This window comes from Chiloscyllium plagiosum, unplaced genomic scaffold (genome assembly GCF_037043375.1).
Source record: "Chiloscyllium plagiosum isolate Xiang-an unplaced genomic scaffold, Cpla_swu_hap1 HiC_scaffold_3, whole genome shotgun sequence".
In the NCBI taxonomy this organism is placed as follows: domain Eukaryota; kingdom Metazoa; phylum Chordata; class Chondrichthyes; order Orectolobiformes; family Hemiscylliidae; genus Chiloscyllium; species Chiloscyllium plagiosum.
In genome coordinates, this window is record NW_028270141.1 from 14,133,979 (window position 1) to 14,278,157 (window position 144,179).

Consider the following 144,179-nt stretch of genomic DNA (forward strand, 5'->3'; position numbering starts at 1 on the left):
CAGTCCCAAATCAGAAACCAGAGCAAACAGGATGTTGGAACTTCTGTCAAAGGTGCCATCTTTCAGTTTGATGGTAAATAAGTGTTTGGGCATTCTCTCAGTATCACGTGGGATGCTCTTTGTGTAAACTCAATGGGCCGAATGGCCTCTTTCCACACTAGAGGACTTTTGAGGTTCTATGGTTAATATTTATCCACAAATTATTAGTAAAAGAGAGATGATCTGATTATATACTTTGTTTATTTGTTCGTGTGACTTCGCTGTGAGCAAATTGACTGTGCTTCCTGCCTTGCATTTAGTGACTATACTTGTACAGTATTTGTTAGCAGTAAAGACTTTTGAGTGGGGATATCTAATTTGTTCTTTCATTTACTTTCAACATGATGATTTCAACCAACTGAGCAAGACAGTTTGGTAATGATTCCTTCATGATTCATTTATTTATTTTAGATGAAATTACAAATCTTCCAAGTATTTAGAGTCATGGAGTTGTAGAGATGTACAGTACAGAAACGGACCCTTCAGTCCAACTCATCCATGCCGACCAGATATGCTAATGTGATCTAGTCCCATTTGCCAGCACTTGGCTCATATCCCTCCAAACCCTTCCCATTTATGTACCTATCCAGATGCCTTTTACATGTTACAATGGTACCAACCTCTACTTCTTCCTCTGGCAGCTCATTCCATACATGCACCACCCTCTGTGTGAAAAAGTTGCCCCTTAGGTCACTTTTATATCTTACCCCTCTCACCATAAACCTATGCCTTCGAGTTCTGGACTCGCCCACTCTAGGGAAAAGGCCTTGTCTATTTATCCTATCCATGCTCCTCATAATTTTATAAACCTCTATAAGTTCACCCCTCAGCCTCTGACACTCCAGGGAAAACAGCCTTAGCCTATTCAACCTTTCCCTATAGTTCAAACCCTCCAACCCTGGCAACATTCCTGGAACGAGAAGTTCATTGTCTTTGTCTTGCTTGTCTTGGATGGAACTGCCTATCCTGCTTGTTAGCTTCAGGCCAGGCCAGGCTTTCAAGTTCTGCTGCGTAGGAACATGTCAAAGTGCAGCTTGCATTGGTTAAAAGTCATACCTTGTCAAGGGATTAGTGTTTATACTTCTCGCTGCTGAATAATATTAAGTACATCACATCTGAGTGCATAAATATTAATCTGAGGTCACAGAAATCTGTCTATTTATCTGTGATGTTTATTCCATAACGTCCATGATAAAATGTGTTCAAAAATATTTATTTGGAGAAAAAGCTATGCACACAATTTCAAGCCCATGTAGACTTTAAACTTGGTACAGGAGAGAACCCTGAATCTGATGCATCATGTTTGTTGGTAGTTTTGGAATTTAATAGGATAATTTCCATAATTTTTATCTCTCTTTAATCCAGCATCAGTCTGTTTCCTTTAAAAAATTGATGTATGCCTAATCAAGTAATGAATACCTTGTTCCACATCGCAATTTTTATGGGTTTGAAAGAAATGCAGCCCTGAAAGTTGAACATATTTGTTTTCTTCCATGTGAATAATAATCAATGAAGTAGCTTCAGAAAGTGTCGCCTGTACTGTCCTATTAATAAGTGGAAATATTCCAGAGACTGACTACTTGTCATAATGAACTCAAGGCATTCAGCAAATCTGTTGACACTCATTGCTTGCGTTCATTGAAGAAACGATGGATGACAAAGAAGCTCGCTTTGCTCGCTTTGCCAGACTGTCAGTCAAACCATGGCTGTCCTTTTATTTTAAAGCCTTATTAACCTACATGCGGAATGTGACTGATGACAGGCCACCGCCAACAAAGGAAATCCACACTTGGGTTTCAAATCCTGTCATCTGTGTTCTCGGGATCTTGGAAGCCCCCTTGAAGAGATAAAAAGATCAGTCAAATGCATGAACCAGTGGCATAAAACTCAGTGAGCACTAGCAGAAAAAGTCTGCATCATCTCCCGCTGATTGAGATGTCTTTCACACACCTCAGTTTCAAACCCGACACAAAGCTCGGGGCACCTCCTCCTCTGGGTCTCATTGGGTGGTGTCTAAGACACGCTGGGCACATGGTGTGCAAGCACTATATATGACATGTACTTGGCACTGGTGTTTGGATTCGAGCTATTATCTGCCAAGGTTACCCAGTTACCAGTTGAAAGGAAACATGTTGCTGTTACTGAAACTTTCAAAGAGCGAGCAGCAGTGACAGCTGTACAGGTCCTATAGCAGCTTCTGAACTGACTAGATTGGCGTAGATCCATTGTGGGAAATAGTATTTGAGTTGGACAATATTCAAATCAAACTATTTTAAAACTCTTTAAAAGCAATCTGATGAAGATGAACATTAGTATTCATCAACATCTATCAGACTTGCCTACATTTGTATCTTCCATCCTTCCCGCCAACTTTAACACTTTTCTTTTCTGTCTGCACATCATTATACATAGACAGTAATGAGCACTAACGACTTCCCTAGCATCCTTATTTTGTGTTAACTGCTATAGGGGTTGAAAGAAAGTGTCATATTCATCATCTGGACCATTCGCCCTCTCTCGACGCTTAGTTGTTCAAAGGGTTCAGCTGAAACTGTGAGCAAATATTCCACCAGTTCATAGACCCATTGAACATTCCTTATACCTCTATCCTTTGAGATACTGCACATATCCTCACTGTTCAGAAGTTCAAGATGTTTAAAGTAATTGTCATGTCAAATAGTGCGTGTTAATGAATGTTGTCAATTTGAACTGTCAAAATTATTAAGTTTTAATATATGTTGCCAAAAGTACAAACGTTTTAATATTTAGTTTTGATTAGATTCCCTTCAGTATGGAAACAGGCCCTTCTGCTCAACCAGTCCACACTGCCCCTCTGAAGAGTTACCCAGCCAGTCCCATTGCCCTACCCCATGTTTACCCCTGACTAACGCACCTATCACTATGGGCAATTTAGCATGGCCAATTCACCTGACCTGCACATCCTTGGACTATGGGAGGAAACCGGAGCACCCGGAGGAAACCCACGCAGACACAGGGAGAATGTGCAAACTCCACACAGACAGTCACCTGAGGTGGGACCCAAACCCAGGTCCCTGGCGCTGTGAGGCAACAGTGCTAACCACTGAGCCACCATGCTGCCCCACTGAGCCACTGTGCCGCCCCATTACCATTAAGTTCTTAGCATTATGATTTTTATTATTTTATCTTCAGTGAAAAGAGTTACCTCCATATTTATTGTCTATGTACATAAAACATTCTCATTGTACGAAGTGATTAGAAATGTTTGAGATAACCATCTGAAGAATAAATACTTATTGCTGCCAGTCATTACTAATGGCTTGTAAAACATTCAAGTGATACACTGGGACAAATGAAGAAACCAAGGTCTGGCCATCTGCCTCTGTCGATACAGTTCCCAGATGGCTCTATCGTTGAACATTTGCAACTCTAAAACAGGTTAGCTCAGCAGGGGGTCTGTAATTTGAAGGCGGAAGTGGATGTTGAGACTTTGCAATGGCTGATTTGACAATTTCATGGTGTTATAATTGCTTGTCTTTTTTGCTGTTTTGTCAATGTTACTGATTTGGACAATACTAAGAGGTGTGAAATGAGGGAAACCTTCTGTGATTGACAGTACAAATGGCTATGTCTGATTGACAAATGTTGTCAGAACAACAGAGTTTTTTCTCAAGACAGATTGCTTATGCCTATTGTATTTCTCAGTATTTGAGGAAATGCCTGAATTGTGATTAAATGGTTCATTGGTTTTGTACATACCATGTACTGGGTAAATGGACAACTTAACCTGTAGAAAATTTCTGAATCCAAACAATGGTTCACAACTCCTCTAAGAGACTCCTGCCCAATGCCATGGAAATAACATTTCCGTAGCTATCTGACGAAGGAGCAGCACTCCCAAAAGCTAGTGCTTCCAAATAAACCTGTTGTACTATAACCTGGTGTTGTGTGATTTTTAACTTTGTCCACCCCAGCCCAACACCGGCTCCTCCACATCACGGAAATAACAAGCTTCTAAGAGATGCCGACCCTGACAATGGAGCTGATGAAATGCAGCCTGTGGATTTGCTACAGCCACAACACAACAATTAGGAACAGGAGTAGGCCATTTAGCTTCTCCTGACCATTGTTTACTGAGTAAGGTCCTAATGGTTCTGATGATGGGCTGAATTGCAATTTTCTGTGTGAACCCCAAAGCCCTGATTCTCTTGTTGATCAAAGCCTGGTGAAGCCTTGAATATATTTCAAAGACCGAGCCTCCACTGTTCTGTGATGAATGGAATCCCACAGAATAACAAAGCACTCTCAATCTTCTCTCTTAAATTGAATATCCTTAATTTTTGAAACAGTGTGCCCACTTTTTGACCATCGCACAGATGGGTCAATGGGCTGTGGAGTGGCAAATGGAGTTTAATTTAGATAAATGCAAAGTGCTGCATTTCGGAAAGACAAACCAGGGCAGGACTATACACTAAATGGTCAGGTCCTTGGGAGTGTTGCTGATCAAAGAGACCTTGGAGTGCAGGGTCGTAGCTTCTTGAAAGTAGAGTCACAGGTAGATAGGATAGTGAAGAATTTGGTATGCTTTCCTTTATTGGTCAGAGTATTGAGTATAGGAGTTGGGAGGTCATGTTGCAGCTTTACAGGACTTTGGTTTAGGCCTTTTGCAAAACTGCATTCAATTCTGATCTTTTTGCTATTGGAAGGATATTTTGAAAGTAGCAAGGGTTCAGAAAAGATTTACAAGGATGTTACCGAGGTTAGAGGGTTTGAGTTACAGGGAGAGGCTGAATAGGCTGGAATTATTTTCCCTGGAGGGTCGGACGCTGAGGGGCGACCTTATTGAGGTTTATATAATCATGGATATGGTGAATAGCCATGGTCTTTTCTCAGGGTGGGGCAGTCTAAAACTAGAGGGTATAGGTTTATGGTGAGAGAGAAAAGATTTAAAAGGGGCCTAAGGTGCAACTTTTTCACACAGAGGGTGGTGCGTGTACAGAATGAGCTGCCAGAGGATGTAGTGAAGGCTGGTACAATTATAACATTTAAAAGGCATCTGGTTGGGTATATGCATAGGAAGGGTTTAGAGGGAAATGGGTCAAATACTGGCAAATGGGACTAGATTAATTTAGGATATGTGGTCATCATGGAGAAGTTGGACCGAAGAGTATATTTCTGTGCTGTACATCTCTATGACTCTGACCCTCACAGCATCGACCTGACAAACTGTTTGGGTTCTCCTATATTTCAATAAGATTACCTTTCCCCAAAACTTCAATAGACTGAATGCATTCAACCTTTCCATAAGCTTTCCTCTTCATCCCAGGAATGAGCCAGGTGAATCGTATCTGGAGGTGCATAGTTCCTTTAGCAACAAACACACTTTCAGGCAGTACATTCCAGATCCTAACCTCTCACAGTGTAATAAAACACTAATCCTCCTGTTACTATTGGTTCTTTTGGGTAGGCATATTGGCTCAGTGTTTAGCACTGCTGCTTTACAGTGCCAGAAACCCAAATTCGATTCCAGCCTCGAGCAACTGACTGTGTGGAGTTAGCACATTCTCCCCGTGTCTGTGTGGAGTTTGCACATTCTCCCCGTGTCTGTGTGGAGTTTGCACATTCTCCCCGTGTCTGTGTGGGTTTGCACATTCTCCCCGTGTCTGCGTGGGTTTCCTTCCGGGTGCTCCAGTTTCCTCCCACAGTCACAAAGATGTCCAGGTTAAGTGAATTGACTATGCTAAATTGCCTGTAATGTCCAGAGATGTATAAGCAAGGTGGGATAGCCATGGGAAATGCAGGGTTACAGGGATAGGGGGTTTGATAGGGATAGGATGCTGTTCGGAGCAATGGCGTTGATTCAATGAGTCGAATGGCCTGTTTCCACACTGTAGGGATTCTACGAATCAGTGACCTCTGATTCTCAATCCCTTTACACGTCGGAGCAATTTCTCTATATTTAATCTATGTGTACAGTGCTGGTTTTGAACAAACAAGGCAAGGAATACATGATGAATAGGAGGGCCCGGGATGCACTGAGGATCAGAGGGACCTTGGTGTGCAGGACAGGTACGTAAAGTGGTTAAGAAGGCTTATGGGATATTTGCCTTTATTAGTGAAGGCAAAGATTTTAAGAGCAGGGAAGTTATGCTGTAACTGGAGTTCTAAAATCCACATTAGAGGAGGGATATGATTGCACTGGAGAGAGTGCAGAGGAGATTTACCAAGATGTAACGTGGGCCGGAGAGTTTCAGTTATGAAGAGAAATTGGACAGATTGGTGTTGCAGCAGAGAATACTGGGGTGGGGCTATGCGGGGAAGGGAGATATGACTGAGATGTGCAAAATTGAGGGGAACAAATGTGGTGAAGGGATCCATGTGATGGGGCATAGATTTAAGATGAACGGCAGGATATGAAGAAAAATATTTTCACCCAGAGGGTGGTGGAATCTGTAACTCTGCCCATATGGGTGGTAGAGGTAAAAACTTGTATAACATTTAACAAGTAATTTGCTGTACACTTGAGGTGCCAAGGTATACAAGGCTATTGACCAAGTGTTGGAAAGTGCAGGTACAATAGTTAAGTGCTTGAATTTGACTGGCACCGATTCAATGGAACAAAAGGCCTTTTTCTGTGCTGTAAAGTCTGTACACTTCTGCAGTAAATTTCATCTGTTGCCTGATAGGCTGTACTAGTCGGCTTTTTGACTCTGATTTCCAGCATCTGCAGTCTTCACTTTCTCTTACCATTTATCCTTGACATTTTCTTGACATTTATCCTTCTCACTATTCACAATGCTTCCAAATTTTATGTCATCTCCTAACTTTGAAATTGTATCCTGTGTACCCAAGACTATGTTATTCATAGAGGTCAAGAAAATCTGTGGTTCTAATACTAACTCCCAGGGAACCCCAGTATATACTTTCCTCCAACCCCCAAAAACAACTACTCTCTGTACTCACATTAAAGTCAAATTTTTTAGACTATATTTTAAGTTAAATTCATGAGGTAAACTATTACACGGATGCCACTTTTGAGGGACTGAAATTCATGCCACAGTCTGAAAACATGTATCATTAGAGAAGCCCAATCGATCTCGAAACAAATAAAGGAAAAGATGTTGATCTGTTATCTGTGAAGATCTAGGGTCAAATTTTACACAAGATAAATGGAAAATTCCAGATTTTTTTGGTCAAAAAGAGGGAGGGTCGGCTATTACATGAGATCGACCTTGACTTGAGTATATTTGATATTTTTCACCACTCCCTGTTGGCTGCTGGGAATATGGAAATCTGTGTGCCAGTTGAGGAAGAGGGGATGATCATTCAGTGGGCTAATTACAACCGGGTCCATCAATTTGTCACAGCCATCCTAGATGCTGGATGCTGACTCAGCAGTAATAAATGAAGCACCATCCTTTGGCAGTGGCCTTGACTCTGTTGCAAGTGGCAGTTTCTGTCCTTTCAGATTGACCACATGTTTTCCCCCCTATTGCTGTGCCAGAGTCCTTGCGAGTATCACATTGTCAGCTGGACAAGGCTACTTCAGCTCATACTAGAAGTACCTACGATATAGGAGCAGAAATTAGGCCATTTGGCCCATTGAGTTCTGCGACTCCATGCAATCATGGCTAATAGGATTTACGATCCCATTTTCTCGCTTTGGGAACATCTTCCCAACATCCACTCAGTCTTGACTATTCAGTATTCTGTACCTTTCAATCAGGTCCCCCCCCCCATCCTTCTAAACTATATCGAGTATAGTCCCAGAGTCCTCAAACACTCCTGACTGGATTCTCAAACCCAATGCATCTTGACATCAATGACCTTCGGTAATGAAAGCTCATCAACCTTCCTGCTTCCAATTTGTAACTTCTGAGGAGGTGGGGTGGAACTTCTTATCATTACAAGATGAGGTAAAGACAGACACAAGGTGGGTACAACAGATTGACACAAGGCTTGTTTTATTACTTCTTTGTGTAACTTGTTAATTATATGATTTAATTGATTGGTTTTCATTGAAAAAGGATCTGGATTTGGTATTCATGTTTCTTGTGAAGTCTGTGCATCAAAATGAAAGGAATAAAGCGAGTGGATTTGGATTATAAAAATGGGAGGTCTGACAGTGTGCTGTTATGAGGTGTTGAACTGTTCCTCCCTAACCTGATCTCTGAGAGCCTATGCAGTTCAGAGAGACATTTCTTCCTACCTCTCCTCCCTTCCCTCTCTGCTTCCTTCTGCCCTCATGTTACCTGTGAATTATTGATAGTATCAGAAACAATACATAACATTAAGTTTAATTTATATTTGATATGTTGAGTCAAAAGAGGGGAAGACATAGTTTTAGTTTAATTTCTTAGTTGTTTTTGGTGTCTTGATACTGAGAATTCTGTCGGCATTTTTATTAATATGGAGTTTTGAATAGATTTTGCAACATTTGATGTGACAAATTGGGAGTTAGGGCATTTTATAAAAAGGTAGAAAAATAACTTTATTGTTATAAGGATGGGGACACAGGAACATAGAAAAATCATCAAGGGGTTTAATCATGCAGTATAGTTATTCCAGAGAGAGGATGCCAAGGTGTTATACCATTGAAAAAGAAATTCTGTAATACTGCTATAAACAGAGTTTATGGAACTCATGACTGAAAACCACAAATGCTGGAGATCACAGTGGGTCAGGGAGCATCCATGGAGAGACAGCAAGCTAACATTTCGAGTCGAGATTATTCTTCATTGGGGCTGACGTGAAGTCATGGAACTCTGGTTTGATCTGGAGCTAAAATAATAACGAGTTTATATAAAGGCCAATTATTGTGGATGCTGACAGTCTGAAAAGGCAGGAGAAACTGAGCAGGTCTATCACCTTCTTTGAAGAGAGAAACAGAACTAATGTTTCAAGGCTGGTACAACTCTTCTTCAGAACTGAAGAACAGTCATATTAACTCTGTTTCTCTCTCCACAGATGTTGTCAGACCTATTGAATTTCTGTTGCGTTCTCTGTTTACTTTAGTAATGAGTTTAGTTTGCAGTTTATTTTTCGGTGTAATGGGGGAGGTACGAGTATAAGTACAGTATCAAGTGAATGTACAAACTTTCACACAAAGAAAACTGGTTGCAGCTACACCAAACAACCTTGATGTGGAGAGAGTGGGAAATTGTTGCTGGGGGTTTTGACTGTAAAGGATATTGCTGGGATAAAAACCTTTTAGTATGAGCTTGAATCATCTTCTGGTATTTATAATGAAAATGTCAATCTTTCAGCCTACTGTAATATGTTCATGTTACACTTTTTATTCTCTGTCTTAAAAGTTCACCGCAGATTCTTGTGAACATGTTAAATAGCTGAAATCCATAGTTTTACAAAGAAGTTAATATCTCATAAATCAGACTTCAGAGTGAGATCTGACTTGTTCAGAATTAGTGTCAGCTGGGATCATATTTAATTGATAGCACTCTGGACTGAATCTTAAGGGTAAGGATTAAAGCCCCACTTCAAGACATGAGTACAAAAACATTGGCACTCAAATACACTGTTGGAGGTGCTGTTGTTTGATGAGATGTTAAACTGAGGCCCCTATGCATCTGCTCTAGTGAATGTAAAAGATGCCACAGCACTATATCAAAGAAGAGCAAGAGAATTATTACCATTGTCCTGATTAATATTTAACTCTTAGTCAACATCACAAAACAGTTTATTTTGTCTTGGTCACATTACTGTTTTGGGGGAGTTTGCTGAGTACACATTGTCTGCTGAATTTCGAACATTACACGAGTGACTAAACTTCAAAACGTACACCATTGGCTGTAAAAGTGCTTTGAGACATTCAGTAGTCATGATATCATTAGTCCATAAGTTCATATGATAAAGGAGCAGAAGTAGACCATTCGGCCCATCGAGTCTGCTCAGCCACTCGACCCATGGCTGTTATGCTCCTCATCCCATTTTCCTGCCTTCTCCCAACAAACCTTCAACCCATTACCAATTAAAAATATCAATACGCATCTTTTGATTCTCCTTCTGCACATGTTGCTGCCCAAATTGTGGTAAAGACCTGTCCCTCGTGGTGATGAAATTGTGCACCATGCAACAATTGGTGACATATCTGGACATCCATTTCAGAATATACTATTACTGTAACAATCCCGGCTGTCAAATATATATCGTGAGGATCTTGATGATTTCTTGTGCCCGTGTGGTTTTTGTGTTACGACTGTTTTACAGCTCCGTGCAGATTCCTCACAGAAATCACCAGCTGTTAAATATCGCTGGGGAAGGGTCCTTCCTCCCAGTTGGTGCCAGACTGTGCTGTGCAAGTTTAGAACCTGGTGAATGGAGCATGGAAATATTCTAAACTGCAAGCAGCACTGGGAACCTAACGTGATTAAACTGCTTGAGCCTTTGCATGTTCTCAGTGTGTTCCTCCTGACACCACTTTCACCAGCATGACAAGCAGTCTTCATCTGGTGGAGAATTGCACCTGCTACCTCCTCATCTTATGAGACCAGAGACTGCTTAGCACCTGAAGAAGCGATGTTGCAAGGGTAATTTCTAGTTCAATCACTTCTCCACTGATTTTCAGAGCTTTTTTTGTGAAAAGCATGCTTTTTAAACAAATATAGCAATTAATAATCAGAGTTCTGGCTTGCCTTCCAGTTGCAATAAATGAACAAAGATAGGAGATGCCTTACATACAAATTGAAGAGACGAGTAAATGTTTACCCATCATGAGCTTACCGTAAAACGCACACTGCAAGCTGGGCTTTGAAATATAAACATACTTACATGTGAGATCGACAAAAGCTTATATGAATTCATGGTGAGTTTGTATTCATTCTCTCTCTAAATCAATCATTCAAAGAAAAGTGATTTTCAGATCACATCCAAAAATAGTTGTTTAGAGAAAACAAAAACCTGCAGATGCTGGAATCCAAAGTACAGATTAGAGTGGTGCAGGAAAAATGCAGCAGGACTGGCAGCATCCGAGGAGCAGGAAAATCGACGTTTTGTGCAAAAGCCCTTCATCAGGAATATTTTGCCCGAAACGACGATTTTCCTGCTCCTCGGATGCTGCCTGACCTGCTGTGCTTTTCCAGCACCACTCTAATCTTGACTCTGATCTCCAGCATCTGCAGTCCTCACTTTCACCTGGAATCCAAAGGAGACAAGCAGGAGGCTGGAAGAACACTGCAAGCCAGGCAGCATCAGGAGGTGGGGAAGTCAATGTTTCAGTCCTGAAGAAGGGTTACACCCAAAACATCGACTTCTCCACCTCCTATAGCAGTTGTTTGGCAAGATGTCATCAAGGGTCTCATTAATCAAGAGGAAGTTCAATTAAATATTGTGGTCCTCATAATTATCTTTCCTTAGAACCTGATAATTAATGAGTGTGATAGGATCCAATTGTCCTCAAGTTCTTTCTGTTGTTTTAACTGAGGAATTTAGCTCAGAGTTGCACAGTAATATAACTCTGAGGAACTTATAGGCTTCTTTTTCTTTTGTAATTAATATAATTTTATGTCTATCTGTTTACAAATATTTTAAAATATAAACAAACCACTTGGAATTTAGTTTGTTGGCAGATTCAACATCAAACACATGTAACTGGGATGAATTTATCTTACACTGACACTGCGAAATGGATAACATTAGATTGGTAACTACTTTGCTCAATTTTTCATTCTATTCAATTCAATGGAATTTCATTCCAGGAATCATTCTTGTCAACTTTTGCTGCGTTCCCTTCCATAGCCAGAACACACTTCCCCAGATAAGGAGACACAAACTGAACATAATACTTCCAAGTGTGTCCGAACCAATCCCTGAATAATTCCAAGATATCCCTGCTCCAATATTCAAATCCTCTCAGTATGAATGCCTTTTTCACTGCCCACTCCACTGCCTGCTTATTTTCAGCAACTAGTCTGCAAAGGCACCCAGGTTTTGTTGCACCTCCCATCTATATAATATTCCTTCCTGGTTTGTCTACCAAACTGGAAAACCTCACGTTTATCCACATCATTAATTATCTATCACCAATTGTCCAAATTACCCTGAACCGTCTGTGCATCTTCCTCAGAGTTTATCCTCCCAGGCAGCTGTGTGTCATCTACAAGCTTGATGATATTACAATTAGTTCCCTAATCCAAATCATTAATATATATTGTGAACGCTTAGAGCACAAGCACTGATCCCTGCAACATCCCACTAATCACTGCTGCCACTCTGCAAAAGACCAAGTTACTCTTTCTTTCCTGTTTGCCAACCAGTTCCCTATCCATGTCAATACAGTAGCCCCAATCCCATGTGCTTTCAGTTTACATGCTAATCCCTTATATTTATATGGGGCCTTTTCGGAAGCCACCTGACAGTCCAAATAAACCACATCTACTTGCTCCCTTCTATCAACTCTATTTGTTACATTCTCTCAAAATTCCTGCTTAACTTCCCTTTTGTAACTCCACGCTGACTCTGTCTGATCCTGTTACTGTTTTCCAAGTGCACTGCTATTAAATATTTTATAATAGACTCTAGCATTTTCTCTATTGCCAATATCAGGCTAACCAATCTATAATTCCCTGTTGGAAGGAGTAACAGGAATGCAGAGTACTGGGCTAATGGTAAGATTCTTGGTAGTGTAGATGAGCAGAGAGATCTCAGTGTCCAGGTGTATAGATCCTTGAAATTTGCCACCCAGGTTGATAGTGTTGTTAAGAAGGCATACAGAGTTAGCTTTTATTGGTAGAGGGATTGAGTTTTGGAACCATGAGGTCATGTTGCAGCTGTACAAAACTCTGGTGGGGCAGCAGTTGGAGTATTGCGTACAGTTGTGGTCGCTGCATTGTAGGAAGGATGTAAAAGCTTTGGAAAAGTTCAAAGAAGATGATGCCTGGTATGGAGAGAAGGTCTTACAAGGAAAGGCTGAGGGATTTGAGGCTGTTTTAGTTAGAGAGAAGAAGGTTGAGAGGTGACTTAATTGAGACATACAAGATAATCAGAGGGTTAGATAGGATGGACAGGGAGAGCCTTTTTCCTCCGATGATGATGGCTGGCACAAAGGGACATAACTTCAAATTGAGGGGTGATAGACATAGGACAGATGTCAAAGGTAGTTTCTTTACTCAGAGAGCAGTGGGGGCGTGGAACGCACTGCCTGCAACAGTAGTAAACTTGCCAACTTTAAGTGCATTTAAATGGTCATTGGATAGCCATATGGATGAGAATGGAATAGTGTAAGATAGAAGGCTTTAGATTCGTTTCACAGGCCGGCGCAACAACGAGGGCCGAAGGGCTTGTACTGTGCGGTTATATTCTATGTTCTCTGTTTTCTATCTATATCTCCTTTTAATATATAATGGGGTTTGGTTAGCTATCCTCAGCTACCTTATTGACAAAGAAGGAGGAAAAATGGTGAAGGTGCCAGAAAAGAAGAGAAGGGATTACTAATGATAGTGGAGAGATATATAAATGCAGATTAGATGTGAATGGTGAGAGGCAGGTCATCCCTGCTGAGAGAAAATGGTGAAATTAGAAAATATGAAATCAAGTTCTTGCAGGAAGCAGGGCATAAATGAATGTTGCCTCTTTTATAGTGCTGTCACTCAAAGTCTAATGACCTCTACTAAAATAATGAGATGACATTGAAGTTTTGTTTTTAAAAAGGCATATGAAAATTCACTTGTGATTCAACTGTATGTGTGTTATAACTAATATAAGTGAATTGGAGCAGTACGGTCAATCTTGTGAAGTTCTACAGTCGCCAAGTATGATTTGTTGCTCACGTACCACAGTTTAGCAGTAAAACATGAGAGGTGGCTGTAATAACAAAAGTGTTGATAAATCATTTGCCTTCTCTATAGTGTCAGGGATATTAATGAAACCCAAACTCCGTCTTGCCCTTTTGTATGGTGTGTGCTGCTCTTTCAGTGACAAAATGCAACATATTCTGTACTGCTTAGTAACAGGATAGTAAAAGGTGGGAGTAAATTGTTGACTTCCTTTTCTGGATGCAAGAAAACATCCATGAACAAATGTCACCTGAAGGATTTAATGATTTCTTTATCCACCAAAGTCAGCCACGCAACCATTTCTGCTGAAAATTATTGGCGCTAGTCAAGGTGCCTTTTCACAATCCCAGGAACATGACACCATGATCCTTTACAAGGTTCCATAAATCATACTTCGAGGGCAGTGAGAATCAAACTGCTTTTGAAAGAAGTTCCATGTAATCAACTGAAGAAAGGAGGCTAAACTGAGAGCAAGAGCAGCACACACTGGAACCTCAAAGCACTTGTTTTCAAGCACAATGCATTTCCCACATTCTTATGACAATAAAAGGACCAACCAGGGGAACTGATTAGCTAAAAACTTAATTACAGGGAGGAAAACTGAGAGAAAAAAAATTGCATTTCCAGATAGGTTTCACCTTTGACATTTGTGTAAACATTGGTTCTCTGCATGCTTGCACAGAGAGGACTCGTTTCCAGTTACTTTAAATTCAGTGAAAATTAACTTTTCATAAAGCTGTCGGAAGGTGTGTGATTTGTGATTGAAGATGGGAAGTTAAATGTTAACCATTTACACTAGTGTGTTGTGTGAACATCAATGATTCAATGATTAGTAAATTTACTGGATGACAGCTGAGTCTGTAACAGTTTTCCAACGTTCATTCCCAAAATGCTCACAGAGTTTCTCAGTTTTTGTATGGTCTATCAGATCGCCTTTTAACATTTTCATGTCACAAGCCTGGGTTTTCTACCAAAGGCAGCCTGAACAGAGTAACAGATGGATGATCTTTTTATGCTCTAGGAGCTCAACTTTTCCACAGTTTCTGAGATCAACCTGATCTTAATCTGGTGAACTGATACTACTATGTCTCAGAAGGAGTAACTGCTGTGTGACGGCCCGGTATCTGTGTTAGAGGTCTGTTGGGACAGCAGTTGTCAGCAATGTCTTCACTGCACCTCAGAATCTTCAGCTTCTCTGATTTTGTGCAGTTTATGTGCATATCTCTGAAATTAGACACTGATTGGATCTGAACATGAGAGCAATGCAGGCCCTCAGGCTGAGCAGAAAAACATCTTCAGAATTTGCTGCGCAGAGAGTGACTTCCTATGATATGATGCAAACTTAAATATCTGTCTCCAAAAGTTTAATTATCTTATCAGTTATTACAAGGTAAAACAAGTTAACTACAACTCCTGAGAATGCACAATGCCAGGGGCGTAGACCACACTCAGAAACCTACTCTCATCTGATGTTAAAATACAGTTGCCCTAGAGGTTGCCAGGGTCCCTTCTATAATGCCCGTTTCGTTGTCTTTTAACTGGAAAACGGCTTTCACTCAAAATTTAATATAAACAGTTTCAAACTTCTCAGACAACATGTGACCTGGAAGAATTACAAATGGGTGGGTGGGGGTGGGGGGGGGGGGGGGGGTGGTAGTAGGGGGATTGGAGGGAACAGTAGAACTACAAAAGGATGTTGACAAGTTGGTGAAGTGGGCAAATTGGTGACAGATTAGGGTCAATGTAGAGAAGATTGAGATTATGCACTTTAATATGAAGAATGTTGAAAGACAGTATAAAATAAGCGATGCAATTTGAAAGAAGGTGGAAGGAAAGAGAGATTTGTGTGATATATTGTACAGATTATAGAAAGTGGCGGGACAGATAACGAGAGCAGATAATAAATCATACAATGCCCCCAGATGACTGTCTGTGTGGCGTTTACACATTCTCCCCGTGTCTGCGTGCATTTCCTCCAGGTGCTTCAGTTTCCTCCAACAATTGAAAGATGTACAGGTTAGGCGGATTGGCCATGCTAAATTGCCCGTAGTGTCCAAGGATGTGCAGGCTTGGTGGGTTAGCCATAAGAAATGCAGAGTTATGGGGATGGGGTAGGGGGGTGTCTGGGTGGGATTCTCTTCTGAGGGTCGGTGTGAACTCGATGGGCCAAAAGGTCTGCTTACATGCTGTAGAGATTCTCTGAACCTAGACAGGGTAGAAAGAAAGAAACTTTCTCCGTTGAAGGAGGATCACTGATCAGGAACATAGATTTAAGGTTTATAGGGCATGTGAGGAGAAATGTTTGTTCCCACCGGGCGATGGGAATCTGGAACTCAATGCCTGTAAGGGTGGTAAGAAGCAGAAATCATCATAACATTTAAGAAGCATTTTGGCAATGCCAAGGTATACATGGCTATGGGTCAAGTGTTGGATTATGGGGTTAGAATAGTTCAGTGATTCTTTTTGTCCAACACAGACCACAACGGGCTGAACGGCTGCTCTCTGTGTTCTAGATCTCAATGAGTTTCTGAGTGTGAATCAAACACCCAGTCATTTCTGCCAGCAAGTGAAATATCAGGAGAAGAAAAATTAAGAAGAAGCATATCCTCACAAGCCAAAAGGTCCATTGAACTACCTTTCCGGCTTTCCCCTCTGCCGAGTGCACGCGTTCTTTTTTTTCTCTCTGTATGTGTGTGTGTGTGTGTGTGTGTGTGTGTGTGTGTGTGTGTGTGTGTGTGTGTGTGTGTGTGTGTGTGTGTGTGTGTGTGTGTGTGTGTGTGTGTGTGTGTGTGTGTGTGTGTGTGTGTATGAGTAGAAGTGTGTGTGTGTGTATGGGTGTGCATGTGTATGAATGAATATGAGTGTGAGTGTGTGCGTGTCTCTGTGTGTGGGTGTGTGCGTGTATGTGTGTGTATGAGTATAAGTGTGTGTGTGTATATGTGTGTATGGGTGTTAATGGGTGTGTGTGTATATCTGTGTGTGTGTTTGTGTGTGTGGGTGTGTGTGTCTATGTGTACATGAGTGTAAGTGTGAATGTATGTATGTTTGTGTATGAGTATAAGTGTGCGTGTGCGCGCGGGTGTGTATGTGTGTGTGCTACTCTACCTCCTAGTGAACTGGAAACTAATGAAACATTGAATAATTTTTCAAAGAATACCCTTGTGTGTATGTATGGGCGTGTGTGTATATGAGTATAAGTGTGTGTGTCTGTATATGTGTGTATGAGTATGCATGTGTGTGTGTTTATGTGTGTATATGAGTGTAAGTGTGCGTGTGTGTATAGGTGTGCGTGTGTGTATGTGTATGAGTATGTGTGTGTCTGTGTGTGTCTGTGTATGGGTGCCTGTGTATGAGTATGCGTGTGTGTGTGTTTATGTGGGTGTATGAGTATAAGTGTGTGTGTGTATGAGTATAAGTAGGACTGTGTGTGTATGGGTGTGTATGGATATGTGTGTATGCCTGTGTGTGGGCATGTGTGTGTGTTGTCTGTATGACTGTGTGTATATGTGTGTGTGCGCGCGCACGCACGCAACAGGGAATGTTTATAAATGATTTAGAGTTTCAACTGGTTGAGTTATCAGTCAGCTGTTCTTAACTGTTTATCTGTAGTTAGTGTCCAATTATTTGTCATAAATCGTCAATCTTGTTATGTATCGAACTATGAGGTACTTTATGTTGACCTGGGTCTAAAAGGCAGGTAAAACAGGGAATTCTGCATACATTTAAAAAGCTTTTAGTTTTTGAGTCAACTTCAGAATAGCAGGTTTTAATTTTCAGCATACCACCCCAATGAGGTGCAACACAACATCAGTGCTTAAATTCAGCTTTGATCAATGGGTTTTGGAGTCCATTTTCTGAAAGGCTATTTATTTCTGCCTGGTAGCCTTGCTCACTGCAGCTAGTGCACTGCTAGATGGAGCAACATTACAAATTAGGAAGAGTTGTTTGCTACTCCACCTCCTAATGAACTGGAAACTAATGAAACATTGAGTAATTTTTCAAAGAATACCCTTTTTGTGGTGTAAGTTTATCTTTGTAAGGGAATCTACTTTGTTTTTTACATTCTAAGGAATTTCATTTCCATTGACTTCACTGATATAGGCTTAGGTCAGTTACAACTCAATTGGTAGTATTCTTGCCTCTACGTTACAAAGTTATGAATTCAAGACTGATCACTCCCTGCACTAATGGCGGTGTGCTACACACTGTCTTTCAGCTTGTGTTAAATGTTGGCCTATCTGACTTCTCAGGAGCATTCAAAAGATCCCATGACACTGTTTGGCAGAGGAGTTAATCCCACTGCCCCAACCAGTATTTATCCCTCAAACAGCATAAGAAACACAAATTATTTGATCATTGTCATATTGCGTCTTGTTCATCTTGCTGCGAGCAAACTGGCTGCTGATTTTTCTACATCACAGTGGTGGTTACATTGATTCTAAATTTCATAGAAATGAAAGGCAGTATATTAATGTAAGTAATTTTTTTCTCCAGTAAATCAAATTGTACAGTACGTAAAATGTGCTGTCAAAGACTATCACTCAAAGCATTCCTACACTATTCGTTTTCCAAACACAGGGAACAGTTAACAGCATTAAATGTTTATTTAGCAAGAGTTTCAAATTGATAATGCATAAACTGTAGCTAGCGTTACATGCTTAACTATATGGGAGATCCTTTCTAGAATCCTAATGAGCGGATAATCCCAAAGTGATGAGTTTTCTTGTTTGAGTTACTTCGAGATGTGAGAGAAAGTATCTAGGAAGATAACTACTCCCGTGCTGTTCAAGAGTATTCATTCACAATCTCAGTGAGAGATGTCATTAATAACACATTGGGTTGCCCAACAAGTTGGATTGCCCGATGGTCTTATTATTAGATTCTTGAGTATCAAGAGGATCAAAGGTTATGGGGGAGAAATGAGAGAATGGAGTTGAGAAACTTATCAACCACAATTGAATGGTGGAGCAGACTTGATGGGCTGAATGGCCTAATTTCTGCTCCTCTGTCTTATGGTCTAATGGCCCTGTGCTCCTGATTAGAAGAAACAGAGGAAGACAATCAGAATGCTTCTCAAACTAGGAGAATGCTCATGCCTTTGGATTAAATAACCAATACAATTTTAATAATCAATAAGTTTGTTGCCCTGCACTCAGTGGAATACAACATGGCAAGGCTAGGAAAAATTAACTGTGGACTTTCTGTTGCCACTACCTAGAAATACTCCTCAAATTATAGCCTGCTGTATTTTCAGAAATCCTAATGTGGCATCCTGGGTCAAACAAACGCTATCCTAATAACAGGTCAAACAAGGATTCTGGGTAATCCAAGATGGAGGACGGGAAAAATTTCTGGCTGTAAGAGCTGCTCCTTTTTTTTGAGGTATTTTAGGTGTTGGAGGTGATTTCCTCGAATTCCAGGAGCAGCAATTACTGTTTTATATGCTATTGCATTGTTTTTGGAACTTTGGAAAAAAAAAGTCAAAACAACAGCAGTTTAAAAGGGAGAAGAACAGACAAAGGAAGCACATGATGAGGACAGTGCAGGAGAGAGAAAAAACCTGCAGAGTTATCGCCTTTGCTGTTTGAATTTGTGTATCGCTGGACATCGGAGTGCATCTGGGAAAATTAACAAACAGTGAAATTCACAAGTAATCTTGGAGGAACTGTTGGGCGAAGTTCACAGCACAGAATCAGATAAGTTAATTGTTGTTTTAAGTCTGTCCAAGAGAAAGTCTGCAGTAGTGAGTATAGTGGATTCTTTCTTGATTATATGTTTTTGGAGATAAGTCTCTTGATTAAACTCAAAAAAATAAGCCGTAGTTATTAATTTAACCTGGGCCAGTGTTTGTAGAGGAATAAGGCGGTGTTATTTTCTGGGTTTGTAGATTGTGAAGGAGCAAAAATGGCCTTTGCAGTGATATGTACTTCTTGTCAGATGTGAGAGTTTAAAGAGAGTTGAAGGGTTACTGCGGATTATATCTGCTTTAAATGCTGTTGGATGGGTATCTTATCAGGTTGAATGGATCGGTTGGAGAGACAAATAGAAGCGTTGAGGAATTTGCAACAGCAACAGTGTGTGATGGATGGCAGTTATAGGAAGGGGGGAAAGTCTCAGACACAGTCACGAGATGGGTACACTCCAGGAAGGGTGAGAGAGTTAGGCAGCTAGAGCAGGAGTCTTTTATGGATATACCCATTTCAAACAGGTATGCTGTTTTGGAAAATGTAGGGGGTGATGGATTCTCAGGGGAACGTAGCACAAACAGCCAAGTTTCTGGTATTGAGACTGGCTGTAATGCAACAAGGGGTACGTCGGCTTCCAAAAGATCAATTGTGTTAGAGGATTCTGTATTCCGAGGTACAGACAAACGTTTCTGTGGGCAGCAGAGAAAAAGCAGAATGGTGTGTTGTTTCCCTGGTGCCAGGATCAAGGATGTCTCAGAGAGGGTGCAGAATGTTCTCACGGGAGAAAGGGGCCAGAAGGAGGTCATTGTCCACATTGGAACCAACAACATTGGGAGGGAAAAGGTTGAGACTCTGAAGGGAGATTACAGAGAGTTAGGTAGAAATTTAAAAAGTAGGTCCTCAAGAGTAGTAATATCTGGATTACTTCCAGTGCTACGCGCTAGTGAGGGCAGGAATAGGAGGACAGAGCAGATGAATGCATGGTTGAGGAGCTGGTATATGGGAGAAGGATTCATTTTTGGATCATTGGAATTTCTTTTGGTGTAGAAGTGACCTGTACAAGAAGGACGGATTGCACCTAAATTGGAAGGGGACTAATATACTGTCAGGGAAATTTGCTAGAACTGCTTGGGAGGATTTAAGCTAGTAAGGTGGGGGGGTGGGACCCAGGGAGATGGTGAGGAAAGAGATCGATCTGAGACGGGTACAGCTGAGAACAGAAGTGAGTCAAACAGTCAGGACAGGCAGGGACAAGGTAGGACTAATAAATTAAACTGCAATTATTTCAATGCAAAGGGTTTAACAGGGTAGGCAGATGAACTCAGGGCATGGTTAGGAACATGGGACTGGGATATCATAGCAATTACAGAAACATGGCTCAGGGATGGGCAGGACTGGCAGCTGAATGTTCCAGGATACAAATGCTACAGGAAGGATAGAAAGGGAGGCAAAAGAGGAGGGGGAGTGGCATTCTTGATAAGGGATAGCATTATAGCTGTGCTGAGGGAGGATATTCCCGGAAATACATCCAAGGAAGTTATTTGGGTGGAACTGAGAAATAAGAAAGGGATGATCACCTTATTGGGATTGTATTATAGACCCCCCAGTAGTCAGAGGGAAATTGAGAAACAAACTTGTAAGAAGATCTCAGCTACCTGTAAGAATAATAGGATGGTTATGGTAGGGGATTTTAACTTTCCAAACATCAACTGGGACTGCCATAGTGTTAAAGGTTTAGATGGAGAGGAATTTCTTAAGTGTGTACAAGACAATTTTCTGATTCAGTATGTGGATGTACCTACTAGAGAAGGTGCAAACTTTGACCTACTCTTGGGAAATAAGGCAGGGCAGATGACTGAGGTGTCAGTGGGGGAGCACTTTGGGGCCAGCGACCATAATTCTATTCGTTTTAAAATAGTGATGGAAATGAATAGAATAGATCTAAAAGTTGAAGTTCTAAATTGGAGAAAGGCCAATTTTGACGGTATTAGGCAAGAGCATTCAAAAGCTGATTGGAGGCAGATGTTCACAGGCAAAGGGACGGCTGGAAAATGGGAAGCCTTCAGAAATGAGATAACAAGAATCCAGAGAAAGTATATTCCTGTCACGGTGAAAGGGAAGGCTGGTAGCTATAGGGAATGCTGGATGACTAAAGAAATTGAGGGTTTGGTTAAGAAAAAGAAGGAAGCATATGTCAGGTATAGACAGGATAGATCGAGTGAATCCTCAGAAGAGTATAAAGAAAATAGGAGTATACTTAAGAGGGAAATCAGGAGGGCAAAACGGGGACATGAGATAGCTTTGGCAAATAGAATTAAGGAGAATCCAAAGGGTTTTTATAAATATATTAAGGACAAAAGGGTAACTAGGGAGAGAATAGGGCCCCTCAAAGATCAGCAAGGCGGCCTTTGTGTGGAGCCACAGAAAATGGGGAAGATACTAAATGAATATTTTGCATCAGTATTTACTGTGGAAAAGGATATGGAAGATATAGATTGTAGGGAAATAGATGGTGACATCTTGCAAAGTGTCCAGATTACAGAGGAGGATGTGCTGGATGTCTTGAAACGGTTAAAGGTGGATAAGTCCCCAGGACCTGATCAGGTGTACATGAGAACTCTGTGGGAAGCTAGAGAACTGATTGCTGAGCCTCTTGCTGAGATATTTGTATCATCGATAGTCGCAGGTGAGATGCCGGAAGACTTGAGGTTGGCAAACGTGGTGCCACTGTTTAAGAAGGGTGGTAAAGATAAGCCAGGGCACTACAGACCAGTGAGCCTGACCTCGGTGGTGGGCAAGTTGTTGGAGGAAATCCCGAGGGACAGGATGTACATGTATTTGGAAAGGCAGGGACTGATTCGGGATAGTCAACATGGCTTTGTGCGTGGGAAATCATGTCTCACAAACTTGATTGAGCTTTTGATGAAGTAACAAAGAAGATTGATGAGGGCGGAGCAGTAGATGTGATCTATATGGACTTCAGTAAGGTGTTCGACAAGGTTCCCCATGGGAGACTGATTAGCAAGGTTAGATCTCATGGAATACAGGGAGAACTAGCCATTTGGTTACAGAACTGGCTCAAAGGTAGAAGACAGAGGGTGGTGGTGGAGGGTTGTTTTTCAGACTGGAGGCCTGTGACCAGTGGAGTGCCACAAGGATCGGTGCTGGGCCCTCTACTTTTTGTCATTTAAATAAATGATTTGGATGCGAGCATAAGAGGTACACTTAGTAAGTTTGCAGATGACACCAAAATTGGATGTGTAGTGGACAGCGAAGAGGGTTACCTCAGATTACAACAGGATCTGGACCAGATGGGCCAGTGGGCTGAGAAGTGGCAAGTGGAGTTTAATTTAGATAAATGTGAGGTGCTGCATTTTGGGAAAGCAAATCTTAGCAGGACTTATACACTTAATGGTACGGTCCCAGGGAGTGTTGCTGAACAAAGAGACCTTGGAGTGCAGGTTCATAGCTCCTTGAAAGTGGAGTCGCAGGTAGATAGGATAGTGAAGAAGGCGTTTGGTATGCTTTCCTTTATTGGTCAGAGTATTGAGTACAGGAGTTGGGAGGTCATGTTGCGACTGTACAGGACATTGGTTAGGCCACTGTTGGAATATTGCGTGCAATTCTGGTCTCCTTCCTATAGGAAAGACATTGTGAAACTTGAAAGGGTTCAGAAAAGATTTACATAGCTGTTGCCAGGGTTGGAGGATTTGAGCTAAAGGGAGAGGCTGATCAGACTGGGGCTGTTTTCCTTAGAGCATCGGAGGCTGAGGGGTGACCTTATAGAGGTTTACAAAATTATGAGGGGCATGGATAGGATAAATAGGCAAAGTCTTTTGCCTGGGGCCAGGGAGTCCAGAACTAGAGGGTATAGGTTTAGGGTGAGAGGGGAATGATATAAAAGAGACCTAAGGGGAGCTTTTTCACGCAGAGGCTGGTACGTGTATGGAATGAGCTGCCAGAGGATGTGGTGGAGGTTGGTACAATTGCAACATTTAAGAGGCATTTGGATGGGTATATGAATAGGAAGGGTTTGGCAGGTGGGACTAGATTGGGTTGGGATATCTGGTTGGCATGGACAGGTTGGACCGAAGGGTCTGTTTCCATGCTGTACATCTTTATGACTCTATGACTCTATTTACATCACATGGAATTTTCATAAGAGAATGCACAATTGTGAAAAAAATTGCCCTTTTGTATTTGTCCTCAGGAAAATGCTCCTTCTGCTTGAACATTTATAGTCCAAGCCGTTAAGGTGCTCCGGTGCAGGGAGTTGCTGTATTGTGAGCCAATGGTGATGAAGGAACAATAATAGTTTACTGTATCGAGATTAATGTTCTCTTTAGTCTTTTGCTGGCTGTGTGGTCCTCCAAAATCTACACGTGGCAGTGATTTTCCAAACTACAGGTCAATATCATGTTTGGTGTGTTGACACCAATCATCACATGTCGAACATTGTAGCAACTGCACACAGCTTAGAGAGAATATTTGTCAAAGTGACATCTACCTTGCAGACATCCTGGAGGTTATGGTGTTTCTGTGGATAGATTACTTCTGGTTTTCTTTCTCTGCATTCACGTTGTCTTCCTAATCAGAGCACAGTGTGATCGAAGGAAATTATATTCCCTCCTATTGAGAATGAACAGTTGTGATCAATAAAATATCTTAAGATAGCATCAATGGATAGTCCTTAGTCCCTGCATTTTCACTATGTTTAAATCAGAGTACCTTCTTCTCCAACCTATCCATTCATGACCCCTCAAACCTATAGAACTTCTAATCTCCTGTAGTTTTTTCCTCCTCTAACACTTTCCAATTATTCAAATGTAGGTTTGGTGATTTCTTACTATCTTGCCTTTCCTTTGCTCTGGTGGTTTCCTGCTTGTCTTCGGGACCTTGGCCTTACGATCAATTGGAGATGAAAAGCCATCAAAGCCTGCCTACCATTTCTTATAGACTATTGACTAGAAGATGTAGTAATGCCTAAGCAGGAAAGTAAGTGTAAAATTTTCTGCAAACACATTTGGAAAAAAAAAGAATTCCTTTTCACAGAATCCCTACAGTATCGTAACAGGCCATCACTCTTCAGAGAGTCCACATCGACATTCCGAAGAGTAACTCACCCAGATCCCTTCCCCTACTACTCAACAGTTACTCCTGACTAATGCACCTAACCTACACAAGCCTGAACACTATGGGTAATTTAGATTAGATTCCCTACAGTAGGCCCAACCATCTGAAGAGTAACCTACCCAGACCCATATCCTTCTGACTAATGCACCTAACACTACGGGCAATTTACCATGGCCAATTCACCTGACCTGCATATCTTTGGACTGGGGGAGGAAACCCACGCAGACACAGGGAGAATGTGCAAACTCCACACAGACAGTCACCCGAGGCTGGAATCGAACCTGGGACTCCGGTGTTGTGAGGCAGCAGTGCTAACCACTGAGCCTCTGAGCTGCCCTTTTGTGTGATAGCATATGGAAAGAATGCCACCTTGCTTGTGGAATTTTAATTAATACTTATTGAATAAATATATAAATTCTACTTTTGAAAAATGTCAAATTAATTAACAGCATAAATCATGTGGGTTTCTTCAAGGCCTTGACAGTGTCCTTCTGATGACACTTAATAATAAAGTAGCCTCTGTCTAATCAACAGAGTTACCTCAGAGGAGTTTGAAATGCCCTTTATAGATTTAAGTCATCAGTGATTCAAAAAGAGCAGTGTGTCTTGAAGCGCGAGTAGGACCCAGTTCGAGTTATACCATATCAGCTCTCTAACCTTGCGGAAGTAAAGCAAGAACAGTGAAATCATGAATGGATGAACCCATGCAATGACAGGGTTGAATGATGAGTTAATTTGTGTCAGATCTTTTAGCAGATTAGCAGCTGCATCGATTTCTGTTTTCTCAGAATTGATGACATCAGCTCAAAGATCAGAGCTTAAAATTAGATTGGTCCTGGACAGTTTGCCTTGGCTACACATTGCTTCAGGCAACTCAGTTATCAGATCAGCGTGACCATTTGACTTTTGTTAAAAGTCCCATCTGCTTTATACAGTTGCCCCTGATGATCGAACATTATCTTCCGCTTCAAGGAAGCTTTCTGTCCTGTCTGAGCCTGAGCTGTGTTAAAGTGTGAGAGGTGTACCGTCCCAGTCAAACTCCCCACCTGTCGCTGTGCCTGGAGTGAGGACAATCTGATATAGTGAAGGACTTGAGTCAGTACCAATAGAGATACTTGCACTTTCACAATGAGCCAATGAATGGTTTGGCTGGCAAAAGGTGCTGTTGTCAGCAATAAGTCAACTGTGTTTGGAAGAGTCAGCATTTAGAGTCATAGAAATGTACAGCATGGAAACAGACCCTTCAGTCCAACACGTCCATGCTGACCAGATATCCCAACCCAATCTCGTCCAACCTGCCAGCACCTGGCCCATATCCTTCTAAACCCATACTCATATACCCATCCAGATGCCTTTTAAATGTTGCAATTGTACTAGCCTCCACCACTTCCTTTGGTAGCCCATTGCACACACTCTTTGTGTGAAAAAGTTGCCCCTGACGTCTCTTTTATATCTTTCCCCTCTCACCCTAAACCTATGCCCTCTAGTTCTGGACTCCCCCACCCCTGGGAAAAGACTTTGCCTATTTATCCTATCAATGCCCCTCATGATTTTATAAACCTCCATAAGGTCACCCCTCAGCCTCCGACGCTCCAAAGAAAGCAGCCCTAGTCTATTTAGCCTCTCCCTAGCTCAAATCCTCCAAACCTGGCAACATGCTTTTAAATCTTTTCTGAACCCTTTAAAGTTTCACAACATCTCTCCGATAGGAAGGAGACCAATATTCCAACAGTGGCCTAACCAATGTCCTGTACAGCTGCAACATGACTTCCCAACTCCTGTACTCAATACCCTGACCAATAAAGGAAAGCATACCAAATGCCTTCTTCACTATCCTATCTCCCTGCGACTCTACTTTCAAGGAGCTATGAACCTGCACTCCAAGGTCTTTTTGTTCAGCAACACTCCCTAGGACCTTACCATTAAGTGTATAAGTCCTGCTAAGATTTGCTTTCCCAAAATGCAGCACCTCACATTTATCTAAATTAAACTCCATCTGCCACTCCTCAGCCGATTAGCCCATCTGATCAAGATCCCGTTGTAATCTGAGGTAACATTCGCTGTACACTATACCTCCAATTTGTTGACTTTTGATCACTATTTATTCTTTGATATCTAGGAATATTCCAGATAATCAAATTGAAAAACTTGGTTCTACATTCACTTTGCATGTGATCGATTTTTTGCACATGGACAGTATTTAGCGGACATTTTTTCAAATGTTCTTTGATCATTTCCCTAACACTGATCTATCCTTTCATTTATTCTCATTTTCTTAAGGCTTAGGCAGTGAATTTCTACTGGATTGGTCCACATTTATAGGCAAAGTACTGCAGTAGTTTGTCTTTACCTTCTGCACAGTGGCTAGCTAGGAGGTCATTACCAATTTTTCATTACGTTCTGCCAGAAGATTTTCCTGCTCTTATCCACCAGCCATCAGGACCATTGGAATGATTTGCATGCTGACAAAGCAGGTTTCTTGGCCAAAGACTGAGCATGGGACTCATCCCTGGAGATTCTGACCCTGAGGTATCGATGCCATCACTGTGCCTACCACACAACCTCCTCTCCCTTTGTGCAATTTAGCATTAGTGGATTTTGCTTGGATTATCTTTCAGCGCAGAGGCATTAGTAGCAAGGTTAGTATTTATTTCCCAATCCTGGTCATCTTCACAATATGATTGTGATGAACCTCCTCCAGTTGGATACAACAGAGCAAATTGTTTAGCCATGATAGACGTAGTTAAGAATCTATCCTGGTGACGTGGGTCAAACCAAACCAGATTATGGAAGGATAACAGATCATCTTCTATGAACAAAGAAGACCTTTTAGAATAATTCAATATCTTCAGCTAACCTTTGCTGATATCAATTTTTAATTCCATAGTGAATATATAAACACAATTTTAAAAACTGCCATCTTGCGGTTTTACTGCTTACTTGGTTATTAATGGTATCGCCATTATGATCCTTACCGGCAAACAGAAAGAACATATCCACACCTTGCATCTGTTATAACCTTAACAAAATTGGCGATAACCATTCTCTGGGCCATTCTTCAAGGAAATGGGCTGTTTTCCCTGGAATGTTGGAGGCTGAGGGGTGACCTTATAGAGGTTTATAAAAATCATGAAGGGTACGGATAGAATAAATAGACAAGGCCTTTTCCCTGGGGTGGGGGAGTCCAGAACTAGAGGCCATAGGTTTAGGGTGAGAGGGGAATGATATAAAAGAGACCACGGGGGCAACTTTTTCAAGCAGAGGCTGGTACGTGTATGGAATGAGCTGCCAGAGGAGGTGTTGGAGGCTGGTACAATTGCAACATTTAAAAGGCATCTGGATAGGTAAATGAATAGGAAGGGTTTGGAGGGATATGGGCCGGGTGCTGGCAGGTGGGACTAGATTGGGTTGGGATATCTGGTCGGCATGGATGGGTTGGATCGAAGGGTCTGTTTCCATGCTGTACATCTCTATGACTGTATTATGCCTTGATCAGAGTCCACTTGTCAACTAATCAGCTTCCTCTTATCTGATATAGTTACTTACATTGGCATTCTTGTGGATATCCCATTGATTGCAAGATGAAAAGCTTGAACAAAAACATTTTTTTTGTTTAAGCAATTCTTACGAAACGCAGGACCTGCATTGAGACTGTACCTTTTATATTTTCAAGATCAAGTATGTGGTCCATTACCTGCACTCTCGCTGAGGAGACCCTAGAATTCCAACAGTCTGGCTTACATTGCATCAGGACAACAAGCTGCAGAATGTGAATTGGGGGGATCCAGATTGGATTAAAACTGGTCAACGTCAATCTGTCTGATCGCAAAGTAGCTGTAGTCAGCAAGGTGGCGGTGTGAGTGGATGATTTGGAGGTTAAATGGGGCTGCAGCAATCTAATTTATTTTTGATGATGCCCAAGGAGCATTCATGCTCCTGTGAATACCACAGTAATTATTTGCAAGAGCCTCTTGTGATGTATTGACTATAGAACTGCCAGAGTATGCACAAAACAGTTTCAACTAAAATTGGCAGTCAGACTTGTATCCATGGAAGGGCCCCCAGATATGCTTATTAAAGAAGGCTATTTCCTGAAACAGCCTGACATCAGTATAAATGTTACTGGTACCATCAGAGGGGCATATCAAGTTAGAAAGTATTGATACTAATTGTGGCAAAGCAGGCATCAGGACATTAACATCGTCCCATTTGAGGACCATGTGCAATGCTGGTAAAAGATATCACAGCAATAATGCCCAGACTTTGGAGGAAGTACAGAAAAGACAACAAAGATTAAGTTAAAAATCACACAACACTAGGTTATAGCCAGACAGGTTTATTTGGAAGCACTAGCTTTCGGAGTGAAAACAAACAAAAACTGAAATTGCGTGAGAAACTCAGAAGGTCTGACAGTAACTATGGAGAGAAAGCGGAGTTAATCATAGAATCCTTACAGTGTGAAAGCAGGCAATCGAGTCCACACCGACAGTCCAAAGACCATCCCTATCCAGACCCACCCACCCCCAACCCTATCCCCATAATCCTGCATTTCCCATGGCTAATCCATCTAGCCTGCACATCTGTGGACACTGTGGGCAATTTAGCATGGTCAATCCACCTAACCTGCACATCTTGGACAAATAAAGATCATCAGAACTTGCTACGATTTGATCTTAGCAGAGGCAGGCCAGTCAAACTCAGAAGGTGTTTATTTTGGTACAATGTGAATCACCAGTGTAGTGTTATAATTCATTCTGAAAGCTAAAATTACATCACGGTTTTAGTACACCTGTCAGTAATTCCATCAAATATTTTTGTTTGACTGTGAACTGTGTCTGAAAATAAAGCATAATTAAGTAAAAACAAGATTTGTTGAATCTGAAAGAACAATGTGAATTTAAAATAATAGTAATTTGACAAAAAGTCATCTCTATCATCCACTTATCACCTGTGTTTAGTTGGAAAGTGACAATGCATTGCTACAAAGCAATTGCTCAAAATGAGTGACATACTCAAAAAAGCTCCTTAGGCTGCACCAGCTTGAAACACTTCATATTTAGACTAACTCACATTAACAGAATGCTTACTGTTAGCAACATCGTAACAAATTGTTTTAGAAAATATTTATAATTAATGCTTTTAGTTGCTATTCTTTAATGTTATGCATATTGTCTATGTATTCTGCACCAACCCAAAGTGTCAAAATGCTTTCAGAGTGAAAATTTGGCAATGCTCCATGAATGTATGTAGTTTGAGAGATTTTCTGAATAACTATAACCAATTTCAAATGTAGACACTTCAATCTGGAACTTTCAGCTGGCATGGGCTTTTGCCCGAAACGTTGATTTCCTGCTCCTCGGATGCTACCTGAACTGCTGTGCTTTTCCAGTCCCACTCTATTCTAGACTCTGGTTTCCAGCATCTGCAGTCATTGTTTTTACCCTACGACAATAGATCATAACCCCTGACCACCTACAGACACATTGATCTTTTAATTTAACATATGGGTTTTTTTTTGTTGAAAATTGAATGGATTTAAAAGGGCAAAATGCACCTCAAACTGATCTGTAATCTCCGAGGAGTTATCTCAGATTGAGAACATGATGGGAGAAAAGATACCAATCTGGGTGAGAGATGTGTTGTGTCTGCTCTCTTCAGAAAAACACAAGAACTGAAGTTAAAACCAGTTCAACACTGGTCTATGTAAATTAGTGGAATCAGGTGTGCTTGTTAGCTGAGGTGCTAATATGTGTCAGTGGGCTAAGGTACTTATGTGTACTGGCCTGGGTTTCATACAATCATAGAACCCTTACAGTGTGAAAGAAAGTCATTTGATTCCATACTGACCCTCCAAAGAGCATCCCACCCAAACCCAGGCCCACCACATACCTCACATTTCCCATGGCTAATCCATCTAGCCTATACATGCCTGAACACTATGGGCAATTTCAGCAGGGCCAATCCACCTAACCTGCACATCTTTGGACTGTAGGAGAAAACCAGAGCACCGTGGACACAGGAAGAATGTGCAAACTCCACACAGACAGTCACCCAAGGCTGAAATCAATCCCGGGTCCTGGACTCTGTGGGGCAGCATTGCTAACCTCTGAGCCACCGTGCCACCCTGTTTGAGGGCCACTGTGCTGTGAATGTCAAACCACTCGTCACCTTTTCCATTGCAGCTTTTGTAATTTAACAGCAAGTCATTGAAAAGGAAGCAGATCAAAATAATTTCAACCAATCTGCGAAACCAAGAATCCTCAAATCAGTCGCTTAACTATCAAAGTGCTATTATCTACTCTTCACGAATGACCCAGAGACTGGTTTGTCTATCGTTTACCTTTTTTTCTAATCTGTATATATGTATGTTGTCTTACTATTTCTTCTTGTGTTTAATAAACTCGCTTTTTATTCACTCAAAAAAGTCTATTTCAATTGATTCCTTCTTAAAGCAGAAGTTCACTTGCTCTGAGAAAAAAAGTTTCCTCAAGGGAGGAGGACTTTTGTGAAGTCCCATTGTTGAAAACAGCTATGGGGATGTGTGAATAAAGGAGACGAATCAGTTCATCACTCCTCATCCAGGTGCTTGACAACTTGGGTATCCTGCTTGGAACTGAAGTAACTGAGGGAGCCATGCTGGGTTTAATTGTTTCTGGGCAAGTAGATCAGTGTTTGCAATGGGTTTATTCACTGGACCACTCTCGTTCTCTCCTACATGACTTTGGCTGTGTGAGCCTTTAGAACAATCATGACCATGTTTCCTTCCTATAGCAAACGTTTTCCATGAGATACTCCCGGTCTCTAATCTGCCAAAGATAACCCATGTGTCCAAACAAAAGTATGCCTAAAATAATCGAGACAAGAGGTTTCCACTTATTTTTCTAAAGGCACTTTGTCTACAAATATGACCTTTTGGATAAATGTATGCCATAGAAGGAATTACTCGTCGACTTTAAACTTGAAATGGAGAAATCATCATTTTAAACAATTTGGTTACAACACCTTTAGAATATAACACAATGCTTCTTTGAGTTGTGTGACTGACAGTAATGAGAAGAAGAGAAGAAGGACATTTTTCTTTATAGAAGGAGATTTTAGTACCGATGATGATACAGCTGCATCTCACAAATTGTTCAGACTGGTGACAGTGTTGCTCCTCTTCATCCATGTCCTTAAAATTGACATTTTAAAAAATACATAATACTAAATTAGCATCACAAAAATATGCATGCGTTAAGCATTTAAAGTGCATCTAGTATTCTTGCTTGTTTTACATGAATGGACCATTTGACATAGTGACATTAGAATACTAATGTCTGATGAGATGACTGATGTGACTCCAGCACATTACATGCTTTTAGGGTATGGAAAGGTATGTTGCTAGAGAAAGTAGTCTGAATTTCCAGGCTGTTCTGTAGCCGAACTACGGTATATCCTAACATACATTAAATGGTACTTTTTCATGCATATGTAAGGGATTCATATTATGGCTATTTTAAGATCATTTCAAAATTTGTACAAAAAAAAGGTAATACTGGGAGTCTTTGTGCAAAGTAGAGCAGGAAAGTCTTGAGTTTGATCCCTGCCTGTATTTTGCTAGTCAATCTAGTTCAGATGGCAATACAGCTGTTTCTAGGATGGCACAGTAAGCCAGTGGTTAGCACTACTGCCACGCAGTGCCAGGGACCCAGGTTCAATTCCACCCATGGGTGACTGTCTGTGTGGAGTTTGCACATTCTCCTTGTGTCTGTGTGGGTTTCCTCCCATAGTCCAAAGGTATGCAGGTTAGGTGAAGTGGCCATGCTGAATTACCCACAGTGCCCAAGGTTGTGCAGGCAAGGTGGATGAACCATTCAGGGTGATAGGATAGGGGTTGGTGGGTCTGTCTGGGATGTTCTTCAGAGGGTTAGTGTGGCCTGGATGGGCTGAATGGTCTGCTTCTGCACTGACCAAAGTTTCTCTTCTTTCACACATCACTTTAGATCCATGCCCTCATGTTTGTTATTCCTTTTATAAATAGGAACAGTTGCTCCTGAAAATAAAAAAAGAGCTGTGGATCCTGAAACTCTGACAAAAAACCAGAAAATTGCTGGAGAAACGCAGCAAGTCTGGCAGCAACTACAGAGAGAAAAGCAGTTAATGTTTCGGGTACAGTGATCCTTCTTCAAACTCAGTTCAGAAGTTTCCCCCCGATCTAATGTATTCGACCCACTTATAATTTTGAAAACCGCTATCAGATCACTTCTGAGACACCTTCTCTCCCAGAAAAACAGTCCCGAGTTATTCAAACTATTGTCATAATTGAATCTCCTCATTCTGGGATCATTCTCAAAAACCACTTCTGCATTTCTCCAATGTATCCACACTCTTCCAAAAATGTGGCAGCAAAAAGCAATACTCCAGCTGATGTCTAACAACTATACTGCTGTATGGCTGGTGTTTCAATTTTACTTTATCGTCATTTGAGAAATCGTAGATTATGGAATTCTTACAGTGTGGAAGGAGACCACTCGGCCCATCGAGTCCACACCAGTATTCCAAATAGCATCCCACCCGCACCCACACCCCCACCTATAGCCTCTACATTTCCCATGGCTAATTCTCCAAAACGATGCATTCCTGGACACGAGAGGTAATTTAGCATGGCGAATCTACCTAATCTGTACACAGAGTCACAAGAGGTCTACAGTGTGGAAACAGGTGGTTTCACCCAACTTGCCCAGTTTTCACAATTCAACTAGTCCCATTTGTCTGCATTTCATCCATATCCCTCCCTACCTCTCCCATCCATGTATCTAACTAAACGTTTCTTAAATGACAATATTATGTTTGCTTCCACCACTATCTCTGGCAGCCCATTCCCAACACACACCACCCTCTGTGTGAAAAGGTTGCCCGTCCTGGACCCTTTTGTATCTCTCCCCTCTCATCTTAAACCTCTGCCCTTTAGTTTTAGAGTGCTTTACTATGGGGAAAAGCTGTTGACTATTTACCTTATCTATAAAATATTTTAACGTACTGTATTTGTATGCAATCAGTGACTTTGATCCACTTTCATTACACTTTACCCGATTTTACCCTGCTTTGGTCATGTAATTCATGCAGTGACTCCTTGCTTCCTTGACATTATATGTTGGCACTTCATGTAATTTTGACTTACTTAACTTGTTCATATTTCTGGCATGAGAGTGGTGAGAGAGTGGTTACAGAGAGTGGTGAACTCGGCCTGGACAATCACAAAGGCCAACCTCCCATCTGTAGAATCCATCTACCAGGCCCACTATCAAAGAAAGGCCGCCAATATTCTCAAAGATCCATCCCACCCTAGCAATGCTTTTCGACAACCTCTACCATCGGGGAGAAGGTACAGAAGCCTGAACACATGCACCAGCCGGTTTCAAAACAGTTTCAACCCTATTGTTGTTAGAATAGTGAACGGACTCACAAACTCTAAGCATTCACCTGTACCTGTGTTTTGGATTTTGCCGCTGTTTACCTATTATTTACTTATCTATGGTATTTAACTCTGTGTTCTGCCTGCATTGCTCACCTGACAAAGCTTTTCACTGTGCCTAGGTACACATGACAATAAATTAATTCAATACAAATTCAATTGATGTAACTTTTTTTTAGTTCTTCAGGGTAAATACTGAAAAGACAAGGAGAGGGGGAGATGCTTGAATGGTTTACATAAGCAGAATGACCTATGAGAAAATATTCAGTCGTAGCTGCAAAGTTAGATTCGTAATCTCATATAAATCTTTTTAAAGAGTAGAAAGACGTCTTGCTAAGTTTTTGTTTGTTAGGATATAAATTATCTATAAAACCCGACAATGGATTGGAATAAAATATAAAATACTGGAAATTATCAGTAGGTCCTGCAGCATGTGTAGAGCCAGAAACTGAACTGACATTTCAGGCCTGTGACTCTTTTCAATGGAAATGAGAAACGTTAAAAATGTAATTGGTTTTCAGAAAGTAAAAGGGAGGGGCAGTTTTTTTTATATAAGTGAAACACCTGTGGGAGGGTGGAGGATAGGATAGATTAAATGACAAAAATTTTCGTAGTACAAAGCCAAAGGGAATGGTAATAGGGCAAGTGAAGAAAAAAAAACAGATGTGATTGCATGAGTTATGAATGGCAGAATATCAGCCACCTTAATGCATAGCAAAGAGATTAAGGAGGAAACGTGAGAAAAATCGGAACCAACAAAAAAAAGGAACAAAGCGAGGACAATTATCTCAGTGTTGAACTGAATGTCGAGTTCACAAAATTTAAAGTGCCCGGTCAAACAACCGAGCTTCACTGGAACACTGTAGCAGGCCAGAGTTGGAACAAGTTGCAGAATTGAACTGTCACAAATCTCAGGATCCCACTTGGGGTCTGACTGGAGCCATACCGTAAAATGGCCATGGAGGATACCTTTTCACTTGCACTTTTTTTCCACTGAAGCATCGGGGGCTGAAGGGTGACCTTATGGAGAGTACACAGTCACGAGGGGTATAGATAAGGTGAATGTCAGGTGCCTTTTCCCTAGGCTGTGGGATTTCAAGACTTGGCGGCATATGTTTTAGGTGAGAAGAGAAAGATTTGAAAAGGACATGAGGGACAACTTTTTTTACACAGAGAATGGCTCGTGCACAAAATGATCTTTCAGAGAAATTGGTGGTGCAGGTACAGTTATAGCTTGTAAAAGACATTTGGATCAGTTCAAGAATAAGAAATGTTTGGAGGGTTGAAGTTCTAAATTGGAGGAAGGCCAATTTTGATGGTATTAGGCAAGAACTTTCAAAAGCTGATTGGGGGCAGATGTTCGCAGGTAAAGGGACGGCTGGAAATGGAAAGCCTTCAGAAATGAGATAACGAGAGTCCAGAGACAGTATATTCCTGTTAAGGTGAAAGGAAAGGCTGGTAGGTATAGGGAATGCTGAATGACTAAAGAAATTGAGGGTTTGGTTAAGAAAAAGAAGGAAGCATATGCAGGGTATAGACAGGATAGATCGAGTGAATCCTTAGAAGAGTACAAAGGAAGTAGGAGTATACTTCAGAGGGAAATCAGTAAGGCAAAAAGGGGACATGTGATAGCTTTGGCAAATAAAGTTAAGGAGAATCCAAAGGGTTTTTACAAATACATTAAGGACAAAAAGGTAACGAGCTAGAAAATAGGGGCCCTCAAAGATCAACAAGGCGGCCTTTGTGTGGAACTGCAGGAAATGAGGGAGCTACTAAATGAATAATTTGCATCAGTATTTACTGTGGAAAAGAACATGGAAGGTATAGAATGTAGGGAAATAGATGGTGACATCTTGAAAAATGTCCATAATTACAGAGGAGGAAGTGCTGGATGTCTTGAAACAGGGAAAGATGGATAAATCCCCAGGACCTGGTCAGGTGTACCCCAGAACTCTGTGGGAAACTAGAGAAGTGATTGCTGGGCCTTGTGCTGAGATATATGTATTATCAATACTCACAAGAGAGTGTACAAAGTTAAAAATCACACAACACCAGGTTATAGTCCAACAGGTTTAATTGGACGCACACTAGCTTTTGGAGCGACGATCCTTCATCACGTGATGAAAGAGCGTCGCTCCGAAAGCTAGTGTGCTTCCAATTAAACCTGTTGGACTATAACCTGGTGTTGTGTGATTTTTAACTTTGTACACCCCAGCCCAACACCGGCATCTCCGAATCACAAGAGAGTGCTGGAAGATTGGACATTGGCTAACGTGGTGCCAGTATTTAAGAAAGGTACTAAGGACAAACCAGGGAACTATAGACAGTAAGCCTGATGTTGGTGGTGGGCAAGTTGTTGGAGCGAATCCTGAGGGACAAGATGTACATGTATTTGGAAAGGCAAGGACTGATAGAGATAGTCAACATGGCTTTGTGCATGGGAAATCATGCCTCACAAAGCTGAATGAGTTTTTTGAAGAAGTAACAAAGAGATATGATGAGAGCAGAGTAGTGAACGTGATCTGTATGGACTTCAGTACGACGTTCGACAAGGTTCCCCATGGGAGACTGGTGAGCAAGGTTAGATCTCGTTGAATACAGGGACAGCTAGCCATTTGGATACAGAACTGGATTGAAAGTAGAAGACAGAGGATGGTGGTGGAGAGTTGCTTTTCAGACTGGAGGCCTGTGACCAGTGGAATGTCACAAGGATCGGTGCTGGGTCCACTACCTTTCATCATTTATATGAATGATATGGATGCGAACATAGGAGGGATAGTTAGTAAGTTTTCAGATGACACCAAAATTGGAGGTATAATGGACAGTGATGAAGGTTACTCACATACAATGGGATCTTGATCAGATGGGCCATTGGGCTGAGGAGTAGTAGATGGAGTTTAATTTAGATAAATGCGAAGTGCTGCATTTTGGGAAAGCAAATCTTAGCAGGACTAGCACACTTAATGGTAAGGTCCCAGGGAGTGTTGCTGAGCAAAGAGACCTTGAAGTGCAGATTCATAGATCCTTGAAAGTGGAGTCGCAGGTAGATAGGATAGTGAAGAAGGCGTTTGGTATACTTTCCTTTATTGGTCAGAGTATTGAGTACAGGAGTTGGGAGGTCATGTTGCAGATGTACAGGACATTGGTTAGGCCACTGTTGGAATATTGCATGCAATTCTGGTCTCCTTCCTATCAGAAGGATGTTGTGAAACTTGAAAGGGTTCAGAAAAGATTTACAAGGATGTTGCCAGAGTTGGAGGATTTGAGCTGTCGGAAGATGTTGAATAGGCTGAGACTGTTTTCCCTGGAGCGTCGGAGGCTGAGGGCTGACCTTATAGAAGTTTATAAAATTATGAGGGGCATGGATAGGATAAATAGGCAAAGTCTTTTCCTTAGGGTGGGGGGAGTCCAGAACCAAAAGGCATAGGTTTAGGGTGAGAGGAGAAAGATATAAAAGAGACCAAAGGGACAAATTTTCACACAGAGGGTGGTGCGTGTTTGGAATGAGCTGCCAGAGGAAGTGGTGGAGGCTGGTACAGTTGCAGCATTTAAAAGCCATCTGAATGGGTATATGAATAGGAAGGACTTGGAAGGATATGGGCCAGGTGCTGGCAGGTGGGACTAGATTGGGTTGGGATATCTGGTCGGCAGAGACAATTTGGACCGAAGGACCTGTTTCCGTGCTGTACATCTCTATGACTCTATGATAATGGCCAAGTGTAGGCAGGTGGGACTAGTTTAGATTGGGATTATGGTCAGCATGGACTGGTTGGACTGGAGGGTCAGTTTCCATGCTGTATGATTCTATGACTCTTATTTGATAAGGAGACAGAATCACAGATGACTTATGGTGCCTTTGTCCCATTGTGCCTACACTGGCTCTCTGAGAGCCAATCTCCTTTCTCATGACCCGGCATGATGTTTTATTTAAATAATCATCCAATACCCTCTTGAAAGTCTCACTTGAACCTACTTCCACCAAATTTTCAGGTGCTTCATTCCGTGTCCAAACTATACTACTCGTATTTGGTTCTATTGCAAAACATTTTCAATCTATGTCCTTAGGTTTTCAATCTTCTTAGAAGCAGGTACAATTTTTCCCTACTGGCTTTGTGCAGACCCCTCATAGTTTTGAAAACTTCCATCAAGACCTCCTTTAGCCTTCTCCTCTCCCAGGGAAACTGTCTCAATTTCTTCAATCTATCCTCATAACTGAAGTTTCTCAACCCTGGAATCATTCTTGTCGATGACTTCTCCACTCTCTCCAATGTGTTTGTGTCTTTCCTGAAACTGCCAAAATTGTGCACAAAACTCCAGATAAGGTCTAATTTATCTCTGAGGAACTTCCCTGCTCATGTACTCTATCCCCTAGTAATGGAGCCTAGTACACTGAATGTTTTATTATGCTCTTTCTTCCTTTACTGCAAAGTTTAATGACTTATGCATTTATAAACCCTGGCCCGTCTGCTCCTGTATATCCTTTAGAATATTGCCCTTTGGTTTAGACTGGCTCTCTGTGTTCTTTGTATGAAAATCTTTCACTTCTCTTCTCCAAATTGAACTTCATCTGCTACCTATCTGCCCATTCTACCAACTTGTTATTGTCCTTTGAATTCTACACTGATGTCCTCACAGTTTACAATTTTTCTGAGACTTTATTGACGATAATCATTCCCTGAACACCAAGACCTTGATCTCATATTGTATACACAAGGAAAAGCAAGGATGCCAATACTCACCTCTGGGGATTTCCACAACAAATCTTGCTCAAATCCATTTGACATCCCATCTCTGTTTCATGTTCCTCAGCCAATTTTGCATCCACATTATTACTATCATATACATAAGCCGTGATCTTTCCCACTGGTCTGTTGTGTTGCACTGTGTTGAATGCCACATTATTACCACACCATTATCAGAAAATATAGTACACTAAATCAAAAATGTATAAGTAAATTGTTATTTCACTTAGATGGAGTTTTTGGGAGCCTTTGACCGTGAAAAGACAGGGGTTAAAAGGGAAATTGCTGTATTTCTGTTATTTGCACGGAATAGAACCGTAGGAGACACAGAGTAGTGGGAAATAACTGAGACATGGACCAAGGTGTCATGAAGTGAATATTCCCTTCAGAAAGTTGCAGGGGCGTCAGAGAAGATAAAACGGAAGGGATTATATATTTTCTCCTGAGAGTACGTACATGATTGTGCAAATTAGGAGGAGAATTAGGCATTTGGACCCTTGAACATGCTTATGGGGAAGCTGACTGTTCCCTGCCCACACTCTTTTAAATTCTCTAAAAGCTGACTCTTAGCATAGAAAAGTAGCTCAGAGATCATAGTCTGCTCCATATTGAAAAAGTGTGGACTCAACCACCAGATTCAGCAAAGTTAGCTATAGGGAATTCAAGGGATCAGGCAGTAAAGGAATCAAATTATGAAAAGGAATCAAATGCAATAATTTTCAAAAGGATGCTGTTCCTTGGGTTTTGTGTTGCATTTTGTTGCTGACTATGCTGAAGAGGAGACTGTGCCCCCAAGCCTAACTGCCAAGGTCCGGATGTGCTTCTGGAGCAGATACAGCAACAGATTGTCTTAAATATTGTGACCAAACTGCCAAAAGTACTACAAGATGAAAATAACATGTTAACAACATATGGAAATAGGTAAGAAATTATTTCTCATTGCTGAAAGCAGCCTGTAAATGCAAATGCTCCTCCCACTGAAGTGATATATGAAAAAAGCTAAAAAAATCACACAACACCACACATTAGCTTCTGGAGCACTCTCCCACAACCACCTGATGAAGGAGCAGCACTCCAAAAGCTAGTGCTTCCAAATAAACCTGTTGGACTATAACCTGGTGTTGTGTGATTTTTAACTTTGTACACCCCAGTCCAACATTAGCACCTCCAAATTATGAAAAGAGCATCAGACTACTGAGTGGATAATACTTCCACTGGAGTCAAGCAGCTGTTAACTAAATATTATATTACTGAGGCAAATCTGCACCTTCTTTGCAATTGTACATATAGAATCTGAAGGCATATGAATGTTACAGAATGTGCAAGCAAGCATGCAAGTTAAAACAATGGTGATTCATGAATGTGATCATTTCAGATAGGACTATTGGAACGTTGAAGCAGGTCCACATGCTCAACTTTTAAGTGGAAACCTTGTCAATTAATGGTTACTATTACAAGCCTCCCCACCATGCAGCAGCCTCACTCATACTTATTTTCTCATTCATCAACAAGGCTAAATGTCCATCACCCTGCTCCTCTAGCAAAAGAGCACTTATTTATGCATCATGCAAGCTACAGTCATAGAGCTGTACAACATTGAAACAGACCCTTTGGTCCAACATGTCGACCAGATATCCTAAATCTAGTCCTACCTGCCAGCACTTGGCCCATATTCCTCTAAACCCTTTCTATTCATATACCCATCCAGATCCTTTTTAAATGTTGTAATTGTACCAGCCTCCACCACTTCCTCTAGCAGCTCATTCCAAACATGCACTACCCTCTGCTTGAAAAACTTGCCCCTTGGTTCCTTTTAAATTTTTCTCCTCTCACCCTAAACTTTGCATTTTGTTGCTAACTATACTGAAGAGGTGGCTGTGCATCCAAGGCTAACTGCCAAGAACTGTATGTGTTTCTGGGTGTGTTTCTGGAGCAGATACAGCAGCAGATTGTCTTAAATATTGTAATCAATAGTCCTCTAGTTCTGGACTTCCACCGCCCCAGGGAAAAGACTTTGTCTATTTATCCTATCCATGCCCCTCATGATTTTATAAACCTCTATAAGATCACATCTCAGTTTCCAACACTCCAGGGAAAACAGCCCCAGCCTGTTAAGCCTCTTACTTTAGCTCAAACCCTTTATGCTGCTGAATTTTGAAACCATCTCATTGCTTGAAGAACATTGCACAATCTAATTATGTCGCATAATAAATTGAATTTATACTAGTTCATCAGGCTGAGTGTATTTTCTGTTAATGTTTATTGAGGATGTCCTCACTACTGTTACTGACAAAGAAATAAGACAAAACCTCACTGTTTTTGTGGTCAGATTGGAAGCTGAAGAAGTGCCTGTTTTATGCAAGTAGGTAATGAGTGAACATCCCAAAAAAACTCAAAGGATGTTGTTTTGACTTTGGGCATTGGTGTAAAATAGCTGAGGTGGAATTACCTGGCAGCTGTAAATCTCTCCTGAGCTTTGATGGCTTGATTCATTTTATACCACTGCCTGAAGTCAAAATTATCCCAAGGAACTGACCATGAGGCCAAATAAGTTTGATGTGAAGGAGTAGTTGAAGTTAATCTGTAACCAGGGAGATGGGGCAGACGGCAGCTTTGTCAATGGAAATGAATGAGTTATGTAAAATGAAGTCTGAATGCTTCCAAGAACTGTCAGCCATCACAATTACAGAATCATGACGACAGTCAGTGTCTGTCAGTACCCAGCTGATTCCATGATATACATAGGGTGAATTCATGCTGAATGTGATTTTGAGCATTTGTCAACAAACTGAAAAGGTGCAATGCTGTTCAAGGATTGGCGTTATTTTCTCAATCACGATAATGAAGATTGATTGAACTATCCGTTGCTTCCGATGTGGTCTCCTCTACATTGGGGAGACTGGATGCCTCCTAGCAAATCGCTTTAGGGAACATCTCTGGGACACCCGCACCAATCAATCCCACTGCCCTGTGGCCCAACATTTCAACTCCCCCTCCCACTCTGCCGAGGACATGCAGGTCCTGGGCCTCCTTCACCACCGCTCCCTCACCACCAAACGCCTGGAGGAAGAACACCTCATCTTCCGCCTCGGAACACCTCAACCCCGGGGCATCAATGTGGATTTCAACAGTTTCCTCATTTCCCCTTCCCCTACCTCACCCCAGCTCCAAACTTCCAACCCAGCTCAACCCAGCACGCATGACCTGTCCTACCTGCCTATCTTCCTTTCCACCTACCCACTCCACCCTCCTCTCTGACCTAACACCTCCATCCCCACTCCCATTCACCTATTGAACTCTATGCTACTTTCTCCCCACCCCCACCCCCCTCTCATTTATCTCTCCACTCTGCAGGCACCTTCCCTCTATTCCTGATGAAGGGCATTTGCCCGAAACGTCGATTTTCCTGCTCCTTGGATGCTGCCTGACCTGCTGTACTTTTCCAGCACCACTCTAATCTAGACTCTGGTTTCCAGCATCTGCAGTCATTGTTTTTACCTACAATTAATGCCTTTCAACCCCTGAAATTGTTACAGCAGGGTCATATCAGTCTGAAATGGCCCATTGATACAGCGATGTGACTGGAATCAGAGGCGATGGACTCAAACCCCATTCCAAACACAATTGAAGATAACATTTCAATGCACGAATGAGGGAATACTATATTAAGTGACAGTCATTTTCAGTTGGGATGTAGCAATGAGTCAACAAATGTCAAGTCATAACACCAGGTTATAGTCCAATAGGTTTAATTGGAAGCACACTAGCTTACAGAGCATTGCTTCTTCATCACAACCACCACACGAAGGAACGGCACTCTGAAAGCTAGTGCTTCCAATTAAACCTGTTGGGCTATAACCTGGTGTTGTGTGATTTTTATCTTTGTACACCCCAGTTCAACACTGGCATCTCCAAATCAAGTCATGACAAAGGGCCTTGTTCAACAGCATCAGTATTTTAGTAATACTTCAAGGGTGGGGGAAGGACTTTAATCCTCAAATATGCATCAGAAGGTAAGGAAATTCAAAACTTTTACTGAACCTGCCTCAAACCTGCCACTTCCAGTTTGATTACAGGGTGGACAATTGACACACTTTCAGGAAGTAATGCAATCATGTTTATTGATGAGGCTGTGTGCCTCAGGTGATGGGACCTCTCCAATCATCAACAACTCCTCAATATGGCCGGTATCTGGGAAATCAAGACAACAAATATCATTCCGGTTCTATTGATAAATTAAGCCAAATAAACAGGAAACTCATTCTTTCATTCCCACTCATTTCTTTCCTGCCATAGATATTGGAGCACTCATGTTGAGGACCACACTAGATAGCAGATTAATCAGATTTAATCTCAAGTGTTTCCTAATGGTCGCTTACGGAGCAGATTTGCTCTAAAGACTTTTTCCTCTCCAGACAAGAGTGGGAACAGAAAAAATAACAGCAAAGTTAAGACTTTCCTACCCACTTGCCACTCCTCCCCAAATCTGAAAACCATATAAAAGGGGAAAATTCCCTAAAACAGAACCATGATCTCCCTTTCGTTTTTTGTTTGTCAATTAATTAAATTATATCATTACAGAGAATTGGTAAATTGCTATGAGAAAATCTCGTTTTGAATATTTTTAAAAATTGCTGCAGATTTTTTGACATTTCTTGATGAAGCTGAGAATGCCCTCCTTAATGCTGATATTAAATGCTGCACTTTACTCCATATCATCCATTGATCTGCTGTAAAGGGTGGAGCTGTGTTTGAACAGGTCAATCAGCATTTAACAATTGTTTGATGAAGGAAGTTTACTGATGGAAAGAACCTTGTAAAGTTCCAGATTAGGAAAAGGCAGCATGAAATGTGTGTCTTTCTCTTTGACTAAATATTTTATGCATTTTAAAATGTGTCATCTGAAATGTGAGACTGTAAATGTGTACTAATTTTTAAGGCTGTGATTCTTCACTTTCCAGCCTCAGGCGACTGTCTGTGTGGAGTTTGCACATTCTCCCTGTGTCTGCGTGAGTTTCCTCCGGGTGCTCCAGTTTCCTCCTAAAGTCCAAAAATGTGCAGGTCAGGGTGGATTTGCCATGCTAGGTTACCCATGGTGTCCAGTGGATGTGTAGGTTAGGTGTGTCAGCCATGGGAAATGCAGGGTTACAAGGATAGTGTAGGGGGATAGGCCTGGGTAGGATACTGTTCGGAGGGTTGGTATGGGCTTATTGGGCCAAATGGCCTGTTTCGACGCTGTGGGAATTCTATTTTAAAAAAACTGAGTGGCAAGGTGATGGTGAATATTGTAAAATTCAGGGACAGAATCTGGTTGCTGATTCACTGCTTCCACCACCCAACCCCATTGGGATCGCTCCTTCACAAACTATCATCTAAAACTAGTCATGGGGACTGTGTAGGATCACACAGCACTGCTCTTCTGATCTTTGGAATGTCTTTTGACCACAAGAAACACTCTGAAGTTCAATTGTGTGGCCTTCGGGTAGAATAGCAAGCGAGGTGAGGGGCAGTGGGAGTTAAAATTAGGCACCACAGCAGTGGCTGGAATTGGTAAGCTAACCCCAGGGGTATTTAACCTTGGTGGGTGAGGTTTTGAGTAGCCACTTGCCCACAGGTCAACTGAGATTGTTATGTGGTCAACTAATGGCCTCTCAGGGGTCAATGTTGGTGGAATGTTGCCAGCAGTGGGGATGCTCATGTCAAGTGTCATGTAAATGGTAGTGGTTAGATAGGTTTCCTCCTGCAATCTGTGCCCATCGGAGTTTCTCCGAAAAAGTGGGTTCACCCAGCTGGACTTTCCCTGCCTTCCCATGTAGTCAGCTGACCATCGAACCAGCCACACCTTTCCTGCAATTGGTCAAACTGGCCCAGGTAGGAATCTGCGCTCACCTCTTAGAGTCAGAGAGTCATAGAGGTGTACAGCATTAGAAGCAGACACTTCGGTCCAACTTGTCTGTGCCAACCAGACATCCCAACCTAATCTAGTCCCATTTGCCAGCACTTGACAAAACCTTCCTATTCATATACCCATCCAGATCCTGCAATTGTACCAGTTTCCGTCACTTCCTCTGGCAGCCTATTCCATATAAGCACCAACCTCTGTGTGAAAACATTGCCCCTTAGGTCCCTTTTAAATTTTTCCCTTCTCACCCTAACCCTGTGCCCTCTAGTCGTGGACTCCCCCATCCCAGGTAAAAGACCTTGTCTATTTATCCTGCTCATGCCCCTCATGATTTTATAACACTCAGCCTCTAATGCTCTAGGGAAAACAGCCCCAGCCTATTCAGCCTCTCCCTATGGCTCATACCCTCCAACCCTGGCAACATCCTTTTAAGTCTTTTCTGAACCTTTTCAAAGTTTCATATCTTCCCAATGGTCCTGACCTCTCCTCTTCAGAGGGGGGGAGCTGTCCCAGCAGCAGCTCCTGGGATAAGAGAGCTGCTTTTGAAGAATTGGCTCTCAGTTGGGAACGGAAGTCCAGTCTCAAGTCAATCTGAAGCCCAATGGCAGCTACATGTTGCAATAGAGTAGCAAGTGTAGTCTTGCCCCAGACTTTTATGGTGGGGGCAAGGACACTCACCCCTGAACTAAATGGTCTGTCGACCAAATGATCTGGGCGTGAGTGTGAACCCTGCTGGGCTGTTCTCCCTCTCATGTCCAAGAGCATATTTAACTTAACTGAGTTCAAGATTCATTCATTGGGATACAGGGACGTTTGAAACAGGATTAAGTCATTCAGCTCCTCGGGCTTTGCTTGCCATTTAACGCAGTTATACCTGATCTTCCTGAACTTTGCCTTTGTTTTCTGTTCCTTGATGTTCAAAACGAAAACCTATCGGTTACAGGTTTAGAGTTCCATTTAATTCAGCAGCCAAAATATTTTAAGGAAAAACGTTCTAAATTTCCATAGCTCTTAATGTGGAAAATGTACTTCCTTATTTTACTCCTGAATGGGCTAAACTATTTAAATAAAATTATACAGGCTGGATTTTCCAAGGATGGCCACTGTGCTCCTTCTCTTGTCATACATAAGAAGAGGATGCTTATGATTTTCAAGCTACACTTCCATTCTGAACATTCTCTCGTGGTACAGAGCTGTCAGGATAGGTTTCCAAGCAGTTAGGATGTCAAGTCAATCGGGTTAAGGTGCCAGGGTGAGGAGGATGCAAGATAACAAGGAGGTTAGATTAGTGGTGCAATGTTTGGGTTAGGTGGTAGTTGGTGGAAGTTAAGAGTCTGTTCGGTCCTGGGGGATGATGGTATTGGGTTGCATGAGGACGAGGAGCCCAGCAATGTGGGGATTGATGGAGGTAAATCGGGTCCAGAGTGGGGGAAGGGAGGCATGTCTGGTCCGGAGCAGGAGAAGGTATATACGTGTTGGATCCTGAGGGAGGTGTCAGTCAGGGTCTTCAGAGGTACAGCTGGAGATGTGTGAGGTAAATTTGGGGCCAGATGCATTGTTACTCAGGAAGTAAAAGATGTAGTTAGTAATCTAACTTTGCCAGGGTAAATTATTTATTTAATTTGATCAGAACCCTCCAAATTGTCAATTTAGTTGGAGACTTTTCGAGGTTTCCAGGTGCAAAGGAATTGCCCAGTGGAATCTTCAGTTCATCAGGCAATTCTTTTGGGGTCTACCACAATGAGGATTCCAAGAGGTCCCATGCACCACTCCCACCTACACTGGAATGACGACTGTCTGGTCATTGGAAAATTGGGGTAGATACACCATTATTCTCTGATTCACTCTTAAGAAGAAATGATTTGCCTATGCCTATCCTATCAAATTCTTTGAATATATGAAGCACCTCAAGTTGATCACTCCTTCACTCTCCCATGTTCAAAGGAATGCTAGCCAAGTTTAACCTTGACAGCTTTTCTGTTGGTATCCTGCCTGAATTGGAGTATGAGTGCTCCAGATTCACATTGGATCTTTGACACCAGTATTTCTATTATAATATCTTGCTATTTTTTGACCAGAGATTGACAATACTGTCATTGAGTCATACAACACAGAAACAAACCCTTCGGTCCAACCAGTCCATGCCGACCATAATCCTAAACTAAAATAATCCCGCCTGCGGTGCTTGACCCATATCCCTCCAAACATTTCCTATTCATGTACTTATCTAACTGCTTTTTTTAAACGTTGTTGCTGTACCCACATCCACCACTTTCTCTGGAATTTCATTCCACAAACAAACAACTCACTGTGTAAATAAAAATGCCCCTCATGCCTTTTTTAAATCTTTCTCTTCTCAACTTAAAAATGTGCCCCCTAGTCTTGAAATCCCCCACACATCTGTCATTCACCTTATCTATACCCCTCATGATTTTATAAACCTCTACAAGATCACCGCTTGACTTCCTATGCTCCAGTAAAACAAAGTCCCAGTCTGTCCAGCCTCTCCTTATAACTCACCCATCCAGTCCTGGCAACATTCCGGATAAATTATTTCTGAACCCTCTCCAGCTTTATAATGTCCTTCCTATAACAGGGTGACCAGAACTGGATACAGTACTCCAGAAGAGGACTCACCAACATCCTGTACGAGCTTATATCCTAACTCCTATACTCAAAGAAGTGAGCAATGAAGGCAAGCGTGCTAAACGCCTTCTTAACCATCCTGTCTACATGTGATTCAAACCGTTAAAGAATTATAAACCCGAATCCACAGGTCATTGCACTGTCACTGCAGCATGCACTGTGTGTTTTTAATGAAGGTTAAAGATCCTTGTTTTGGGAAAGTAGCTCCTGATTTATGTCATTTTAAATTATAAAACTTTAAATTTAGGAACAAACAAGGGCAAGCTATTGGGTAATTTGATCTTTACTGGCACAGGAAGCTATTAAAGTTCTATGAAGGACAGCAGGATCTGAGTGGAGAGAACAGAAGTCTCTAAGCAATTTTATTTAACTACTTAATCCTCCCACACACTGGTACAAAGTCGACAAAGGGAACCAAATTACCCAGCTCCACGTTGATAGATTTACCTATTGTGAGCAGGCCAGCAGCTAATTCCCTAATATTCTTGTTTATCACCAGCTAGAACAGAGACCTGAGTTAAGGCAGGCTGTTGGAGTAAATCTGCCAAATTCAAGTGAAGCATTCCACGATAAAAGGGATATAATAAAAGTAATGGGGAGGGGTACTGGAGGTGAATGCATGATGGGACAAGCGAGTAAAATATTGTATTATATCCCAGTCGAAACTGATGAGTGGGATGACTTATGTTCAAAGGACAGAAGAGGATAAAGACAAAGAAGATGAATAAATACTGAAGGAATCTGAGCAGATTAACAAATTGACACATCACATGGATTAAACCTCTTTCAAGTCACAGGACATTGCTGTAACAATTCTATGATGTTAATTATCATTTGTCAACTGAGTCTTAAGTGGAACTTTGCATATCATGTGAGAAAGATGTCAGTTTATGCCAGAAAATAAAAAGACACTTCTGCTTTTTTTCATAACAGGAGGCAAGGTGAGATAAAAATCTTCACTGAGTCCTTACAAATTTAAATTTTGATCTAGTTTTTAAAACACCAAAGGCACAAATGTATGTATCATATCTTAACAGAGTCATGCTCTGGTAGTTGCAGCAGTTATGATCGCATAGTATTAACACTATGAACAATCCCTGGGCAATGTTCCCAAAGATGTTACAGTTCTAAATGGGGTGTGCCAAATTGTTAAGCTCACGGGTAAGGAGGAATGAATGTCCCCACCCCCTTCATTTACACCAGCCCCGTTGGTTCATCCCAACAAGGTGAATTTGAAAGGAATCTCTTCCCTTTCCTCTAGACACAAATGAACTTGTGTTTTGGAAGCAGCCAAGTTATCAAGTGAATTAACAAAGTCAGTGAGTTTATTATTTACTAAACACGTGATGATTTCTTCTTGTGACACATATAGTCAAAAGAAAAGATAATTCCAAAAGACTAAAAGAACAAAATATACAGACTTTTCCCTGAATTATCAGGTAAGATAATGTTGCAGCTGTTATTAGATGACACCAGTACCATTGACATTGGCAGTTAACAGCTGATTTCAAGACACTGGGTTCTTCTTATTGGCAGAAGTTCTATTTTGATTCCTTTTCAATGGTGACTGAATTCCAGCACCCAGAGAGAGAGAGTTTTTCCCTTTCTTTAACTGCAGTGCTGGAGTGTTTAAAATAACTCTTCTTGCAGTCAGTCTTTAACATACCCTGACAGATAAAACAGGTAGATCTGCAAGTGTTGGCTTTGTGCTGAGAGGGGAAATACTCAAGCGTCCGATTTACCTCTTCTTGCTAAGTCTCTCCACACATGAAGTTTCCTTGAAATCTTATTGGTGCAACATTCCATGGGTTTCAGGTAGTCACTGAATTTATGTAATTTCTTTGTTCTCTGCAGCTACCCTTTCATTTAAAACAGAAAGCACATTCTCGAGTTAAAATTAGAACATGTCTGTAAATACTTTAAGATTCTGATCTGACCTCGCATCATACGGTGGCCATTGCAATGTACCAGAATCATTGATCCCAAAGTAGGTCTTTCTGCACGCAGAGGAAATGGAGATGTCACCTTTGCAGTCCTTCAAGAAGACGTAGATGCTTCTTTGAGAAACAACGTAGTCACAGTAAAAGCAATTTTGGACAAATTATTCTGGAAACTGACTTGGAGTATCCACAGACCTGCTTGTTTAGTTTTTAGAGTGAGGAGGAATGTTTGATTAACATTCCTCAATGAATCATGTATCTGATTGCGATTTTGCTGAAAGTGCAGGCAGGGTGTGAATGCTGTGTGCACAGGACTGAATTGAGGACGTGAAAACTGAGCTAGCAGCATTTCTATTTGTGAAATACCCTGCCCTTTTTGTGGTCATGGCAACGACTCATGTTGGCATCAGCTGGCTGTCCAGCTGAAGAGGACCTGAAAAGTGAGACACGCTTCGCATTTATCTGGGACAATTGAGCAAGAGTGCTTCTTTCATCTCCACATACTAACTAGTAAAGTTCATGCTTTAACAAAATCAGAGCTTCAACCCAATAAAGGGCTTTCCAGCTTAACTTTCCACAAATGCTGTTTGAACGGCCGAGTATTTGCAGCATTTTCCTTTTGTGTTCCTGCAGCATGACTCTCATTGAGACATCGCTCCGACAAACTCATCTGGCACAATGCCTCATGGCCATAACTTTGAATCAAAGCACCAAGATGTATTGTGGTGTGTGGTGGTCAGAACCTGTGTGTGAGCTTGGTGTTTCACCATCTTCTCAAGCTGTCTTCAACCGGGCTGTGGTGTGGAAGAGACCTCTTTGTGGAAAGTACCTTCACAAAGAAGTTCAGGAAAGGGATGCAGTGTTTTCTTTTCCCTCCAGGTTTATCCAGAGCAGCTCTATAATGCAGGTCTCTGTGCTATACGGGCAGTTCTAGGAATGTGGCATAAGCATCAATCATAGGTGGAGAACCACTAAATCAGTGGAAAAAATGCTCTTTTGTATGCCCAAACTTTGCTGCTATATTGGCTCAAAGGAGAAAGGCCACTGGCTGAAACTTTTCAGGCATTATACATTGAGAGGCTGGAAACTGGGTAAAGCTGCTGAGGCTGTATGTTTAATGTGCAATGAATCTTGTAAACATTAACTGTAATTCTATATGTAGTGAATAGTGTACAGTATTGGAGGAAACTGATTTAATTTGAATCTTATGAACTGTCATATAATATACTTTAATAAATTTTGAGAGTAAATTATATTTTGTGGGGAGAAAATATGGTGAAAAAATATAACTGAATTTTTTTTATTATTGTGCCTCATCACTTGCCCTGTTTCAGGCAAAACTGCCATCTGGGTATCACATCAGTGGTCAAAGCAAACCCATTTAAATCCTACGTTGCCTAGAGCCACACAGAATCCATTCAGTTCATTCAACCTAACAATGTCCATTTTTACGAGCTTCTTTACACTTTAATTACCTGCTTTCATGCTGCCCCCAATATTCCTCTCTCCTCTTCTCCCTCGTTCATACATCAAGCCTTGCCTTAAATGCACTGGCGTTATCTCCTTCAGCCACTCCATATCACAGCGTTGTGGGATGTTTCTCAGCTTGACCTCTCCACTCAAAATTTACAGCTTTCAAATGGTCATGGAATTCCACAAGTCCTGTTGAAAGGAACACAATAAACATGACCATTTGTTAAAGAATTCTGAGGGTGGTGGTTAAGCGCAATGAAGTAAAAACAAGCTGCTGAAAACAGAGGAAGAATTTTGGTTAATATATTTACAGTAAAGTTGCTGCTTATCTTTGACGATGGGATAGCCAGGTGGTATTATTGCTAGACTATAAATCCAGAGACCCAAGTAATGTTCTGGATTCAAATCCTGCCATGGCAGAATTTGAATTTAATTTAAAAAGTCTGGAATTAAGAATATAATGATGACCACGTCAATTATCAGAAAAAATGATCTGACTCACTAACATCCTTGAGAAAAGGGAATTGTTATCCTTACTTGGTTTGTTCTAGATGTGACTCCAGACCCTTAGCAATGTGGTTGACTCTTAACTGCACTCTGAGCAATAAATACTGGCAATATCCAGCAAAAGGTCAAGAGTGTGGTGCTGGAAAAGCACAGCAAGTAGGCAGCATCCGAGGTAGCTGCTGTGTTTTTCTAGCACCACACTCTCGACTCTAATCTCCAGCATCTGCTGTACTCATTTTCGCCTAATATCCTACAATGCCCAGGTTCCATGAATGAATAAAGAATACAAATATTCATTTAAGCTTACTTTGTATCTACTCTATCTTAGTTTCCAAGGTTGCCAGTCAGTCTGATATTTTCTGGATGCTATTCCTGCATTGGTCACATTCACCAGGACTGGGAGAGGGCAATGTTGTGAGCCTGCCCATTCCCTGATGAAAATCAGTTAAACAGATTGAGGTCTTCATTCACAACTAGCTAATAGGGGATGTTATGACTAACACAGCTGACTGGGATAGGCAGGTAGGTGCACAGTAGGAACCCAGCCAGACATAAACACCCAAGGAAATTCGTGAAATAATTAGGGACTCAAGCATTGACAAACCAGTGCTAGTGGAGTGCAGCAGCCCAAGTGGCATGAGAAGTGGTCACTATCCTCATGGGGAGTGCATGGTTTATTATCCACCTGCCATCATTGGACAATAAGGACAGAGGACAAGATGATCACCTAGCCACAAGAAAGGCAGCACCTGGCAATGAAGCACGGCACTCAGACAAGCAAGACCCTCTTTAGAAAAGACAGAGCCCCAGATACGATGAGGGCATGGGCGAGGAATAAGGATTTGGAGGAGACAGAGTCGATACCCTCAACATAGGATTTCCTGACGAAGGTGGAGTTACCTGAAGATGAGTGAGTAGCTCTGCCAAAGGGACCTGTGACCCTCCAGCTTATTGATGACAGAGATCTTTATTCGCATCACCGAAGATTTCATACCTCTGAGCATTAATTACCGTGTCCTGTCAATGGTCATCAAAGTCTCTGTGGCCTTGAGCTTATTTGCCTCTGTCTCCATCCAAAGATCAGCTGGGCACGTTGGTGAGACCTTGCAATAAGCAGATGACAACTTAGAAAGGAACAGTTTTGAATTTAATGTGGTTTTTTTTGAAAGGTAGATAGCTCTGACTGCCAATCAAACAGGCTGTATGCGAGATTTTGCCTTTCTCAAACACCCCCGTTGAAAGTTCATTGTGTGTTGATGAGCAAGCTGCATCTGCCAAGATCCCAGAGATGACATGTGCCTGTTGACTTGGCTATGTGCTAAAATGGCAAACCATTTTCAATCTGAAAATTCTATTCTTTATTCTTTCCTTGTTTAAGAACTAACAATTAGCGGACAAAATATTTTTTTAAAATTGAACCACTGCAGAAAGAAATCCTGTTCTGTCTTCTAACATATGCATGTGTGTGCATGTGTTTTGGGTTATTAAGGGGGAAAATATAGACCCATTGAGACAGAGAGTCACACAGCATAGAAACAGACCCTGTAGTCCAACTCGTCCATGCCGATCAAGCTTCTCACTAAACTAGCCCCACTTTCCTTCATTTGCCTTCCATCTCTCTGAACCTTTCCTATTCATGTACCTGTCCAACTGTCTTTTAAATATTGTAATTGTACTTGCATCCACCACCTCCTCTAGCAGTTCATTCCACAGAGGTGACAGGGAGAGAGAGTGAGTGAGCTCAGGGAGAGAAAAAGAAGCAGAGTTAGAGAGAGAGAGAGAGAGAAAGAAGAACCAAAGGTGAGACAGAGCAAAAGACAGAGAAAGATCCTGAGGAGAGAAACAGAAGGACAGAGGTAGAAAGAAAGTAAAAGAGAGAGAGAAAAACACCCAGCGAGAGAAACAAAGAAGGACAGACGCATATACTTTCACATTACAAACTGCATGTCAACTAACTTTGCATCTTCATTGAATTCATTTTATAATCAATAGTTTGGTGTTTCATTAAAAAATCTGATTGATGGATCTTTTCAATTCTAAATGTATAATGGAGAACCAAGTAAATTTATACTGCTACCCAAGAAGTAATGGGACTAGAGGGACATAGAGGACTTCTTTCATCGTATGCAAATGGATTTGGAGCTGAACTCAGCCAGCAAGAGAAGAGTATTCCAATATACTCCTGACATGTCCTTGTAGATACTGAGGAGTTGGAAGCTGAGATTTCTAACCGTTGGATTCCCCGGCCTCTGACACACTGTTTTATACAATTTTTATAATGGCTGATTCAGGTTTCAGTAAAGCTGATGTGATTGATGCCATTGAACAATCCAAAGATGTGCAGGTTAGGCGAATTGGCCATGCTAAATTGCCTATAGTGTTCAGTGATGTGCAGGTTAGTTGCATTGGTCAGGGGTAAATATAGGATAATAGGGTAGAGGAATGGGTCTGGGTGGGTTACTCTTCGGAGGGTCAGTGTGGACTTGTTGGAATGAAGGGCCTGTTGCCACACTGTAAGGATCCTATGATTCTATGATCTACCTCCTCCTTGAGAATATTCAATGCTTTGGCCTCAATTGCTTTCTGTGGCAGTGAGTTCCACAGGCTCACCACCCATTGGGTTAAGATATTTCTCCTTGTTTAATCCAAAATGGTAAACCACTAATCTCAGATTGTTGGCCCTGGTTCTGGACTCCCTGGTCATCAGGAACATTTGGCTAGTCCAGTAAGAATTTTATAGGTTTCTATGAGACTCCCATCTCATTACTCAATGCTCTAATGAATATAGCCCCAACCAATCTAATCTTGTTATTTATTGTCACATGCACCCAGACACAGTAAAATGTTTTGCTTTGCATGCAATACAAGCAGATCATACCATGCAAGATCACAGAGTGATAGAACAGAGCGATGATAAAAGTTACCACTGTAAAGAAGGTGCATAAAAAGTAAGATCAACGTTAGAATTGAAATTTGAGAGATCCATTCAGAAGTCTAATAACAGCAGGGAAGAAACTGTTCTTGAACCTGTCGTACGTGTATTTAAGCTTTGTATCTTTGACCTGATGGAAGAGGTCAGAAGAGATTATAACTGGGGAGGGAGGGGTCTTTGATGATATTGGCTGCCTTTCCAAGGCAGCGAGAAGTGTAGAAGAGTCAATGGATAGAAGAAGGTTGGATTGTGTGATGGACTGGATTGTGTTCACAACTCTCTGTAGTTTCTTGAGGTCTTGGATAGAGCAGTTGCCGTACCAAGCTGTGATGCTTCTGGATAGGATGCTCTCTATTATGCATAGATTAAAGTTGGTGAGGGTCCTTATGGACATGTCAAATTTCCTGAGCCTCCTGAGGAAGAAGAGGTGTTGTTGTGCCTCAGTAGTGATAACACAGGAATCAGTGTGCTAAATCTTCATTGCACTCTATGCATAGCCAGAGCATCCTTCCTCAGACAGGGAGACTAAAACTGCACTCAAGGAACTGAGTCCAACTGTAGAGCACCAACTCCAACCGAGTTAATTTACTCAGGACAGACTGTGACTGAATCCTGGAACCTTTTCATCTTGAGGCATGATGTCTGCTAGCCCCCAGGCTGACTCTTCAGCTTTGCATTATTCCTCACTTGTGGTAAGTCGGGCATAAAGGTAAACGGATGCCAGTGCTTTGCCTGTACCATTCTATGATTCATTGCAAAAAGTTGTATGAGGGCAGATCTTGAATAGTTTCAAGATCTCTGACAGTCCTTCCTGACAAGTTACCTGCACCAGGGTGATGACTCTCTCTCCGTTTTGACTTGAGTTTGATATCTAAAACTTTGCTGTGTGCAGAGGGTTGGACTCAGACTTGCATCTTGCCCTCTATACTGCAGCAATGCACCACTAACAGGGTAGCACAGTGGCTAGCACTGCTGCCTCACAGCGCCAAGGTCCTGCGTTCAATTCTAGCCACGGACAGCTATCTGTGTGGAGCTTGCATGTTCTTCCTGTGTCTGCGTGGGTTTCCTCCGAATGCATCAGTTTCCTCCTGCATGCTAGATGGATTGGTTAAATTGCCCATAGAATCCCCAAGTATATTTGGTTAGGTGGATTAGCCATGGGCAATGAAGGACTGGGTGGGATGCTCTTTGGAGGGTCAGTGTGGACTTGATGGGCTGAATGACCTGCTTCCACATTGTAGGGGCTCTATGCTCATGAGTTATTAATCTCTTTTAGTATGTAGAGTCCCAGAATTTTCTTCCCTTCATTTTGTCTTGAAGGCTTCAATGCTCAGTGAAGAACTGTTCAGCAACATGCTCTCCCATCCCAAGTGTTCATGATCACGCCTCACTGCTGAACCTGAGTAGTGAAGATAAAACTCTGAAGATTGTGCAAGATGCAATTCAACTGTGTGAGGCATCAAGCTGGCGTGAATCCTGCCCCAAAAAGTTCTGGGACTTAAAGTAATGCCTGACGAAGTGGGAATTATATAGCAGCATCTTGCCTTAAGAAAATAGTAAAATGCAGTCAATGGCAGTGTTTAACAAATTAGATGGATGGAGGAAAGGGGTGTAAAGAGACATCAGAATAGGACAAGATGGGAATATTTCTCATACAACAGATGAGCATGTGGGAGGTGGTTAGGCTGAATGGAATGTTACCATGTCATCGTTTTGATACAAATCTTGCTTGAGTTTATCAAACGAAAACAAGGAAAACTGAATTTTGCCTTAAAAATCAAAATAAATAATACAAATTAGGTGTAATTAACAGCATCACACTTCTGGGGATTAATGGGAACATCATAGTTTATTTTAATCAGATCAGACTACTTTGAAGTAAAGAAAAATTACCACCATAACAATGTCAAATATCACTGTGAAAAATATGAAAATCCGAGGGCTATGGTTGAATTCTGTAGTAAGATGGGGTAAATTCCGATTATATGGTGCATTGACACTCTTGTTTTGAAATAATTGTGGTGTCAGATGAGCTGATTGGGTCTGACTGTTATGCTGTGATTCAAGAGTAAATGTCACTGGTTAAAAAATGCTCCTTACTGAAAGAGAATCATTTTATCAAGATAGGAAGCCTGAAAACTGAATACACAAGAGACTGGTCTCTTTTCGTAGATGAAATCTGACTGCATATCAAAAGAGGAGGACAAATTATTCATTTTTCTAACAGCACAAAAGAAGTGCAAGTGAGATCTGAAAGGACGCTATCTTCAGGACTGAACTGTCAAAGAACGTGGGAAAGCAGCCCTCCTGCATTCTTGTTTCGGGTCCGTTGATCAGAAGATTGAAAGGCCCACTCTACCTACAGGGGTTCTCTGTTCAAGACTCGTGGTGCAATTATAATCTATCCTCACCTCCTCCAGAATGAGAGCTCCAAAAACAAAGCTCACAACCTCTGTGCAGCTTAACATTCCTCATGCACCAAACCTTCTTTACATTTTTTTTTGTTTGCTGGGATCCAGGACTGCATTATCCAATGTTGACAGACAAAAAAAGAAAACCCTTTAAATTACCTAATGCCTCAGGGTGAATTTCCTACAGGAATTCCGTTGGAATGGCCACTAATTGCGCTCAGAGAAACACAGAGGAATTTGTCAGGTCAATAAGTTGTGACAAAAATTATCCCTAGCTTTTTTAAAGCTTATCTTAAGGGCAAAAAGAAAAGAGGGAATGTTGTACTATGTTAAACTTCAAAGCCAGTGCTTCAATATGCTCCCACTGCAGTTTGAATCATGCCAGGCTGAAATTCTCTTTGTGTTCTGCCTACACATGCCATGACTTTTATATTAAAAATATACATGAATCAGAAATAGCAGTTTTCTAGCAGTGATAATCTCTGCTCCCGTCTCCTTCCTGCCTCCTGATCAAAACACAGACTAAGTATTCACCCTCAAATAGCTTCTCCTTTAACGGCAGTCAGCAAGTTGTCTTGAAGCATCCTGTGTGTGCAAGGACTGCAATTCACGTGTCAAATAAGGTTGGCTGTCAGAAGCAAGGCACGATTCAAAACTTGCCCCCACTCCCAGTGCTTTGTGCAAAATTAACCACACATATGTCCTGCATGAAATTGTTTACATGTAAGGACAATAGCAAAGTAGTGGGATACAGATTTGGCCTATCTTGGTGAACTCTTGGATCCCCGGATGTATTACTGTAGGGATTACTCAGGGGTGAAGTAAGGCACCTTCATACACAGATGAGAAGTCAGATGTAAAATTAACCCTGGTGTGTGTCCTAGAATGGAGCAGTATTAGCAAAAAGCCAAGTATCTGTGATACCATGAATGATGAGGAACGACCTGAAAACTCCTAATTGGATATATTTCAACATAAGTGCATCTGCCAAAATACCCCACTGCTGACCTCATCAAAATTGTTGAGGGGAGGGGGGTTGAGGGGAAATTCTCAGATTCAGCCAGTCTACATATCACCTTTATGTGTGTCATGGTGGCTCAGTGATGAACACTGCTGCTTCACAAGGCCAGGGGCTCAGGTTTGATTCCACCCTCTGGCGACTGTCTCCCTGTGTCGGTGTGAGATTCCTCCAGGTGCTCCAGCTTCCTTCCCACAGTCCAAAGATGTGCAGGTCAGGTGGATTGGCCATAGGAAACTCAGGGTGACAGGGATAGAGTCTGGATGGGATGCTCTCCGGAGGGGCAGTGTGGACTTGATGGGCTGAATGGCCTGCTTCCACACTGTAGAGATTCTATTGCTCCTGAAGTCCACTTAAAAGTCAATTACATATTTTTTTTAAATTAGATCATAGGCAAAAGTTCAGTCCCTCGTGTGAACATCCAGCTAGATTTCATTTCCATATCCTGCCCAGTTGGTTTCCTTTACGTAAGTCATTATACCTCCATCATACAATTTGTGGGTTGAGGGCATGGATTGTAGCAGCAGTATTTCCCTGGTCTTAGGTCACCACAGATCCTACAATGATTGCTATTCTTATTACAGCTACAGGCTTGGCCAGGTGAGTCAATAGGAAAGGTCAATAAAAGATTCTCACCGCTTATAGGAGACAATTTCGTTTCTGGTCCTTCTGCTGGCCTCCTGTGAAGGTTATGGTGTGAGTATACCAGATTTTTGGGGCCTGGTGAGAATCCTGTTGTCTAATAAATCATTTTTTTAAAAAATCTGAAATCTGTTTCCTACTTAAAGTTGCTTCTCTGCGCTGACCATAGCTATGATTACCACATTAAAAATCACACAACATCAGGTTATAGTCCAAAAGGTTTATTTGGAAGCTCTAGCTTTCAGAGCACTGCTCCTTCATTGTGGACTCCACAGCCACCTGATGAAGGAGCAGAGTTCCGAAAGTTAGTGCTTCCAAATAAACCTGTTGGACTATAACCTGGTGTGGTGTGATTTTTACTTTTGTACACCCCAGTCCAACACCAGCATCTCCAAATCATGATTACCACAAAAGCAAACAGGAGAAACATTTTAACAAACAAACTTGCAGAATGTAATAAAACTGAAAACAAATAACAATAAAAAGCAAATTGGTACAAATAAATGCCCACAATTATTTTTGAACTCTCTCAGAATTATTAAATAATATTCAATGACATTTGTGTCACACATGTGCCAGGCAATGGTCATGTCTAACAAGAGACATTTTAATCATCTCCCTGGATTGGTATCATTAAATTCCCATGTTGTGGGTGTTACTATCGATCAGATACTTAACTGCGTCATCTGTTGATGACTGCTGATATAACAACAGGTGAAAGACTAGTAATGCTACAGCATATACCTCCTGCCTCAACAAAGTTGCTCCACCACATACAAGGCACAAGTCAGGGGTGTGATGGAATACCAAAGGGGCAAATTACTGCAGATGCTGGAATCTGTGGTGAAAGCAAAATAAAGCTGGAAATCACAGTAACTCAGCCAGCATCCATGAGGAGAGAGCAAACTAATGTTTCAAGTCTAGATGACTCTTCATTAGTGCTGGGCAAGCCCAAAATTCATTAAGTGGCAGGAGGGGGCATAAGGGTATGAAGCTGTGTCCTATGTTGAGGATAATACGCTCAGCCTCAGAGAGAAGGTCAAGAGGTATGGTGAAAAATAGCTCCGATGATGGGTCACCTAGACTTGAAACATTAGCTTGCTTTCACTCCATGGATGCTGCCCGATACTGTGAACTACAGCATACCTTCCACCTTTGAGGATAAATGTAGCTCCTGCAGCATTCAAGAAACTCAGCATCATCCCGGACAAAGAAGCCTGCTTAGTTGGCACCCTACCCACCATCTTAAACTCCAATATTAATGCAGTCTGCCAATTCTATGCACCATATACAAGATGAACCACAGCAATCCATGTCTCTTTATGCAGCACTTCCCAAACCCACAACAGCAACCACCTGGAAGGATCCGGGAAACAAACATATGGGAACACCACTACCTACAAGTTTGATTAATTTAGGATATCTGGTCAGCATAGCTGAGTTGGACCAAAGGGTCCGTTTCCATGCTATACATCTCTATGACTCTATGACTCTAAGTCATGCAACATCCTGACTTTGATCAAACTCTTGGAACTCTTTTTGCGCTAACATTTGTGAATCTACATCAGATAATACTGCAGCTGCTCAGGAAGGCAGTTAAATATCATCATCTCAAGGACAATCAGAGATGAGCAATGTTGGTTTAGCCAGTAATACTCACAGCACATGAAAGAATAAAAGAAAACTTACAGGACACAAAGTGTTGAGCAACGCCTATGTTTCCGAACTGACCACCAGGAAAAACCATGGCGTTCCCTAGTACTCTATAAATATGTGGGTCAACAATGCAATTATGTTTATAATAGAATTGGTAACAAAGTAATCAGGAGCCCAGACACATCAGCATGTCAGAGTTCACTGTTTCAATGAAAGACATAAATCTAGTAAATGTGGCATTTGTAAAATGCCATTCACTTGGGTAGAGGGCAGATAGATAGGATGCTCCCAGCTCTCTGCCAGGTGTCAGAATAAAGATTGGAAGAGGAATGGCTGTTTTGTCTATTGAATCTGCACTTTCCACAGACCATTTATCATCTCCTCTGTCCCAAAGAAAGGTTTCCACATAGCTCCCAAATTTGATTGAACTATAATTGTAAATATTTATCCACACTTATTAACTCTTGCCTTGATGCATCCTGCAAACGGCATTAATCTCCAAATAGCTCACATCTTGACTTAGAATGTACATGGCAGAGAGGTAAAATAATTTATTCAAGTATGCCCTTCTTATTCCTGCAGGAAACAAGGTAAACATAGCTCTGCACTGCCAACTGGCATCATGGTTACTATGTTGAAGAGCATGGGTGTAATATCTTCCACTTCACTCAGCAGATACTTCCTGTTTATATTGAAACAAAAGAATTGATGCTACTCGAAGTAACAAGATTGTTTTTTTGAAATGGGATCCTTCACACATTGCTTCTAACTGAATAGGAGATGCTTCTGCATTTACACAGCTCAAATTTGAGTAACTTCAACAGATGACATTTATATGTTTATGTGTAGGTTTCTCTTTAAATTAGTTATGGAGAAAGTCTGAAGTGAGCAATGTTTTAACTATGAATGTGTGTAGTGGAATGAACTGTCACATTGCAAAACAATATTCAAACAGTCCAATTAGATATTTTAATGTAAATATCCTAAAGAACTTAAATAAAACAGTTTTAATATGGCCAATGTTGAGGGTCAACATTGCTTAGTGGTGTGCAATGTCAAGTCTCCCCTGTCCGCTCCAACATATATTGTTACTGCTCAATGAACCAAATTCTCCCAAACAGTAATACCTCATTTTCATCTCAACTAGGATTCCCCATTCTTTGCTGAGAAGCTGCACTAATCCCTCATTCACAGAGCCCCCTCCCTCTGGTTCCACTCTGGGTTCTCCTTTTCTCCCCCTCATTGTATTCTTTATCAGGCCTTCTGCTTCCAATAGTGCTCCTTGAAAGCTCTTTCATAGACAAGAAAGGACCTGCTCCTTAATGGCCGACCTGGCCCTTTCTTTTTAGCTTCCGACTGAGCTTTGCTATTTAATCTTCTGAGGCTTTCAAGATGTCACTCTCGTCTGATGACTGTGGACAAAAGCGAAATCAAGCGATCCTGAATGCTGCGAACTTTCAAATACATCAGAACACTTTGAAGAAAGGTCCTTGAAGTCAGTAAGCACAACAGATCATACACAGCCATGGTGGCCTTATTCAGAACTTTTCCAGACTGGTTTCTGCTTCACACTCCCTGCTATCCTCAGTTACCTTCCCTACTCCCTGAAACATGTCAGGCGACATTTCATTTTTATTGGCCTGCTGAGTATTTTGTTTTACAGCCTGGAGCACATGTACTACATAACTGAATAATAACAGTACGCTACAACTTTAATATTAATCTGAAACCCACACAGGTTTTTCAATTCTTTAAGGGTCGCAGTAGCATTCAACGTACAAAAGTAGTTGGTTTCTCAACTTTTCAGTCAGACATCCTGCCTGAACAGAAATCCTGTGTATCCTTAATTGTAATTTGTTTCCATGGTATTTAACATGAGGGTGGGAGGTATCTTAGCTTTGTTAACAGACAGACTTGACTTGGGCTAGTCTACATTATAAGCCCACAGAATTTCCCATGTGCAAAGGTAGACAAGGAGAATTTTCAATGTTTTGGAAATGATTAGGAAAATTGCTAAATAAAAATACATAGATATTTTACACTATTGGATATCATGATAGCTCAATTGTCTGGGTGGGTACGTAGATATGAAGGGTTTAGAGGGATACGGGCCAAATGTTGGCAATTGGGAATAGATTTATTTTGGATATCTGGTTGGCATCGACAAGTTGGAGCGCAGAGTCTGTTTCCATGCTGTGCAGCTCCATAACCCTATCAATTCCAGTCTGAAGCATGAGCACTTTCAGAGGAGCCATGTTTGATTGGCTTTTTCCCATTTTGATACAAACATAGAATTCAATAGTGTGAAATGAGTTGGATTGCATCAATGCATCAATCACTGTGACATTCTCATTATTAAATAATCTACTGCTTTTCACACTGAAGGTTTACTGCTTTTCATTGCGGTAGTGAACACTTCCTTTGAAATTATTATCTCACTCACTGTGTCAGTGACTCACCTGAGCATGGGTATCCGCATCAAAATGTTGAGGAATCCAATTAGCGCATTTCATTATTGAATCACAGCACAGCTATAATTTTCTCAATTGAGGGTTAATTATTCTATTAACTTTGCGCTACATGGCAATCTGTTAGTCCATCAAGTGGGGGCAGAGGTGAAGACTGGGAAATGTAATGTGCAGTTTCAGTCTGTTAATATATAACCCCGAGATCGGAAAGATTGGCTTTAACCCCTTTGCCCTTGAAAGTTAACTGAATAGCCGGTCATATCATTCGAAACATTTTCTCAGGTGAAGAACAAAAACCTCATTTGAAAAGTAACTATAAGTTCTGACGAATGCCTTTTAACCTATTGCTAAGGTTTTACTTAATTACACATTTAAGACAAAGAACCTTTAGAAAATGACATAATTACCACAGCGGAACCAATGAATGAAAAAAAAGCATTTGATGCCAAAACTGTGCTTCATTGTTTCTGACTAACTGACATCTACCTGCTTTGAAAAGGCAGGAAGTTGGCAGGCTGCCAAATTTGTTGGCTTCACATTTACTGTGGAGTGGTATAGTCTTAAGTAGCTCCAATCTATCATAGTTGTACATCTACTTTGCATAAAAAAGATGAACTCCTCTCAGACTAATGTAATCTTAATGAGTAGAAATTCTCTTCAAATCTCATGTTGTTTATTATTGTAGCTCACACACCATGGAAAGACTTGAATGATGACACTCATTGGCGTAGTCAGGAAATAATCATAATAAGGGTGGCATGGTGGCTCAACTGTTACCACTGCTGCCTCACAGTGCCAGGGACCTGGGTTGAATTACAGCCTTAGCTGACTGAGTGGAGTTTGCACATTCACCCAGTGTCTGTTCGGGTTTCCTCTGGGTGCTCCAGTTTCCTCCCACAGTCCAAAGATGTGCAGGTTAGGTGGATTGGCCATGCTAAATTGACTGGAGTGTTTAAGGATGGGCACGCTAGGTGGGTTGGTACAGTTGTGCCAAGTCCTGGGCCTCCTCCAACGCCAAATCAAAACCAACTGGAGGAAGAACCCCATATGTTCAGCCTTGGGACCCTTCAAGCGCATGGAATCTACATTGACTTCACTACGTTCCAAATCTCCCCTTCCCCCACCTTATATGTTGGGTAGCATGGTGGCTCAGTGGTTAGCACTGCTACCTCACAGCACCAGGGACCTGGGTTCGGCTCCAGCAGTGGGTGACTGTCTGTGTGGAGTTTGCACATTCTCCCCGTGTCTGCATGGGTTTCCTTCGGGTGCTCTGGTTTCCTTCCACAGTCCAAAGATGTACAAGTTAGGTGGATTGGCTGTGCTAAATTGTCCATAGTGTTCAGGGATGTGCAGGTTAAGTTCATTAGTCAGGGGTAAATGTAGGGGAATGAGTCTGGGTGGGTATTCTGATCAGTATGGACTTGTTGGGCTGAAGGGCCTGTTTCCACATTGGAGGGATTCTATGACCCCAGATGCACCCTGCAACTCAGCATTGTGTCATTGACCTATCTGCTCCACCTTCCTCACTGACCTATCACAGTTAACCCCCATCTTAACACTGTCTGAGATTTGATTTATTATTGGGTTATTTGAAAACACAAGCTTTTGGAGCCTCCCTCCTTCTTCAGATGCTGGCATGAGAGAGGACATCTGACATAGAATTTTCTCTCACAAGCACCTGAAAACTTGTGTTTTCAAATAATCCTGTTGGATTATAACCTGGTGTCGTGTGATTTTTGATCTTGTCCAAAATTACTGTATGCTTATCGATGACATTAGAATGACAGGGGATTGTGATTGTATTTCAGCCTTCCCACCAACCTTCCCTCCAGCCCCACCCCCACCCTCCCATTTATCTCTCTTTCCCTTCCCTCCACCTCCAATTTCTGATGAAGGGTTTATGCCCGAAACATTGACTCCCCTGCTCCTCAGATGCTGCCTGACCTGCTGTGGTTGTCCAGCGCCACACTTTCTTGACTCTGACTCGCCAGCATCTGCAGTCCTTACTTTCTCCATGGTTAAAAAAGTGTGGGGTTACGGGAACAGGATGGGGATCTGGGTGGGATGCTCTTCACAGGGCCGGTGTAGACTTGATGGGCCAAATGGTCTCTTTCCACACTGGAGGGATTCTATGACTCCATGAAGGATAAAAGGTTATGAGGGGCATAGATAGAAGGCAATTGTTCTCCCTATTTCAAGTGTCAGTAACAAGGAGACATAACGTTTTGAGTGAAAGTAGGAGGTTTAGAGGGGATTTGAGGAAAAATATTTTCACCCAGAGGGCAGTAGGAATCTGGAGTGTACTGCCCGATAAGCTATTTGAAGCAGGAAACCAAACAAATTTTAAAATGTACTTGGATGAGCACTTAAGATGTCATAACATTCAAGTCTATGGGCCATATGCTGGAAAGTGGGCTGAGTACAGACTAGTACAGGAGAGGCAATGGCCTTGCGGTATTGTCTCTGTTAATCCAGAGACCCAGGTAATGTTCTGGGGACCCAGGTTCAAATCCTGCCACAGCAGATGGTGGAATTTGAATTCAGTAAATATCTGGAATTAAGAATCTAATGATAACTATGCATCTGTTGTTGATTAGAGTCATAGAGATGTACAGCATGGAAACAGATCCTTTGGTCCAACCCGTCCATGCCGACCAGATATCCCAACCCAATCTAGTCCCACCTGCCAGCACCCGGCCCATATCCCTCCTAACCCTTCCTATTCACATAACCATCCAAACGCCTCTTAACTGTTGCAATTTTACCAGCTTCCCCACTTCCTCTGACAGCTCATTCCATACACGTACCACCCTCTGCGTGAAAAAGATGCCCTTTAGGTCTCTTTTATATTTTTCCCCTCTCACCCTAAACCTATGCCCTCTAGTTCTGGACTCCCAGACCCCAGGGAAAAGACTTTGCCTATTTACCCTATCCGTGCCCCTCATAATATTGTAAACCTCTATAAGGTCACCTCTCAGCCTCTGACGCTCCAGGGAAAACAGCCCCAGCCTGTTCAGCCTCTCCCTGTAGCTCGGATCTTCCAACCCTGGCAGCATCCTTGTAAATCTTTTCTGAACCCTTTCAAGTTTCAGATTATTGGAAATATCCATCTGGTTCACTAATGATGTTTAGGGAAGGAAATTGCCATCTTTATCTGGTCTGGCCTACATGTGATTTCAGACTCAAAGCAATGTGGTTGACTCTTAACTGCCCTCTGGGCATTTAGGAATGGGTAATAAATGCTGGTCTAACCAGCAACACCCTTGTCCTGTGAATGAATAAAATAAAAAATGTAAGAGTTTTTTTTTCAGTTCTGACTCAATGAGCTGGAAGTATTATATAGTTCTACAATTCTAAGAAGAAAACTAATTTACAATGTCTTTTCCTTATTTATGAAAATCCTAGCTGATGGGCCGTGGCATACTTTGAAAACTTATATAAGGGAAATAATAGACTTAGAGAGTCAAGAAAAAAAATAGGTTTGAGTAAGAGGTGGTATTTAATACGAAATAAGGCAACTGTATTTTGTGGTTCATTCAACGTTTTATTGGCTGCAGAGTCACAAATATGACTTCCATTCACTCCCCATACCTTGCAATGTCACTCGTATCTACTGTTGGAACCACAAAGAATCATGCAATTATAGAATCATGGAGTCATACCGTAAGGAAACAGACCCTTCGGTCCAACTAGTCCATGCCGACAATAATCTCAAATGAAACTACTCCCACTTGTCTGCGCTTGGCATATAACTCTTCAATTCTTTCTTATTCATGTACTTATCTTTTAACCATTGTAATTGTACACTCATCTCCCATTTCCTCTGGATATTCATTCCACATGCTAACCACTCTGTGTAAAAACGTTGCTCCTTATGTCCTTTTTAAATTTTTCTTCTCTCACCTAAAAAATATGTCCCCTAGTCTGGAAATCCCCCACCCTAGGGAAAAGATACCTGCTATTCACCTTATCTAAACTCCTCATGATTTTACAAACCTTTATACAGTCACCCCTTAGCCTCCTACACTCCCGTGAAAAGAGTCCAAACTTATCCAGCATATCCTTACAACTCAAACCCACTACTTCCAGCAACATCTTGATAAATCTTTCCTGAACTCTCTCCATCTTAATAACAGCCTTCCTATAAGGAACTGGACACAGTACACCTGAAGGGGTGACAATGATCTGAATTTCACTTTCCTCTAAATCAAACTCTCCATGATGGGAAAACATTTCATGTGGAGAAGTGTATCAATCTTGATATGAATTAAAAATGCCTTTCAGACATTGGATTTTAGCGGTCACTTGAGTTAGGAAATTGTTTGTTTTAGTCCAAACATGAGCCCTGAGGGCATAAACAATGAGGAGTGAGGAACTGCCGCAGTCAAGTGTACTTTGAAATGCAATCACAATTCCCTGTCATTCTAATGTCATCGATAAGCAAACAGTAATCTTTGAAATGCATCAACCTATTAGAATGTTCTCTAGAGTTTTCTTCCCAGCTGTTATTAGACTACTGAATGGGCCTCTCTAATTTTGAATCTAATGTTGATCTTGCTTTGTGCATCTCCTGTGCTGCCATAACCTTGTATGCCTTGCTCTGCCTAAACACCCTATGATCTGTATGTCCTTGTATGTTATGATCTGCTTGTTCTGCTAAAAAAAAACTTTTCACTGTACTCAGGTACATGGGACAATAATAAATCATGATGTGGAGGTGCCAGTGCTGGACTGGGTTGGACAAGATCAAAAATCACACAACGTCAGGGTTACAGTCCAACAGGTTTATTTGAAAACACAAGCTTTTGGAGCCTTGCTCTTTTTTCAGGTGCTTGTGAGAGAAAATTCTGTTTCAGATGTCTTCTCTTGTGCCAGCCTTGAAGAAGGAGAGAGGATCCAAAAGCTTGTGTTTTCAAGTAACCCAATAATAAATCAAAATAACTCAAAGCTCTGACAGTGTAAAGTGTTTTGTAAATCTAGTGTACAAAAATGAGAGGAAGGAATAGATTTGTCAAGTCTGAAATTAATTGGACCCTCACAGAGTGCTGATACATAACAGGGTTGTATTCAAAAATAATGACATTTTGAAAATGCATTCTGATAACAAGCCTATCCTATCAGAAGCAGCAATCAGTAAAGAACAAGTCGAATTCGCACAATATTCCATTCACAGACACTAACAATTGAGCACAATGATCTATGATTTCCTATGCATATCCTTGGATAGTAAAGGATGCTTCTAGTATCAATGCATCATAAAACTGATGCGAAAATTTTAACCTGATATTCCACACATTTTCCCAAAGACAGTACCCAGTTTATTTCAGCTGCACTATATGGTGAAATAAAAGCTTATTGCTGCAGGTTATAAACTCTGGACTTTATAGGTCTTGCATTTTTGTGAACGTTAGGAATTTGTAAATCAGTTCAGATTGGTTTTACATTCCCTGTCTACCACCCCTAATACTGAACAGCTTCAGGCTATTTTAAATTACTTTTGAGGAAGTATCATTGATTTGAATTAGAAAAAAAAACTATTTTCTATCGAAAGTCTGATGAGCAGACTATCTCATAGAAATTGAACCTCAATCACTCAATTCTGGGGACCACCATCTTATGCCCATGGACACCTGAATGAAGTTCAACCCGATATTGGGCTGTCCCTGTAATCTGCTTAAACCAATTGACTGGTCTTTTCCCTATGTAAATGGAGCACCCACCAACAGTGCACACCCTCTTCTGAATTTGATTCCAATGATTAATGCTGGCTCAGGATTCTTCAACAGCCCTGATAACTCAGCAGAGGTAGCCACCAAAATGTATCTGTTTACTTCAATATTTTTATGGAACCATGTGAAGTAGCAAGGCTGAATTCAACTCCCTGATACTCCTAAATCCCAATCACTGATTGTCACTTCCACGAATACAGGACACAACTTAGCATCACTACAGCTCAACAAATAATGATTATGAGGTCTGAGGTTCAATTTTGGGCTGCTTGCTAGTTTTCCAATTCAAGGTCACACTTATAAGCCCCGCATAGCGTTGGTTATAAATCTAAGACCCAGCCATATGGTGCTGCACATGAGGCTGCTTCATAAGAGAAGGATGCATGGTGTTAGGGGGAGAGTATTAGCATGGATAGAGGATTGGTTGACTGACAGGAAGCAAAGAGTGGGGATAAATGAGTGCTATTCTGGCTGGCAATCAGTGACTAGTGGTGTGCCTCAGGGATCGGTGTTGGTACTGCAATTATTTACAATTTATATAGATGATTTGGAGTTGGGGACAACATATACGGTGTCAAAATTTGCCGATGACACTAAGATGAGTGGCAGAGCAAAGTATGCAGAGGACTGTGAAACTTTGCAGAGGAACATAGATACATTGAGTGAGTGAGCAAAGGTCTGGCAGATGGAATACAATGTTAGGAAATGTGAAGTCATACATTTTGGTAGGAATAATAACAAAATAGATTATTACTTGAATGGTAAAAAGTAATATCATGCTGCTGAGCAGAGACACCTGTGTGTCCTTGTACATGAATCATAGAAGGTTAGTCTGCAGGTGCAACAGGTAATTAGGAAGGCAAATGGAATTTTGCCCTGTATTGCTAAAAGGATTGAGTTTAAAAGCAGTGAGATAATGTTGCAGCTGTACAAGGTGCTGGTGAGGCCACACCTGGAGTACTGTGTGCAGATTTGGTCTCCTTCCTTGAGAAAGGATGTACTGGCACTGGAGCGGGTGCAGAGGAGGTTCACTAGGTTGATTCTGGAATGGAGGGGATTGATTTATGAGGAGGGACTGAATAGATTGGGATTGTATTCATTGGAATTCAGAAGAATGAGGGGGGAATCTTATAGAAAATATAAAATTATGAAGAGAATCGATAAAATAGAAATAGATAAGATGTTTCCACTGGTAGGTAAGACTAGGACAAGAGGGCATGGCCTCAAGATTAGAGGGAGCAGGTTTAGAACTGAACTGAGAAGGGACTTCTTCACCCAGAGGGTTGTTAATCTGTGGAATTCCTTGCCCAGGGAAGTAGTTGATGCTACTTCAGTAATCGTTTTTAAAACTCAGGTAGATACTTTTTTGATAAATAAAGGAATTAAGGGATATGATGAAAACACAGGTAAGTGGAGCTGAGCTCATGAAAAGATTAGCCATGATCTTATTGAGGGGCAGAGCAGGCTTGGTGGGCCAGAGGGCCTACTCCTGCTCCTAGTTCTTACGTTCTCATATACAATTTCCACCCATGTATTTATTCTTACATATTGCATTGTGTCAAGAGCAAAATTCCAAATTACAAAATGCAGGTTTTGAATTCTGCTTATAATTCCAAATTCCTGATTACTGTATGTAAGGAATCTGATATCCAGATTCTACAAACAGAGACAAAATGTGGATATTCATTGATGCTAGATATTTGTGTTACACTGCAAAGTTAACTCAACCAAAGATGTTAACAAATGACAAATCGAAACATTGGGGCTTATTCATTCATTTCTGTTCATGATGCGGTTTTCTTTGAGCAATGGAAGGATGGTATGGATAGTGACAACACTCTTCAATCCATTCATATTTTCATTAATCAGCAAATGTAGATCCTTCGCACCTTTCATAATTTCACAATAGACAATGTACTTCATTAAAATTGCTTTTTTGCTCTCTTTAATTCAATTTGTCCATTTATTTTTAAATAACAAACACATGAATTTTATCTGGACAGTTTGAGTACACACCAAAGGATAATAAAGCCTCTAGTTTGATTTCTTTTACAGAAAGAATAATTTAATAGATGTCCTAGTAGAAATAAAATGTGATGTTAAACAAAATCATTCAATTTTCTTTCTAATTTTTATCTTTTTCACTTAGTTTACTTTTTCTTAAGGCAATTGAGTTATACATCTGACTCAGGCAGGAACATTGTATCCTTAATCCAACTTAGACCCAATTGACATACAGGTAACTTGTTTGAATCTGGAATCTTATTTAATAACATCCTCGTCCATTTTTTGACTGGCTTCCACTCTTCCATTTCAGAGCCATTGGTTTGGCAGCTCAATACCTCGCACAACCAAATGGAGAGTGCATCTGAAAATGGCAATCAGGGTCATCCAGCCAAAAGGGAAGGATGGGATAGAAGGTAAAAGAGCTATGTCCATTAGACCAAATATTGATTATGAATGATATACTGGTATTGCTATAATAGTGTTCGATTTTTACTTTCTAAAGGAGACCACTACCTCCCACTAATCATTTTCAGCTTGTAGACATTTCAGTAAATTTCCAGACAGACATATGCTTGTGTGGAGGAATAATATTAAAGTGCCTGTTGCCATTATCAGAAGCTTTCTATCTTCTGAAATCAGTGTACAGATAATATGTACAGCAGTGCTCAACCATTTCTTGTACAAAATAACTGTCAAGTCTTATCCTCTCTATTAACTTTCCAACCATCCATGATGTTCCTTTCTGGATTTCTGAGGATTCATGAAATGGGCAGAACTAAGTCATCCAGGGAACAGGAGAATCGACGTTTCGGGCATAAGCCCTTCTTCAGGAATGAGGAAAGTTTGTCCAGCAGGCTAAGATAAAAGATAGGGAGAAGGGACTTGGGGGAGGGGCGTTGGCATTCTCCCAATTCCTTCGTCTCCGCCGCATCTGCTCCCAGGAGGACCAGTTCCAAAAACGTTCAACCCAGATGGCTTCCTTCTTCGAGGACCGCAAGTTCCCCCCAGACGTGGTCGACGATGCCCTCCACCGCATCTCCTCCACTTCCCGCTCCTCCGCCCTTGAGCCCCGCCCCTCCAACCGTCACCAGGACAGAACCCCACTGGTCCTCACCTACCACCCCACCAATCTCCATGTACAGCGCATCATCCGCCGTCATTTCCTCCACCTCCAAACGGACCCCACCACCAAGGATATATTTCCCTCCCCTCCCCTATCAGCATTCCGTAAAGACCACTCCCTCCGTGACTCCCTCGTCAGATCCACACCCCCCACCAACCCAACCTCCACTCCCGGCACCTTCCCCTGCAACCACAGGAGGTGCAAGACTTGCGCCCACACCTCCCCCCTCACCTCCCTCCAAGGCCCCAAAGGAAACTTCCATATCCGCCACAGATTCACCTGCACCTCCACACACATCATCTATTGCATCCTCTGCACCCGATGTGGCCTCCTCTATATTGGGGAGACAGGCCGCCTACTTGCGGAGCTTTCAGAGAATACCTCTGGGACACCCGGACCAACCAACCCAACCACCCTGTGGCTCAACACTTTAACTCCCCCTCCCACTCCACCAAGGATATGCAGGTCTTTGGACTCCTCCATCGCCAGATCACAACAACACGACGGTTGGAGGAAGAGCGCCTCATCTTCTGCCTAGGAACCCTCCAACCACAAGGGATGAACTCGGATTTCACCAGTTTCCTCATTTCCCCTCCCTTCACCTTGTCTCAGTCAAATCCATCGAATTCAGCACCGCTTTCCTAACCTGCAATCTTCTTCCTGACCTCTCCCACCCCACCCCAGTCTGACCTATCACCCTCACCTTGACCTCTTTCCACCTATCACATTTCCGACACCCCTCCCCCAAGTCCCTCCTCCCTACCTTTTATCTTAGCCTGCTGGACAAATTTTTCTCATTCCTGAAGAAGGGCTTATGCCCGAAACGTCGATTCTCCTGTTCCCTGGATGCTGCCTGACCTGCTGCGCTTTTCCAGCAACACATTTTCAGCTCTGATCTCCAGCATCTGCAGACCTCACTTTCTCCTCAAAGAACTAAGTCATCACCTATAACAAGCAGGAGTTGTTAATTCAACAGTGGTGATCCAATTTCTTACAATCTACAGCAGAGGATGGGAAATGGTCTTAGAATGTAGTTTGTCCTTTCAACTAGTTTAAACCAAGGCTTATCTATTGCCTGGATGACTGATTCTGACAATTTGATTTAAGCAGGAATAGCCAGCTATCATCTATCCATTGAACTCCTGAGTTGCTATGACAGTGAGAGTTAGGATGGTTCTGCCTGACAATTCAAAGGGGTTTTAAGTACAGCTTGGTAAATATCAGAATATAGAACTTAAAGTCCAAATGTGGATGATAATGGAATACATTGCTTTCATCATTATCCACAATACATATGATTGAATTATTTCTATTTAGAAAGAAGATCTATTTTTATCAAATGTCATACTTGGAACGTTAAAAATCTCACAGCGCCAGGTTACAGTCCAACAGGTTTATTTGGAAGCACTAGCTTTCGGAGCGCTGCTCCTTCATCCAGTGACAACCATTTTGTACACCCCAGTCCAACACCGGCACCTCCAAATCATATTTGGAAAGTAGTTCTTTTATTCATTGTCAATCAATTCCTTTTTAATTCCTTGATGGTCTAAAATTGTTGTTAAAAAAGGTTCTCGTTAATTAGGTGGCTGCAGACTATAATGGATTTTATAATTGATGTCACTGAATGTACATAACAGACATAAATTACATTGTTGACATCAGTGCAGATCATTTCAATGTAAATAGATTCAATGTTTACCATTAACTTTTACATTGGACAGGAAGTAAAACCTATTAATTACAGAGAGCCAGGCATTACTGTAGTTCTGTTAACAACAGCTATGTGATACTGCTACCATCAATAGCACCAGAAATAAAACTACCTCATAAGCTTGCATTATTGGGAGGTGCGATCCGATTCCCAGTCATGGATTTCTTCACTTCTGTCCTCGCTGGTTAGTTGAATGGGAAGTAGGGAAAGGGAATTGCATTGAAGATATAGATCTCCATTTGAGCACTATCTTGTCACTTTATAGGATGAAGCTGTGATCGGGTTCGGTACTGTGTATTCCGTGCTGAGAAACATGTTGTACCACTTTTATGCCATCTTCATGGTCTGATGGTGAACTGATGCGGTGTCATGATTCTAGGACAGTGTCTGTTATCCGACCATTTGAGTTAAAGACTCCATATCTAGGTTTGATTTGAATAAAGAAAATGCAGTTTTTCTTTTCTACGTGAAGCATTGTAAGGATATGCACAGTTGCCATGGTGACAACTCACGAATGAGAATGGTTTATTATTAAACAAGAAGTAAAATTAAATGATGATTCCAAGTTTTTTTAACCATTTGGAGATTTACTGAAAATATTAAAGTACATTTTTAAAAAGCCTGATTGCAGACTATGACTTGAATTCTGTAATGGAGTGTACAATTCTTTAAGGAGTTAATGAGCTTCTGTAAAACTAAGCCATGCTGAGAGGTTAAGTCCTGTTGTTTTGAAAGCAGTCAATTTCACAAGTTATATCAAAGTTATCTTCTTGGCAAGCATGATGCAACGATGACAACTAGCAGGTAATTCCAAGATAGTTCCAAGACCTTGGACAGCTAGTCTCATTGATAAGCAAACAGCAGAAATAATAATACAGGATACCCTGATGTAATAAAGTGTTCCAAGACATTTCACATGAGCCTTATAAAATATGGAGTCACTTGAGGAGCTATTGAGTCAAATCACTGAAAGCTTGCAAAGAGAGATTTTATATATCACATTAAAGGAGGCAAGTGAAGTAGGGAGATGGGCCTTTTTAAATCAAGGCTTCCTAGGAATCACACAACTGTTTACTCTACTGGAGTTTCCTATTGAGGCTGTTTTGAACAGTGACTGGATGGAGAATGCTTTGCTCTCTGATCTTCAGTTGGAGAACAAAAGTCCTGTGAGGAAGGGCTTCCCAGCTGATCTCTCCCATTCCAGAGAACTCTTTTATTGAGTTCAGTGTGAAGCCTATTTGTTCATGTGAAAAAGTGATTGGAAAAACCTCTCAATATTGTATTTCCTGGGCAAGTTGTGTTTGATCACTGATTTGACCATAGATGCCAGAACATCAGATTTCAGTTTATTCCCTGTTTTATACTCTTGTCTTCAAAAATAACCCATTGACAAAATTGTGTTTCTTCAGGTAGTCAATCTCTGCAGAGAGATATGTTTCTTTTATATTTTCTTGATGTGTGTGTGTATTTTGGAGATATTTAGAGAGATAAGCACTGATATTCCTATATTGCTAATTTTTATGTCCTCATTCACTGGGTTTTATTTTGATAATAAACCAGTTATTGTGTTTATTAGGAATCCTAGTTGATTTTTTTAATATCTGATATTGATAAGGTATTCAATTTTTCATCTTGGCAACTGGATGTTGTGACCCCGAAGTTGTGGAACAAGAGCAATAGTACAGTCTTCTAGACTTGGTCATAACAATATCTCGGAGGATATTGTGCTGGAGGAGATTACAAAGATGTAAAGAGTAGGAGACATCATAAAAGGATTCAGAATAAGACTGAGAATTTTAAAATCAAGGTATTGCTTGATGGAAGCCAATGTATATCAATGGACTGGCTGAAAGATGAATGGAATGTGATCGAGTTAAAATATTGCCTGCAGAAGGTTGAATGATTTCAATTTTATGGACGGTAAGGTGTAACAGACCTGCCAAAAGTTAATTGGAATAATCAAGTCTAGAGGAGAAAGTGAGGTCTGCAGATGCTGGAGATCAGAGCTGAAAATGTGTTGCTGGAAAAGCGCAGCAGGTCAGGCAGCATCCAGGGAACAGGAGAATCGACGTTTCGGGCATAAGCCCTTCTTCTTTCCTGAAGAAGGGCTTATGCCTGAAACGTCAATTCTCCTGTTCCCTGGATGCTGCCTGACCTGCTGCGCTTTTCCAGCAACACATAATCAAGTCTAGAGGTAATAAAGGCATTAAGGAGGAGCGAAGTCATGCAATGTTATGCAGACGGAAATATAATGCTGTGAATATATTGTCAAAAGCTCTTTTTGAGGTTGGTTATAATGCCACCAGGTTAGTTCAAACAGCTGCTTGTAAGAAGGCTCTAATAATAGCCAAGGAACAGAGTGGGAACTGAAATGAATGCCTTCAATTTTGCCAACAGTTAATTGGAGGAATTATCTATCCATTAAATCCTGCAGGACGGGTAACCTGTTGGAGAGCAGCCAGAAGCTGCTGGTCAGTCAGATGGCTGACAGCTCTCTCATCCCTGCAGAACTACTGGGACTGGGAGGAACCATGGAGGCCAGACTTGTAGGTAAGTCTGTACTCTTTCAGGATCAGGCCCCATGAGGGGCCTGGGAGACCAATGTCAACAGGCATGGTTAGGAATAATTTGGGGGGGCAAGGAGAATTTCTGTCTAGGCACAAGGAGCCCAAACAGGGAGCAACTGCCCCATCCCATCCAGAACGCACACCAGGCTTTCTCAGGTAGCCTGCACAGTTGGCACCACTAAAATCTCAGAGGCACCAAGAAGCTCTGAAGTGGTTATTAATTGGCCAAAGAGCAAGTGAGCCACTTGAGGCCTACTTTAATCAGTAAATATCCCCAGGGATGCAGATGGGGCAGGTAGTAGGCAGAGACCATGATGGTGGTCATGCAATTTAGCTCCTCTGCCTGCCTGCCCACCCTTAAGAGAGTGGAAAGTTCCAGCCATACAGTCCGGCTCAAGAAGACAATTTAAAGACACAGTTTGAATACAAATACTGTAAAAACATTGTGTCCTTTTTTGGGTACCATGCTCCAGTAAGATGGAGATGTGCTATTGTTTGAGGTGATGGTTCTGAAGGGATTAGTGTATGTTTTACATTGACTACACCCATTCTACTGATGGTAAATACAGTCTGTAGATGGAGACAAGGAGTTCACCTCTAGCTATTGGAGGTAGCTGCAGCAGCTCATTAAGGCTCCAATAGTTATGCTTGAACAAATGAATTTGATACCCTTGGTATTAAGAAGCAGTGAATAACCTCAAACAATCCTTACCCAATACCATATACTGCCAAAAGTGGCAAATTCCACAAGGTCCCAAAAGTGATCATCTGGGAAAATATCATGGCACTAGAGATGAAAGACCTTAGTTAGGTGAAGAGAGAAAATACACTTGGATTGTTTTACTTAGAACAAAATTTTTGAAGAGGATGTTTAGACCAGGTGTTCAAAATTGTGAAAGGTTTTGATGAAAAACATCCGATGGCAGAATGCTGAGTGACAAAAATTCACAGATGTAATTGGCATGTCATGGAACAATGGTGATTGTAGAATCAAATAGTGTCTTTCAAAAGAAAATTGGATAAATATTTCAATGAGGGAAAATCAAGGAAAAAGGATATGGGAATGAGCTGGGGAAATGTGACTGATTAGATTGCTTTTACAAAGAGCTGGCAAAGGAATGATGGACCTTCTTCATTATGTCTTTCTTGGATTTGATTCGGAGATGCCGGTGTTGGGCTGGGATGTACAAAGTTAAAAATCACACAATACCAGGTTATAGTCCAACAGGTTTAATTGGAAGCACACTAGCTTTTGGAGCGTCGCTCACCTGATGAAGGAGCGTCGCTCTGAAAGCTAGTGTGCTTCCAATTAAACCTGTTGGACTATAACCTGGTATTGTGTGATTTTTAACTTTCTTGGATTTGATCATATAAAAATCGAATTTAAGGTTTAGAGCTTCCAATGAAACTCCGAATGAGTCATATCTCTTAAATGAGAGAGTAGCCCTATGGTCATCTGGGACTATGGTAGGCTTATCTTACCAGAGGATCGGTTACGTGCATTCCTGAAGAAGGGCTTATGCCTGAAACGTTGATTCTCCTGTTCCCTGGATGCTGCCTGACCTGCTGCGCTTTTCCAGCAACACATTTCCAGCTCTGATCTCCAGCATCTGCAGACCTCACTTTCTCCTCAGAGGATCGGTTAGGTCAGTTAGCTGGCTAGCTGTTTATAATGCAGAGTGGCACTAACAGTGTGGGTTCAATTCCCACACCAGCTTATATTGCCATCAAGATCCTGCATTCTCTACCTTGTGGTGAACCTTGGGTTATAAGCATGGCCAGTCCTCTTGTTCTCTTCAGTGTGAGAGTGGGCCTCTGGAGCCAAGATGAGTTTAAAATAGGATATGCTAGCATTGAAGGCAGTTCCATAAAGAGATCACCAAGATGATTCCCGGGATGAAGAGGTTAACTTATTAAGAACAATCAAACAGGTTAGATCTTCATTCCTTAGAGTTTAAAAGAATGAGGAGATTATCACATTGAAGTGTCTCAGATTCTGAGGGGTTTTGACAGGATATTCAGTTAATATCTAGCATTCTCTATCCCCAACACCTTTGAAAGCAAGATCACTGCAAGTATTTAAAGAGGAGGTAGGTCAATTTTTAAAATGTCAGGTGTTGAGGTCTCAAGCTGATCAACTATGATCTTGTAGAAGGGGATGATGTGGAGGTGCAGGTGTTGGACTTGAGTGAACAAAGTCAGAAATCACATGACACCAGATTATAGTCCAACAGGTTTAGTTGAACTTGACTTCACCTGACGAAGGAGCAGTGCTCCAAAAACTTGTGATTTCAAATAAACCTGTTGGACTATAACCTGGTGTCATGTGACTTCTGACCTTTTAGAAAGGTGGGACAGGCTTGAAGGGCTGAACTGACTATTTCTTATTTCTGATTCCTGATGAAGGGCTCCGGCCCCGAAACGTCGATTTCCCTGCTCCTCGGATGCTGCCTGACCTGCTGTGCTTTTCCAGCAACACACTCTCAACTCTGACTATTTCTTATGTTCTACCTTAAACCAAAATGAGAATGTGCTGGTCTGTGTGTGACACTTTCCTGAAGAAGGGCCTGTGCCCGAAACGTCGAATCTCCTGTTCCCTGGATGCTGCCTGACCTGCTGTGCTGTTCCAGCAATAAAGTTTCAACTGTGTGTGACACTTAGCAAGCTATCGCTGGAAGAAACGGTCCAATATCTGCCTGTTTCAATTCTCCCTGAATTTCAGCACCTTTCTCAGTACTGTACTTTATAACTGCACATCCTTCCTCCATAATGTGCCCTCCCACCCCCACCTCTGCATCCCGACACCCCCACCATTCATCAGAAGCTCAGGGTGAGTCTCATCCCAAAATTCTCATCTGTGCCTCTTTAGTGTTAACCGAGAACATGTATGGGAGAAGATTATTCATCTTTAACTAATGCAAATGCCAGTTAGTGATCTTCTGGGATTTGAATGCAATTTGCATTTTATATACTTATTTCTGTTGCTTTGCATTCCAAATTTGAGATGAATCCTATTTCTTTCACTTCATCCCTTAAAACATACGAAGGTGCCCCAAACATCGTGCTATTTGCATGCAAAGGCCTGGATGGTAATCAGCTGTAAATTCACAACAAATGCAAATGTACAGCTTTAATGTAAACGAGGCTATAGAGAGGGGCCTTGGAGGTCTCAGCTGGAGTTCGCTGCCCACTCAGTCCAATAACAACAAACCCAGGTTCATGTGTCAATTCCTATCCATCACCCTGTGATATGCTGTGAATATTGCCTTTTGTACTTACCCACATTCTTTCACGCATTATGCATTGACTGCTAAGGGATTTAAAGGCTCATTTGCAAATATCTTTTGTCAGTGTCCTTGGCGTAGAATGGGAGTCTGACAGCTTCATGTCTAGTTAATTCCTGGGAGCTCCTGTGGGCAAAACTACATATAATCTTCTCTATGTTATCGTTTCCATGTACTGTAGACTGTCAGCAGTAAAGATAGCCTCCAGCCTTTATCAGCCCCACCTCTCTCAGCGGTATTGAAAACAAAAAGGCGAAACTGTGACAATGAATACAGTGCGTTGTACAATACCTCTTAAACTGTGTCAGATTCAGGTCATCTTCATAAATTTTAAATCTTCCAGGCACCGGCATTTGTAGGGGCATGACAGAGGAATTAAGAGCAGGGAGACTGCCAGGGAGATGGTGCAATCCAGATCTACTCAAGTTGAACCAAGTTGGGAATTGTTCCATTTCAGATTCATCTTCGAAATTCCTCCCGGTTGCTACTTAATTGTGAAGCAGATGTGAGTGCTCGGTCCCCAAAGGTCAAGACTGTTTCTAGTTATTCTCATGTGTCATGCACCAACTGCTGCTCTAGATGGCAGAGTCCCATTTCTGATTCTGATCTCAGTTTCGCTGTGTTCAGGGGAACAATGAAGCGACATTCCTAAAGTAGTCCTCTGTGATTTAGTCAACGTTTTTTGCCTTTTTTTATCACCTACTCTATTCCCACAAGCCTTCAAAAGTGTCAGGGTAAAACTGATGGCGGATATTCAGTAAAAACAATCCTGCATTTGTGTATCCTGCTCTGCATTCCAATGGAGAGTAAAAGGGATGGCGTACATAAAGGCTGGGTACTCAGAGCATCCTGTCGACACAGGGGGCTGATGTACTGACACTGATTCATGACCCCTGTGATTCCCAGGCTCATTCAGGTGGTTGGGAAGGGAACGAATGCAGATTAGCCACACCCCCACAGGGGAAAAGGATAAATTGGAGACTGCATCTCCCGGGCGACTATTGTGCAGCTCCAGGGAAAGTGCAGTGGTCTCAATGCTGCAGTCAAGACTGTGAGAGCCAGCAATAATCTTTACCCATTAGTGGACATCGTAGATCTTCCCAGCACTCAGGAAGGGTTCACAGGCAGAAAGCAGCAAGCGGGATTATCAAAAATGGTCTTTTTTTATGTCACCATTAGGGTAACTTACACAGCCAACATAATAATGTACACCCCCTGATTAAAATAGCTCTTAACATCTTATATGAGCTACGATTGCTGTTAATTATACTTTCTTATCCTTCTTGATCTGTTTTTTCTTTTATTCATTCACAGGATGAGGCCATCACTGGCGAGGAGAAAGTGAGCACTGCAAATGTTGGAGAGTCAATGTCAAAAAAAGTAGCACTGGAAAAGCACAGCCAGTCAGGCAGCATCCGAGGAACAGGAGAGTCGATGTTTCGAGCATAAGCGCTTCCTGATGGAGGAGTTATGCCCAAGGTATTGACTCTCCTGCTCCTCGGATGCTGCCTGACCTGCTGTGCTTTTCTAGCACCACACTTTTCAACTCATCACTGGCTAGTCCCAGCCTACCCTAATTGCCCAGACGACAATTAAGAGTCAACCACAATGCTGAGGGTTTGGAGTGATATGTAGGCCAGGCCAGGTAAAGAATGCAATTTTCTACCTAAAAGGACATTGCTGAACCAGATGGGCTTTCTCCTGACAGTCAGCAATCATTAGCCTCTTAATCCCAGATTTTTATTGAATTCAAATTCCACCATCAGCCAGGGCAAGATTCGAACCCAGGTCCCCAGAACATTACATGGGTGTCTCGATTAACAGCCCACTGATAACGCCAACAGGCTATCACTTCCCGTTCATGATCTGTCTGCCGTCTTTGACGTGATTGACTGCACCATACTCTTCTGACATTTCTGATCTTTTGTCCTGCCGCAACATTCCTTGTTATTCAGTCGTAATCACTTAATTTTCTAAAATAACTTCCCTTTCTCCCTTTTCCACGTTGTCACATCCAGAGTCCTCTGAGTATCTATCTGTGACTCCCTCCTATTTCTCATCCACAAGCTGCTGCTTGGCAGGATAACCCAAAAACACAATGCCATGTTCACTATTACAAGCTGGTGGCAATCTACTCCATTAATACCTATGCCATTAATACCTATGCCAACTTTTCATACTGATTGGGCAACTTCCAGAATTGGGGAAGCAGCAATTTCCTCAATTTATATTTGGACGACCAAAGACTTTGCTTTTGGGCTCTGAACAGAAAATCTTTTCTCCAGGCACTGACAACATTTCTTTGCCTGGCAAATATCTGAGGCTGAATCAAGCCATTTGCTGTCCTGGTGCTCTATTTGTCTGGTGTGAGCTTCTAACCACATAATCACTCCAACAACAAGATCATATACTTGCATTTCAATGCCATTGCCCATCTCTGGCCAAGCCTCAGCTCATCTGCTGGCGAAACCCACATTCATGCTGTTATTTCTTGACTCAACCAGTCCAATATTCTTCAGACCAGAGTCCAGGCTTGGTAAACTTCCAAACACCCACTGTTTGCACCTTATCTTGCACTATGAGAGATTCACATATGACCTGACCTTGTTGGGCTTCAAAACTGGCAATGTTTTGAACACCGAGTTCATTTCTTTTCAAATTCTTTCTTGGTCTCACCCCTCCAAGGTACTGATAATAATGGACAGGCAGGAATGGACTACCTCTGGCAGATCTTGAAGTCAGAATTTCCTTGGAGGTACGGCCAACTGTAATAGTGGAAGCTGGTTTAGAGTCATAGAGTTATAGAGATGTAGAGCACGGAAACAGACCTTTTGGTACAACTTGTCCATGCTGACCAGATATCCCAACCCAATCTAGTCCTATCTGCCAACATCCTGTCCATACCCCTCCAAACACTTCCTATTCATTTATCTATCCAGATGTCTTTTAAATATTGCAATTGTACCAGCCTCCACCACTTCCGCTGTCAGCTCATTCCGTACCACTCTCTGCATGAAAATGCTGCCCCTTTGGTCTCTTTTATATCTTTCCCCTCTCACCCTAAAACTACGCCCTCTATTTCTGGATTCCCCCACCCCAGGGAAAAGACCTTGTCTATTTACCCTATCCATGCACCTCATGATTTTATAAACCTCTATAAGATCACCCCTCAGCCTCCGATGCTCCAGGGAAAACAGCACCAGGCTGTTCAGCCTCTCCCGATAGCTCAAATCCTCCAACCCTGGCAACATCCTTGTGAATCTTTTCTGAACCCTTTCAAGTTTCACAACATCATCTAAGTGGTTTCTTGACGGTAGCAGGTCAGGGTGGCTAAGCAAATGAGAGTTATTGGGAGCAACGTTAAGGTGAGTCAAATGTTTGGGAGAGTTCGAGGTGACTGGTGGATGAAAAACATAATGTCAGGTTCACTATTACAAGCTAATGGCAATCTACTCCATTAATAGCTATGCCAACAGATTGACTTCTTCCAATTTATCATACTGACTTGGGTGAGTTGGGCATCAGATATCTGAGATGGAGTTGTGCATGGAGCAGAGATTGAAAATTGGAATTGGGGTGAATGGTACATCTGAGGCTGATGGATTGAATGTTGGTGATTGTTGTAATGAATTTGTGCCAGTCTTCAGCGGTGTTTGGTCCAATCAAGTGGCTTTGTCAAACTTGTCTGGACAAGCTCTGGGTTCTGGTCAGGATCCCAGGTGGAGCTGCCGAGCTGGCCTGCAATCAGAGCATAACATTCAGAAATTTGATTGAATAAACATTTGGCATGATAATAAATGCTTCCATTGCCTGAATTGGTTTGGAAGGGTATTGCATGCAAGCCCCATGTTGTCATTTGTCACATGGTCTGATCCTATTTATTGCTACCCAACAATATGAGTCAAAGATCCTCACCAGAATATGGTTGGCACACTGGTATTGATGAGACACAACCCGTCAAAATACATTAAGAAGATAGCATAGACCCTTACCTTTTCTTATTTTAAATGCAAGTGCTGGGTGTTTCATTCTGGTTGGTCAAACTACCGGATTTAAAGCAAAGCATTGACTATAATTAAAATACATCAAAAGAAAGAAGAAATTGCAATAGCAACTTTATTGGAAAACTTATTAGAATAATGGATTATCTTACTAATAAGCAGTAACTGTTCCCATATAGTAACATCCCATAAACACACCCTTGGCAAAAGCAAAGTCAATAAAATAGATTGTCTCACATGAAATTCAAGTAGCCCAAGAAGAAAAACATCAAGAGAAAATGCTGAGAGAGTGTGTAGTGGGGGGAAATACACTGCAACTTCCAAATCCAGCTGAGACCTCAGCAAGAACTGCTGCTACTGATAACCTAAAAAAACCCTCAAAATCCTGGTTCTGTGGGAATTGGCCCCATCTATTCAGGCTGCTTCTATTGTTCCAACTTGGAAAAAACCCACAAGATGGGCTCAAAACTTTATCTCTGTTTCTCGCTCTACAAATGATGCTAGACCTGCTGAGTTTCTCCAGCACTTCCTGTCTTTGTATCAGATTTGCAGCATCTACAGTTCTTTGTTTTATTTTAGTTAAATACATAGAGTCATAGAGATGTACAGCATGGAAGCAGACCAGATATCCCAACCCAACCTTGTCCCACCTGCCAGCACCCGGCTCATATCCCTCCAAATCCTTCCTATTCATATACCCATCCAAATGCCTCTTAAATGTTGCAACTGTTCCAGCCTCCACCACATCCTCTGGCAGCTCATTCCATACACGTACCACCCTCTGCAAGAAAAAGTTGCCCCTTAGGTCTCTTTTTTTTCCCCTCTCACCCTAAACTTATGTCCTCTAGTTCTGGACTCCCTGACCCCAGGGAAAAGACTTTGCCTATTTACCCTATCCATGCTCCTCATAATCTTGTAAACCTCTCTAAGGTCACCCCTCAGCCTCCGATGCTCCAGGGAAAACAGCCCCAGCCTGTTCAGCCTCTCCCTGTAGCTCAGATCCTCCAACCCTGGCAACATCCTTGTAAATCTTTTCTGAAACCTTTCGAGCTTCACAACATCTTTCCGATAGGAAGGAGACCAGAATTGCATGCAATATTCCAACAGTGGCCTAACCAATGTCCTCTATAGCTGCAACATGCCTCCCAACTCCTGTACTCAATACTCTGACCAATAAAGGAAAGCATACCAAACGCCTTCTTCACTATCCTATCTACCTGCGACTCCACTTTCAAGGAGCTATGAACCTGCACTCCAAGGTCTCTTTGTTCAGCAACACTCCCTAGGACCTTACCATTAAGTGTATAAGTCCTGCTAAGATTTACTTTCCCAAAATGCAGCATTTCGCATTTATCTGAATTAAACTCCATCTTCCACTTCTCAGCCCATTGGCCCATCTGATCAAGATCCTGTTGTAATCTGAGGTAACACTCTTTGCTGTCCACTACATCTCCAATTTTGGTGTCATCTGCAAACTTACTAACTGTACCTTTTATGCTCGCATCCAAATCATTTATGTAAATGACAAAAAGTAGAGGGCCCAGCACTGATCCTCACATGACAGCATTATCACAGACCATGGTAGGGTGTGGGCACAAGTTGGTTGACTAACTGACTGCCCTGATGGATTACAAAGTACAGCATTCGTGATACAAAATAGAGTTAATACCTTTCTATGGCAATATCACACAGTATGATATCACACTGATGCCGTCACTTAACTCTCTTCAAGTTACTTGTTTACCTGATCACAGCTACAGAGAAACATCACAACATGCTCCAATATTAAGGAATGCTCCTCACCAGATATTAACTGTAGGAGAATAATAGGATAAGTAACTGAGTAAATATTACACAACAGGTCCAACAAGTCTTCAAAGGGGAGGTTTGTTCTGAAAAATCTTGATCATGAGGTGTTGTTGTCTCTGGCTGGGTCAGCAATTGATGTCTATCCATACTGTCCCTTCAGAAGGTGGTGATGAGCTGCCCTCCTGAACTGTTGCAGCTCCACTACCACCTGATGAAGGAGCGTCGCTCCGAAAGCTAGTGTGCTTCCAATTAAACCTGTTGGGCTATAACCTGGTGTTGTGTGATTTTTAATTTTGTACACCCCAGTCCAACCCTGGCACCTCCAAATCATGGCAGTTCATCAGATACTTGTACACCTCTGTGCCCCGGGCATTTTAGGATTTTAATCCAGTGACAATGAAGGAACATTGACATGGTTCCAGCAGTGATATAACACCAGTGACATTTTTGGAGAGGATACAATTTCAAGAGGCATTCCAAAAATGCAAGTTGAAAAATCGGGAAAGAAATTGAAAGAAGTGTTCCCTGGAAAGTAGAAAATCAAAGACTGAATTCCTAACAGTGGCAGCATTTTGGATAAGCTTTGGCGATCTGAAGACTCAAAGGAATTAACTGTTCTAGCCATACGACCAAGAGGAAGGGAGACTGATTATACCAAAATGGTGAAACTGAAGGTGGCGCAAGAAGGACATTGGTGAGGCCTCTTCTGGAATACTGTGCCCAGTTCTGATCATCTAGTTAGAGGAAGAACATTATCAAGCTGGAGAGGGTTCAGAAGAGAATTACCAAGTTGTTGCCGGGTATAGAAGAACTAAGTTATACAGAGAGGCTGGAAAGCCTGGGACCTTTGAGGAAGAGAGGAGGGGGAGTAGTGTTTTTGATAAGGGATAGCATTACAACTGTAATTTAGGGAGGATATTCCTGGAAATACATACAGGGAAGTTATTTGGGTGGAACTGAGAAATAAGAAAGGGATGATCACCTTATTGGCATTGTATTATAGACCCCCCAATAGTCAGAGGGAAATTGAGAAACAAATTTGAAAAGAGATTTCAGGGATCTGTAAGAATAATAGGATGGTTATGGTAGGGGATTTTAACTTTACAAACATAGACTGGGACTGCCATAGTGTTAAGGGTTAGATGGAGAGGAATTTGTTAAGTGTGTACAAGAAAATTTTCTGATTCAGTATGTGGATGTACCTACTAGGGAAGGTGCAAAGCTTGACCTACCCTTGGGAAATAAGGTAGGGCAGGTGACTGAGGTGTCAGTGCGGGAGCACTTTGGGGCCAGTGACCATAATTCTATTAGATTTAAAATAGTGATGGAAAAGGATGGACCAGATCTAAAAGTTGAAGCTCTAAATTGGAGAAAGGCCAATTTTGATGGTATGAGGCAAGAACATTTAAATGGTGACTGGGGGGCAGATGTTCGCAGATAAATGGACAGCTGGAAAATGGGAAGCCTTCAAAAATGAGAAAATGAGAGTCCAGAAAAAGTATATTCCTGCTCGGGTGAAAGGAAAGGCTGGTAGGTGTAGGGAATGCTGGATGATGAGAGAAATTGAGTGTTTGGTTAAGAAAAAGAAGGAAGCATATGTCAGGTATAGACAGGATAGATCAAATGAATCCTTAGAAGAGTATAAAGGCAGTAGGAGTGTAGTTAAGAGGGAAATCAGGAGGGCAAAAAGGGAACATGAGATAGCTTTGGCAGATAGAATTAAGGATAATCCAAAGGGATTTTATAAATTCATTAAGGACAAAAGGGTAACTAGGGAGAGAATAGGGCCCCTCAAAGATCAGTAAGGCAGCCTTTGTGTGGAGCCGCAGGAGATGGGGAGATACTAAAAAAGTATTTTGCGTCAGTATTTACTGTGGAAAAGGACAAGTAAGATATAGAGTGTGGAGAATTAAGTGGTGACATTTTGAAAAATGCCCATATTACAGAGGAGGAAGTGGTGGATGTCTTAAAACACATGGGCGGCATGGTGGCACAATGGGCGGCATGGTGGCACAGTGGTTAGCACTGCTGCCTCACAGCGCCTGAGACCCGGGTTCAATTCCCGCCTCAGGCGACTGACTGTGTGGAGTTTGCACGTTCTCCCCGTGTCTGCGTGGGTTTCCTCCGGGTGCTCCGGTTTCCTCCCACAGTCCAAAGATGTGCAGGTTAGGTGAATTGGCCATGCTAAATTGCCTGTAGTGTTAGGTAAGGGGTAAATGTAGGGGTATGGGTGGGTTACGCTTCGGCGGGTCGGTGTGGACTTGTTGGGCCGAAGGGCCTGTTTCCACACTGTAATGTAATCTAATCTAATCATAATCTAATCAAAAACATAAAGGTGGATAAATTCCCCAGGATCTGATCAGGTGTACCCTAGAACTCCTTGGGAAGTGAGGGAAGTGATTGCTGGACCCCTTGCTGAGATATTTGTATCATTGTGGTACCACTATTTAAGAAAAGTGGTAAGGAAAAGCCAGGGAACTTTAGACCAGTGAGCCTGACATTGGTGGTGGGCAAGTTTTTGGAGGGAATCCTGAGGGACAGGATTTACATATATTTGAAAAGGCAAGGACTGATTAGGGATAATCAACATGGCTTTGTGCGTGGGAAATCATGTCTCACGAACTTGATTGAGTTTTTTGAAGAAGTAACAAAGCAGATTGATGAGGGCCAAGCAGGTGGATGTGATCTTTATGGACTTCAATAAGGCGTTCAACAAGGTTAGATTAGTGAGCAAGGTTAGATCTCATTGAATACAGGGAGAACTAGCCATTTGGATACAGAACTGGCTCAAAGGTAGAAGACAGAGGACGGTGGTGGAGGGTTGTTTTTCAGACTGGAGGCCTATGATCAGTGGAGTGCCACAAGAATTGGTGCTGGGTCCATGACTTTTCGTCATTTAAATGACTTGGATGTGAACATAGAAAGTATAGTTAGTAAGTTTGCAGATGACATCAAAATTGGAGAGGTAGTGGATAGCGAACAAGGTTACCTTAGATTACAATGATCAGATGGGTCAATGGGTTGTGGAGTGGCAGATGGGGTTTAATTTATATAAATGCGAGGTGCTGCATTTTGGGAAAGCAAGTCATAGCAGGACTTATATACTTAATGCTAAGGTCCTAAGGAGTGTTGCTGAACAAAGAGACCTTGAAAGTGGAGTCACAGTTAGATAGGATAGTGAAGAAGGCAACTGGTATGCTTTCCTTTATTGGTCAGAGTATTGAGTACAGGGAGTTGGGAGGTCATGTTGTGACTGTACAGGACATTTGTTAGGCCATGTTTGTTGGAATATTGTGTGCAGTTCTGGTCTCATTCCTATCAGAAGGATGTTGTGAAACTTGAAAGGGTTCAGAAAAGATTTATAAGGATGTTGCCAGGGTTGGAGGATTTGAGCTACAGGGAGAGGTTGAATCGGCTGAGGCTGTTTTCCCTGGAGCGTCGGAGGCTGAGGGGTGACCTTATAGAGGTTTATAAAATCATGAGGGGCATGGATAGGATAAATAGACAAAGTTTTTTCCCTGGAGTGGGGGAGTCCAGATCTAGTGGGCATAGGTTAAGGGCGAGAGGAGAAAGATATAAAAGAGATCTAAGGGGTAACTTTTTCATGCAGACAGTGGTGCGCGTATGGAATGAGCTGCCAGAGGAAGTGGTGGAGGCTGGTACAATTGCAACATTTAAAAGGCATCTGGATTGGTATATGAATAGGAAGGGTTTGGAGGGATATGGGCTAACTGCCGGCAAATGGGACTAGATTAGGTTGGGATATCTGGTCCGCATAGAGGAGTTGGACCGAAGGGTCTGTTTCGGTGCTGTACATCTCTATGATTCTATGATTCTATGATTCTAAATGGTGGATGTGGGTACAATTACAATGATTAAAATACATTTGGATAGATACATGAATAGGAAAGGTTTGGTGGGATATGAGCCAGGAGCAGGCAGGTGAGACTTGTTTAGTTGGGGATTAATCAGAAGTGGGTACTGCAGTTGCTGGAGATTAGAGTCAAGATTAGAGTGGTGCTGGAAAAGCACAGCAGGTCAGTCAACATCCAAGGGGTAGGAAAAATCGATGTTTCAGGCAAAAGTCCTTCTTCAGGAAGTTTGGGATTATGTTTAGCATGGACTGGTTGGACAGAAGGGTCTGTTTCCATGCTGTATGACTCTGTGACACGATATATCATTAGCAGGGACCATGACACTGTCCAACATAAAATACAAAAAAGATTGTAATAGTGGAATCATAAAACAGCACTGAAGAAGGTCATTCTGTACTCAGGTCTGCACTTGTTCTTTCAAAGAGCACTATTATTACCACTTGTCTACTCCCGCCTCAAAACTCTGCATTTTATTTTCCTTTAACTACATAGTGGATTTCCCTTTCAAAGTTTCTATTGAATGGTTCATTCATTCATAGCTTCATAGAATACCTACAGTGTGGAAACAGGCTCTTTGGCTCAACAAGTCCACACTGATCCTCTGAAGAGTCACCCACCCAGACCCATTCCCTTACTTTATTATCCTACCTTTATCACTGACCACAGCTGAAAATGTGTTGCTGGAAAAGGAATCCTGAAGAAGGGCTTATGCCCAAAATGTCAATTCTCCTGTTCCTTGGATGCTGCCTGACCTGCTGCGTTTTTCCAGCAACACATTTTCAGCTCTGATCTCCAGCATCTGCAGTCCTCACTTTCTCCTCACTGACCACAGCACCTAACCTACACACCCCTGAACACTGTGGGCAATTCAGCATGGCCAATTCACCTATCTTGCACATCTTTGGATTGTAGGAGGAAACCAAAGCACCCAGAGGAAACCCACACAGAGAGTTGCCCGAGGCTGGAATTCAACCCGGGTCCCTGGCACTGTGAGGCAGCAGTGCTAACCACTGAGCCACAATGCCGCCCCCTATCATTGTAGTCTTGATAAGCACTTATCAGTGGCTTGCAGAAAATCATTTGCATTGGTTTGTGATTGTTTCCATTGTGAATTGCTTACCAAACTAGTATGTATTGAATCTCTAAATACCATTAACCAGAGCAATGTTTTCTCTCTGTATATTGGAATAATTGTATTATGCTTGTGAAAGACTTTTAGGTGGACAGTTTATGATGTATGGATTAATTCGAGCACTAACTGAAGTTACCATGAAGATTCCGCCTTCTCAACCTCACATTTTGCCTAAGGAGTGGTGACCCTCAGGTTAAACTACTTGCAGTTGCCTCTTCTCCTTAAAACAACTAACAAATCGTCTCTTGCCTTCACTCCTTTGCTACCACTCCCAGTTTACTGAGTCCATCCATACTGAGTCATCCCTTATCCTGGTAACATTCTAATAAATCCTGTGTATTCTCCAAAGCTTTCACACCCTTTATAAATTGTGGTACCCAGAATTGGAAACTTATTTAGATAAACAAGTGTCTTTTTAATATAGATTTGTATTTTATATTTTGTACTTTAATCCTCTTTACTTAATAAATCCAATAGTCCTATATGCTTTATTAACTGCCTTGTTAAGCTTTCCTTGCACCTTTAAAGATATGCACAAAAATGATTAGTTATTCACTTCAATGTTGTTTGTGGGACATTGCTGTTAGATTTTCCCTGTATATGAGTCATTATGCTTTATGCATGTGTTGAATTCATTCACAAGTTTAATTCCAGATATTGGGATGATGATGAGAGGACTGAATTTTATGTGCCCCTTCTGGGCTGTTCCCAATTCGACAACATTGTACGTAATCTCTGTAGTAATATTCTTGCATTATCTATATGTAACACCAATGAAGCATGTGAATTCTGTTTATTTGAGGGTCTCTAGTGGGTTTGTTCATAGCTAAACTAATATTGACAGTATAGAGTAATCTCTAGACATAGCCTAATGAGTTTATAGAGTGACTCATCATTAGAAATGATTTGTTCAGGTGCATCAAACAGACTGAACATGGCACACAAAGTACCTGTTATGACATGCCTGCAGCATTCTTTACCTGTCTGACAGTTGACAATTTGGAGGAATAATTGATGACTAGGTTGAAGTTGCTTCCATTCTCAATAAACATATCCAAGAAAGTTTTTTGGAACAAGGAACTGCTGGAATCTCATGAAGATGTAGAGATTCTCTACACTGTTGTTGCTGATGGCACTGGAATACCTTACACATCGTCTCTAACATCTTGATCATTATTAGTTCCTGACCAATTGACTACATCCTGAACTAGTCATCTTGTCTTCTTTACACCAAATGGCCATGGTGTTAACTTGCACCTGTAGCTATGACCTTTTTTATTATGCCCATTGATTTGATTTTGATTTGATTTATTGTCGTTAGGTGCACCTAAGTACAGTGAAAAGCTTTGTTTTGCCAATAGTACAGGCAGGTCATAACAAACAAGGACATACAGATCATAGAGTGCTTAGACCGAGCAAGGCATACAAGGTGCAAAGGAGGTGCACAAAGCAAGATGAACATTAGCAAGATCAACATTATCTGAAGCTAGAGAAGTCCATTTGGCAGACTAATAATGGAAGGGAAGAAGCTGTTCTTCGACCTGGGGTGCATGTGGATAATTTCCACATTCTTCAGCATTTGCACTAACCAAAATGCAATAGATTGATTTTTGAAGACATCTCCTACCTCAATGTCCATGCTGCCAACTTGTAGATCAAGTGAAACATCTACATCTTTGTTTCGATTTGGCAATCCTCTCAATGAATCTGAGGTGACTGTTTGTCTGTCTACTTTGGTACCAGATTTGCAGCAAACACTGAAGTTATATCCTTATATTTTTAATCAAAGATCATTGTAGTCTTGATAAGCACTTATCAGTGGCTTGCAGAAAATCATTTGCTTTGGTTTGTGATTGGTTTCCATTCTGACTTGTTTATCGAACTGGTATGTATAGAATCTCAAAATACCATGTGCCAGAGCAATTATTTCACTCTGTATTTTGGAATAATTATATGATGCTTGTGAAAGATGTTTGGATTCAAGTACAATTGGTTTTCCATTTTGCCCCTTCTGTGGCTTGTCAACTTCCAGGGTTGTCTTCTTCTTTGGGCCATGGTACTCCTGGGTGCAGTTTTACACTGACAACACTTGTTTGAGAGACATCAAATATGCTGACAATTATATGTTGATGATCCTGCAGCCACACATTTGGTACATCAGTCTTTACAAACTCTTGTAAGTGATGATACTTTACCAGAAAGGTTCAGAATGTATAGTGCTGAGAAGCTGAGAGCCCAAAGTGTCTCTGTAAATCTTCTTTGTCATGCAGGACAGGCATTTGTTTATGTCTTTGACATAACCTGTGTCAAGTCAGATTCCACAACTTACGTATATAGAGCCAAAGGATTGATCTGACCCACTTTCAACTTAAACCTCTCAATGGTATAAATGAGCACTTCATGGCAAGCTACTGCCATCAGTGAGTGAAGCTTCCAATAATTCTCTTCTTTGGTTTCGCCCTTTAATGCAATATTATCAGCAAGGCAAAATGTCCAGGTATATTTTCTGCAATTTTGTCTTTTTACTGTCTGTTCAGATCTTGCCTCCGATAAGCTAAAAGTTTCCTGAAGTAATATCTTCCAAATGGTATTTTGGAGGTGATAATATCCTGAGATTCCCCTGACTAAGGAAACTGACCAATGTCCATGTTTAACAACTAGTTTGAAGAAGAAACTTGCTTCAGTCCGTATTCTTGGTCTCTTCTACCACTATAGGCACCGTGATGGCCATGTTAATTAGTGCATGTGTGTTGAGAACTGTACATGATGATATTTCTGCCATCTCAATGAAAATATTGCTTCTACACCAAAATGGCATAGGTACATCGCATTGTTAGTGTCCCAGTGCAAGGATTGTAACCCACTCTGTGCGGTTAAGTTAGCGGTTGCCAGTTGTATCACTTTGTTGCAATGATCCTGTTACATGCCCTTCAGAATCCAGACTGGTAGGGTCTTTACAGCGACTGCTCTGTTAGTTTGGATTGTGTATTTGTCAGTCTTCTTTGGGAGATTATATTGATTGTGGTAAACATTTTGGGTTGGTTGACTTTGTCCACACCATATGTTGCATTCACAATGTGGAAAGATCATTTGTCCTCTCGTTAGAAATTGTTCTGGACTGGATCTTGAGCCAGGTATGTCTTGCTTTGAACTTTGTGTATTGGCTCATGTTAACACAGATCTCTGGTGTATTCCTTGCTGTTACTGCTATGCATGTCTTCATCTGAACGTGTTCAGCATGCCTCGAACAGGTTGGTCCCTGTTGTACCCTCTGGCTGCATCCTTGGAGCCAGATTTCTTGTACAGGCAGCCGGTGCCCTGTTGTACCACATGCCTTGCACCGATCTTGGAATCCCACAGAGCTTTGTAGTGGGTGCAATAGATCACAATTGCCATGCAACCTGCTAACGTTTTGTTTGGTGAAGGCATTGCTTCATTCAACAGAATGAATATCGAAAATCCCAAATTTCTGTAAATTTTCACTCCGCTTTTTGCACTAGCTCCCTGAAATTCCAGAAAGCCATCGAGGATACCTAGAATACAATATATGGATACTGCAACCAGTTGTTTCTTCTCAAAATGCATTGAGCCTAAATTGTCTTTATGTGATGCTCTGGTGAAGCATTATGCTTGATCATCTGTTCCAGCTGTGATTTTGAGACCCTGGCATTATTTAGATACCAGGTCAATCAGCTGCAAACATCAAATTGGCATCCCAGTGTAGATCCCAGTAAAGTACGTAGGAATTGGGATGGGCTATCGTGGATAATGGGCCCCCAAGCATGCATTAAGATGCTGAGTGCTCAGATTTATATTAGTTAGCTCTGACAAGCCCTTCTGATCTTCCAATCCTCTGAAGATAATTGGACACATGCTTTTACTGACCAGCTTTAATCCGTTAATGGGAAAACCACACAATTTGGCAATCAGGATCCTGTTTACACCTCAGGACTCCAACCTCTCATGAAGTCAGCCTATTTCTCATTGTATTATCTGTTCTTTATAATTCTGAATCATCTTTAAGTGTCTTCAATAGCCTATTATTTAAATTAATTTGCCATTTTAGGCGTCTCCAATTTCAGGCATTCATAGTTGCCCTAATTTAATTTATGAGCTTTGATCCCACTCATCCGCCTGTCTCTCTCTTTCTCGAACTGAATGTGGAAAGACATCCTGGTTCAAGCCCTCATTCAAAATAAAACAGGATTGATATCGTAAGTCTCAATAGGACTATGTTATGATCACCAATCCTGTTTCGAGCCCTTTTCTGTCCCCGTATAATGCCAGGAAAAATCAACCTAATTAGGTGAACTTGTCTAAAGTTATGATGTATAATGCTCAGCTGCATCTCCAGAAAAGCAGCACTCCATTGTAAAAGTATGACTGCTTATGGGGAAACTCCCAACTATAAGCTTCTAACCCTTAGCACGTAAAGAACAGTGGAATGTGTCTCACAGATCAATGGAAACAATTGCCTGCAGTAATGTCTGCATGCCAATTCACTTAATTATGCATTTAAAATCTTCACTCAACTTCAAATACGAACAACTCTTAGTTCCTCCATCATGTTGGTATTTGCAGAGTGTAAGAGATCAGTGGATGATTAGTTTTACCTTTGGAGACTAACGGTGTGGGTATTCCTGATCCAAGCCGATCACGGTAATTCTGCATAAGCTTTGTTTAAACAGGCAAAGAACATAGATGCATCCATTAAATCGACAAGGGTGGGGTGCATGTTCTAACTAAGCCTGCGAAGGTAAGACCACCATGTGCTGTTCACATGCTGAGAGCCAGATGCCCTAAGAAGAGTCAGACAGGAATCAAAACTTTAACACTATTTCGAGAAGTCTTTTTCCCCTCTCCTGTCCAAAACACACTGCTCAGCATAAACCATCAAATGACCAGGGTTCTTGATGTAACTGCTTTTGTAGGATATGTGCCCTTAGACCTATCTAGACCAGGTGGTGAATTAACGACCTGTTCCCTGTGCCCATACCCTAACCCCCAGCTTCATGTGGCTGGGAAAACCAGGATAAAGTATGCCAGCCCAATACTTACCAATATCAGGTTAACACAGTGGGAAGGAATGTGAATTCTTCCTTTAACAGAATTTCTCATGCCCATTAGAGGCTCCTCACCGAAATATTATTACTCCCTTTGTGACGCCAGAGTGGGCGGTATGGTGGCATGTGGTTAGCACTGCTGCCTCACAGCGCCAGAGACCCGGGTTCAATTCCCGCCTCAGGCGACTGTCTGTGTGGAGCTTGCACATTCTCCCCGTGTCTGCGTGGGTTTCCTCCGGGTGCTCTGGTTTCCTCCCACAGTCCAAAAATGTGCAAGTTAGGTGAGTTGGTCATGTTAAATTGCCATAGTGTTAGGTGAAGGGGTCAATGTAGGGGAATGGGTCTGGGTGGGTTGCACTTCGGAGGGTCAGTGTGGACCTGTTGGGCCGAAGAACCTGTTTCCACACTGTAAGTAATCTAATCTCAAAACTGATGTGCTGCTGAGGCTGTACAGGGCATGAAGAGATGAGGAGGTGTTTCCTCAGCCAGACAGTGATGAGTCTGTGGAAACCATTGCCGCAGAGGGCTGAGGAGGCCAAGTCACTGACCACGTTTAAGACAGAGGCAGATAGTTCTCAATTGGAAAAGAGATCAAAGACTACTGGGAGAAGGCCAGAGAATTGGGTTAAAAAATATATTAGAGAGTGTGAGGACTGCAGATGCTGGAGATCAGAGTTGAGAGTTTGGTGCTGGAAATAACAGCATGTCAGGCAGTGTCCGAGGAGCAGGAGAATTGACGTTTCGGGCATAAGCCCTTCATCAGGAATGAGGCTTGTGGGCCAGGGGGATGAGAGATAAATGGGAGGGGGATGGGGCTGGTGGCAAGGTAGCTGAGAATGCGATAGGGAGATGAAGGGGTGGAGGGAGAAGGTGATGGGTCAGAAAGGAGGGTGGAGTGGATAGATGGGAAAGATGATGGACAGGTCAGGAGGGCGCTGCTGAGTTGGAGGATTGGGACTGGGATAATGTGGCAGGGATGGGAAATGAGGAAATGAGGAGGAAAAACACCTCATATTCCACCTCGGGACCCTGCAACCACATGGAATCAATGTGGATTTTACCCATCACCAGATATATTTTTCTCTCCCCACCCCAATCAGCATTCCAGAGAGACCATTCCCTCCATCACTCCCTTGTCAGATGAATGCCCCTCACCAGCCCACACTCCACTCCCAGTACCTTCCTTTGCCACCACATGAAGTGCCAAACCTGCACCCACACCACTCCCCTCATCTCTGTCCAAGGTCCCAAAGGATTCTTCCACATCTGGCAGAAATTTACCTGTCCCTCTACCAATGTCATCTACTGTATCCGTTGCACCCATTGTGGTCTCCTCTACATTGAGGAGACAGGACGCCAACTTGTGGATCATTTCAGAGAACATCCGCAGCAACCAACCCCACTGTGGCTGAATATTTCAACTCCCCCTCCCATTCCACCACAGACATACAGGTGCTGGACCTCCTCAATCACCAAACTTTTACCACCTGATGCCTGGAGGAAGAACACCCTCATATTCTGCCTTGGGACCCTGCAACCACACGGAATCCATGTGAAGGAGGAGAGTAGATGTTTCGGGTATAAGCCTTTCATCAGGAAGGGCTTTTGCCCAAAACACCGACTCTCCTGCTCCTCGGATGTTGCCTGACCGGTTGTGCTTTTCCAGCACCACACTTTTTAACACTTACCAGTCTAACATAAATATTGTCCAGACCTTGTTGCACATGCATTGGTACCTGAGAGTCATCAATGGCTTAACATCATTCAGTCATCAACAAACATTCCCAGTTCTGAACCTTGTTATGTAGGGATGGTGATTAATGAAGCAGTGGAAGATATTTGGGACACTACTCAGGGAACCTTTGTTCTAAGAATGAGATAAGTTGACTCTAGCCAAAACAGCCATCTCCTTTTGTGCCATGTATGACTCTAACTAGACCTGATGTGAGGTGCCAGTGTTGGACTGGGCTGGACTGGACAAGTTCAAGTCACACAACACCAGGATATAGGCCAACAGTTATATTTGAAATCACAAGCTTTCAATGCGCTGTCCCTTCATCACCTCACCAGGGCTCCTCCAACAGTACCTTCCAAACACATAACCTTGCTATCCAAATGATCAGACCAGCAGATGAGTGGGAACACCACCATTTGCAAGCATCCCTCTGAACTACACACAATCTGACTTGAAACTATATTTGTTGTTCCTTCACTGCTGCTGGGTAAAATTCCTGGAATTCCCTTTCCAACAGCACTGTGGATGTCCTGTCCCTGGCTGATCAAGAAGGTAAGTCATAAGCATTTTCTCAAGAACACTTAGAGATGTTCCTTCAGAGGGCCATCACAGACTGGACCGACTGAATGGCCTTCCATGTGCAGTAATTATTCTGTAACTCTCTGACCAGTACTCAATGGGTTGCAGATAGCTTCCCCCACTACGGCACCCACAGCAAATAAAACCCCAGCACGGAAACAGACCCTTTGGTCCAACTTATCCATACATAGTAAGAATGTAAAGGCTGCTGCTCTTTCTGTGGATGTCTATGGAGAGGTGTGTTTTATGAGAATGGTGTGAGGTAGGATGGAGGGCTGTAATCAGATGTGAGACGCTGCATAGGGGCAGGTAATTAGTTGGTTGAGTTTGAGAAGATACAGTAAGAAACTTTGCTCAGTCACACAGTGAGATACTCACCAAAAAAACGTGATCCAACTTAGACTTAGCCAGCTCAATGATTCCTTTCAAGCTGACAGACAACTCGGGGGAGGCAAGACGTGTGTCATGTTCCTCAGAGTCCCCAGACCTGATCGTCTGTTATGTGGCTGCACTAGATAGGTTTCTTATCAATTGTGATCCTGAGAAAGATTGAAAGGAAACAAAACCATTTACATCACTGGAATTTCTCTGTTCTATAATTTTGGTTTCAATTTGAGGGAGTTTGCTGTAGCATTCATAACTGTGGCGAGCTGGTGTCAGCATGTTTCTGCACAGTGAAACATCTAACATCTAACAGTCTGTTGGCAGCTTCAGGTCTGAATTTGCATCTTTGTGTACCCATTTATAATGTTTACTTGTGTTCTGTGATATGAGCTGTAGAAACAAGAAGTGGCACCATGTACTGGAGCAGATGGCTAGCAAGTAGCTTACAGACTTTCGGGAATAAGTTCCCGAAAGTGGACGAGTAAGCCATTAGTAATTCAATACGGTGTGTCTCATTATTATTTCAGTACCCTTTCTTTGTAATGTAAGATGATTTGAGGAAATGGTGCCTGCAGCGATGAACCTCACTGTTGTGCATGTGTTGGAAAAGTGAACCCAAACTGCACTTGGAAGTAAATTTTCACATTGGTGATCTTGAGTGAAGAATAGAATCAGTAAGTGAAATTCAGACATGGAAAGTGATATGATTCAATCAGTTGCCTTCCTGAATCTTTTAGATTTGAGTGAAGCCATGCATACTATTGCAATATACAGAATGGATGCATGACATTTTATCTTACCCACTTTCAATTAGTTCATAAAGTGAACTTAGCCATGTACGGTTGAGTATTTATTGCGGTAGAGTTTTTATCTATTTGTGCGTTAAATACTTATTAAAACCGTCAGTTTGCTAATCAAGGCTTTTTTGAATCATTGCAATTGCATTAGAACAATTAAAGAGGTGCCTAACAAAGTATGGAGGGTCGGACATCCTGAACCTGTTCGCACAATGCTGTCCTTTTGGAAAATCTTTAACTTTTGTGAAGACTCCAGAAGTAGTGGGAGTGGATTTCCAGCAATGCTGCCCCAGTGAGTTGTCACAGTGAAAAGGATCGGATCATGAATTCTGCTGACCCCATGTTTGCTGCAGGCAATGCATTCACATCTCACCAGAATAAATCTGCACAAACTCCTGTGTCGGTATGTAACAAGTGACTTCCCTTCACTGACTCCCCTTTACTGAGGAAGTAGTGATGGGGTTACGCCAGATATTATAAGCCACATTATGGAGAGAGTCAAAATAGACCTGAAGGTAACGACAATGTTTAAGCTTTTATGAAAGGATCCTTCCAAAACTCTGCACCTACCAGACACGCCGGTTTGCAGTTCATAATTGTGAGTGCTGGACATTATGTTTGGCAGGGAAACAGGTTTGATAATTTCTGTAATAGAGAGGAGACACCAACTTCAGACCACAGAGAATTTGAAGGTTTGAAAAATAGAGTCTCAAGAGTCCAGAAGGAACATGAACAGGAAGTGATACTAGACTGTAAATATGCAGGGTTTTGACCAAGGAAATTTAATCCTGCAAATTGATGCCCATTATCTAGAGAATGTCCATGATTATTTTATTACACAGCAGTCCAAGCCTCCTGTCGCTATGAGCATCCCAAGAGAATGATTGCATGGTTGTGAATTTTTTTTTAGATTACGTACAATGTGGAAACAGGCCCTTCAGCCCAAGTCCACACCGACTCGCCAAAGTGCAACCCACCCAGCCCCATTCCCTTACATTTACCCCTTCACCTAACACTACGGGGCAATTTAGCATGGCCAATTCACCTGACCTGCACAACTTTGGATTGTGGGAGGAAACCGGAGCACCCGGAGGAAACCCACGCAGACACGGGGAGAATGTGCAAACTCCACACAGTCAGTCGCCTGAGGCGGGAACTGAACCCGGGTCTCTGGTGCTGTGAGGCAGCAGTGCTAACCACTGTGCTACCGTGCCATCAGCACAACTCTTGATTCCAGTTAAAACTTCCTAAAGAACAGCCGAGATGACGATATCTTCAGGATGCTGATGGAATAATTCTGTAGAAATATTGTGTTGTTGAAGTATATCCTTAGAAAGGATGAGCAGGGTAAAGAGGAGAGAGATATTTATAGAAGCTGAATTACAGGCAAGGGAGAAGCTTAGAGTCGAGCTCGGATTGAGAACTACTTCCAGGAATGGATGCATCCTGTCATTGTTCCAGCTACCAAAGATCAAACTAATTGCTTCCCACAAAAGGGATAGTGCATTTTTCCCTCTTCAAGATAAGTTCCACTTTCCAAGACGTTCCCAACATTTATACTTTCACATCACCCTGCCATTAATAAAGCAGCCAATACTCAGGCAAAGTTGCCATAGTCGCACCAAACCTCAGGGCTGCTCTCTCATTAGAGAGATAGAGAAAAACAATTAGTGGTGGTTTAACTTCAGGGTCACCACACCTCAGGCAAGGGGAGAAGTTGAGAAGGAGAGCTCATCACTCTACATTACAAATCAGCCATCCAGCCAACTGAGCTAACTAACTCACAAGGGTATACTAAGGAGAAATCAGAGGATAAATGTATGTCTTGTGGAATGTCTGTGATTTAGGGAGAGTTTACATGTTACTGAGGATTATATCTGCAATAAAAGTCATTGGTTGCGAATCCAGTCACATCAAATGGATCAGTTGGAGAGATAGTTAGAGGCAATGAGGAATTTACAAGAACAAGGGGATGTGATGGATGGCAGTTATAGGAAGGGAGAAAGTTGCAGATACAGTCACATAGATGGGTTACCTCCAGGAAAGGTAAGAGAGGTAGGCAGGTAGTGCAGGAGTGTTCTATGGCTATCTCCATTTAAAACAAGTATGCTGTTTTGGAAAATGTAGGGGGTGATGGATTCTCAGGGGAATGTAGTATAAACAGCCAAGTTTCTGCTATTGAGACTGGCACTAATGCAATGAGGGGTAAGTCAGGTTCCAAGAGATCGATGGTGTTAGGGGACTCTATAGTCCAAGGTACAGACAGATGTTTCTGTGGCCAGTAGCAAAAAATCAGAATGGTGTGTTGCCTCATGGTACCAGGATCAAGGATGTCTCAGAAAGCGTGCAGAATGTTCTCAAGGGGGAGAGGGATCAGCAGGAGGTCATTTTACACTTTGGAACCAATGACATAGGAAGGGAAAAGGATGAGATTCTGAAGGGAGAATATAGAGAGTTAGGCATAAATTTAAAAAGGAGATCTTCGAGAGTAGTAATATCTGGACTACTCCCAGTGCTATGAGCTAGCGAGGGCAGGGATAGGAGGATAATGCAGATGAATGCATGGCTGAGGAGCTGGTATATGGGAGAAGGTTTCACATTTTTGGATCACTGGAATCTCTTTTGGGGAAGAAGTGACCTGTACAAGAAGGATGGATTGCACCTGAATTGGAAGGGGACTAATATACTGTCAGGGAGATTTGCTGGAGCTGCTTGAGAGGATTTAAACTTTTAAGGTGGGGATTGGGACCCAGGGAGATAGTGAGAAAAGAGATCAATCTGAGACTGGTACAGTTGAGAACAGAAGCGAGTCAAACACTCAGGGCAGGCAGAGACAAAGTAGAGAACAAGGTAGGACTGATAAATTAAACTGCATTTACTTCAATGCAAAAGGCCTAACAGGGTAGGCAGATTAACTCAGGGCATGGTAGGGAACATGGGACGGGGATATCATAGCATTACAGAAGACATGGCTCTCGGATGGGCAGGACTGGCAGCTTCGTATTCCAGGATACAAATGCTACTGTAAGGATAGAAAGGGAGGCAAGAGAGGAGGGTGGGGGGGGGGGGAGGGGGGTGTTTTTGATAAGGGATAGCATTACAGCTGTACTGAGGGATGATATTCCCAGAAATACATCCAGGGAAGTTAGTTGGGTTGAACTGAGAAATAAGAAAGGGATGATCACCTTATTGGGATTTTATTTTAGATCCCATAACAGTCAGCGGGAAGTGCAGAAACAAATTTGTAAGATCTCACTTCTAAATTAGAGGAAGACTAATTTTTATGATATTGGGCAAGAACCTTCAAAAGCTGATTGGAGCAGGTAAAGGGACGGCTGGAAAATGGGAAGCCTTCAGAAATGAGATACTGAGAGTCCAGAGACAGTAAATTCCTGCTAGGGTATCAGGAAAGGCTGTTAGGTATAGGGAATGCTGGATGATGAGAGAAATTGAGGGCTTGGTTCAGAAAAAGAAGGAAGCACATGTCAGGTATAGACAAGATAGATCAAGTGGATCCTTAGAAGAGTATAAAGGCAGTAGGAGTATACTTAAGGGGGAAATCAGGAGGGCAAAAAGGGGACATGAAATAGCTTTAGCAAATAGAGTTAAGGAGAATCAAAAGGGTTTTTACAAATACATTAAGGACAAAAGGGTAACTAAGGAGAGAATAGGGCCCCTCAAAGATTAGCAAGGCAGCCTTTGTGTGGAGCCGCAGGAGATGGGAGAGATACTAAATGAGTATTTTGCATCAGTATTTACTGTGGAAAAGGACATGGGAGATAAAAAATGTAGAGAAATAGATGGTGACATCTTGAAAAATGTCCAGAAACAAAGGAGGAAGTGCTGGATGTCTTGAGACACATAAAAGTGGATAAATCCCCAGGACCTGATCAGGTCTACCCGAGAACTCTGTGGGAAGCTAGGGACGTGATTGCTGGGCCTCTTACTGAGATATTTGTATTATCAATAGTCACAGGTGATGTGCCGGAAGACTGGAGGTTGGCTAATGTGGTACCAATGTTTAAAAAAGGTGATAAGGACAAACCAGGGAACTCTAGACCAATGCGCCTGATGTCAGTGGTGGGCAAGTTGTTGGAGGGAATCCTGAGGGACAGAATGTACATGTATTTGGAAAGGTAAGGACTGATTAGGGATAGTCAACATGACTTTGTATGTGGGAATTAATGTCTCACTAACTTGATTAAGTTTTTGAAGGAGTAACAAAGTGGATTGATGAGGGCAGAATGGCGTACATGATCTATATGGACTTCAGTAAGATGTTCAACAAGGTTCCCTATGGGAGACTGGTGAGCAAGGTTAGATCTCATTGAATACAGGGATAACTTGCCATTTGGATACAGAACTGGCTCGAAGGTAGAAGACAGAGGGTAGTGGTGCAGGGTTGTCTTTCAGACTAGAGACCTGTGACCAGATGACACCAAGTTTTGAGAAGATTTGTAGCTCAAGTTGAGGTTGAACTACATCCAGATGACACCAGAATTGGAGGTGTAGTAGGCAGGGAAGAAGGTTACCTCACATTACAATGGGATCTTGATCAGATGGGCCAATGGACTGAGAAGTGGCAGATGGAGTTTAATTTAGATGAATGCGAGGTGTTGCATTTTGGGAAAGCAAATCTTATCAGGACTCATAAACTTAATGGTAAGGTCCTAGAGAGTGTTGCTGAACAAGTGACCTTGGAGTGCAGGTTCATAGCTCCTTGAAAGTGGAGTCGCAGGTAGATAGGATAGTGAAGAAGGCATTTGGTATGCTTTCCTTTATTGGTCAGAGTATTGTCATGTTATGACTTTGCAGGACATTGGTTAGGCCAATGTTCTGGTCTCTTTCCTATAGGAAAGATATTGTGAAACTTGGAAGTGTTCAGAAAATATGTACAAGGATGTTGCCAGGTTGGAGGATTTGAGCTATAGGGAGAGGTTGAATAGGCTGGGGCTGTTTTCCTTGGAGCGATGGAGGCTGAGGGGTGACGTTACAGAGGTTTATAAAATCATGAGGGGTATGGATATGGTAAATAGACAAGGTCTTTTCCCTAGGGTGGGGGAGTCCAGAACTAGAGAGATAGGTTTAGAGTAAGAGGGGAAGATATAAAAGAAACCTAAGGGGTAACATTTTCATGCAGAGGGTGGTTCATGTATGGAATGAGCTGCCAGAGGACGTGGTGGAGGCTGGTACAATTGCAACATTTAAAAGGCATCTGGATGGGTTTATGAATAGGAAGGGTTTGGAGGGATATGGGTTTGGGTGTTGGCAGGTGGGACTAGATTGGGTTGGGATATCTGGTTGGCATGGACGAGTTGGACTGAAGGGTCTGTTTCCGCGCTGTACATCTCTATGACTCTATGACTCTATTAGAAGAGAATGAAGTAACTCCACAGAGGCTGAGATTGCAACCCCAAATCACCTTTTATTTAAACATGAACAGTCCTTGACTTATAGTACTGCCTCATCCAGAGTTGGGCACCAGAATGTCAGTACCACATCTTTATTACTTTTTTTTTCTTTCTTTTCTTCTTTTTTTCCCTTTCTCAGCAGTAATAACACACTCAATGTGTGGTCCAGGCAGCACAGAGGTCAATCCCTCTCCTTTACACAAAATGGAGAGTCTTTTGCCACTGATCCTGCTCCCTCAGAGGCAACTCTCAGAGACCACAGGACCTCTGGCATTCCTGTTTATTTCATTTTTCCCTCAGGATGTCTGATACTCCTGTATTTAATTTTTTTTTAAAATTACCCCCACTCTACTGCCTAACAGTGGTGGTGCTTATTTTTCCCCAGCACCCATGTTGTGTGTGTACAGGGGTTGGACCCAGTGAAGAACAACAAGTGTGCAAACCTTTACTGGTATTCCACCACCAGGAAGAAAGGAAACACCAGAGTGGCCAGTGACAAGCAGTGCCCTTCTCGACAAGCAATGCTGACTGATGTGGTAGCATCCCTCTATTTTTGTTTTCCTTTTTTTTTTGTTTTCCCCACACTACTGTCGAACTGCGGTAGTGCTTATTTTTCCCCCAGCATCCATGGTGTGTGTGTGTGTGCGGGTGTGTGACAGCGAGAGACACAAGGTGCACGAATCTTTATTCAGTTTCCACCACCAGGAAGAAAGGAAACACCCGAGTGGCCAGTGACAAGCACTGCCCTTGACATCAAAGGACAGTGCTGTGTGATCAAAACAGTGAAGGGGAGGGTAGGGACTAAATCAAAATAGAGTTGGAGGGAGAAATGATGCACTCCACTCCCTGCGGCGCCCACCTCTCCCTGAACAACTCCAGGGTGTTGGTGGACACCGCGTGCTCCTTCTCCAAGGACACCCGGGCTCTAACGTAACCACAGTACCCTTCTTTTTTTTCTCTCTTAGAGTGAACAGGATGTTTGACATCCCTGTTTTTTTTCTTTCTTTTTTTCTTACCCCCACACTCCCGCTTAACCGCGGTAGTGCTTATTTTTTTCCCCAGCACCTATGTTGTGTGTGTGCAGGTGTGAGACACAGTGAGAGACACAAGGTGTACGAATCTTTATTCAATTTCCACCAACAGGAAGATAGGAAACCACCCGAATGGCCAGTGACAAACACTGCCCTTCACAAAAGGCAATGCTGCATGATCAAACAGTGAAGGGGAGGGCAGGGATTAAATCAAAATAGAGTTGGAGGGGGAAATAAAAAACTCCACTCCCTGCGGCACCCACCTCTCCCTGAACAACTCCAGGGTGTTGGTGGAGACTGCGTATTCCTACTCCAGAGTCAACCGGGCTCTAAGGAAACCACAGTACCCTTTTTTTTTCTCCATCCTTCCTCGCAGAATGTGGGGCAGCTGGTCCAGGGACAGTCCACTTCCTCTCAGACAGAATCAAGGAGGAGAGTCCTTGCACGCACACGGACACACCGATCCAGCTCTCTCAGAGTGAACAGAACCTCTCACACTCCTGTTTATTGTTTTTACCCTGTTCATTATATTTTATTTATTTATTTTTTTACCCCCACACTACCGCCGAACTGCGGTAGTGCTTATTTTTCCCCAGCACCGATGTTGTGTGTGCGCGTGGGTGTGAGACACAGTGAGAGACACAAGGTGCACGAATCTTTATTCAATTTCCACCACCAGGAAGATAGGAAACACCCGAGTGGCCAGTGACAAACACTGCCCTTCACATCAAAGGGCAATGCTGAGTGATCAAAACAGTGAAGGGGAGGGTAGAGACTAAATCAAAATAGAGTTGGAGGGAGAAATGATGCACTCCACTCCCTGCGGCGCCCACCTCTCCCTGAACAACTCCAGGGTGTTGGTGGACACGGCGTGCTCCTTCTCCAAGGACACCCGGGCTCTAACATAACCGCGGAAGAGGGGCAGGCAGTCGGCCCTAATGACCCCCTCCACGGCCCGCTGCCTCGACCTGTTGATGGCCAGTTTGGCCAGGCCCAGGAGCAGACCCACGAGGAGGTCTTCAGACCTGCCCTCCCTCCTGCGTACCGGGTGCCCGAAGATCAGGAGCATGGGACTGAAGTGCAACCAAAAGCAGAGGAGGAGGCTTTTAAGAAAATCAAAAAGGGAGTGCAAACACCCACACCCAATATATACATGGTCCATGGACTCCACAGGGCCACAGAACAAGCAGTTGGGCTGGGAGTCCATGAACCACCGCAATCTGCGGTTGCAGGGGACTGCTGCGTGCAGCACCCTCCACCCCAGATCCCCGAGAGAAAGGGGGAGGACTCCCGCGTAGAGAGCCCTCCACTGGGGATCCCCACCGCCCGGTGGTAAATGGGCATGCCAAGGCGTGCCCGGACGGTGGATGAGGGAGAAGAGGTGGACGGTGTGCAGCAGCAGTCTATACAGGGCCTGCCTTTTTACCCCCTGGAAAGGAACAAAATTAAAATTCTGGAGGCGGTTCAGGTTGTGGGGCACAGGCTCCCGAGGGAAGTACGGGACCTTGGGGCCAATCTGAATTTCCGTCCGGACTGGGGTGAGCGCGAACGGGTTCCCACCGCACACCTGAGCGCCCTCCAACTGGTACACTACGTCGGGTCAGAGCACCGTCGTTTTAAGGCGTCGGATGGCGGTGGCCACGTACCGGACGTCTACCGCTGCCCTGCTCGCTATGTCCTGCGGCAGTGTCCAGCCCAGGCCCCCGGCACGTCCCCGACCCTGGTCACCCTCGCCGCCACGGCCCTCCCCTCCGACAGCCACTCGAACCCGCGAGTACGGAGGTGCGGATTCCTGAGCAACGGCTCCCTGGCGACAGCCGCTACTCCAGCCGGAGGGTAGGCGCGACACGATTCAACCATGTTCGATCAGGTCCTGGTAAAAGACAGGCAGCGTCTTGAGGGCGCCCTCCAAACCGTCACGGTCGACGAACAGGAGCTGCGTGTCATAGTTGAGATTACGCACCTGGCGGAAAAAATACGTCGCCAGGGCGCACCACCTAGGAGGAGGCTCGACGTAAAGGTATCGCTGCAAGGTCTGAAGGCAGAACGTCGCGACCTGGGTGCGGACGCACACCAGCGACTGACCGCCCTCCTCAATAGGGAGACTCAGAACCTACGCAGCGACCCAGTGCATCTTTTTGTCCCAGAAGAAGTCGACCAACGTTCTCTGGATGTCAGCGACAAAGCCAGGAGGAGGGACCAAAGTGACCAGCCGTTACCACAGCATGGCGGCCACCAGCTGGTTTATGACCAGCACTCGGAGCAGTCCTGTCCAGCGGCCTAGACGAGCCGAGACTTTGGCCTCCAGCTCCTGCCAGTTGGCCGGCCAGGATTCCTCAGCCGGGCTGAGGTAGACCCCCAGGTAGAGGAGATGGGTGGTACTCCAGCTGAACCCCTGTAACTCCTCTGACAGAGAGTCCACCCGCCACGGACCGACCAGTAGTCCGGAACATTTGGCCCAGTTGATCCTGGCGGAAGACGCTGCCGAGTACACGGCCTGGCACTCGCGCATCCTCCCCAGGTCAGCCGGGTCGGTGAAAGTGAGGAGCACGTCGTCGGCGTAGGCCGGGGGGCCACCCCCGTGCCCGCTCCGCGTAGAACCAGCCCTGACAACCTCCTCCGCAAGAGGCGCAGGAAAGGTTCCACGCACAGGGAATACAGCTGGCCGGACAGGGGGCAGCTTGACGCACTCCTCTCCCGAAGCGAAGGGGCGCCGTCAGGGACCCGTTAACTTTAGCCAGACACTCTGCGGCGACGTACAAAAGTCGGATCCGGGCGACGAATTGCGTCCCGAACCCGAATGCCCGCAGAGTCCCGAGCAGGTACTCGTGATCGACCCAGTCGAACGCCTTCTCCTGGTCGAGAGACAGGAAGGCGCTCGGCAGACCAGCCCATCGACAGAAATGGATCAGGTCCCGGACCAGGTGGACGTTATCGTGTATCCTCCGACCCGGGACCATGTAGGACTGGTCGGGGTGAATCATGTGGGCCAGCACGGAGGCCAGGCGTGAAGACAACACCCTGGCGAAGATTTTGTAGTCCGTGCTGAGGAGGGAGACCGGACGGCAGTTCCTCAAGGAACGAAGGTCCCCCTTCTTTGGCAGCAGGACAATGACCGCCCTGCGCCAAGAAAGGGGCAGCTCTCCGGCATTTAGACACTCCCCCAGGACCTGTGCATAGTTGCTCCCCAGGACGTCCCAGAACGCCCTGAAGAACTCCACAGTCAGCCCGTCCAGCCCCGGGGTTTTGCCCCTCGAGAGCCGGTCGAGGGCGCCGGTCAGCTCCTCTAAAGTGACGGGGGCGTCGAGCCTTCCGGCGTCCCCAAGGCTGAGCTGCGGCAGGTCCTCCCACAGAACTCTGCGAGCATCCTCGCTGGACGGATCCGGAGAGAACAGAGCCGTGTAATAGTTTCGGACGTGGGCCCTGATACCCTTCGGATCCGAGACGAGGGACCCGTCGTCGGCCAGCAGCACAAGGAGCTGCTGACGAGTGCCACGCCTTTATTCCAGCGAGTAAAAGAAGGGGGAGCCACGGTCCAGGTCCTGGTGGAGCTGGATCCGCGACCTCACGTACACGCCCCGAGCCCCGACGAGCTGCAGGTCCCGGAGCGCGGCCTTCTTCTCTTCGTACGCCCCGCGCAGGGCCGGGTCCGCGTCGGGCTGACCGAGGCGTGACTCCAGGTCGAGCAACTCCCTCTCCAACTCCCCGATCCTGGATTTCTGCCTCTTCGTCGACACCCTCACGTCCTCCTGACAGAAGACGCGAATGTGAGCCTTGCCCACGTCCCACCATAGCCTCAGGGAGGGGAAGCTTCCCCGCTTCCTTCTCCAGCCGGCCCAGAAACGACGAAACGAGTCCCGGAACCGCTCGTCCTCCAGCAGCAGGTTGTTAAAGTGCCAGTACGCGGAGCCCAGCCTGGCGCCGAACGGAAGGAGTTCCGCCCACACCAGGTGATGGTCCGTGCGCGACACCTGCCGCGTGGAAGCCTTCGGAAAACAGGAGGCGTACGCCCGCGAAACGTACAGGCGGTCGATTCTGGACGCTCCGACACCAGGCATCACGAAGGTTAAGGCGATGGAGTCGGGATGGAGATTCCGCCAGACGTCCACCAAGTCGAAGGACTTGACCAAGTCCCCCAACCTCTTCCCTGACGCCCAGCCAGTGCGGGCACCGCCGTGGTCCCTGCCCTCGAGGATGACACACTGGTTCTCGTCGATGGAAGCAAGATGAGCGGACACTTCTTCGAAGAAGCTTGCTGGCCTCGGCCCGGCCAGGGGAGCGTAGACGTTCACCAAGTGAAGCACCGCGCCCCCCAGCCGAACCGTCAGGTGAAGCAAACGGCCTGGCACGGGCTCCCTGACCCCCAAGATCTCCGGCTGAAAATGCGGGGCCAACAAGATAGCCACCCTGCCAGATCTGCAGGTGAGGTGACTCATGTAGACCCCCCCCTCGCCACTCCAGGAGCCAAGTGGCTTCGTCTCCCGGGGTAGTGTGGGTTTCTTGCAGGAAGCACATCGCATACCTCCCGTCCCGGAGGACTGAGATGGTCTGGAATCTGCGCTGTGACTCCCTGCTGCCGTTGATGTTGAGGCTGGCTATAGTCGTCTCCATGTCAGAAGCGTTGTGCAACCACCACCAGTACAGTTAACAAACCTGTATATATATTTACAGGGAGGACGGGGGAGGGGCACTGAAGTCCCTCGCCCTCACCAGGAGTGCCCCCAGGAAGTTCCTGACTCGCTTTCGCTCATTTACATCGAGCCCAGGCGCCTGGCGAGCAGCATGGGCCGACCAGTTAACTCTTTCAAAGGAGCTCCAGCGGTCGAGCGCCAGTTGGGCTCTATCCCGGCGACTCCGAGTTTCCTCGACAAATTCCCGGAGTTCCTCGAGGGGGATGAGGGGGAGATCGGTGGGGGGCACCTGGGACTCAAAAATGTCGCTGCAGACAGAGTCCGCGATGTCCCCGGTGTCCGCCACCGATCCCGAACCCTCCTCCAGGAGGTCGCCCTCAGTCACCGACCCCTCCCCCACCGAGAGAATAGGGGCTGGTCCGGTGCCGCCAACTGGCCTCAAACCCCCGGCGACCCCACCCCCAGGGTCACCGGCGGTACCTTCCTCGGTGCACCCCTTCCTGGAACACCCCGAGTTCGGGTTGTCGGGCGGCAGAGGCTCGGAGCCACGCTCCTCTCCCGACACCGGGACGCCCGGCTCCTCGGGGAAAAGGTCCTCCCCCGGGAAAAGGTCATCCCCCAGGGCCAAGGCTTCCGGAAAAACAGTCTGGGAGGGAGGAGCGAGGATAACACCTTCCTCCCCTCCACCGCTCGACGACCCAGCAGAAGGTCCTCCGTCGTCGCCCACACTGTGGCCCGTGTGGTTGTTAACTCCTCCGGCCCCTGGAGAGGTCTTTGAGGCAGCAGGAGGCCCTGCTGTAGCCCCTGGGGGTTTTGGTAGGTCGGGCCGCGGTGTGGGACAGTCAAGAGGCACCGTTGGCTCGTCCCGTGGAGAGGGGGCAGCGCCGCCAGTGCGCTACTGGAGTGTCTCTCTCCTCCAAGGGCCGGTGCCTCTTTCCCAGGCAGACAGGGGGGAATTTTTTTTTTCTTTTTTCTTTTTTTTCTTTTTTAACCCCCACACTACCGCCTAACCGCGGTAGTGCTTATTTTCCCCCAAGCACCCATGGTGTATGTGTGCAGGTGTGAAACACAGTGAGAGACACAAAGTGCATGAATCTTTATTCAAACTCCTTTATTTTAACACTCTTGTTTTATCTCCTATTTATGTTTTTTTTTTCCTTTTTTTGAATTTAACCCCCACACTACCGCCTAACTGCGGTAGTGCTTATTTTTTTCCCAGCACCCATGGTGTGTGTGTGCAGGTGTGAGACACAGTGAAAGGCACAAAGTGCACGAATCTTTATTCAAATTCCACCACCAGGAAGATAGGAAAACACCCGGGTGGCCAGTGACAAACACTGCCCTTCACATCAAAGGGACAGTGCTGTGTGATCAAAACAGTGAGGGGGAGGATAGGGACTAAATCAAAATAGAGTTGGAGGGAGAAATGATGCACTCCACTCCCTGCGGTGCCCACCTCTCCCTGAACAACTCCAGGGTGTTGGTGGACGCCGCGTGCTCCTTCTCCAAGGACACCCGGGCTCTAACGTAACCGCGGGAGAGGGGCAGGCAGTCGGCCCTAACGGCCCCCTCCACGGCCCATGCCTGGACCTGTTGATGGCCAGTTTGGCCAGGCCCAGGAGCAGACCCACGAGGAGGTCTTCAGATCTGCCCTCCCTCCTCCGTACCGGGTGCCCAAAGATCAGGAGCGTGGGACTGAAGTGCTGCCAAAAGCAGAGGAGGAGGTTTTTAAGAAAATCAAAAAGGGAGTGCAAATGCCCACACCCAATATATTCATGGTCCATGGACTCCACAGCGCCACAGAACAAGCAGTTGGGCTGGGAGTCCGTGAACCACCGCAATCTGCGGTTGCAGGGGACTGCTGCGTGCAGCACCCTCCACCCCAGATCCCCGAGAGAAAGGGGGAGGACTCCCGTGTAGAGAGCCCTCCACTGGGGATCCCCACCGCCCGGTGGCAAATGGGCACGCCAAGGCGTGTCCGGACGGTGGATGAGGGAGAAGAGGTGGATGGTGTACAGCAGCAGTCTATACAGGGCCCTCCTTTTTACATCTTTGAAGGAAACAAAATTAAAATTTCGGAGGCGGCTCAGGTTGTGGGGCACAGGCTCCCACGGGAAGTAGGGGACCTTGGGGCCAATGTGAAATTCCGTCCAGGCTGGGGTGAGGGCGGACGGGAACCCACCGCACACCTGAGTGTTCTCCAACTGGTGCACTACGTCGGGTCTGAGCACCGCCGTTTTAAGGCGTCGGATGGCGGTGCCCACGTCCTGGACGTCTACCGCTGACAGTACCCTTTTTTTTTCCAAAGACGCCCGAACTTTTGTTTTTTTTCTTCTTTTTCTCTTTTTTGCTTCTTTTTCTCTTTTTTCTTTTTTTTTAAATTTAACCCCCACACTACCACCTAAGTGCGGTAGTGCTTATTTTTTCCCCAGCACCCATGGTGTATGTGTGTGCAGGTGTGAGAGACAGTACCCTTCTTTTTTTTCTTTTTTTTCTTTTTTCTTTTTTTTTGTTTTTTTTAAAAATAAAGATATAACGATCTCCTGGTTTTTTTTTATTTTAACCCCCACACTACCACCTAAGTGCAGTAGTGCTTATTTTTTTCACCCCAGCACCCATGGTGTGTGTGTGTGCAGGTGTGAGAGACAGTACCCTTCTTTTTTTTTTCGCAGTAGTGCTTATTTTATCCCCAGCACCCATGGTGTGTGTGTGTGCAGGTGTGAGACACAGTGAAAGACACAAAGTGCACGAATCTTTATTCAATTTCCACCACCAGGAAGATAGGCAAACACCCGGGTGGCCAGTGACAAACACTGCCCTTCACATCAAAGGGCAGTGCTGTATGATCAAAAGAGTGAGCCACAGATGTTTATTTTCTTTTTTTTTTCTATTTTTTCCTGTTTTTCGTTTTTCTTTTTTTTTCCTTTTTTTTATATTAACCCCCACACTACCACCTAAGTGCTGTAGTGCTTATTTTTTCCCCAGCACCCATGGTGTGTGTGTGCAGGTGTGAGAGACAGTACCCTTCTTTTTTTTCTTTTTTTTCTTTTTTTTCTTTTTTTTATATAAAGATATAAAGATCGCCTGTTTTTTTTTATTTTAACCCCCACACTACCACCTAAGTGCAGTAGTGCTTTTTTTTTTCCCCCAGCACCCATGGTGTGTGTGTGTGCAGGTGTGAGAGACAGTACCCTTCTTTTTTTTTTATCACCAGGAAGAAAGGAAACACCCAAGTGGCCAATGACAAGCAGTGCCCTCCTCAATTTCTGTTTTTTAATATTCCTCCACACTGCCGCCTAACAGCAGTATTTTACTCAGCATCCATGTTTTGTGTGTGTGTGTAGGTGTCGGACACAGTGAAAAACAACAAGTGCATAAAATATTATTTATTTATTTATTTATTTATTTATTTATTTTTGCTGTGTGTGTGCAGGTGTGAAACACAAAGTGCACCAATCTTTATTCAATTTCCACCACCAGGAAGATAGGAAAACACCCGGGTGGCCAGTGACAAGCACTGCCCTTCACATCAAAGGGCAGTGCTGTGTGATCAAAACAGTGAAGGGGAGGTTAGGGACTAAATCAAAATAGAGTTGGAGGGAGAAATGATGCACTCCACTCCCTGCGGCGCCCATCTCTCCCTGAACAACTCCAGGGTGTTGGTGGACACCGCGTGCTCCTTCTCGAAGGACACCCGGGCTCTAACATAACCGCGGAAGAGGGGCAGGCAGTCGGCCCTAACGACCCCATCCACGGCCCGCTGCCTGGACCTGTTGATGGCCAGTTTGGCCAGGCCCAGGAGCAGACCCACGAGGAGGTCTTCAGACCTGCCCTCCTTCCTGCGTACCGGGTGCCCAAAGATCAGGAGCGTGGGACTGAAGTGCAGCCAAAAACAGAGGAGAAGGTTTTTAAGGAAATCAAAAAGGGAGTGCAAACGCCCACACCCAATATATACATGGTCCACGGACTCCACAGCGCCACAGAACAAGCAGTTGGGCTGGGAGTCCGTGAACCACCGCAATCTGCGGTTGCAGGGGACTGCTGCGTGCAGCACCCTCCACCCCAGATCCCCGAGAGAAAGGGGGAGGACTCCCGCATAGAGAGCCCTCCACTGGGGATCCCCACCGCCCGGTGGCAAATGGGCACGCCAAGGCGTGTCCGGACGGTGGATGAGGGAGAAGAGGTGGATGGTGTGCAGCAGCAGTCGGTACAGGGCTCTCCTTTTCACCTCCCTAAATAAAACAAAATTAAAGTCTCGGAGGCGGCTCAGGTTGTGGGGCACAGGCTCCCACGGGAAGTAGGGGACCTTGGGGCCAATGTGAAATTCCGTCCAGGCTGGGGTGAGGGCGGACGGGAACCCACCGCACACCTGAGTGTTCTCCAACTGGTGCACTACGTCGGGTCTGAGCACCGCCGTTTTAAGGCGTCGGATGGCGGTGCCCACGTCCTGGACGTCCACCGCTGACAGTACCCTTCTTTTTTTTCCAAAGACGCCCGAACTTTTGTTGTTTTTCTTCTTTTTCTCTTTTTTTCTTCTTTTTCTCTTTTTTCTTTTTTTTTAAATTTAACCCCCACACTACCACCTAAGTGCGGTAGTGCTTATTCTTTCCCCAGCACCCATGGTGTGTGTGTGTGCAGGTGTGAGAGACAGTACCCTTCTTTTTTTTTTCGCAGTAGTGCTTATTTTATCCCCAGCACCCATGGTGTGTGTGTGTGTGCAGGTGTGAGACACAGTGAAAGACACAAAGTGCACGAATCTTTATTCAATTTCCACCACCAGGAAGATAGGCAAACACCCGGGTGGCCAGTGACAAACACTGCCCTTCACATCAAAGGGCAGTGCTGTATGATCAAAAGAGTGAGCCACAGATGTTTATTTTCTTTTTTTTTCTATTTTTCCTGTTTTTTGTTTTTGTTTTTTTTCCTTTTTTTTATATTAACCCCCACACTACCACCTAAGTGCGGTAGTGCTTATTTTTTCCCCAGCACCCATGGTGTGTGTGTGCAGGTGTGAGAGACAGTACCCTTCTTTTTTTTTCTTTTTTTTCTTTTTTTTTTCTTTTTTTTATATAAAGATATAAAGATCGCCTGTTTTTTTTTAATTTTAACCCCCACACTACCACCTAAGTGCAGTAGTGCTTTTTTTTTTCCCCCAGCACCCATGGTGTGTGTGTGTGCAGGTGTGAGAGACAATACCCTTCTTTTCTGTCAACCAGTGCTCCCTGACTGGACCAGATTAACAGCCCCAAATCAGGGAGCTCATGTTCTATGAGGTCCAGCTGGCTGACTTTGTTGTAATCAGTACAGAAAAAGCTCCAAAAACAAAAGGTTGTGGAAGAGGTGTCCCAGAAATCCATATGAAAAAATCAATGAGGTATGTTGGCACTTTTTTTAAGGATCTCAGGGAAAAAAAAATGATGTAAGAAATAGCATCAAGTGAAAATAGAAGTTTGCCTGAAAGAACCCAAGTACAACTGTGCCAACTGAACAAAGAATTTCAAAGTGAAAGCAAGATGACCCTTGATTGAGATTTGAGGATCTGTCATGGTGTTGTGAGGAATAAAAGGTTGAATCTTACTTGTGATATTTATCATACAATCACTGTAAATAGTTGTTATACTGTGCAGAATGGCTTGTATTTTATTTTCTTTTTGTGTGAAATAAGTTGTGGAGTTAGTTTGTTAAAAGTACATTGGCAGCCTCTTATGAATATGTTCAGTGACTGACCACCACGAAAACTAAATTGCAATAATAAAACTAATGGTCTATGAAGTCGGGCTTCACTCTGATGTCAGGCTTTCCAATATTATCATCAACTGGGGAGGTAATATTTGCATTTCAAAAAATCCATTACAAATGACTAGAATGAATATTGGAAGTTCCCTGCTGACTATACCTCACCAAATGTTCCTTTAAATCACGTTTGAAGGCAAGCCAATAACTTTTCATGCATCAAATAGATTGTTGCTCTGCCTTGATCTTTGTCCCTCTGTCTATCAACTGATATGTTTCCACTCAGTTACATTCACTTTGAAGACTAGGTGAATGTATCAATCAGTCGCAAGGATTGGTGAAGCAGTAATATGGTTTCTTTATTTGAACGTAAAATAATGTAAAGTTCAGGTTTGCTGAGACTATGAGGGACATGCCGGATCTCGACTAGTATGGCTTGCAGACACACAGCAAGTTATGGGGCTAATCAACAGTAGTTTCAGATATGTCCCTTTAAAGATGAATACCAAACTCATGTATAAGTTATGAATTCAGGAAATTTGCCTTTCTGAAATTGACTACCTATATCATCCAGGATGCCACCATTCAAACTGGTGCTGGAAACAGATGGAATGTCACAAAATGCCATCTGCGACTTAAGGTTTAATCAGCAAAGCAATTAAGATTTAAAATATGGTCTTTAGAAAATAGGCTCAAAGACAAATAAGATTCTGAGATATTTTGGGTACCATGCTATTGTTTTATTTGAATCTGTGTAGAATCACGATAAACCAGCTGCACCGGCTGCTTTAAACAACTTGGACATGACATGGATGAGCGCAACTATGATTTCATAGGACTCCAAATGTTGGCTACAATGCTGATAAAACAACATTTATATCGACAGAATTTATTGCAAATAAACATGCTTCAAAGTACTTGATTGATAAACAAGTAAGCACCAACTTATCTGGGGAAGTTTTAAGAGGTTTTTAAATACAGAAGTGAGGTGGAAAAGCTAAAATAGTGTGTTCCAAAGAATAATACAGGTAAAGAAATGATCACTGATGGATCAAGGAGAAATTAGCAGACACTGCAAAATTGGAGGGATCAACAAGGTCTTGGAAGCATGGAAGGCTATCAAACTTAAAATTGATCTCCTTGCATACAAAAAGGTAACTGAACTTGACGAGGAAAAGGATGGGAAGGGAGCATTCCATAAGGGACATTAGCTGGCTTGTGATTTATGCAGAATTGAGAAATATCAGTTCAAGAGTGACTAGTACATAAGATTTAATTGCAAAATTGACGAAGCTTAACAGCCATACCTGAGCACCTTTGAGGTTTATCCAATATTAAGAGATTTTATGAGTGTTCTGAATTTGTTAGAATGAGAACATTGTGCAGCCCGATGCATCTGCAAACGAGGCAGATGAGTTACAACTATGACACCGTTGGTGAAAGTACAAACAGATGTCAGCATAATTAACGTTGAGATGAACAGAGAGACCATTGACTCCCCATATTCAGGTGCAGATTGCAACAATCTTGGATCAACAACTGTTAAAAATGGGCAACCAGTCATCTAGACTACAGCTTCTGCTGGATGCCCACTTCTGTCTTTTATTCAGATTCCAGGCATAAGCTGAAGAAGGGCTTATGCCCGAAACGTCGATTCTCCTGCTCTTTGGATGCTGCCTGACCTGCTGCGCTTTTCCAGCAACACATTTTCAGCATAAGCTGACACTGTCACACATCAATGGTTCAATAAAACAATTAACGTCCTTCCCCTCTGGGCACTCATGTTTAAATACTTCTAGGACGATGGTATTGCCCTATCAGGTGGTGACAGCGGCTTGCGGTAGACCCGAAGCAAGGACTACTGGTTATTGGTGACACAGCAGTGGAATACGCACTCCTAGTTATAGGTGATACAGCAGGCATGCAGGGACCCCTGGTTATCAGGGATATAGCAGTGATGCAGGGACCCGTGGTTATCGGGGATATCGCAGTGGGACAGGGACACCCGGTTATCAGTGATACAGCAGTGGGGCAAAGATTCCTGGTTACTGGCGATACGGCAGTGGTGCAGGGACTCTTGGTTATCAGTGATACAGCAGTGGGGCAGGGATTCCTGGTAACTGGTGATACAGCAGTGCGACAGGGTCTCCTGGTAACTGGTGATACAACAGTGGGGCAGGGACTCCTGATAACTGGTGATACAACAGTGGGGCAGGGACTCCTGGTAACTGGCGATACAGCAGTGGGGCAGGGACTCCTGGTTATCGGTGATACAGCTGTGGGGCTGGGACTCCTGGTAACTGGCGATACAGCAGTGGGGCAGGGAGTCCTGGTTATCGGTGATAAAGCAGTGGAGCAGCGACTCCTGGTTATTGGTGATACAGCAGTGGAGCAGGGGCCCCTCGTTATCGGTGATACAGCAGTGGGGCAGAAACCCCTGGATATCAGTGATAGAGCAGAGGGGAAGGGACCCCTGGTTAGTGGTGATACAGCAGTGGGCTGCGAAGCCTAGTTATCGGTGGTACAGTAGTGAAGCAGGGACACCTGGTTATTGGTGATACAGCAGTGGGCAGGAATGCCTGGTTATCGATGATACAACAGTTGGGCATGGGCTCCTGGTTATCAGTGATACAGCAGTGGGGCAGGGACTCCTGGTTATCAGTGATACAGCAGTGGGGCAGAGACTCCTGGTTATCGGTGATACAGCAGTGGGGCATGGGCTCCTGGTTATTGGTGATACAGCAGTGGGCAGGAATGCCTGGTTATCGATGATACAGCAGTTGGGCATGGGCTCCTGGTTATCAGTGATACAGCAGTGGGGCAGGGGCTCCTGGTTATCAGTGATACAGCAGTGGGGCATGGGCTCCTGGTTATCAGTGATACAGCAGTGGGGCAGGGACTCCTGGTTATCAGTGATACAGCAGTGGGGCATGGGCTCCTGGTTATCAGTGATACAGCAGTGGGGCAGGGACTCCTGGTTATCAGTGATACAGCAGTGGGGCAGGGGCTCCTGGTTATCAGTGATACAGCAGTGGGGCAGAGACTCCTGGTTATCGGTGATACAGCAGTGGGGCAGGGAACACCTGGTTATCGGTGATACAGCAATGGGGCAGAGACTCCTGGTTATCGGTGATACAGCAGTGGGGCAGGGACTCCTGGTAACTGGCGATACAGCAGTGGGGCAGGGACTCCTGGTTATCGGTGATACAGCAGTGGGGCAGGGGCTCCTGGTTATCGGTGATACAGCAGTGGGGCAGGGACTCCTGGTAACTGGCGATACAGCAGTGGGGCAGGGACTCCTGGTTATCGGTGATACAGCAGTGGGGCAGGGGCTCCTGGTTATTGGCGTTACAGCAGTGGGGCATGGGCTCCTGGTTATCAGTGATACAGCAGTGGGGCAGAGACTCCTGGTTATCGGTGATACAGCAATGGGGCAGGGACCCCTGGTTATAGGAGGTACAGCAATGGGGCAGAGATTCCTGGTTATCGGTGATACAGCAGTGGGGCAGGGACTCCTGGTAACTGGCGATACAGCAGTGGGGCAGGGACTCCTGGTTATCGGTGATACAGCAGTGGGGCAGGGGCTCCTGGTTATTGGCGTTACAGCAGTGGGGCAGGGACTCCTGGTTATCGGTGATACAACAGTGGGGCAGGGGCTCCTGGTTATTGGCAATACAGCAGTGGGGCAGGGACTCCTGGTTATCGGTGATACAGCAGTGGGGCAGGGGCTCCTGGTTATTGGCGTTACAGCAGTGGAGCAGCGACTCCTGGTTATTGGTGATACAGCAGTGGAGCAGGGGCCCCTCGTTATCGGTGATACAGCAGTGGGGCAGTGGCACCTGGTTATTGGCGATACAGCAGTGGGGCAGAAACCCCTGGATATCAGTGATAGAGCAGAGGGGAAGGGACCCCTGGTTAGTGGTGATACAGCAGTGGGCTGCGAAGCCTAGTTATCGGTGGTACAGTAGTGAAGCAGGGGCACCTGGTTATTGGTGATATAGCAGTGGGCAGGAATGCCTGGTTATCGATGATACAGCAGTTGGGCATGGGCTCCTGGTTATCAGTGATACAGCAGTGGGGCAGGGACTCCTGGTTATCAGTGATACAGCAGTTGGGCATGGGCTCCTGGTTATCAGTGATACAGCAGTGGGGCATGGGCTCCTGGTTATCAGTGATACAGCAGTGGGGCATGGGCTCCTGGTTATCAGTGATACAGCAATGGGGCAGGGACTCCTGGTTATCAGTGATACAGCAGTGGGGCAGAGACTCCTGGTTATCGGTGATACAGCAGTGGGGCAGGGAACACCTGGTTATCAGTGATACAGCAGTGGGGCAGAGACTCCTGGTTATCGGTGATACAGCAGTGGGGCAGGGAACACCTGGTTATCAGTGATACAGCAGTGGGGCAGGGACTCCTGGTAACTGGCGATACAGCAGTGGGGCAGGGACTCCTGGTTATCAGTGATACAGCAGTGGGGCAGGGGCTCCTGGTTATCGGTGATACAGCAGTGGGGCAGGGGCTCCTGGTTATTGGCGTTACAGCAGTGGGGCATGGGCTCCTGGTTATCAGTGATACAGCAGTTGGGCATGGGCTCCTGGTTATCAGTGATACAGCAGTGGGGCAGGGACTCCTGGTTATCGGTGATACAGCAGTGGGGCAGGGACCCCTGGTTATAGGAGGTACAGCAATGGGGCAGAGATTCCTGGTTATCGGTGATACAGCAGTGGGGCAGGGACTCCTGGTAACTGGCGATACAGCAGTGGGGCAGGGACTCCTGGTTATCGGTGATACAGCAGTGGGGCAGGGGCTCCTGGTTATTGGCGTTACAGCAGTGGGGCAGGGACTCCTGGTTATCGGTGATACAACAGTGGGGCAGGGGCTCCTGGTTATTGGCAATACAGCAGTGGGGCAGGGACTCCTGGTTATCGGTGATACAGCAGTGGGGCAGGGGCTCCTGGTTATTGGCGTTACAGCAGTGGGGCAGGGACTCCTGGTTATCGGTGATACAACAGTGGGGCAGGGGCTCCTGGTTATTGGCAATATAGCAGTGGGGCAGGGACTCCTGGTTATCGGTGATACAACAGTGGGGCAGGGGCACCTGGTTATTGGTGATACAGCATTGGGCAGGGTCTCCTGGTTATTGATGATACAGCAGTGGGCAGGGTCTCCTGGTTATTGGTGATAGAGCAGTGGGGCAGGAACTCCTGGTTATCGGTGATACAGCATTGGGCAGGGTCTCCTGGTTATTGGTGATACAGCATTGGGCAGGGTCTCCTGGTTATCAGTGATACAGCAGTGAGGCTGGGACCCCTGGTTATTGGTGATACAGCAGTGGGCAGGGTCTCCTGGTTATCAGTGATACAGCAGTGGGGCTGGGACCCCTGGTTATCAGTGATACAGCAGTGGGGTTGGGACCCCTGGTTATCAGTGATACAGCAGTGGGCAGGGACTCCTGGTTATCGGTGATACAACAGTGTGGCAGGGACCCCTGGTTATTGGTGATACAGCAGTGGGACGGAACTCCTGGTTATCAGTGATACAGCAGTGGGGCTGGGACCCCTGGTTATCGGTGATACAGCAGTGGGCATGGGCACCTGGTTATTGGTGATACAGCAGTGGGGCAGGAACTCCTGGTTATTGATGATACAACAGTGTGGCAGGGACTCCTGGTTATTGGTGATACAGCATTGGGCAGGGTCTCCTGGTTATTGGTGATACAGCAGTGGGGTAGGAACTCCTGATTATCAGTGATACAGCAGTGGGGCAGGAACTCCTGGTTATTGGTGATAGAGCAGTGGGGCAGGAACTCCTGGTTATCGGTGATACAGCAGTGGGGCAGGAACTCCTGGTTATTGCTGATACAGCATTGGGCAGGGTCTCCTGGTTATTGGTGATACAGCAGTGTGGCAGGGACCCCTGGTTATTGGTGATACAGCAGTGGGGCAGGAACTCGTGATTATCAGTGATACAGCAGTGGGGCAGGAACTCCTGGTTATTGGTGATACAGCATTGGGCAGGGTCTCCTGGTTATCAGTAATACAGCAGTGGGGCTGGGACCCCTGGTTATCAGTGATACAGCTGTGGGCCAAAGACTCCTGGTTATTGGTGATACAGCTGTGGGCCAAGGACTCCTGGTTATTGGTGATACAGCAATGGAGCTGGGACTCTTTGAGTGTGGAACATCTTGTTGCTTTAGTGAATTAGGTATTTCAGGTTTAAAGGAGGGAGTCTGGTTTTGGCACGGGACTCAGCATCAGCATACCAACTGCGATTAGACCCAGTGGTGAAGCTATGGCGCCTTAAGTCTGGCAACTTCTATGTTGCTGGATGTGGCACCGGCTTTGGTAGGTTAGTGGAGGAAGGCTGAATTTTCTTGGTCTGCCAGGTCAGTGCTCAGGATTCATGGCAGAAGTAGCGGAATGAAGAGAGACTCTCTTTCAGTTATATTGTTTAATTCTTCAACTATTCAAAATGGCGCCAAAGTATAGTGACAGTTGAAGCTTTGCATGTACTTCACTGCGTTACTCACTATAAAATACAAGTGACAATTAATCATTTAATTCTATTCAGTGTTAAAACAACATTTGGGTCAATTGGCTTGTCTACTGAATAACAGGTCAGGCAGAGGTGAGTGGGGATGGGGATCTGATCCATTTTGAGTCAGCTGATCATTGCAAAGCAATAGTAGGGACATTTCAGTAAGCTCCAGTATCCAAAGACCAAATGGAAAATTAGCCAGCATTTCTGCTGTCCGACCGGTATCGGAAGTCTGTAATAGAGATCACCAGTGGAGTGCAAGATCCAATTCATTTTTCATGACCCCTTACTTGAATGACATCACTGTCAAAGCTCGCATAAACAGAATGGTTATTTTATCGAGATGCCGAGAGAGACTGGCGGGACCTGAATAAATGTCCATCAACCAAGAGTCAACTGTCAGTGGAGAAGAGGAAAGAAAGATCAAAGAGAAAATTGACAAACTTCCTGATGTGAACTGATCAATTCTTCCTTCCCCCAAGCACCAGCACAACATCAACCCTGATAGAATAACATTGAATGCAAATGTCAATAGATGAGGAGCTGGAAAAGCACAGCAGGTCAGACAGCATCTGAAGAGCAAGAAACGTTGGCCTGAAACGTTGAGAGTGACAGAAATATTGGAAGCAGACAGTTTGATTCAACACTGAAATATATTGGGTGCCAGAGTTGTTCATTTTCCATTGTCAGTGCTTCTCAAAAAAAAGGTGTCATCCAGTAAAGGTAATGTTAGTCATTCAGGCAGCTCCTGAACATCACCTGGTTTCAGACGTTGCGTGAATCCTTGGATTTCTCCACCCCAGAAGGTTTTAATGGAATGTATTCGTGAATGAGAATTTGATCTCTCAAGGAATCAAGGGAAATGGGAGTGAGGGAGGAAGGAAAAATGATGTTCTGGTGAAAGCTCTGCCTTGATCACATGGATCGCTGGAGCACACTCAAGAGGCTTGCTCCTGCTCCTATTCCAGTTTTATTCCAGTTCAGATTGAGTTTGGAGGAGACTTAGTCACAGATTAGGCGAACATGAGGATTGCAGAGAGTGTGGCACTGGAAAAATACAGCAGGTCAGGCAGCATCCAAGGAGGCGGAAAATCAAGCCAGGGCTTTTGCCCGAAATGTCGATTTTCCTGCTCCTCAGATGCTGCCTGACCTGCTGTGCTTTTCCAGCACCACACTCCGATTCGGCCCATAGATTAGCTTGCCGAGTGCAGTTTTCTGTCAGAAGCGCTGAAAATAAAATAAACTGCCTTTTGATGTATTACATCTCATAGACGGCCAATCAGTTATACCAATAAGAAAAATGCTCATGATATCACTACTGTATCATAGCTTGTGTTGTGATAGTGTAAAAATCTTATTTGCCGCCTTCCTTGGAATTTCATGAAGCATGGCACACCTAATTACTTAAAGTTAGCGCAGACACTGATGTGCTTGAGAATGTAATCATAGAATACCTACAGTGCAGATAGAGGCCATTTGACCCATTGAGTCTGCATTGACCCTCCAAGGAGCATCCCACCCAGACCCATAACCTGTAACCCCACATTAACCATGACTAATCCACCTAGCCTGCACATCTTTGGACTGTTGGGGGGAAACCAGAGCACCCGATAGAAACACATGCAGACACTGGGAGAATGTGCACAATCCACACTGATTCCCAATGCTGGAATCCAGCCCAGGTCCCTGGCGATGTGAGACAGCAGTACTGACCACTGAGCCACCATACAACCCCAGACTCGACTTGATTGGATCAAACCAAGAACCTTCAAAAAGCTGACATTGTTCTTTCGTTGGAGCCTGTTTGTGTTTACCATTGATCCACCGTAATGTTAACAAATAATAGCTCGGTGTTATAAATACCTATTAGATTCTTCACCATCATGATAACCATGCCCAATTTCTTATGATATGAGGGCTAACATAAGTATTGCTGCAGTCAACAAAAGTACCCTGCTAGAAACAAAATCACATCATGCTTAGCAACAATAAGCATCTATCAAAAAAGAATCTTTATGGTAGATATTTGGAAAAATAATTTAAGACCAACCAACCAACAGCATAGTTTTCTGTGAGTATAGATAGCTGTATAAATGTGCAGGTAAGACACTAGAATCTTAGAGATGTACAGCAAAGAAACAGACCTTTAGGTCCAACTCGTCCATGCCGACCTGATATTCTAATTAATCTCGACTCATTTGCCAGCACTTGGCCCATATATCTCTAAACCCTTCCTATTCATATATGCATCTGGATGCCTTTTAAATGTTGTAATTGTACAAGCCTCCATCACTCCCTCTGGCAGCTCATTCCATACATGCACCACCGTCTGTATGAAAACATTGCCCCTTAGGTCACTTTCAAATCTTTCCCCTCTCACCCTAAACCTATGCCCTCTAGTTCTCGACTCCCCCACCCCAGGGGAAAGACCTTGTCTATTTACCCTATCCATTCCCTCATGATTTTACAAAACTCTATAAGGTCACCCATCAGCTTTTGATGCTCCAGGGAAACACAGCTCCAACCGATTCAACCTCTCCCTATAGCTCAAACCCTCCAACCATGGCAATAGCCTTGGAAATCTTTTCTGAACCCTTTCAAGTTTCACAACATCTTTCCTATAGGACAGAGACCAGAATTGCTCACAATATTCCAAAAGTGGCCTAACCAATGTCCTGTACAGCTGCAACACGACCTCCCAACTCCTGTACTCAATACTCTGACCAATAAAGGAAAGCATACCAAATACCTCCTTCACTATCCTATCTACCTGCGCCTCCACTTTCAAGGAGCTACAACCCTGCACTCCAAGGTCCCTGTTCGGCAACACTCCCTAGGACCTTACCATTAAATGCTAAGTCCTGCCCTGATTTGCCTTTCCAAAATTGACAAGTAAGAAGAGAGAACTAACTTCTCTCTGAATAAAATATGTATCGTGCAAGACTTAGGAAATGGCTAAATTAGTCTAAATTAACAATTTTAAAAATCTGAAGTTACAAATACAAATTACTAAAAATTAAGAGTGACACAGTGAGCACTCTACCCCTTCTCTCTTTGAGAAAAGTTAAACCAAGCTGAGATCCTGATCATGTGATTTAAAGAAAAATAAGTTAAAGGGTCCTAAAAGCACAATAACATGCTGCTTTAAAATACTAAAAATAAGTGGTTTTATACATTAAGGAGGCTTATCAGTATCCAGAATTCTACCGGGAGGAAGAAACTGTTATGATAGATTTTGCAAATCTTAAAGGACTAACAGTGTAATGGGACAAAGGACAGTGGGCAAGCAAAAAATCTGATCTGACAATACTCAATTCCACTTTCCCCACTATCCCATTATCCTTGATTCCCTTGCTGGTTAAAAACATTTTTTTTCCTTTTATTATTCCTCCATTGACGAGATGAGAATTTTGTTGGCTTAGCCAGCCTTTTCTTGCCCATCCCTAATTGCCCAGAGGGCAGTTCAGGGTCAACCACATTGCTTTGGGTCTGGAGTCACATGTGGGCCAGACCAGGGGAGAATGAAAGATTTCCTCTCCTAAAGAGAATGTGTGAACTATATGGGTTTTTCTGACAATTGACAATGGATTCATGGTCATCATTGTCCTCTTAATTCCTTTGGGGTGGCACGGTGGCTCAGTGGTTTAGCACTGCTGCCTCACAGCACCAGGGTCCCAGGTTCAATTCCAGCCTCGGGTGACTGTCTGTGTGGAGTTTGCACATTCTCCCCTTGTCTACGTCAGTTTCCTTCGGGTGATCTTCGGTTTCCTCCCACAGTCCAAAGATGTGCAGGTTAGGTGAATTGGCCATGCTAAATTGTCCATAGTGTTAGGTGCATTAGTCAGAGGGAAAAGGAGCTGGGTGGGTTACTCTTCGGAGGATCAGTGTGGACTTGTTGGGCTGAAGGGAATCTAATCTAATCATGCTTTGTGAATCGAGGACTAGAGGGAATCAGGTTAAGGTTAGAGGGGAAAAAAATAAAAGGGAACTTGAGAGGCAGCGTTTTTACACATAGGGTGGTACGCATATGGAATGAGCTGCCAGCGCAAGAGGTGGGTACATTAACAACATTTAAAAGGTATTTGGACAAATACATGAATAGGAAAGGTTTAGAAGGATATGAGCCAAGTACAGGGAAATGGGGTTAGCGTAGATGGATATTTCAGTTGGCATGGACCAGTTTGGAGCCAAAGGACCTGTCTCCATGCTGTAGGACTCAGTGACTCTATAACAAAGAGAAATAAAGGTAAAAAGAAGGAAAGAGGGAAAAGTAAAATATAAGAAATGCAAAACCAGCAGCTGAGCTATCACAATGCCCGGAGAAGATCACATCCTCATCAATTCTCCACATTTTCCATTGTTTAACGATTTAACAAAACAGCAAGTGTGGCCATCACTGACACAATGAGCTCTATTTAAATTTGAATTGGATTTCAGAGCAGATATTGTCTACAATATACCACAGTTGACTGACAAACTATTTGAAGGCATGTGTACATGTGGAAAGTGATCCATATCACATAGTCATCCCACTATCCATGTTCAAACTGTCTTGCCAAATGTATGGGACAAACTATCAAATCAATGACCATTAACTGTTGAGCAATACAAGAAGATTTTAGCAGTGCATTACTGATTTTAGTGTGACCCCTGATGGAGATGGGATCACTGTGCCCAGCACGACTTATTCTCAGAAGGCAAGTGTAGAAATACTAACAACCAAGTGTTCAATCATTTCCGCCACAGGACATTCTTCTTCAAAGACAGAAGGGAAGGAAAGAAGTAAATGATGACTGAGCAGGCAAAGAACTGCAAAAGTTTTCAGTGATACTGAGTGACAGCATTGAGAATCAAGACAACCAAGTTGTCAAACATGTTCAATAGAGAGTAAAGTGAACTTTTCCAAATGAATATAGATGACCAGATCAGGATGAGTCTCATATATCCATTTCATGTTATGTATTAAGTACATCTATCATATTTTAATTAATGTCGCACATTATCAATAAATTCTCATATAATTGTGCTGATCGACAGAGAATATTATTATGTATGAAAATTACCACCACCCATCAGGAGCAAATAAACTATGCAAAATATGCACTCATTGTTGAAATGGCTGCATTGCTTCCAATTCCCTGGATACTGCAAAGGTCCCAACAGATTTAAGAATCTAAAATGTACCTTCACTGTACATGAAAAGAGGCAGAAAGCAGGAAACCATAAGCAAAGTGGTCTGACATTTCTCAGTAAAAATTGCTAGAATCCATTAATAAGGATTAGTGACAACATGTTGAGAAAAATCATAATGTAACCAGGCTGTGTCAAAATGATTTTGGGAAATGGGAATCATGTTTGACAAATCATTAGAGTTCTTTGAGAACGTAAAAGCAGAATAAAGATAATTTATATAGAAATCAAAAAGGTATTCAATAAGCATTTTTAAAAAATTTGTTCATGAGATGTGGGTATCGCTGGTTAAGCCAACATTTTTTGCCCTAATTATCTACAAACCTTCTAAGAGGCGATTACTTGCTAATGGGTCTGGAGTGACATACAGGCCAGATGGGCAAGGACGGCAGAGTTCATCCCCTAAAGGACAATAGTGAACAAAGCGGGTTTTTATACCAATCAACAGTGTTTACATAGTGCCATTAGGCTAGCTTTTAATTCCAGATTCTATTGAATTCAAACTTCACCACTGGCATGGTTTGAAATTCATGTCCCCAGAACATTAGCCTGGGTTTCTGGTGTACTAGCCCAATGACATTACCATTACACCATCACCATCCCTTGATAAAAGGTTGTTGTATAAGGCAGGAGCTCATGTTGGTAGCAATTACAAGTTTTGATGATTTATGATTGGCTGATTGATTGATCGATTTACTTTTGTCATATGTACCAAGATACCGTGCAAACTGTTGTTTTGCGTGCTATACAGACGCATTGTACCATACAAAGTACATCAGGGTTGCAGAACAGAGTACAGAATACAGAGAGATCTGTTTAAAAGTCTGTTTAAAATGGGGAAGAAACTGTTCTTGGATCTATTTGTAAGTGTATTCAAACTTTGATATCTTCTGCCTGACGAGAGAGGGTGGAAGAGAATATAACTATGGTGGGAAAGATCCTTGATTGTGTTGGTTGCTTTCCTGAGACAGCAAGAAGTACAGGGTAACCTTGATTATCCAAACGACACGAGCGGGGAGTATTTTACTTGGATAATCGAATGTTCAGATAATCAAATGTCCGGATAATACAGTTTTCCCAAGCATCGGGACCTTGAGATCTTATTCAATAAGCCTAACTTTGGATAATCGATGTTCAGATAACTGAGGTTATACTGTATAGATGGAACCAATGGATAGAAGGCTGGTTTGTGTGATGGACTGTGTTGTGTTCACATTCTCTAGAGTTTCTTGTAGTATTGGGAAGAGCGTACCACGCTGTGATGCACCCAAACAGGATGCGTCCTATAGTACATCGATAAAGTTTGGTCAGAGGACTAATGTTTCTGATGAGAAACAGAGAATAGGGAAAAGTGGCTTATTTTCAAGTTGGCACATTGTAACTGTAGGGATTGTTACAATGTACCAGCGTCTCAACTAATTATGATCTATATTAGTAACTTGGTTGAAACGATCGAATCCATTGTAGCCAAATGTGATGATTGTACAAACTTAGGTACAAAAGCAAATTATGAGTATAGACATAGTCTTCAAAGGAACATAGATTAGCTGAGCAAGTGCAAAAGTATATGGTCTTCAGATTTGCAGGAAAGAAAAGCAGAATATTATTTGAATGGAGAGAGATTGCAGAATGACAGAGTACAAGAGTGCTGAGCATCCTTGGGCCTGGATTGCAAAACAATCGCATGCAGATAAAGCAAGTCATTTGGAGAGGCAAAGGGAATATTGCTCATTACTGTAAGAGGAATGGGATATAAAAATAGGAACATCTTGCGAAAATGTTGTAGGCCATTGGCAAGATTGTTGCTGGAGTCTGGTACACAATTCTGGCCTTCTTAGTTAAAAAAGAATATACTTGCACTGGAAGCAGTTCAGGAAAGACTCACTGGGCTGAATTCTGAGCTGAAGGAGTTATCTTTTGAAGAAAGGCTGAACATATTGGACTTTTACTGTTGGAGTTTAAAAGAATAAGAGATGATCTTACCTGAATCACATAAGATTCTGAGACATTTGACAGAGATTGACGCCGATAGGGGAAATTGAAAACTTGGAAGTTTTAAAAATAAAAGTCCTCCCATTTAAGATGGAGTTGAAGAGGCATTTCTTTCTCATTGGATTGTTAGTTTCGGAATTTGCTTCAATTGGGAGTGGTGGAAACTTGGGCATTGACTATTTTAAGTAAAAGTGAGAGGCAGATTTTTGACTACAAGGAGGCCAATAGTGAAGGGGAATAGGAAAGAAAGTGGAGCTAAAATCTCAGTCAGATCCACTGTAACCTTATTAAATGGTGCAGCAGGTTCCCAATGGGCTGAGTGGTCTATACTGACACCAATTTGATATAATTTTATTAATGTGGCACAGAAATTAACCACAAGAGTCTTTTCCAACATTTAAAAAAAAATTGTCATACTGTTTGCTCAAGTTCTGGCAGCACTTCAAGTCTAGAATTGATAAGAGTCATGATTTGGAGATGCCGATGTTGGACTGGGGTGTACAAAGTTAAAAATCACACAACACCAGGTTATAGTCCAACAGGTTTAATTGGAAGCACTAGTTTTCAGAGCACTGCTCCTTCATCAAGTACACTCCACAACCACCTGATGAAGGAGCAGCGCTCCAAAAGCTAGTGCTTCCAATTAAGCTTGTTGGACTATAACCTGGTGTTGTGTGATTTTTCACTTTAGAATTGATGGTGACTTTGATGGACCCACTACAAGTATTCCAACTCTCCTCGTGGTCTTAATGTGCACCATTACAACAATACTGACCGCTTTAGTTTATACTTCAAGCCCATGCTTGTGTTTCCTTAATCCCTTTCAGCCCAGTTTCAGTGTAAAGAACTTCAGTGGAGCAGATTGGTGCAGATAATGCTGCACAGATCCATTCAATCATCAAAAAATTGTTCCTGCAATTTCAGTAGTAATTGTGACTTAAAAGAAAAATTGATATAGATGGTCCTATATCAATGGTTGAATATAAGAGGGAGAAAATGAGAGTCAGGGTCTGAGGAGGGAGTGCACAGTTCTATTCTGGCTAATATCTACTCTAGCATTCTCAAATCCAAGTAACAAACAAAGTATTTTTGCCAGAACAGCTGCCCTTGAAATGTTTGTGTGGGACTGTCCTTGGAATATTCTACTTGACTTCTATGTTGTATACCTCACTTAATGCCAAGCACAGCTCCTTTCTTAAATGTTGAGGAGGTAAAGGAGAGTAAAATATCCAGATGACAGACAAGAAGAAAGACTTTCAGCAAGACAGCAAGAAAGAGTTCGAAGGGGATCATAAACACGCAGGTACAGATATTGAAATAATGAGATTAATATAGAAAATGGATAAAGAGAGGGACATAAATACATTGATGGAGGCAGAAAGAATTAATTACCACAAATGAGTGGAATCACAGTTATAGGAAGAGAAAGCCAGAGTAAAATAAACTCTCTGTGAGTAAAGTGGAATGAATTAGTCTTTATAACAGGGCTGCATCAAGAGACAGACACTCACAAGAAGCATACACTAGAGGAGCAGAGTTAAGTCAGACACCCCCCCTGAGCCTATTTCACAATTCACACCACACTATGTTTATAGTCCAACTGCTTGCTACCTGATGAAGGAGCAGCACTCAGAAAGTTTGTATTTTTAAAACAAACCTGTTGGACTATAACCTGGGTTTGTGTGATTTTTAACTTTGTCCACCGCAGTCCAATACCGACACCTCCACATCATATTTCACAGTTGGTAAAGTCATAGCTGGTCCTCAACCACAGATCTGCTTTCCTGTTCATTCTCCATATTCTTTGATTTCTTGGAGTCCAAACATCTATTGACTTCAGCGTGTATCTCACAGCGTTCAAAGAGCTCGTCTCTTCATTCTTCAAAATTCCACTGGCTATAGATTCACTCTACTCAATCTTTCCTCATTGATGATGTATAAAACACGTAACCTGAAAAGATTAGCATGAACACTTTATATAGACTCCACGTGCTGTATGAAGGACCTTTTGTCTGATAATATCCAAATACTCTGTTTTTATATTTTTTCTGTATTTTTATTTATGAACTGAAATAGATAAGGACCTTTTTTAAAAACCAAGGACTACTGAAGATTAACAACAATATTTAAAAGCAAGTAATCTGACACTCATTATAAGCACTGTTTACACTTAACCAAGCAATAATTAAAGCGCAGTTTTCAGACTAGCTGGAGCCAAGGACTGAGCGCCAATAGAGATTCAGTCGGCAACAAATAGCTGATTGGTCTGTGAACTAGTGACTAGTTATTGAATATGAAGGCCTCCTTATTGCCAACAACTGTGATTGGTTCCCGGGTAGCTGAACAGCTTGGGCTGTGAATGAGATTGTCAGAAGCCATCGGATTTCAGCAAGGCCAGAAGCTGATTGTGTTTCCTACAATAAGAGTTACTTTAAACTTGAAGAGTGCCCATTTATTTTCCTTCAGCAGTTGCTGTAAGCTGTAACTTTTATTGAATGAGTCAGGTGCATTTGAAAAACACAAAATAGCTATGCCATGCCTCTTACAAACCAATGCAAGTATCCAGTGAAGGAGGACTGAGAAACAGCACAGGACCCATCACAGCAGATACTGTGAATATTAGCAATTCCAAAGGAACTGAGGGCAATGCTGCTAAGTTTGCAAATAACACAAAGATAGGTGGAGGGATAGGTCATGTTGAGGGGGCCACTAAAGGACTTGGGTCAGGTGAGGAGAGTGGAGATGGAATACAACATGGGAAATTGTGAGGTTATGCACTTTGGTAGAAAGATTACAGGCATTGACTATTTTCTAAATGGGGAAAGGCTTTGGAAATCTGAAGTACAAAGAGACTTAGGAGTCCCAGTTCAGGATACTGTTAAGGTTGACATGCAGGTTCAATTGGCAATGGGGAAGGCAACTGCAATGTTGGCATTCACTTCAAGAGGGCTAGAATACAAGTGCAGAGATTTACTGCTGAGGCTGTTTAAGGGTCTGACCAGACCTCATTTGGAATATTGTGAGCAGTTTTGGGTCCCGTATCTAAAGGAGGATGTGCTGGTATTGGATGGGGTTGAGATGGGGTTTACAAGAACGATCCCATGGATGAAGGGTTTGTCATATGAGGAGTAATTGAGGACTCTGGGTCTATACTCAATCCAATTTAAAAGAATGAGGAGGCATCTCATTGAAGGTAAAAACAATGACTGCAGATGCTGGAAACCAGATTCTGGATTAGTGGGGCTGGAAAAGCACAGCAATTCAGGCAGCATCCGAGGAGCAGTAAAATCGAAGTTTCAGGCAAAAGCCCTGTATTCCTGATGAATACAGGGAATATTCATCAGCCCCACTAATCCAGGCATCTCATTGAAACCTATGGAATACCGAGAGGCTTGGACAGAGTGGATGCAGAGATGATGTTTCTCTTACTGAGAGAGACTACAAGTTTAGATTGAAGGGACAATCCTTTTGAGCTGAGATGAGGAGAAATTCCTTCAACCAAAGGATGGTGAATCTGTGAATTTTTTTTTTTGCTTCAAAAGATTGTGAAGGCGAAATCATTATGTGTATTTAAAATGGAGTTAGATAGGTTCTTAATTAGTAAGTGGATCAAAGGTTGTGGAGAGAAAACATGGGAATTAATTTGAGAAACAGATCAGCCATGATAGAATGGTGGAATAGACCTGATGGACCAAATGGCCTAACTCTGTTGCTCTATCTTATGGAATAGAGATGGCTGAGCTGTATTCTCAATGTTCCCTCCAACCATAATACCCTTTTTATTTCATGCGTGTGTGTACATGTGTATAAGGAGTTAGAAATTTAATTGGTGGAGTCATATCCTAATCACTTACAATTGTTCACCTGTAGATAGAGCCTATATTGTTGTAATAAATAGTGATTCTTGTTTCCTGTCCATTCTTTCTGTCAACCATGGTCCAAAAGTTGGATAAATTGGGGAATTATGTTTATTTTTAATAAATCAGTAACATTTGTGGTCAATCCTCCATGGTGTTTTAAAGAGGGACAGTGCTGCATTGATGGAGAGAGGCGATCAGTTTAGTTACTGCAAGTGTCAACTCCTTCTCCTTTTCGGTACTTTGCGCTAACCTCTGACAATTTTAGCATCCAACCAACCTTGGCCAGCCTAGAAACATTTCAGAAGCTAATATTTACTGGGAAGATCCTGCCCATATTTCAGTAGGCGTTCTAATTATTTTAAAAATCTCTTTTAGGTCAACTCTTCAGCCTTCTTTTTTCTAAGGAATAGAGCCACAGCTCATTCAGTTTTATCTGGTAAGTAAGTCTTTTCAATTCCATTGTCATCCATGTGAATCTTTCTGTTCAGTTCCGTCTCCAGTGCCTCTATATTCTCTTATCATTATAGGCCGGAACTCTAGCTGGATTTATTGGGATCACCAAGGCAGGCAGTGTGGAGGTGTAATGATGGGTGATGTGGGGGCAAGTGCTCTGTCCATTGTTTGACCACCTCTGCTGGCCCTCCTGTTTCTCCCTATTTTGGTCACTTGTTCTGTTCCGTATGTCAAATGGAGACCCTCTCAGTCTGGTACTTATCACTGCTACTTTCTCAAATTCCCATCACCCTGTCAATGCCGCCCACTCTGTTTGTATTTTTAACCTATTTTCTAATCAATTAGTAATTACACACCTCCAGAGCAGCTGAGACTTGAACCTCCCGGTCCAGAGGTAGGGACACTAGCGCTGCACCACAAAAACCCTCCCACTGACTTTCTTTTCTTTCCCCAGACTGAGAAGGCACTCTGATTCTCCTGTTTATTTCTTTCTCACTACCACTGCACAGCAGTGGTGCCGATATTTCCTGCGCATCGCCCGTGGCTGTGTGTGTGCAGTGAACAAGACACCGTTGTGTCAGAACTTTATTCTATAGTTTCCATCACCACCCCCGTGTGTCCAGTGAACCAATAACAAGCAAGGCCTGATAAGGCTTATGTGAAGAAAGTGTACGGGGAGGATGGGGGTTAAACCAAAGTAGAGATGGAGGGGGAAATAAAGCACTTCAGCCCCCACAAAGCCCATCTCTCCCTAAAACCTTTGACAGCATTGGTGGACATTGCGTGCCCCACTCACTTTCTTTCCTGGTTCCAGCAATGAATGTCGTTAGAAATAGGGGCAGACCAAAGAGAGGGCAGTTAATTGACCAGCAGCTCTCTGAGATAGGCATTCCTCGCAGATGAAAACAGATATTTCACCATAACTCAATTGATAAAATCAGCTCAGAGTTTCCCAGCCATGTGGACATAGGTGGGTTCATCTCCCACTTTTCATCTGGGGAGTAGGTCCATCATCCAAATGCAAAATCCCCTCTTTATCCCCATGGAGCTACAACAGCATATAGTATTCTCAGTATGAGCTGGACATATTAATTTTAAACAACTGGATGTTTTATTTAACTCATGATGTCAGGGAAGAAAGAAATTACACTTCACAGAATGAGAATATAGAAATCGGGTGCTGCGCCAGAAATTTAGATTAGATTAGATTACTTACAGTGTGGAAACAGGCCCTTCGGCCCAACAAGTCCACACTGACCCGCCAAAGCGTAACCCACCCAGACCCATTTCTCCTACATTTACCCCTTCACCTAACACTACGGGCAACTCAGCATGGCCAATTCACCTAACCTGCACATTTTTTGGACTGTGGGAGGAAACCGGAGCACCCAGAGGAAACCCACGCAGACACGGGGAGAATGTGCAAACTCCACACAGAGAGTCGCCTGAGGCGGGAATTGAACCCGGGTCTCTGGCGCTGTGAGGCAGCAGTGCTAACCACTGTGCCACCGTGCCGCCCAAGGCATAGAGTCATTGAGATGATACAACACGGAAACAGACCCCTGGGTCCAACTCGTCCATCCAAACCAGATGCCCTGAATTAATCTCATCTCATTGACCTCTAAACTCTTGCTAAAGGGGTTGAGTTTAAAAGCAGAGAGGTAATGTTACAGCTGTACAAGGTGCTGGTGAGGCCACACCTGGAGTACTGTGTGCAGATTTGGTCTCCTTACTTAAGTAGGGATGGACTGGCACTGGAAGTCGTGCAGAGGAGGTTCACTAGGTTGATTCCGGAATGGAGGAGAGGCTGAGTAGATTGGGATTGAATTCATTAGAATTCAAAAGAATGAGGGGGGAATCTTATAGAAACACATAAAATTATGAAGGGAATTGATAAAATAGAAATAGAGAGGATATTTCCACTGGTAGGTAAGACTAGGACAAAAGGGCATGGCCTCAAGATTAGAGGGACCAGGTTTAGAACTGAACTGAGAAGGAACTTCTTCACCCAGAGGATTGTTAACCTATGGAATTCCTTGCCCAGGGAAGTAGTTGACGCTATTTCAGTAATCGTTTTTAAAACTAAGGTAGATACTTTTTTGAAAAATAAAGGAATTAAGGGATATGATGAAAACACGGGTAAATGGAGCTGAGTCCACGAAAAGATTTAGATTACTTACAGTGTGGAAACAGGCCCTTCGGCCCAACAAGTGCACACCGACCCTCCGAACAGCAACCCACCCAGACCCATTCTCCTATATTTGCCCCTTCACCTGGCACTAAAGGCAATTTAGCATGGCCAATTCACCTAACCTGCACATTATTGGACTGTGGGAGGAAACCAGAGCACCCAGAGGAAACCCACGCAGACACGGGGAGAACGTGCAAACTCCACACAGTTTCCTGAGGCGGGAATTGAACATGGGTCTCTGGTGCTGTGAGGCAGCAGTGCTAACCACTGTGCCACCCATAAAAGATTAGCCATGATCTTATTGAGGGGAAGAGCAGTCTCGAAGGGCCAGATGGCCTACTCCTTCTCCTAGTACTTATGTTCTTTCTATTCAAACACCCATTCAGATGCCTTTTAAATGTTGTAATTGTACCAGCCTCCACCACTTCCTCTGGCAGCTTGTCTGAGGAAGATTGAATGAAAGCAGGTGCAATTAAATGGTTGATGGACTTTTTAAATAATAAGATGGTGATGAGCCAGATAGTGAAAGAATGCCAGCAACATGAAGTAGAAATCATAGGTTCAGAAAATTGTGTGGAATTTTCTGCTGTTCTGTATTGTGGGAAATTATGGCAAAATTGGACAAATCAGATCTTTGACGTCAAGGAACAAATTTTCAATTTTCTTGTTGAGAGTTAAATGTTGAATTCTGAATTGTACTAATGAGCAATGCCACAGGTAGGTGGGGTGGTAAAGAAGGTGTTTGGCACACTTGCCTTCTTGCTCAAAGCATTGAGTATAGGATTTGGGATGTCATGTTGCAGTTGTACAGGACGTGGTGAGGCCATGTTTGGAGTACTATGTACAGTTCTGATTGCCCTGCTATAGGAAGGATATTATAAAGCAGGATAGAGTGCAGAAAAGATTTACAAGGATGTTACTGGGACTGGACGGTTTGCGTTATAACAGGAGAAGCTGGATAAGCTGAGACTTTTTTCACTGGAGTGAAGGAGGTTGAGAAGTGACCTTATAAAGGTGTATAAAATCATGAGGGGCATAGATAAGATGAATAGCCAAGGTCTTTTCCCTAGGTTAGGAGAGTTCAAAGCTAGCAGGCATAATATTAAGGTGAGAGAAGAAACATTTAAAAAGGACATGAGGAGCAATCTTTTTACAGAGAGTGGTTCGTGTGTGGAATGAATGTCCAGAGAAAGTGGTGGATGCAGATACACAGTTACAACATATAAAAGGCAATTGGATAAGTACATGAATAGGAAAAAAGTTAAAAATCACACAACACCAGATTATAGTCCCACAGGTTAGGCTAAATTTGTTTAATATTACATTCCATGACACTGTAATCCTGTTGCTGTCAAGTCTGTGTCTTATGATTCTACTCCACAACCACCTGATGGAGGAGCAGGCTCCGAAAGCTAGTGTTTCCAAATAAACCTGTTGGACTATAGCCTGGTGTTGTGTGGTTTTTAACTTTGTACACCCCAGTCCAACACCAGCATCATGAATAGGAAAGGGACCTTGGAGGTATGTGTACATGAAACACAGAAAGCCAGAGCACAGGTGCAGCAGGTAATCAGGATTTTGATCAGTCGGGAATCAAAGATTTTTAGGAAAACACATATAAAGAGTATTGGAAGTCCTATTTCTTCTGATTTTATGGTTTGAAACCAGATGGTGCCAATTGCCAACATGAAAGTCCGAGCAGTTAGCTTCCCTCGGCTCAGTCTTCACTGCCATTCTCCTACATATTTCATGAACACCATTCTCTTCCACTCTTCGGCGTGATGGCTCAGTGGTTACCATTGCTGCCTCACAGTGCCAGGGACCTGGGTTTGATTCCACCTTCGGCCAACTGTCTCTATGGACATTCTTCTCGTGTCTGTGTGGGTTTCCTCCAATACTCTGGTTTCCTCCCACCGTCCAGAAATGTACAGGCAAGGTGGATTAGCCATGGGAAATATAAGATAGGGGTCTGGGTCTGGATGGGTTGCTTTTCACGAGGTTGGTGTGGACTCGCTGGGCCAAATGACCTGCTTCCACAGTGTTGAGAGTCTATGATTCATACATGCGATTCGGCATCACCAAACCACTAGCCTCTCTAATCATCATGGCTGCATTTGGAACAACTCTCACACTTCATCAATTCTTTGGGGCATTACTTTTGAGCTGAGGGTCACATGATTTGCTTGTTTTAGAACATAGATAGAACATAGAACAATACAGCACAGAACAGGCCCTTCGGCCCACGATGTTGTGCCGAACATTTGTCCTACCTTAAGCACCCATCCATGTACCTATCCAATTGCCACTTAAAGTTCGCCCATGATTCTGACTCTGCCACTCCCACAGGCAGTGCATTCCATGCCCCCACCTCTCTCTGGGTAAAGAACCTACCCCTGACATCTCCCCTATACATTCTACCCTTCACCTTAAATTTATGTCCCCTTGTAACACTCTGTTGTACCCGGGGAAAAATTTTCTGATTGTCTACTCTATCTATTCCCCTGATCATCTTATACACCTCTATCAAGTCACCCCTCATCCTTCTCCGTTCCAATGAGAAAAGGCCTAGCACGCTCAACCTATCCTCGTACGACCTATTCTCCATTCCAGGCAACATCCTGGTAAATCTTCTTTGCACCCTCTCCAAAGCTTCCACATCTTTCCTAAAGTGAGGCGACCAGAACTGCACACAGTACTCCAAATGTGGCCTAACCAAAGTCCTGTACAACTGTACCATCACTTCACGACTCTTGAATTCAATCTCTCTGCTAATGAACGCTAATACACCATAGGCCTTCTTACAAGCTCTGTCCACCTGAGTGGCAACTTTCAAAGATCTATGAACATAGACCCCAAGATCCCTCTGTTCCTCCACCTTACTAAGAACCCTACCTTTAACCCTGTATTCCACATTCTTATTTGTCCTTCAAAATGGACAACCTCACACTTGGCAAGGTTGAACTCCATCTGCCACTCCTCAGCCCAGCTCTGCATCATATCTAAGTCCCTTTGTAGCCGACAACAGCCCTCCTCACTATCCACAACTCCACCAATCTTTGTATCGTCTGCAAATTTACTGACCCACCCTTCGACTCCCTCATCCAAGTCATTAATAAAAATTACAAACAGCAGAGGACCCAGAACTGATCCCTGTGGAACTCCACTTGTAACTGGGCTCCAGGCTGAATATTTACCATCTACCACCACTCTCTGACTTCGATCGGTTAGCCAGTTCTCTATCCAACTGGCCAAATTTCCCATTATCCCATGCCTCCTGACTTTCCGCATAAGCCTACCATGGGGAACCTTATCAAATGCCTTACTAAAATCCATGTATACTACATCCACTGCTCTACCCTCATCCACATGCTTGGTCACCTCCTCAAAGAATTCAATAAGACTTGTAAGGCAAGACCTATCTTCACAAATCCGTGCTGGCTGTCCCTAATCAAGCAGTGTCTTTCCAGATACTCATAAATCCTATCCCTCAGTACCCTTTCCATTACTTTGCCTATCACCGAAGTAAGACTAACTGGCCTGTAATTCCTGGGGTTATCCCTATTCCCTTTTTTGAACAGGGGCTCAACATTCGCCACTCTCCAGTCCCCTGGTACCACCCCTGTTGACAGTGAAGACGAAAAGATCATTGCCAACGGCTCTGCAATTTCCTCTCTTGCTTCCCACATAATCCTAGGATATATCCCGTCAGGCCCGGAGGACTTGTCTATCCTCAAGTTATTCAAAATGTCCAACACATCTTCCTTCCTAACAAATATCTCCTCTAGCTTACCAGTCCATTTCACACTCTCCTCTTCAACAATACGGTCCCTCTCGTTTGTAAGTACTGAAGAAAAGTACTCATTCAAGACCTCACTTATCTCTTCCAACTCAATACACAGTCTCCCACTACTGCCCTTGATCGGACCTACCATCGTTCTCGTCATTCTCATGTTTCTCACATACGCATAAAATGCCTTGGGGTTATCCTTGATTCTATCTGCCAAAGATTTTTCATGCCCACTCTTAGCTCTCCTAATCCCTTTCTTCAGCTCCCTTCTGGCAATCCTGTATCCCTCCAATGTTCTGTCTGAACCTTGTTTCCTCAACCTTATGTAAGCCCCCTTCTTCCTCATTACAAGACATTCAACCTCCCTCGTCAACCAAGGTTCCCTCACACGACCATCTCTTTCCTGCCTGACAGGTACATACATATCAAGGGCACGTCGTATCTGTTCCTTGAAAAAGTTCCACATTTCCACGACATCCTTCCCTGACAGCCTATGCTCCCAATTTATGCTCCTCAGATCCTGTCTTACAGCATCGTATTTACCCTTCCCCCAATTGTAAAACCTACACTGTTACACGCACCTATCTCTCTCCATAACCAAGGTGAAAGTCACAGAATTGTGGTCACCATCACCAAAATGTTCACCCACTAACAAGCCCATCACTTGTCCCAGTTCGTTACCAAGTACCAAATCCAATATGGCCTCCCCTCCGGTCGGGCAATCTACATACTGAGTTAGAAAAGCTTCCTGTACACACTGCACAAACACCGCCCCATCCAATCTACTTGATCTAAAGAGCTTCCAATCAATGTTTGGGAAGTTGAAATCACCCATGACTACTACCCTGTGGCTTCTGCACCTTTCCAAAATCTGTTTCCCAATCTGTTTCTCCACATCTCTGCTGCTATTGGGGGGCCTATAGTAAACATCCAACAAGGTGACTGCTCCTTTCCTATTTCTGACTTCAGCCCATACTACCTCCAATGGCAGATCCCCCTCGAACTGCCTTTCTGCAGCCGTTATACCATTTCTAATTAGTAACGCCACCCCCCCCTCCTTTTTACCACCCTCCCTAATCTTACTGAAACATCTGTAACCAGGAACCTCCAACAACCATTCCTGTCCCTCTTCTATCCACGTTTTCGTGATGGCCACAATATCGTAGTCCCAGGTACCGATCCATGCCTTAAGTTCACCCACCTTATTTCTGATACTCCGTGCATTGAAGTATACACACTTGAGCCCATCTCTGTGTCCGCAAGTACTCCCTGGTCAGTGCTACCTTCTCCACAGCCTCCCTACATTCTTGGACATCCTGACAAACAGCTAGCCTACTTGCTGCACTACAAGTCCGGATCCCATCACCCTGCCAAATTAGTTTAAACCCCCCCGAAGAGTGCTAGCAAACCTACCTCCCAGGATATTGGTGCCCTTCTGGTTCAAGTGCAACCCGTCCTGCTTGTACAGGTCCCACCTTCCCCAGAATGCAGTCCAGTTGTCCAAATACCTGAAGCCCTCCCTCCTACACCATCCTTGCAGCCACGTGTTCAACTGCACTCTCTCCCTATTCCTTGCCTCACTGTCATGTGGCACTGGCAACAACCCAGAGATGGCGACTCTGTCCGTCCTAGCTTTTAGCTTCCACCCTAACTCCCTGAGCTCCTGAATGACTTCCGCACCCCTCTTCCTACCTATGTCGTTGGTGCCAACGTCCACCACGACTTCTGGCTGCACACTCTCCCCCTTAAGGATTCTGAAGACAAGGTCCGAGACGTCTCGGACCCTGGCACCCGGGAGGCAACAAACCATCCGAGAGTCTCGCCCATGTCCACAGAACAGCTTGTCCGTCCCTCTAACTAAAGAGTGTCCTATAACTAGCGCTCTCCTCCTCTCCCTCTTTCCCTTCTGAGCCTCAGAGCCGGACCTCGTGCCAGAGACCCGGTCACTGCAGCTTACCCCTGCTAGGCCGTCCCCCCCAACAGTATCCAAAGCGGTATACTTATTGTTGAGGGGAACGACCAGTAGGCCGCGTTACTCGCAGGGACACACATGCATTTCATGCATTTACATAGACTGCATCTTGCAGCTCTTAGCTTCCTTTCTGAGCACTCACTCACTTCCCACTTAGTTGGAGGATGCCACGCTTCTGGACTGCATTACCTTTTAAAGCTCTTCAGTGCTGTTACAGACTGGCAACTTCTGTGACTTGCATTGTCTTTTAGGTCAGAGGGAAAGGAAGGTCACCTGTCACTGAACGGATAAGGGGGTGGGCATGTTGCTGGAGGACACTTTGCTACATCAATGTCAGACCTACAGCGCATACCAGCAGTTTACACAGCCTGAATGCTGCATGGGGTGCTTCAAGAAAATGGACCATACCCGAAAATCAAAAGGGGCAAATCTTCGGTGGAGTAAGTGGGGCTACAGTCAGTAAAGAGGCTTGGCTGACAACATTGCCAAAGACAACACTTACAACATTGTTACAATGACCAGCAGAATCCAATGGATGACACAGTGGGAGGAATATTGAGATGAAATAGATTAATCAAAGTTAAAAATCACACAACACCAGGTTTTAGTCCAACAGTTTTACTTGGACTATTCAAGGTGGTGGTAGAGAGTGATGGATCTTTAATCTACTGACATTGCTTTCACTATCTACAGCTGTTGGAGAACCAGGCAGTGAGGACATCCTGAGCTATCACCATGGAGTTGTGTTGCCTGCTGGAGGAGCAGAAGGCTGTCCCATCCGATGCCTGTCAAGGGCACATCTGCCGGCTCATTCCGAGAACGATTTCAGAAATCTGTCGGATTACCCAAGCTTTGTCCCAGAAATGCATCTGGGCTGTCACATTCTCCAGATATTACTCATCTCTCATGTATTGCGACTTCACTAGATCCAGTAGTCACAAAGGGAGACAAGTGGACATTTCAAGAATGTAACTGAACGTATATTGATTGATTTATTTATTGTCACGTGTACTGAAGTACAGTGAAAAGCTTTGTTTGTGAGCAGTACAAGCAGATCATTGTAAGCAAGGATCAGAAAGGCTGAGACAGGCATACAGGTTACATTGCATGGGCAAGAACATCATTAGTAAGGTCATCATTATTTGAGGCTATAGAGTCCATTCATCAGTCTAATATCAGCTGGAAAGAAGCTGTTCCTGAACTAGCTGGTGCATGTATTGAGATTTCTGTATCTTCTGCCTGATGGAAAAAGTTGTGCTTTCCAAAAGGATTAGCCACAATGAAGTGTTACTCATGCCACCTATGTGCTTTTATCTTCTTTTATTGCCCTCTGGCTGTGTTTAGGTACAGCCTTGGGCTCTAACAGCGAGGGTGGAGGGAGCCAGCTCTCCAGTTGACATTGTACATTCCTTCCTCCTGCCCTCCCCCAATCTCGATCACAGCCCATCACCGATTAGCTTCCCCAAAGAGGAAAAAGCAGTGGCTACTCATAGAAACTCATAAAATCATAGAGTCGTACAACACGGAAACAGACCCTTCAGTCCAACTTGTCAATGCTGACCAGATATCCTAAACTAATCTAATCCCGTTTCCCAGCACTTGGCCCATATCCCTCTATACCCTTCCTATTTATGTAGCCATTCATTTGCCTTTTAAATGTTGTAATTTTACCAGCCTTCGGCACCTCCTCTGGCAGCTCATTCCATACACGCACCACCCTCCACATGGAAAGGTTGACCCTTAGTCACTTTTAGATCTTTCTCCTCACCGTAAACCTATTCCCTCTAGTTTTGGATTCCCCCACTCCAGGGAAAAATACGTTAGCAATCTACCATATGTATGGCCCTCATAACACTATAAATCTTAGCGAGTTTTGAGAAGATTTGCAGCTCAGGTTGTTGATACGTACGTAAGTTAGCTCGCTGAGCTGGAAGGTTTGTTTTCAGACGTTTTGTCGCCACACTAGGTAACATCATCCGTGAGAGTTTCCAGTGAAGTGCTGGTGGTATGCTCCATCTCTCCATTTATAGGTCTTGGTTTCTTAAAGTGGGTGATGTCATTTTTGGTTCCTTTTTTCAAGGGAAGGTAGTTAGGATCTAAATCAATGTGTTTATTGATGGAGTTCTGGGCAGGCGAAACAAAGACAGGCAAGAGAATTCTTCGAGGTGTAGCATTCTAATTAGAACTCTATCTCGCTGATGATGTTACCTAGTATGGTGACAACATGTCTGAAAACGAATCTTCGAGCTTAGCGAGCTAACATGCATACTTTATAAATCTCTATAAGGTCACCCCTCAGCCTCCAATGCCCAGGATAACATCCCCAGCCTATTAAATCTCTCCCTATAGCTCAAACCCACCAACCCTGGCAACATCCTTGTAAATCTTTTCTGCACCCTTTCAAGTTTAACAACATTTCTATAGCACAGAGACCAGAGTTGAATGCAGTATTCCAAACATGGCCTCACCAATGTCTTGTACAATTGCAAACTGACATCGCAAGACCAATACATCAGCTCCAGCAAGTACTCCATTGTACCTTACCTCCTGCAAGTCACTGATATATAGTTGTGAATCTGAAAGCATATCTGAAGGTTGGTACCCAAGGTTAAGTGAGTGGAGGTGTTCTTGGGAGTGTGGGGGAGATGATCAATTTCAGGGTACAGGGAGGTGCCAATCCATTATATTTAGCATATCAATATCTTACAGTTTACATGATATGGAGGTGCCAGTGTTGGACTGGGGTAGACAGATTACCCCTTTACATGTACCACTTTTATTTTCAAGGTTTTTTTGTGATTTTGGTGATAAAACAATGACACCTTGTGTAGGTTCATGCCTCTGTGAGCAATGAAGATACTCCAGGCACATAGCTATTTGTGTACCAACGTATTGACGATAAAGCTTGACCACCTTTAAATAGCTTCCCACTGTAAAGAAGGCATAATCCATTCCACATAGTGCTGTGTAACACAGTGTACCTTCAAAGGCATTTAGCACAGATTAGAGGACCATTGTTTTCAGGAATTTGTGACTGGAAGGCTTGAAGATCAGTGCGGGAACTCATCAAGACTGCCCTTATTGTCCAAACTGCTACAGGCTCAATTTTTGATTCTCTAAACTAGCCATTGTTTGTACACAGGAATTTTTGGCTTGCAAGATAGAAATTCTTGAC

The 144,179-nt window shown here is 43.3% G+C and overlaps 1 long non-coding RNA gene across 1 annotated transcript; it reads right to left on the bottom strand.

Annotated features, from left to right (window-relative positions):
* Positions 1-1,568: 1,568 nt before the first annotated feature.
* Positions 1,569-73,362, bottom strand: LOC122548617 (uncharacterized). The gene is made up of 3 exons (XR_006311274.2): positions 73,102-73,362; positions 50,788-50,974; positions 1,569-1,876 (listed from the first exon to the last, which is right to left on the bottom strand). It is a non-coding gene; the product is annotated as an uncharacterized LOC122548617 (long non-coding RNA).
* Positions 73,363-144,179: the final 70,817 nt, after the last annotated feature.